This window comes from Zalophus californianus, chromosome 1 (assembly GCF_009762305.2).
Source record: "Zalophus californianus isolate mZalCal1 chromosome 1, mZalCal1.pri.v2, whole genome shotgun sequence".
Classification (NCBI taxonomy): domain Eukaryota; kingdom Metazoa; phylum Chordata; class Mammalia; order Carnivora; family Otariidae; genus Zalophus; species Zalophus californianus.
The window spans coordinates 209,576,397-209,720,575 of NC_045595.1; the positions used below are offsets into that span (position 1 = coordinate 209,576,397).

At 39.6% G+C, this 144,179-nt stretch overlaps 1 protein-coding gene across 3 annotated transcripts; it reads right to left on the reverse strand.

The window, feature by feature from the left end:
* Nucleotides 1-6,660: 6,660 nt before the first annotated feature.
* BRWD1 (bromodomain and WD repeat domain containing 1) lies at nucleotides 6,661-118,592 on the reverse strand. Of its 3 annotated transcripts, none has more exons than XM_027587775.1 (41): nucleotides 118,420-118,592; nucleotides 118,248-118,306; nucleotides 118,078-118,107; nucleotides 117,842-117,901; nucleotides 95,569-95,719; nucleotides 93,420-93,518; nucleotides 92,893-93,053; nucleotides 91,304-91,525; nucleotides 81,929-82,029; nucleotides 80,629-80,699; nucleotides 78,920-79,020; nucleotides 78,110-78,150; nucleotides 77,224-77,322; nucleotides 74,928-75,078; nucleotides 74,541-74,675; nucleotides 70,270-70,398; nucleotides 69,616-69,841; nucleotides 63,501-63,686; nucleotides 61,258-61,441; nucleotides 57,503-57,596; nucleotides 53,622-53,726; nucleotides 47,477-47,571; nucleotides 45,577-45,766; nucleotides 43,776-43,901; nucleotides 43,579-43,686; nucleotides 41,471-41,595; nucleotides 40,728-40,810; nucleotides 36,633-36,744; nucleotides 35,946-36,007; nucleotides 35,281-35,436; nucleotides 34,935-35,055; nucleotides 33,900-34,025; nucleotides 32,349-32,421; nucleotides 31,210-31,248; nucleotides 29,482-29,628; nucleotides 28,707-28,859; nucleotides 25,717-25,883; nucleotides 21,101-21,324; nucleotides 19,450-19,614; nucleotides 15,567-16,478; nucleotides 6,662-14,532 (listed from the first exon to the last, which is right to left on the reverse strand). In XM_027587775.1, exons 1-41 carry the CDS (start codon nucleotides 118,466-118,468, stop codon nucleotides 13,370-13,372), a joined length of 6,801 nt encoding a protein of 2,266 aa, XP_027443576.1. In that variant the 5' UTR covers nucleotides 118,469-118,592; the 3' UTR covers nucleotides 6,662-13,369. The 3 variants fall into 3 exon arrangements, with proteins under 3 accessions (XP_027443577.1, XP_027443576.1, XP_027443575.1); XM_027587774.1 differs by having other exon boundaries at nucleotides 53,622-53,753; XM_027587776.1 differs by lacking the exon at nucleotides 57,503-57,596 and having other exon boundaries at nucleotides 6,661-14,532; nucleotides 61,278-61,441.
* Between the last annotated feature and the right edge of the window lie 25,587 nt (nucleotides 118,593-144,179).

The following is a 144,179-nucleotide window of genomic DNA, read 5'->3' on the forward strand; positions in this document are numbered from 1 at the left end:
ATCCGTTCCCCTTCTCCGGCGGGGCGGGGCGGGAGGGGGCCCGTGCTGCGGGCGGAGGGCGGGAAGAAACACAGCGCTTCGTGGTGGTATAAATGCGACTTTTACTCTGGCCATAAGAATTCACATTTCAAAAGCTGATGACTGTCAAGCCGATCTGAAAGAGTTTATGAGAATGCAAAAATAGTTACTTCTTTTTTAAAACGTGGCCGTTTCCCATACAAAATTTATTCTCGCCTTAAATAGCCTTTCATTACTAAGCAAGTATGCACGTGTTCCCGAATCGGTTCTCTTCGTTAGAACGCGCTGGAAGACCGAGTTCGCGGAGCCCTGGGAGCAGACGGGAGGGAGAGCGGTGCCAGGTTAAAGGGCGATGTCCGGTATTGCCGTGAAACGTCAAAATCCGCTCACCTACGTTTACTCGTACTGAAAATAGAGGACACTGCTTACATTTTGGAACACTGCCGATGAATACCTACAAGGTGCTACCTTGGGGTCAGGCAGAACCTCTTGAGGTATTAAAAAGAATCTCAGAAAGCTGCTACAAATACTTTAAGCTGTGGAGAAGTATCAACAGAAGCATGTACATTAAGTCCGTTTTCGCAGTTTCACATATTACTGCAAAATGAAAATTTGGGTTTTGAAGCAAAATTTGAACATTTAAGTATAAACAGTATGACCAAATTGCCGTGCAGTGAGAGCTTGGGAAACTTGGCCAGTAGTTAGCAAGATTACCAACTGTGATATTTTTATGCTACACTGATACTCCTGGGTTGTCTTACAGAATGACTGAACTGCAGAATAAAAAGGATGTTTGGCTATCACTTTGTCTTAGTCCTTTTGTCGAATAAAGTAACTTGTCATTTTTACCATAAAATTTACCACGATTTGATTTCACAATTACATTATGAAGAAATCATTTCTAGAAAGTTGATTAAAATTATGAGTAGGGTAATGATAATACATTTGGCCCGTGATTTAAATTCTGCGTACATTTCAGAGAGTTTTACAATAATGTTAAGTTTTAAACAAATGCTTATTTCATGCAGTTACAATAAATTTAGGCCAAGCACTTCAAAAAAAGGCAAATAGATGTTCAATTTAAATACTAAACCAGCAGAGATTCCGTTATGAAAGAAGGCTGGTGACACCTCCTCAAGTACTGACGGAAATTAACACCATCACTGAACCTAAATTCAGAACAAGTTCTTTGATTACATTGAAATTGACAAGAAATTTTGCATAAAAGAGTCTTAACTGAGACTTAAATATTTTCATTTTATGGTATTTGTTGAGAATATAACAGCCCCAATGAGAAATTTCTATAAAATTAAGGGTAAATATGGGAGTGGAAATAGGTTTAAACATTCCATTAGCAATCAAAAATCAAACCCCCATGCGCCTAAAAATATTAGCAGTTTATTAGGAATTCTTCCTTTTCTCACCTGTACTAGTAACAAGATACTGGTATCAGTATTTCAGATGAAAGTATACTATAAACAGAGTAAAGGACACAGACTCTGTAGGTTAGAAATATTCTGGCTTATGCTAAGGAAAAAAAAAAATGACAAAAAGCCTTTTTTTTTAAGCAGACATGCAACCACAAACAAACTTCTCAAGTAATCTAGACACTTGGGTCTATCTGTATAACCAAAATATATGCATTACATTAGTCTTTTAATGAAAAAGGAATAGAAACACTTAGTTTTCTGTATTTTACTTTTTCAGATTTACACATGCAAATCATATATTAATATTCAGATATTTTTTAAAGATTTTTTTTACTATTTATTTATTTGACAGAGAGAGCAGGGAGAGCAGGAGAGGGAGAAGCAGGCTCCCCGCTGAGCAGGGAGCCCGATGTGGGGCTCAGTCCTAGGACCCTGGGATCATGACCCGAGCCGAAGGCAGACACCCAACCGACTGAGCCACCTGAAGGGGTCTTCACAGATATTTTTAAATGGGAAAACAATTTGCTTCTAACAATTCATTTTTCCAATAGCATGTCACTATGTCAAAAAGATTCAACAGTGCATTCATTTAATCTGGTGATCTTAATTTCAACAAATACCTGTTAACAAATTAAACCTCACTGCAAAGAATTCTATTAGTATCGAGATCAGATTTTCTAATCCTAGCAAAGGCCACAATGGAAGAGCCCACACATGCTGTCGTTAAAGTTTGTTGTGATGAGATTGTAATTAATTTGCTCGAAGTGTACATAAAGCACTAATTTTTAAGGTGTTGTAGAGAAACATAAGAGAATGTCACTGTATCATCCAAAAATATGACTGTTTTGATCTTCATCTATACCTTTTATCTTCTAACTGGTTAAAACTAAGACCTTGCCCCATAATGAGGCACATTTTGGCATCTCTGTAAATGCTGTTATGTGCAAGTAAAAATGAGGAAAAGGAGTTGTGATAGTCACATTCATAGCCTTCATAGAAAAATATATATTCCCTGAATTAGTCATATCAAGTGGTCACCATTCAGTATGAATTCCAGTATTATAAACAATAAGACATTAATGGATTTTCCCTAATCGCCTGTTTCCCACACTCTGTTTCAGAACTCGATTATCAACATCCCCATCATTGAATCCCCAGGTCCTTCTAGTTTAAGTTGTTTTTGACTTTTGAGGTTGCAAATTCTAGCTCAAAAGGCAAATGGGCTCAGTGGCACTTCTCTTGAAATGTGCCTACTTTTTTTCCCCTCTTACTGCAGTAATGACACACCGTAGCCGTGCTGGTCTGAACCCTTAAAATTAGCATCAGGTTGCAATTTTGACTTTTTTTTTTTCAGTCCTTAAAGTTTTTGCTACAGACCCTGTACACTTCCCATTATTTTTTTCCTCTAAGGAATCAAGAGATTTCCTGAAGGCTCTTCCTTTCTGAAAAGGAACAATCTTAGGACAGGCCACTTGTCTCCTCCCTCCACCTCTCAGTAGTGGGTGTCTATACCAGGGCTCACTGGAAGGAAGGCTTCCTCCCACTGTGACCCGCTGGATTATGGCTTTTAGAAAAATCCCCAAAAAGGTGCCAACAAGGGATTAACTTTAGAGCTCGGAGCAGAATGCAACTGCCGGTTTACTTGTGGCCCCTGATCCCACTTATACATTCCCATAGTCACTATTGTGCTTTTGCCTTCCAGGATCTGAACCGCCTGAAAGAAAGTGTTTTGCTATTAATACCTTCTAGCTCTTTTTCACTGTCAGAATTTATGGTGGTATCATCCTCTTTATAAACACTCAGTCATTTTTTCTTAGCCACATCAGAAGCATTTCGATGCGGCAGCTTTCTGCTGCTCTTCCTAATCCAGACATTTTCTGGTCCTGAAATCGTTTCCTTGAGATTACTCATTATTTTTATTTTATTTGCAGACGCAGCAGCACATCTGCAGAGAACTTTCTCAGGCACCATGTTTGCTTTCAGAGTTTCACTAGGCATTTGCACTGCAGCCTTCTGATTATGCATACATGTTCTCATTTTTGTACTGGGTTCTCTGTCTCTAGGAACAGATTCTGAAAAACGAGTGAAAGTTCATGTAAATGCAAAAACCTTGTAACACAGGATTTTACTACTACTTACAATTCCTCAGTAACACATTCCTAAACAATAAACTTAAAAAAGTTATTCACATGGCTAAGTAAGTAAAAAACTCAAGCGATTCTCATCAGGGATACTACATGTTCTTGACCTTGATAGAACCTCCCATTTCCTTATCAACAAAAGGAAGTCTTGAGCAGTATGCCACCTGGCATACTTTCTAATCTGCAAGGACAACTGCCACTTAGCACAGGACCAGACTTGTGAGAATGTATCTTCAGCATCATAAAGCACTAAATTCTTGGTATCATTTCAGATATTCTCGGTTGAACTACTTTAGGATATTCAATAGGAGTTCTGAAATAATGTTCCTAGAACCTCCAAGAGAAGGCAGTGCCATCGTGACTCTGTGGACGCGGCATCAGCTCTGCCTCAAGAAGGTCCTGGGAGTTTGAATTCCAACACCTTTAGTCAAAACAAACAAGAACCAGTAGAGAAGAAGGAACTGCCTATTCATTTTGTCTAACTAAAATATGGTTTTAATCCTAGATCCATTTTTCAAATATTTGAGCATTTTTACATAACTGGAATTATTAAATCCTGGTTTCGTTATCATTTGAATAACAATTTTCTGAGCTAGGTATATAGGCCGGGCATCCAGAGGATCAGGACAAAGAATCTAAAACAAACTAATTCTATACATGTTAACTCTAGGTGCTGTTAAGAATGAAGAGGTGCAGGGGGGCCGTAAGAACACAGTCGCAGGGCAAGGAAAGCTTCCTTTGAGGAGCGTTATTGTAGCTGAGAGCTAGGAACTGTGGAGGGATCCACCGAGCAGGACTGGAAGTACTCTGGAGAGGCAATCTTCCAAGTGTGGCCTGAGATCATCCCAGTTGTGCTGAGGAGCCCCATGATGCTGTGCCCACTCCTCCACGTTTACCAGCTTAGGTGGGCTCAAGTCAGTTTTATTCTGCCAATGTCTCAAAGCCAGATTTTCAAATTTCAAATACAGGATTAATTAATGCACTCCTAGGCTTTTTGAAAGTTCACATAACGTCACTTCGCTTTTACAAAAGATCTACCTGGTTTTGCTAACTGAAATAGAAGAGGATTTCACATTTATTTAAAAAAAAAAAAAAGAAGAAGAAGCACCAGGGTGGCTCAGTTGGTTAAGCGTCTGCCTTCGGCTCAGGTCATGATCCCAGCGTCCTGGGATCAAGTCCCGCATCGGGCTCCCTGCTCCACGAGGCAAGTGCTTCTCCCTCTCCCTCTGCCTGCCGCTCCCCCTGCTTGGGCTTCCTCAAATAATAAAATCTTAAAAAAAAAAAAAAAAAAAAGGCGGGGTGGGGGGCAAAAAGCGCAAATAGTGCTTGGTGTTGGTCTCGCCGAGAGCCTCTACAGAGGCAGCACACACCTTGAGCCTCAAGGGCAGCCCACCAAGCTCCTCCCTCTGCTGCCAGAGTTCTTGAACTGTCTGAGCTTCTGGGCTTGATCTACACTGATTTTTATGCATCCATTAGTAAGACAGGTCCTAAGGTATCAGAGAAGCCTGAGAGATGATTTTTCAGAGTCTGCAAATGCCCTCAATTTTTTCCATATATATTAATGGTAGTTGCGTCTTTGCTTTATCCCATTTGGGCTTATGAAAAGTTTCACAGGAACGCCCTACTTTGAGATAGCAGGCAAAACCTGTTATTTCTTGATAAAAATGCACCTGAACTTCTGCCGCTAAAGTTAGGACTTACCTGTTGGCAATCTAGCCTTGCAGCCATTAAGTCAAGCTATCTAAAACTTTTAAAGGTACACAAGCCTTGCTGGAGGGTGAGTTTGTGGGACCCCACCTCGTGTGCATTCAGCAGTTGGTAAGAACAGGCTAGAGACCACTGAAATACTCACACTCCCCATCTGGACTCTCTCTCCCACTCTATCCCTTTCACCACTAAGGATGAGAAAATAAGGACTCATTTTTGTCAGCTCTCAAGTAATGCTATTATTTTATTGCAGTGAAACTCCCAACCACCCAACCTTCCTAGTTCTTCCTTTAGGAACGGAGAGGTTTGCCCTTCTGCCACCAAGCACAAATGACCACAGGTGAAAATGGGGTTCTGTTGATTGACAGGTTCATTAATAGAATGAGAACTGAGGAAAAGTCTTCTGCTCTCAAAATGAAAGCCCTTCAGATTTTACCCTCAGTCTGTGAAACTCACTTCATAGATGTGCTTGTGCTTTCTCCGAGACCTGTTAGAGTTCTCCCAGAAGAGGTTAGAACTACTGTACTAAAAGCAACTCCCCCAAAATGCATCAGTCCCTTTTGCCAATTACGTGACTTGTATACTTTTCCAGTGAAATTCTATTTCTAAAGGTAACATGGTTTGTTCAGTGTTAAGTCCCCAGGCATTGCAAAAATGGCATTTTCAACGGCTAAGTTCATCATCACGGACTGCTGGGCAGCACAGCCTCCCCTGCCTGGCCGGGCTCTGTGCGGTCACTCCCACAAGCAGCAGAGACCATGAGAAAGCGCGTGGCCTACAGTGTTTTCAGAAGGGCCTTTTCTCAGGAATGTTTAAAATTACCAACTAATGTGTCTGCAAAGCAATCCTAGATCCAAAGTGAATCTTCAGCACATTAAATCAATGTTAGGCAAATACTAGAATGTGAATAGGCTACAACAAACGTTCTTGTAAATATATAACAAAATTAAGGTGAAATCTGGCCTACGCAGGATGAAGACAACCAGCATCGCTCAACTACTTCCATTTGCATGTTGAAACCACACTAAAAGTAGATAACCAGTTCAATCCCAACAACATAATCAGTTGATAGTACAGATAAAAACCTAGCACGACTAAACACTTCTGTGGCACAAAAGGACTTAAGTGGCAGCAACTAATTCCTTTTTGATATACGGATGAAATTTAGGAGCCCAGTAAATACAAGCTCATTTTAATAAATGCTTATTTGTAATCCAAAATAAGGGGAAACAAGATTCTACAAAAGAAACTCTAAGTAGGCTTTTTAAAAAGTACTTTAAGAAAATCTGCACTTCAAATATGTAACTGTTGGGGGTGGATAACGGAGTCAGTTCTACTGCGTACAGCCACTCCAACTTGATGAAGCTGTAACTCTATAGTCTTAGGCCTACAACGGGAACGTCACAGAATAAAGATGCAAGCACTCAGGAAGACAGAAGAGTGTGGGAAATTAAAATAATAATGCATACATGTAAGTCAGTGTTAATTTTATTACTGAGAACTTGGTAAATTATAAAGTGCTTTATTCTCCTTGAGAAAACTACAAACAGTTTTTAGAAATATATACAGGATCAAGTCCAATTTGTATGTTGGGGTACAAGCTGAAAACTTTTGGAGGACACTGCTCTAACAATACATTTGTGATAGCGTCACTGAATACTAACAGGTCAGTACCATCCCCCAAGTCCTCCTGCCCCAGATGGTCTTGGTCAGTCAGGTGATTTGGAGCAGTCAATGCCAGCTTGAGGCATCACTGCTCTCCTATTTGGATATGGCAAAAACCTCGTTCCTAGAGTAGAACTTCACATCTGCAGCAGTACCCCCATCACAGTTCAGCGAGATGGCCACTTTAAATTGTATCACTGTGTGCTTTAAGATGGTCTGTGTTGAATAGAAGGAACTTGGATGTAGACATTACAGTTTTGATTCAAAGCAATTATCTCTAGTTTCTCTACTTTAAGGACTAATCATATTCCAATTATAATACTTAATACAAAACTGTTTTCCTAGATCCAAAATAAACTTCACATCATTGCCATAGAAGCATGAAAATTTTCAATCTCATCAGCACTTTACTTGTGGAGTATGAAAAACAAATCTGAGAATGGAAAAAGATGGAAGCATGTCTGAATCAGAATGAAAATGTACTAGCCTATTTCACATACTTCTGAAGTACTGACATTATTGGTTGCTGTGGCTGGTGGTAAATCCAAAGAGGGGAAACCTTTCAGTTGCAAATCACAGTAACCTCTCTCGAGCAAGGCTTTCATCAGAGCTAGGAGAGATGCCTTCTTTCTTGTCTGCCCTTCACTGAGAAGCAACAAAATGATCAAAACTCAGGAAACAAAACATCATTTATCACTGATATTCATTCCTCCCAAAGCACAAGTTTCCAAAAAGATCCCATACACCAGAAAGTCTGTGTTTTCTGTAACTCCCCGAGCTGAACACCTTTCTGTTTTCTGGGGGAGTTGGTTAACACTGAGAAGTGAGCTTCTACAGTATGGCCACCTCAGGTCTGGAGATTGTCAGAAATAACTCCAGAATCAAGAGCTGTTCTTCACTAGCATGGTCACTTTTATTGTTGAACAGATGAACTTAAGTTCCTCTATTTAAAGTCTTCAACACACTGTGACGGCACCACAGAATCCTGTTTGGCTTTGACAGCTAATGGAGCTCATCACTCTAAGGCTTTCTCTCATCCCCAGAAAACAGTTTAATTGGTAAGTCATGATTCTCAAAGACTTGTGATGACTACTACAGTATTTTTTTCTAAAAATCTGATAAAAGCTCTATGAAGTATGAATTCAGGGATCCTGTATCTGTTTACTGAACTTTTTAAATTTAAATTTTTGTTAACATACAGTGCAATATTGATTTCTGGGTTTAATGAACTTCTTGAGAGAGATCTCAGAGCATTTTAAACTGTTGGGCAGGGTAAGGTATCAGAAATCAACCCTGGTTTTCAATCTACTTTATTACTTCCCTAATGAAAAGCAGCAGGGCACAGACAATCCAAGGACAACCCCCTCTCGGGCCCATCTTTCAACTCCCTTCAGCCCACACGACAGGGTGTGGCCCTGCATTCCGCCTGCATGAGAAAGAAATCACAAATGGACAGTGGTTTGAGAGAGAAAAATGAGCTGTTTAAGAGTAAAAATGAGTTGCAAGGGAAATCGACTGCCTATTGCAGACCTTACAGAATTAATCAGCTAGAAGGCTTGAAGCAGTTTAAAAAAAAAAAAATGTTAGGATAACATTAAATTTATCATACTCTATTTTAGTTAGTAATTGACTTAAAAAAGTAAATTAAAACTGGTTCCTACATGACAACTGAGAGTCGTGAGATGTGGTAATGAGTTAATTTAGAAAAGTTTGAGAGATCTTGTGTGGGAGTGGAAAATTAAAGATTTGCCTTTTTGTCCGGCTCCAGTGAAATGGTTAGAATTTCACAGGTGAACTGAATGTGTGCATCCAGTCTGAGGACTAAGTATGGATCAACACCTAGAAAATTACCTTCAATATATTAAAAATGAAGGATTGTTTTAACATTTAACCACAGATCAAAAAAGGTAATAACTTCTAAATAATATTCCTGTAGGCCAGGCTGGCTGCTCCAATCCATGCAAACTGTAACTGGTCATCTCATTTCAGTTAGGTCAGTCAGAATGCCTCTTTAGGAGTTCAAATTCCATTAAAGGTTTTAATAAATGACAAAACTTACCTTAAAAACTAAAGCATGACCAGAAAATATGCTCAAACACTGATAATTCAACGAAACGCTCAGTCGTGACAAATAGATACGCTATAGTTACTTACATGCTACCAAAGACAGAGCCTGCAGATCTGTAAGACCCCAATGTTGTAATTGTCCCCATCCAACCTCCCTACATCAGATCCATACAAGCAATCCTTAAGGAGACACCAAGTAAAAGTCTTGATATTTTTCCACCAAATTCACAATGTATTAAGGAACCAGCTTGGCAGATTATTAGTGACTAGTAAAAATCTCTCCAACTTTGAGAATTCCCACGTACCATTCAGCAACATCTATAATTTAAGAAAATAGCTACAAAAATCTTAATTAAAAAGTGAGAAAAGACAACACAGCCCTCACCATTATTGTCTTTACACTTTAATCCTCTCCATTAATTCACAACTTTTGAGCTACCAAGTGGTATTAGCACTTGCTAATCTAGTTGTTGGACTAGATTTTTCCCAGTGTTCCATTTTCTCCCTAGCGTTGACAAATTTTACTTGGTTTGGTCTTTGTTCCCAAATACTAGAATCAGACAGTCTTTAAACAGTGACGTTGCAAGTTTCTTACAGTTTCTGCTTTATTACATCCTGTTATCCACAGCAGAAGTTGAGAGATGGACTTACATAATAACGGAGAATTCTCCCGCAGTGAGGGTGCTGTGTCGCACTACATCACACCAGAAAATAACTCAACTACAATTTCCATACAACGTAAGACACTGAAGTGTTTGTGGACAACTCCGAGATGCCGAATAAAGGAAACATGCTGACTTAACATGGATGAAAAGGACGGAGCTGGTATTTCAGCTATAAAGGGCAAGTCAAACAGACCTGTTCTAGCCATTTAAAAGTTACTCAAAAAAACCAATACAACTGAGTAGAAAGGAAAACATTACTGTCAGCACCTTGAACAATGTTCTTGCATTCTGATACACAACCTCTCTTTTTTTTCAGGGGGCACAATCAAATTCAATGTGCACTGACGAGAGATTGAAGTCCTTTTCCATGTAGTTTTTAAAATGATACACTGAAATCAATAAACTGTCTTCTGATTATTCTAAAGAAAAAAAGGCTAGAAGAGGGGGAGGGAATGTAGTATGAACCCAAGGCTGGTCTAAGAACTGTTACCTAAGATGTCAGCAACCAATGGAGTGTGAAGATTTCGTGGCAAGTCTTATTCTTATTTTTGGACGGTAATACCTTCAAGATGGCATTTTTATTGGCTTGTTTCATACCTCCTTTTTCATTTGCAATTCTAGGTTTTGAAGTGCCTTTTCCCCAAACATAAGTTCTTTCTCCCCATTTTCGTATTATAAAATTAATTTGCTTTTTAGGTACAACTCTACTACTTAGAAGAAACTTCTGTGTTGTAACTTAGAAGCTGTGAGTAAATGCTTTATCGTTATTTCCAAATAATTACTAAATTGAGAAACGATTTAATCAGACATTTTCCCCTGAAATAAAAAAGGGAGAATGACCGCCCTAAAAATTATCTGAAAATGGGATACACTTTCCCTTTTATTCAGAAGTTACTACACATTGTCAGTATACCCTTTTAAAGTAAGTCTGATATGACAAAAAAAAAGTTTTTAAACCTCATCTATTTCTTAAATGTTTGACATCTTTTTTCTTAATAGTCTTGCAAAGGAATCAAAACTCAAATCTAAATACCTCAGCCCTTTTTTTTCAACCATAAATGAGTAAAATCATTGGACTTTGGACATACACAACCACAGCAGTTTTTGTTGTTCATATACACCATTAAGTGACTTCAAGTGCAATGAAAAGCTATAGCACTTACTTCTGGATCAGTTCACATTCAATCTGCAAGCTTTTGTCTTTTTTCACAAGTAAATACAAACTGATCCCAAACACATTAAAGTACATCGTGCATTAAATCCCTGCGCATTTCGCATAAAGAGAAGTAGAAAAAAAGTCAAACATGTTCTAGTGCTCAATGTAAACATTTTGAACTATTAATTATTTATTAATTTTCCTTAAAGTACTTAGGAGTGTGTGTCACATATTCAAAGTTAACCTTAGGAATAGCACCATGACCAAAAAAACCCATAAAAATGATTCTCACTACAATCCCTTAGTTTTACTTCAGAACTTGAGAAGCTACCATTGTCAACCACGCCTTCCAAGTCATGAGGCCAAATTCTTTTTTTTTTTTTTCCCCAGGTGAAACCAAAATACTGCTTTCTATACATAAAGGCCTAACAATTTTGGACAAAAAGAGAAATTAGTAATTGGTTGACCAGCCAATCTATGATCAGTTAATTCAGTCCAAAAGATAACAGTTCTACTGATGAAGCCTAAATGATCAAAGTCTCACATTACCAAAAGAATTTATGTATTTATGAACGTATTCTGTATTTGTATTTATGGATTTTTTTGGTACCTTTTTGCAGATGATGGTAAACATGGAGTTATAACCCTGAGAATAGATATAAAACAGAGAAGCTTTAGAAGAGTTTAAATAAATTAATGGATAGGACATCTATCACCACTGCTTAAAACAAGGAAAGTAAAGAACATCCCATTAATGTTTTCAGGTCAATAGTCAAGGACAATTCTCCTGAATTGCTTTCTCTACCAGATACTAAACATGAACTTTGATAAAAAGAGCTTCATAGTTCTAAAGTGGTGAAAGCTCTCTAAACAACCTAAGGAGGGGCAGGTCTAGCCCACCTATCTCAGTTGGTAATGTCCAAAAATATCCTTCCCCTTACATCAGAGTACAAAGTACCTTCTACCATGTCAAATGGGACAGATAACTGGAAAGTAACAACACTTAAGAACATTCCCTAACACCGACACCAGAGTCTGATGTTTTTTCCACACCTGCCACCTTCAGGATACACAGGAGCAAAGGGTTAATTTTGTCTGGAACCAAACACAGGGCCAATAAATAACAAAGGTGGGAGTACTGTAACATACTCCTTCGCTACAAAATATGTAAACCATTTGAATCAAGTCCATCTTCAGGCACAAACAAGCTAGGAATGGCCACCTACACTGTATGGAGTAGCACAACCTATCAAGCAAAAATATTTGGCTTGAAAATAAGTGTACTTATTTGATGTATTCGATGATGTGATATTAGTTTCACTTTAAATGGATTCCAAAATTATTTTCCCACAACACAAGACAGTTTCTTAGATTTAAACTAGAAGTCACTAGTAAAGATACACTTAGTTGCCCCTGCAAAGAATGCCTGGGATTGCACATGGCAGCAGTAAGCTAAAACAAAGATATGGAGAATGACGTTTAACTATTTTCCTATATAGATGAGATCTGCGATTGCACTCTTAACAAAACTCAACTCTACAATCTCAATGGAAATGGGGGGAAACTACATATAATTTAAATACTCCCTTGGCCCTGTACACTCTATTAAAGAACACACTTTTCCTAAATCTAAGGCACACAAACTCCTCTATTTCACAGAGTAAGACTATGGAAGACCAAGATTTTGGTTAAATCCCTTACATAGAAACCAGGAGATCTTGGAAAGACAAATAATATAGCATTCTGTTAGTGCACAATTTAAAAGAAAATGCTAGGACTACGGTCGGGGCCTTAGAGGTTTAAAATATACAATCAAAACATTTTAAAAAATAATTTACCAGCACTTTATAAATTCAAGTTTATAAAATAAAAGTGATGATATTTTCCTTAAAAATAAAGAAAAAGAGAGGAAAGACCCAACAGCATTTGGAAAGAAACCATTTCAATGAAAATGACCAAATCTGGTATAATGCATTTTGCTCAAGTAGCCAGGGAAAGGGGGGAAAAAAAAAAAGTGGTAGGTACCTCACCTACTAATCATGGTTACACCTCCCATGATTGTAATGTCAGTATGCACATAATATTTATGAAGAATCTGTAAACATAGGCCACGTGAAATTGTTTGACTACAACAGGACAGGGGTTAGAAACTACCACCTCTTGACACGTTCAGAAAGTAACTGCATGACACTTGCTACCATGAAAGTAATGCTTATCGGTTTCGATAACCAGGATGTCTAGTGTTGAACAGATTTCAAATTCTTGCTATCGGTAGTTAAATACTGTCAAAGTAGATCTGCCCCCAAAATGAAGCATATTTTGGCACCTGTGCTGAGCGCTGCTACAAAGGCAAGCAAGTGCAAATAAAAATAACAGTCATGATTTAGTCACATTCATAACTTTTCATAGAAAAATATAAATATATTCCCTGAATTGTAGGACAAAAATAATTTCAACAGCCAACTTTCACCAGAAATTCCAGTCCATTTCCTCTTCCAACGAACTGGCGTTCCCTCAAGGTCATAAGGTGCAATCATCAAAATCTAACACATTTTCTAAGCTTCTGTCATCATCCCCATCGTGGTACCTCACGGTCCTTCTGCCCTGATTCCTTGTTTTTATTTTCGAACGTCGAAGGCCTCTCTTCGACTTTGCATAGTCCAAGTCCTCCCAGTCGTTATCGTCCGCACTCAGCCTCGGCCGCTTGCTCTGCCTCCGCCGCCTCGCGCCTCGAGATGCGGCGGCGGCACAAGTTTTACCTCTTCTTGTCGCTTTTGCTTTTCCTCTCGTTTTCCTCTTTTTGGTTTTCGCGTCACCGGCACAGTCCACATCTGATTCAGTCCCAGACGCCAACTCGGAGTCGGATTTGGGGCCGGAGTCGGCCCCCAGCTTGGAAGCGCCACCGCCTTCAGCCGCCTGCCCGCGCTGGGGCTCAGGATGCGGCCTCTTCCGCTTCCCCTCCGCCTCGGCCGCCCCCGGCGCCTCCCGCAGCACTTTGGTCTTGCCGAACGGGGCCTTCCCGTAGGTCCTGAGCCTCCGGCCGTTCCACCTGCGCAGCCCGTAATTCAGGTCCTCCTCAAAGGCATTCTCTGCAGTAGCTTTCTGCACCAAAGCTGATTCCGAAGAACATTTTCGACCCATCTCACCCCCTGGAATATGGCTTTTTGACTCTTCCTCTGAAGACCCAACCGAGGAATTCTTTGTGTTAGAAGGTGCAACATTTGTTCTGTGACTCCTGGTGTGCCTGCTCTTGGGTGCGGGACTGGGCATCCCTTCAGAGTCCGAGTCTCCGTTTAAAGACGGATGAATGCTTTTCGCACTGCCCTCGGAGCTGGCTGCGGGTGGCCTCCCTCGGCAAGCACACTGCTCATTTGGCACTTCACAGTTGACGTCTCCCTCGGAATCACTCGCCGCCGTCTTAGCTGGGGCACATGCAGAACGGAGGGGCTTCTGCCTTCCGCTTTTGCTTCTGGTGCATGCGCTGTCTAAACTGACATCTTCCACATCACTCGTGAGCTTCAGCTTACTGGCAGCAGAGGTTGCACGTCTTCGAGGAGTCCTGAGGAGACCTGTTTTGGCTTTTGAGGACTTCTTAACCACCTTTGAATTGCTGTCTGAGTCACTGGAACAGACCCTTTTCCTGGAAACTTTCCTGCTTTGTCCATGGTCTTGTGATGTAGAATCTAAAAATTAAAAATTAGGAGTATTCCTTTAATCTGTAAGAGTAATATGTGTAACGAAATTAAATGCCCAACATTTTCAACCACCGAAGTCTGGAATTCTTACTAACTTGGAAGGAGGATGGCAGTGAATGTTCGGGCTCTTAATGCCTAAGAGCAGTGAGTGACCTTTTGTGCGGCCTCAGCACCAGTCACAAGCATAGCACATCCCCAGCACTTACACCCCGTGCCCTGCTTGCTATTTACATGCACAATACACTTGACACAAACATTTTATTTACGTGAATACAGAATAACCTCTCTTTACCAATGCACTAGGGCATGCAAACTAATCACTGACCCTCAGCCTCCCTGAAACTTTTTTTCACTTCCCAAGTTCCAATCACACCAACACCTTTAATCTTAGCTTTAGCTGCCTCCTGCTCTTCAATATCTGTCATCAGCCCCCAAGGACCAAGAATAAATACAGCCTTAAATCAGCAAGTGATTTCACCCCTCTGTGCCCCAGAGTTACCATGAGTAAAGTGGACAATAATATCTAGCTCATAAAAGATAGGAAGACTTAACTAGTTAATATATACATAAAGCATGGAGAACAATTTCCCTGACCCACAGAATAGCTCAGTGGCCATTCTGCTGGCTAGCTGCTGCTGTTACTCTTACTTACATATCCCTTTTCAAGTAAATAGTCCTACCCTTTTCTTTCCTCTTCTGAAACTGGCTAACACCACAGCTTATAAATGTGCTTGCCTCTGCTTTTCTGAAACCCACAGCCAATACAAGAAGAGAAATCTTACTAAAAATAGCTGTTAAGGTCAAGATTGCCTGTTATGTGAATAAAACTAAACATATTTGACAACCAGTTATGCATGCACACAGAACATCAGGGATGCACAGAAACGACTGAGAATGCAGGGAGTGGACAGAAAACCACTGGTGAAGAGAAGTTTCATGGGGAAAAACAAACAACGGATGCTGTAAGGAGAGAAGAACAGTGAGAACAGGCCAGTGAGCCAAGGTTATAGGTTTTGAATTACCTTTCCTAATATGGTTTGGTTTTTCTTTTGCGGTGTCATCATCTGAATCCAAATCGGTCTCAGATACGTGATCTGAGAAACACTGGGACCCAGTAGTTGGTTCACACTTCGAACCCCCTTTAATCAGGTTTGTTTCCATTCTGTGACAGCTGCCATCTTCTCGATCTTGCTCTTCAGATTCAGAGTCCTCCGAATCACTGAAGATCTTTGCTTTTTTAAGGAAAGTAAGATTCTTGCGACCTGTGTTATATTTCCTACCGGCATACTTTCTTGGTTCAGAATCTGCTTCCTCCTCTTCCTCTGAGATGCTCTCTGCCTTAAGTTTCTGCCCAGACGTGGATGGACCAGCAGTTCTGTTATGTACATTGTCTGAATCATGACTTTTAGAGTCTTCATCAGAAGACTCTATTTTCAGAAATTTTGTTTTAGAAGTTGCTGGAGCATGCGACTTATAACCATTGGCGTGCCAATTTTTGCGGGCTACTCGCAAATCACTTTCTGACTCTGAATCCCCGTTTTCTGACTCATTCACAGTATTCTGGACAGCATGAGAACTAGACAGTGGTGATGGCTGATTTCGATCTTTTAGCTCTTCTTCTTCAATTTCGGACTTTAAGCTCTGATCATCTTCAGAATTATGTAGTAACTTTTTTCTAGCCACAGCAGAAGCATTACGGTGAGGCAGCTTACGGCCAGAACAGACGCTTTCAGAGCTAGAGTTCTCCTCTACGTCACTCATGAGCTTTATCTTATTGGCAGCCACGGCAGCACACTTCCGTAGCACTTTCCGGTTATTTCCAGCCCTGGCTTTTAGACTTTCACCGGTCTCCAATGAATTGTTATCAGAGTCACTTAAATAGACTCTCTTTCGAGTGGCTTTTCTGCCACATCCATTCTCTAAAGAAACTGGACCTAGAAATAAAGTAGCAATAAGATTAGAAAAGCCTTCCTTATTTTAACATTTTTTAATGAATTATTTTAGAAATGATGTTCCCTACCTTTTTTTGGTGAATATTTTAATAAGTATTTTATTTTTTAATTTTTAAAATTAAAATTTAAATTTAATTAACATATATTATTAGTTTCAGAAGTGGATGTCAACAATTCATCAGTCTTATATAACACCCAGTGTCCATTACATCATGTGCTGCCCTTAATGTCTATCACCCAGTTACCCCATACCTTTTAATGCCAAAACAGATTTCCCTTCTAAAGCTAAAAGCCCTAAGGATGGGGGCACCTAGGTGTCTCAGGTTAAGTGTCTGATTCTTGACTTCAGGCCAGGTCATGATCTCAGGGTTGTGAGATCAAGCCCTCCCTTGTGCTAGATGTGGAACCTGCTTAAGATTCTCTCCCTCTCTCCACCCCTGCCCGTGCATTCTCTTTAAAAAAAAAAGGGAGGGGGGCAGCCCTAAGGATGAAACAGAAGAGAGAGCCCAGAATAAACCCACGCCTACATGGTCAATTAGTTTACAACAAAAGAGGCAAGAACATACAATGGAGAAAGGATGGTCTCTTTACCAGTGCTGGGAACACTGGACAGCCAGCATGCAAAAGAACAAGCCGAGATTCTTGTCTTACACATACACAGAAATGGACTAAAGACCTGAATATGTTAAGACCTGAAACCATAAACCTCCTAGAAGAAAACACAGGGGGTGAGCTCCTTAACATCGATCTTGCCGATGATTTTTTTGGATCTGACACCAAAAGTAAAGGCAATAAAAACCAAAAATAAACAAGTGGGACTACATCAAACTAAAAGCCTCTGCACAGCAAAAGGAATCATCAACAAAATAAAAAGGCAACCTACTGATATACACAAATCATGTATGTGATAAGGGGTTAATTGTTAAAAATATCTGAAGAACTCATGCAGTTCATTAGCAAAAAAAAAAAAATCTGATTAAAAAATGCAGACGATCTGAGTAGACATTTTTCATAATATGGCATACAAATAATGGCCAAGAATGTGAAAAGATGGGCGCCTGGGTGGTTCAGATGGTTAAGCATCTGCCTTCGGCTCAGGTCATGATCCCAGGGTCCCGGGATCAAGTCCCGCATCGGGCTCCCTGCTCGGCGGGGAGCCTGCTTCTCCCTCTTCCTCTGCCTCTCTCTCTCTCTGACTCTCATGAATAAATAAATCACTTAAAAAAAAGATTTAAAAAAAAGAATGTGAAAAGATGATGTTCAACATCACCAATAAGGGAAATGCAAATCAAAACCACACTGAGATGTCATCTCACACCTGTTAGAATGGTTATCATCAAAAAGACAAGAAACAGGGTTGGCAAGATGTAGAGAAAAAGGAACTCTCATGCACTACTGGTGGGAATGCAAACTGGTGCAGCCACTGTGGATAACAGTATGGAGGGTCCTCAGAAAGTTAAAACTTGAACTACCCTATGATCCAGCAATTGCACTACTAGGTATTTATCCAAAGAAAACTAAGCACTAGGGGCGCCTGGGTGGCTCAGTCTTTAAGCGTCTGCCTTTGGCTCGGGTCATGATCCCGGAGTCCTGGGATCAAGCCCCGCATTGGGCTCCCTGCTCAGCGGGAAGCCTGCTTCTCCCTCTCCCACTCCCCCTGCTTGTGTTCCCTCTCTCACTGTCTCTCTCTGTCAAATAAATAAAATCTTTAAAAAAAAAAAAAAAACTAAGACCTAATTTATTTTTATTGTTCTGTTAATCACCATACATTACATCATTAGTTTTTGACGTAGTGTTCCATGATTCATTGTTTGTGCATAATACCCAGTGCTCCACGCAGAATCTAAGCACTAGTTTAAAAAGATATCTGCACCCCAATTTCATTACAGCATTACTTACAAAAGCCAAGATACAGAAACAAACAAGGCACCCATCGACGGATGAATGGAAAAGATGATGTGGTGTATCTATACAATGGAATATTATTCAGTCATAAAAAAGAATGGAGGGGTGCCTGGGTGGCTCAGTTGTTAAATGTCTGCCTTCAGCTCAGGTCATGATCCCAGGGTCCTGAGATCAAGCCCCGCATCGGGCTCCCTGCTCAGTGGGAAGCCTGCTTCTCCCTCTCCTGTTCCTCGCCCCTGCTTGTGTTCCCTCTTTTGCTGTCTCTGTCAAATAAATAAAATCTTTAAAAAAAAAAAAAAAAAAAGAATGGAATCTTGTCATTTGTGACAACATGGATGGACCTTGAAGGTGTTATGCTAAGCGAAATAAGTCAACGGAGAGAGACAAATACTGTGTGATTTCACTTGTATGTGGAACCTAACAGACAAAACAACCAAAACCAACCAAAAAACTAAGCTCACTGATCAGAACAGATTTGTGGGGGAGGGGAGGGGAGGTGAAGGAGATCAAAAGGTACAAACTTCCAGTTGTAAGTCACAGGGATGTAATGTACAGCATGACTATATAGTTAATACTCTTGCATACCTGAAAGCTGCTAAGAGTAAATCTTAATAGTCCTCATCACAAGAAATAAAGAAAAACTTTATGTACAGTAACGGACAGTAACTGCACTTTTTGTGATCATTTTGCAGTGTATACAAATATCAAATCATTATGTTGTACACCTGAAATAGAATATATGTCAATTATATCTCAATTTTTAAAAAAATCTAAAAAGGAAGGACGCCTGGGTGGCTCAGTTAGTATAAGCATGTGCCTTCAGCTCAGGTCATGATCCCAGGGTTGTGGGATCGAGTCCTGCATCAGACTCCCTGCTCGGTGAGGAGCCTGCTTGTGTTCTCTCTCTCTCTGACAAATAAATAAATAAAATCTAAAAAGGACATTTAACCATATGTAGTAGATACATTAGAACAATAAACCATTCCATGCTTAGCTTATGGATTCCCTTGATATACATTCCTCCAAAGTACCAAACACTGAGTCTTACCAGTTTTTCTTTGAGCAGCTCTGGTTCTGGTCACCCTGAGATTACTGCTTCTGGCCAGCCCACTACGTAAGGAAGATTCACGAGGTCTTGAACTCTCTTTGCTTTCCTCTGAACTATTTGAAGCTGATGATGAAGAGGTACCTAAGGAATCTTCCATTTCACTTTCTAAGAAAAACAAAGCATCAACAGTTCATCACACATATTCTATCTTTATACACACAAGCAGTTGTTTCATAAAAACAGATTAAAAGAAGATGCTCAAAAATACTTAGAAGAGATTGTTATTTTTAAAAACCGTTTCAAAGACCAGCTCATAAAATTCTGGCATTAAAAAGTAGGTAATCAGCATTACAAATCAAATTTGTTCTCTTATTTCTGAAAGGAGCATATTAATCCTGAGTTGGCTTCAGAAAATATAGTTCATAGTACGTATTTCATAAACTTCCATTTAAAAATGTAATTAGCCCCCACTTCTATCCTATGAGACCGGTATATCCTGTAGGAAAGACAACCACTGTTAAGTCTCACGTCAGTGGACACACTTTCAGGCCTTTTGCTAGTAACCCCTGTAACAGCACAGTGGTACCACACATGCTTTCAGCTCAAGAGGTCATTTTCCCATATTCTACCAGAAAGGGGGAGGGAGGGATAGAAAAAATAAACAGTACAGGTCACCTCTCCCTACTACTTCACTGAATGAGTGCATGCTCCAGGGTGAACATGGTACAGAGAAGCTTCCCGCTCTTCCGCTCACTCCATCCTTACATACATATCACAGAATGAGAGTTTCATCAAAGTGAGCAGGAGCACGTTGCTAAAAGATAAAAGTTTTGCTCCACAAACACAACCCCAACTCTGCATTAAAGAAAGTGGCTGCATTAGAAGGACATCAGTCACCAAGCTGTGTTTCTTCCTCTCACCGTCTGCCACTCTGACTGCTCCTACTCTATTCCATTCCACTCCCCAGCACATGGACTCAGTTTCTAGAGTCTTCCCCTTCCCTGCATATTACTGCCAAAGTGACTGATCTTCCTGAAGCAGAATTCATCATGTGATTCCCTTACTCATCAAGGGACCCAATTAAGTAATCCAGACTCTTCTGTAAGGCTTGCCACTCTACTATGTGGCTATTCTACATCCTTGGTCCTTAATATTAAGTTATAGTAATTTTTACACTATCACCACAAGTCACCAGAATCACTCAGAGCAACAGGGAAGTATACACCCACCACAGCCTCATTCCCACAATGCTAACAAAGGGTTAGGATCAGCTCTAGTTATACTACCAAACAGCCAAGAACATAAAGAGCTTAGAATTTACTAGGCCATCCAGTTTTAAGCTCACATGATGATGATGATGATGATGCCTTTTTTTTTTAAAGAAAAATAAAAGCATCACATTTTGCATACAAAGTGTGATATTTATATCCCATGATTTAAAATGTAGAAGATTCAAGTTTGCATAGAATGTGGCTGCACCATTTGCAAAGACCAGCACTTATCAAACATATAGTAACTGCTGCTCATTTGTTACTTCTGACTCTATCATTGAATTGTAAATTCCTCAACTGGTAGGCCAATCTCATTTATTCTTTCCCCTGAACCCACATTAACTGGCAGTGCTATACATGTGAGTGCTGGATAGTCTCACCAGATAACGTAGAGCCATTGTGTAGAGTGACAGGCCTACTTCTCATTCTTTCTGACGATCCTGCTGAGTCTGAGGAGTCACCAGACGTCACCCCTGAAGAAACACTAGCACTTGTCTTCTGGCTGGCAGAATAAGCGGCCCTACTGGAGGTAGACTGGGTAGGAGAACCTACCAATTCAGGAATTACTTTTGTCTGAGACTTTAACCGCTTCTGCTTGATATTTCTGGTCAAAGACAGGAACAAAGGAAACAAAATCTAATTAAAACAAGATTGCCTGAGTAGAAGTATATACTATTACTTAACCTGAGAATAATTTTATGATCAAAACATTAAAATATTCATTGTTAACATCTTATTCTGACATGGATTACGACGAATATTCTTACTCTAAATTGGACATAATTTTATTCCAAACTGGAGTAATGAACAATGATCCAAGGAGCAGACTTACAGAGTCAGACTGAATATCATAAGTTCTTTGGATTAAATGCTAATAAGAAGAGCCAACATTTCTGTAATACCGGCATTCATTCATATTACAAAACTGAGTCTCAGTAAGACACAATTTTCTCTCTCGTCTATTTATATGTTCCTAAAGGCTGTATAAAATTAAGAGGAGAAAGCAACAAAACCTAAACAGTAAGAACAGAGGCAAAAAAAAGAGATCAGAACAAGGTAGTTTTTTCTACGACCAATCTGTTTACTTTTAAGTACCAACTAGTTCACCATGTTGGGTCCCTCAGCCATGGATTATGAAGAAAAAGTAGAAGTTTAGGACAAGACAGTCTTTGGTCTTAAATTACAGATCTGGGTAATATTCATGATGAAAAATCCTATTTTCGTTTAAAACAACAAGATAAAGGAGCTTTTAAGAGAATCTAATCTGAGCTTAAAGACAACCACAAGGTTCTTTAAAGCAGCAGCTGTTTTGTCATCAAGAAATTTCAAGCTTATGTCAAAATATTAACTTCCATTACTATCAACTGAAGGACAAATAAATACAAAAAGAAATAATTACATGCTCATATTCATCATAATCTTCATTTTAAACAGAAAACAAGTGGTAAATACCTCCGGAGTAAGATTGGTCCCCTTTTATCCTATGTCTTTCTCAACTGTTAGACTCTTCATTGGTTCAAGAGAGAGTTTTTTAAAATAATTAAACAAAAAAATTAAACTCATACGGTAACAGAAAAACCCAAACTGAGGTTCATTTTATAAAATAAATGACCTATACTCTCCAAAAATGTCAATTAAGAAGACAAAGGTTGAAAATAAAATTCCTAATTAAAACTAAAGAAGGGCGCCTGGCTGGCTCAGTCAGTGGAGCCTGTGACTTGATCTCAGGGTTGTGAATTCGAACCCCTCATTGTGTGTAGAGATTACTTAAAAAAAAAAGAAAAAGAAAACAGGATTGCGTGATGATTAAATGAGTTAATATTTTTTTGAACAACAGACTAAAGAAACAGTAACTATATGCAATGCAAGATCCTCCTTTGGGTCTAGATTAAAAAAAAAGAAAATTCGCCCTAAGGACATTATTGGGTCAATGGTAGAAATACAGTAAGGTGTGGTTAGAATTTTTTTTTTTTTGCAAATCCACACTAAGTATTTAGGGGTAAAGGAGCAGGATGTCAGAAATATTCTTTTGAATGATTCAGAAGAAAAACATGTAACAAAAAGATAAAGGAATGATAAAGCAAATGTTAACATACTATGAAAAATCGGTGGGTCCTGGTAAGGAGTATTAAGTAGTTCTTTCAATTATTCTTCAGCTTTTCTGTAATTCTGAACTTATTTCAGAATTAAAAGTTGAAAAAAAAAAAAGGCGCGGAGGACTCACATAGTAAGTACTTCGTGATGTGTGTCCCTGAATTACAGGCTGTGAAGCAGCTAAACAGGACAAACTCATTTACCTAAGGAGCACAGGTTTACCTGTCTCAGGGCAGCTCTGTTAGTCTAAACAAGGGGGCAGGGATGCGAGGAAGACTTTGGCAGATCCTCTCACCCAAAAAGCAAAGATAAAACTGGCAAAATCATCCAAAAAAGTCATTTCACAACTCTGGAAAGTAATCACAGGCATTTAACCAATTAAAAAGTATTTATTCAAGAAAACTTTCTGAATCTAAGAAAAAACTTGACTGGAATTTTTGGCATTTTAACTTTGGGCTCCTCCCAGTCATGCACACCCCAATTCTGTGGCACAGCCTTGAGGACCAGGATGAAGAGGCAACGGGAGCTGGGCCTGATTTGGGAGCTTCACCAAGCAGCGCATGCTCTGCCCCAGGGCACCAAACTCACTGTCAGCAATCCAGCCAGGCCAACCACACAGCTGCCTAAGCTGTGACACTGGTTAGAGCCAATAGAAGTTCAGCCAAAAATTTAAAGGAGATCTAGGGAATGAGACAGTCACAAGAGCCTCTGAAAAGCTCCAATGTCTTCCTGGGGATGTGGGAGGTTCTACACATACTCAAGGAGAGCCCTGTTACCTAGCTGTCCTTGGCAGACCTTGAGACTCACGCCTGGAAAAATATAGGCAGAAGGTGAAGTCTGCCCCACTCCACACAAAGACCCTCTTCAGAAAAGGGTGGAAGGCTTACTTCAAGTGTGTAAGCACAAATTTCTGATCACTGAGCTATGCTAAGTTAGGGAAGACATCCAGGAACACAGCCCCATCTTTTTTTTTTTTTAATTTTTTAAAAAGCAGATTTCAGTGGCTTAACATTGCAGGAAAGACAGACTACAGAAATGGTTTAGGCAACTCACTAAACAAAACCAGCAACAAGCACCATCACTGAGGGAGGGAGAAGGATCAGAATCCAGTTTCTACAATATGTTAACAAACAGCAATAAGAAAACCTGAAGAGATGGTATTTCCAGAATGGCAACATTAGTTTATTAAGTATGTACTGTTTCCAACAGAACAGTACAAGACATACCAAGAGTCAAGGAAGTTTGCCCACATACAGGTAAAAATGCAGGCAACAGAAACAGTCTCTGAAAGGACCCAGATGTTGAACTAAAGATATTTAAATCAACTATTATAAACACATTTGAAAAACCAAATGAAAAAATGTTTACAGAATAAAAGGAAGATGACAGAGAATATCCATGAAAGACTCAGAAATTACAAAAAAAAAAAAACAAAAAACAAAAAAACAAACAGAGATTCTGGAGTTGAAAAGCATAATAACTGAAACAGACATTCAGGAGACGGGCTCAGCAGCAGATGTGAGCTGGTACAGGAATCCGTGACCTTGGTAGGTGAGTGAGTATTATCCCACCTGAAGAACAGGAAGAGAAGGAAAAATGAAGAGAGCCTCAGAGGCCTGTGGGAGACCATCCATCATATCCACATATGTACAGTAGGAGCCCCCAAATGAGAGGGAAGGGGCAGGAAATAATTTGAGTAATGGCTAGAAACCACCCAGATTTGATGAAAAACATTCCTCTACAAAGCTGGAAAAATTCCTACACACATCATAGTCGGGTGCAAAATGAAGACAGAATTTTCAAAGCAGCAAGAGAAAAACCATTCCGTCTGTGCTACATAAGTAGCACAACTAGCTGACTTCTCATGGGAAACAACAGAGGTCAGCAGGCAGTGGGAGGCAATACTCAAAATGTGTGTGTGGCTGGTGGGGGACGGAGAGCAAACACTGTCAACTAGGAAGTCTACATCCAGCAAAACTAGTCTCCAACAAAAACTGATCAGAATGAATTGCTAGCACATGCACCTTATAAGAAACACTAAAGGACATCAGGCTGAAAAGAAAGGACACCAAGAGGGTAACTCACTCCACACAAAAAATAAAAACTACTGGGAAAGGTAATCACATATGTAAATATAATTAATAGTATAAATGATTTTTTTCTTTTCCTAAGCAATATTAAGGAAAACTAGATAAACCATAATATATAAAGATGTAATCTGACAACAATAGCACAAAAAAGGAAGGGAGGAAGCTAAGCCTAGAACAAACTTCTTATGAGAATCAATAGTATGAATCTGAAGGAGACAGTTCTGAATTGAGATGCAGAGTTTAATCCCCAAACTCACAGGTAGACACCCATCATCGTTCAGTGCATGTTCAAAAGGAGGCTGGACACAGACTAAACACTGAATTACTCCATTTTCACATTTCAACACTTTAAAGTACCTGGAAATCTGATATCAATGTAAGCTACGCGGTCAAAGACAGAACGTAATATTAAATTCCTCATAGAGAATAAGTCCTCTATTTTATATTTTACAACCAATCCTCAGAAAAAAAATAGGGTGCATAATGTTTCTTCGATATTTCCCTTACACAGTCAAACGCTCAGCAGTCACACAAAGTAACCACTTTACTCTCTGCACTAAAAAAAAAGCTTCTTACGTAATAAATAATACTTTAATCCTAACATTTTTTAAATCTGTCATTTTCATTAAATGCTTTAAAATTTACCTAATTACAAATTCTACAGTAGCTCTATACGCAGTGCTTTCAAGCCTTAAAAAACTAATCTTTCTGAACATACTGTACTCCTGATCATTTTAGCATAATAAAATTAAAGAAGTATCACAACCTGAAATTTTTCTACTTGCATACAAAGCCTGCAATAACCAATTCACCTGATACTTTTGTTAGCCTGATTGACACGGTTACAATTTTGCCGTCTCTTGAACCTCTGGCTTCTTCGAAGTTTTTCACTGAATTTTTGACCAATTTTAAAATCAGAGGAGATTTTCTTCATTTTTTCTTCAAATAAGGCAGACAATCTCAAGGTCATACTGTAAATCTGCAAGGATATGAAAGCAAAACTAGAACTACAACATATCTTTTAAAATACTTTCACAAAAAAAAATGTATAACACACAGGCTACTTGCAATCTACTCTATCACTGTTGTCTATAACAGTGACACCTGCAAGAAACAGGCAGCATCAGACATACACCTCTCAGACGAAAAGAAAGTCGTTTTAAATCAAGCAATTCTCTGGAATCTGGGACTGATGTCTACATGTCAATGGTTCTCATTTGGCTTTTCACATTTTCACATTTACATGTACAAATCCCAAAAAAAATGTCCCTTCTCCCAAAGTTGGATGAGAAGTTGGTGGGTTTTAGGATTGCTATTTATTAGGCAGCAAAAGAGCAGTGTCTCTTTGGGATGAGGAAACAAAGGCACTTTCACCCTGGTCTCCAACTTGCAATGTGACAGCCTCTGTTGCCACCCAGATCTAAACATGAATTACAGACCAAAGGCTATCTTCCTCCAGGAGAAGAAAATAGGCCCTAGAACTTTAAAAGATGTGAAAGACTAAGTTTTACAATTAAATAGTATCAAATCTTTCAAAGAATTCAAGCAATGTGATGTTAAGTGCTACTGTAAATAACTTTGGTACAGCTATGTATTTACAGGAAGTACTCTCTCAACTCATTCACAATCATTCTTGGAAAGTAAGTGAAAAAGTCTAATGTTCAAAAGCTACGTAAAAATCACTCTGATGCACTGGGCTGAATGGTGGAGAGACTAACACTAAAGAATCTTTAAAAAAAAGTGTTTGGGATACATGAATTTCCTATATGCTTTATATACATATTCACAATACATGTGAAATTCAAAATCCCACTTCATCTTTGAAATGATCTTTGACAATTACTTCCAGTATTTTGTATATACCTTAAATTTATTCTTTTCCTTCAAATCTGAATTCTAGTGTAAGTCACCAGTTTTAAAAGTGATTTGTTTTCCTAATCATATAAAGTTTGAAACCTCTGATTCTTCATATTATCTGTCTTCTCATTAGGCTTTATGTAAAATTCAGTGATACATTTGAACATAAACATTTAACAAAAACGGGTGTTAAAATTATTAGCTCCTCAAAATGAAAAGACGGCATGTATGAAAAAAACCCAGAGTTATAAAGAAAAATTTTTTAAAAATTTAAAAAATTAAAAAAAATAAAAAACCCAGAGTCATCATCATATACAATGGTGAAAGACGGAAAATCATTCCCCCTGAGATGAGGAATAAGATTGCCTCCTTTCACCAATGCACTTTAAATTCTAGCCAGAATAATTAGACAAAAAGAGAAATAAAAATCAGATTGTAAAACTAAAAGTGAAACTATCGCTCTTCACAGATGACGTGATCCATATTCATGGCAGCATTACGCATAATACCCAAAAAGCAGAAACAATTCAACTGTCCAGCAGGAAATGAAGAGATAAACAAAATGTCATATACCCATACGATGGAGTATTATTCAGGCATAAAAGGAATAAAGTTCTCATACACGTTACAACATGGATGAATCTTTCAGATGTTCTGCTGAGTGAGAGAAGCCCAACACAAAAGGACAAATGCTGTGTGATTCCACTTACATGAAACATCTAGAATAGGCAGAAGCATACCGACAAAGGAGAGGAGACATTATTATCAAGGGCTGGGAGAAGGAGAGAGTGTGGCGTTACTGCTCAGCGGTTAGGACTTCTGTGTGGGTTGACAAGAGAGTTTTGGAAAGCTAAGCAACACTGTGAATATAATGTCAATGAATTGTACCCTTAAAAGTGGTTAAAATAATAAAGTTTATGTTACACATGTTTAACCACAACTTTGGAAATCTGGTAACATAATAACCAAAAATCCAATAAATTGTACACTGTAAATGGGTGATGTATCCTCAAATATGTATTTTAAAATAAAAGGGGAAAGAGGCACGAATGAGATTTATTTTCTTTCTGGAAAGAAAGTGTCTCACTAATGATGAATACTGACAATAACACAAGCGTGGAAAAAAGACGACGTTAAAGTGATGTTTAAATTGATGTTAAATTTGCATATTGAATGCAAGGAAAGAGTTCTCAGACTAAAAATAACACAGGGAGTCTGGTAATAAATAATGAAGAGAAAGTGAAATTAAGGCAAAATGGTTAATTAGCAGTGACAGTCACTGATCATAGACAAGGTGCTACAATATTAAGCAAGTGCTCTAAGATCTTCTCAAATCATTGCTGTTTTTTCAATTACCCAACACACACTGGCTACAAGGGTTTTGTGATATTCGTGAAAATTCGCTGAGTATATGTACCCTTTTGTACATTTATTATGCTTCAACAAATTGTGAAAAGTTATCCAATGTGTAACATTGTAATACGACTTCGGGGATGCCCTCTGGCTCAGTGTTCTTAAAGAATCAGATCGCACGCGTGCTTCCTCTTTGCACCCGAAATACCAGCAGAGCGTCAGCAGTCCCACCCCTGCTTCAGATCTTCCTTCGCTTGCTTGGAATATCCTTCCAGCCTCTCTCAGTAAATTTCTAATCCACTTGTCAAGAGTCCTACATGTATGAACACACAGGTTTTTCTCATTCTATGTATCAAGTTCACCAGCAGCCTCAGGCCCACCAATACCCACTTGTTTATACAACTTCAGGAAAGGTAAACGTGAATTGCTGTAAGGGACCAACCGCAGACATCTGGGCAGCGGCAGAGTGCTATTCTTACCAGTGGTCTCTCTCTTCACTTATCTGTAATGTTCCAACATTTATCAGCAAGTGGAAAATGACCATCAACATAGATTACGCACTTTTTTCTCTGATAACCACTTTTAAAATTACCTTTGATCTTTTGTTTGGTGTATATGCTTTTGCATTGCTAAATATCAACCGGATGTCTTTGCAAAATTCCAAAGGGCTGTCATAATTTCCTGCTTCTAAAGTTTCCCTTACTGTTCCAAAATCCATTGGAGTATCTATAATATCTCGGTAGTCCTAGGTTTTAAAAACAATAATTAGTTCAAAGATTTGATTCCTACTTTTAGAAATCCAAGTGCATCAGATCTCTAAAATATTCAAAATGAGAGAGGAGAAAAAGGTTAGAAGGAGACCTTAAGAATCATCCATAATTTTTAAAAAGAGACCCAGACATTAAGACAAGATAAGAAATATACCAAAATGATATACTTGGTAGGACACAGAATGATTTTTATTTCCTTCTTTACACTCTTACATAATTTCCAAGCTTCCTAGAGTAAATTTGTGTTTTATAATCTTTTTTTTTTTTTAAGGTCATTTCCCATTACCCATACTGAAGGAATGAATACAGATGCTTTTATCCAATTTACAGTTTTCCTGGGGCTGGCCCTACTAAGATAATAACCATGTAGAATCCTCCCATTATGATGCAGCAGTGATTAACTAAGTCACAGCCCAAGTTACAAGGGAGTCTACAGATTCAAGAAAAAAATACAACTCTTCCTTCCACTCAGTGGTAAGAGACAAAGTTAACATGAAGCTAAGACATCTTATTCATTAAAGCTTACTGTAAATACTTCCACCCCAATCTCTATACAAAACAAGAAAAGACCCAAACGTTCAAACAACGACAACTTACTGGATATTCAACCAAATCAACAGGTTGTCTAAATGGTTCAGAATCTTCACACTGAAAAATTAAGTTCACTAGTTCCTTACACTGTTTCTTCCAGTTCCTTTCAACATAGTTGGTCGCTTTGATGCTCCTTTTTTTCCAATCATGGACCTAAAAACACATTTACAGTATTAAAAGTTTTTTCAGTCTTGAAAATTTAAGAGTGATATGGCACAGTATGGTGGTAAAAATCCAAGTGAGCTGTCTTCTGTACTGTAACAATAGGGCTACTCTTATTTTCTACCTACTTGGAAGAAACCCACTTTTCTGTAAAAACCCAATAGCATCACACCCTTTACTCTGAAAATATTGTTCATCCCACCACTTATCTCCCAAGTATAGAGAATATTTTCACAGAATATGAGGTACCACCTGGGATAACCTGGGAGGCTAATTAATGGCTCCAAAGATACCCACATCCTAAGAACTCATGACTGTCACTTTACATGGCAGACCTGACTAAAGGCATGGATCTTGACACGGGAAGACTGTCCTGGATTATCAGCATTGGCCCAATGTAATCACAAAGGTCCTTTTAAGAGTGAGGCAGAAGAGGGGGCAACTGGGTGGTTCAGTTGGTTAAGCATCCGACTCTTGGTTTTGGCTCAGGTCATGGTCTCAGGGTCGTGAGACTGAGCCCTGCACTGGACACCGCACACAGCACAGAATCTGCTTGGGATTCTCTCTCCCTCTCCCTCTCCCCTCCCACTTGTGCGCGCTCGCTCTCTAAAATAAATAAATCTTAAACAAACAAAACAGAGTGAGGCAGAAGAGTCAGAGCCAGAGACTTCACGCTGCTGGCCTGAATATAAAAGAGGTGACATGAACCTCTAGAAGCTGGAAAAACGCAAGGAAAGGGATTCTACCCTACAGCTTCCAGAAAGGAACACAGCTATGCTGACACTGATTTTAGCTCACAGAGACCCATGTCCAACTGCTAATCTACAGAAGACCTTTTTTTTTTTTTTTTAAGATTTTATTTATTTAACAGAGGGAGCGAGCACAAGCAGGTGGAGTGGCAGGCAGAGGGAGAGGGAGAAGCAGGCTCCCCACTGTGCAGGGAGCCCAAGGCAGGGCTCGATCCCAGGGTCCCAGGATCATGATCTGAGCCGAAGGTAGATGTTTAACCAACTGAGCCACCCAGACGCCCCAACACCATTTTTTAAAATTGTTTAAGCCACTAGATTTGTAATTTGCTATAGCAGCCATAGCAAACAAATACTAAAGAGTTACTAAACACTTGGGAGTCTGTTTAAAAATGAAATTATATGAAAATGACAATCAGATGACAATAATTCAAGTCTAACTTCTTCAGTGTTATTTGGGGCAAGTGTATTAGGAAAATAAATACGGTAAAAAGCTTAAATTTAAGCAGCATTTGGATAACATTTAAAATGTTAAGCTATTTTTTTTTTTTTTGAGAGAGAGAGAGAGAGAGAGAGAAAGAGAAAGCATGTGCATGCTCGTAAGGCTAGGTTGGGGTGGGGGGAGAGAGAGAGGATCTTAAAGGCAGGCTCCAGGGCTCAGCACTGGGCCTCACCCAGGGCTCAATCTCATGACCCTGAGATCATGACCTGGGCCGAAATCAACAGTCAGACACTTAACCAACTGTGCCACCCAGGCGCCCCCTTAGATTGCTTTTAAAACACAGAATAAGTAAACAACAAAGGTCAATCAGGCAGATTAACTTACTCTCCTTCCCGAAGATGTTTTAGGAAGATCACTATCATCCTAGGAATAAAAATCAGAGCAGCTTAAGTGTTAATATTCTCATTAGAAATGTAATAATCTAAAAGCATATCAAAGACATTAGGTCTTACAAGGGTTTTAACTTGTTTACAAAAGTCTCAAAAGGCAGACCCTATCAGATGACGTTTGTGGCACCCAGACTCCAACAAACCAATCATTCTTAATAACCCCTTACATTCCCTAAGAACATGCATAAGCAACTTTAAATTTGTGTTTTTCCTCTACCCATAAAACCCTAAAAACCATCTCCTCCTACATTTCCTGAATTTCCTACTCTACACATTTTCTTATTCTCTAAATCAAATATTTGTACACCCATTCTTATTACAATATAAATTAGCATGAAAATCAGTGAATTACAATAAGGGCTTGCATAGAAAGTGACACTACACTGACATGAGTAGTGTTTTTAAAGAATACCCTTCCTACAACTCCTGCAACTTCCCGCCTGATTCTGTATAAAGTAAAATTATTCAACACCATTGATATCTGCCTTAAACTTCAATACCGTCCTGAATGAAGAATTTGTGGGTACTGTGAGCATCGTAAAAGTTCATGAATTTTTAATTACAATTAAATCCAACTCCCAGATATTGGTTTTACCAAAAGTAGAGAACATATTCCGCAGCTATGTTATTCATAGACATATTTTGTTTATATGGTAGCAATTACTAGTTAAAACAAATTACCTCACTGAACATCTAGACAATTAAGAAATATATTTTTTCTCAAAGTCCATAGTGTCTCATGGGTCATCTCTCCTGAGAAACAAACTGAGGGTTTTAGAGGGGAGGGGGGTGGGGGGAATGGGTTAGCCCGGTGATGGGTATTAAGGAGGGCACATACTGCATTGGAGCGCTGGGGGTTGTAAGAAAACAATGAATTGTGGATCACTGCATTGAAAATTGGTGATGTATTGTATGGTGACTAACAAAATAAAAAAAAATATATATATTTTTATCAAAACAGTTTTCATAGTTCATTGGAATATAGTGAGAATTGATATTTTCTACTTCACTCAATATTTTTAAGTTACCATTTGAAATTAACAAAAATCATTATAAAATTGACAAACTTCATACCAAATCCTCGGCATTTTGCTCATCATTTTCAGAAGTGTTAGAAAGTTCTGAGATATTTGTACAGTCTTGATTCCTAAAAAACAATTTTTCACGTTTTTAAGAGTATGCAGATGTAGTTACTACTGTTGTCAAAAATTAAAACTGCAGGTTAAGATATAAACAGTGCCCCAAGTTTGCATGCCTAATTTCAAGCAGTGGAATACCAAGGTTTTGTAATCTACACTCTGTGGAAACAACTGACCATCTTAGAATACTGAAAGCAAGTCCCCCCCCCGCCCAGTTGTGTATGTATAAAACTTAAGCTGGTAATCCAGAAATAGTATATACATGAGCTCAACTGGATGAATGTGCAGATGAGTTTTCCTACACATCATCGCTAGTAATATATTCATATAGCGAGTACCAAGAACATGGCTGATGGAAATAAAATAGAGGGGAAAAGTAGAAATTAAAGCAAATTATATCTTCACTACACAGAAGAAAGAACGCTAAAGGAGGAATGTCTACGCACAAGAAAGATGAACATGGGTATGTGATTTTTCCGAAGTAGAAAAAAATGAAAGTGCTGGAGAAGGGGAAATAAGTCCAAGTCATCCGGGCAAGAGGCAGATTCAACCCAGCAAAGTGAGACAGACTAGAACCAGTTACTTCCCAGTGTGTAGCCTGATGGTGAAAATGATGGCACAGTTTATAAACCATGATCTCCAATACATAATTCTTTCCAACAATTTCCATGGCTATAGTAGAAAAAGGTATTAAAGATCATACAGCAAAACTCATTAATTTTGAAGGAAACAGGCTGAGTAATTTGTCCAAAGTGACACAGAATGTTCACTTGAACAGATGAGGTTAAAACTCAGATCTCATTTTCCAAGTCAGTTTCCATCCTACCCTTCTTCCAAACTGATCTCCCAGTGAAAGCAAGCATGTGCAAAGGCACACTTACACAAACACGCTGATGGGGTACAACCCCAAAGAGACGCAGACCCATCTAGTCATGACAACACATCTCACAAACCCAAACTCAATACTCTCCACTAAAATGCTGAGAAAAAATGATGAGGTCAGGAAAGAAGGGAAAACCAAGCAACAGATGAAAGGACACACAAACAGCAGATGCATGAAAGCCATGGCGGTCTGGACTGCGTCCTGAAGACAGAGCAAGGCTACTGGTGTAAAGAACTGAGAAAATCCACAGGCATTCTGGACTGCAGTCATTAGTATTACACCAAGGAGAATTTAATGTTTCATGAGGACACCACAGATACGAAAAATGTTAACCTAAGGGGATACTGGGTGAAGGGTATTTTTAGGCAACTCTGTATAGTATAAAATTAGTTCAAAGTTTTAAAAAACAGAAAAATTTGGGTTGTTCAATTTCTCATGCCTTTACTGAAATTATGTTCATGATATATATGTAAAGAAACGTCATTTAATGTAGCACATTAAAAAGGTATAATTCAGAGAGCAAAAATTATAAACTGGCTGGTTGCAAGAGGTACAATATGAAAAGTCACCTTTTCACAACATCTGTAATAGGAGGTAACTTACTTTATAAATTTTAAAAGTTGGTCAGTTATCTTCTTAGCTGATCTTGCAATTACACTCTCGGGTTCATTAAATGTCCTGGCATTATGTTCTATGTATCTGACTTCCCAAACTAATGCAGATAGCCTCCTTCAAAATAAAAAGTAGGCAATTTAGGACATAGAAAATGAAAAGACAGAAACCAAGTAAAAAAAAAAAAAAAAAAAATTAAGCCAAAATATATTATTAAATCTAAGTGCCAAAGTTACAACGAATAACCTTCTAATGCTATCAACATGATCCCAGTTATAAGCAATTATATCAGAAGCTAAACCACAGAGAATACATTTAAAAACCAAAAATCTTAACAGATCACTTAATCCAGAAAACCAACAGAGCAACCCTCCCTTTCACCTTGTCTAGAGATACAATTGAAGCTACTCAATGAAGAAAATGTGTTAAATATCATTAATCCTGAGAGAGTAACCTGGCAGAGTGGTTTCTGAACAAATGCACATTCCCAGGTTTGGCTACACAAACAATATAAGAAGCCAGTTTTTTGTACAGCTAATTTCTTGAAGTAGATGAATTATAAAAAATACCATAAATTACTTGAAAAAAAAAAATCACCGAGGATAAGAAACTTTACAGTTACCAGTGCTCTAGAAGCCAAAGATAAAAAGCTGATGACTCTGGGGAATTAATCTTTCAAAGGCCAATCTTCAACCAAGTTAAATTTTATCTTTAAATCGAGCTGCTAAATAGGAATGTTAACATGCAAATAAAAACAAATACTATATCTAACTACTTAACATAATTCATAAGAAAAGCAGACTACAAAAGATTGAGGAATGAAACATGGTATTTCTCATCTAAACATCTAACAGTGTCTTACACATAAGACCACAAATGACCATCATGAAAAAAGAGAATGCAACAGAAAGTAATGCTAATCAGCTCCCTCTCCATCACTGTCACCATCAACCACCACTTCCGTTCACTCTGGTCAGGACAACCAAAGACCCTTTCAAACTATTTGTAAAGGAGGTTTCTACTGACCTGTAAAAGCGATTAACGAGTCTCATTCGAATTGTGTACAGATCCGTTGGATAAGCTACCACAGTACAGTACTTCGGATACGTACACAGATCAACAGGACCTGCAAAAGCTGCAGCTATGTCTGTGGAGGCAGACAGAAGAATTCTTGATCAATAAATTCATTACTCTTAAGAGATTTTTTCTCTACAAATGATTTAAAAATAGAGCTACACTTAACACTGCAGGCCCAACCAAAAAGTAGCAAATAGAAATTGTAGTGAAGAACACAACCACAGCTTGCTACAATTTTAAAATACTTTTGAGGAAAGGAAAACTTGAACATGAAACTTCACACTAAAAAACTTACCAAGATTCAAAAGTTGATCTATGCCACTAATAATTCGTTCACACTCTTCATCTCTCGATTTCTGACCCCATTCACCATCTTGTGGTTTGTAGAGCAGTTTCTCTAGCTCATCTGAAGTGACAGAAATACTAGCTCCTAATTCTTCAGGTGGATCAACTATGAATTCCATTAAAAAGAACAAAAAGAAAAATAATCAACCAAATATACACTATATTTACGTTGTCAAAACTCATAAACAAGACACTACAAAGGAAAAAGTAGCTGCTTTACAGTGGAGAAACCTGGCAGACAACACCTAAATCACAAGATGAAGGTTAGCATCCTCAGTAATAGAACAAATGGGTATCATGTGCCTCTGAGGACCACATATCACTTCTGTGACACTAGTGCCAAAAATGCGAACCCTGGATGATGAATAAGTATCAGCAAAGCCCAAACTAAGAGAAATTCTGCAAAATAACTAACCAGGATTGTATGAGAAAGGATAGTGGGGCTGCTAAGATGCAGTCAGTATCAAGCCGGAAGCCCAGGATCAGAATTAATGAGCCAGACACACATTAATTGTCTGGAGTTTTAGTAAAGCTCACAGTTACCATAATAATTTGAAAACACTTCCCAAACTGAAAACATAGGTAAAATATTTTCATTACTTAAAAATTATATACCATTATCAGGAATTGGTTCCATGTCCCATGGGCTAAGTTTTTCAATTTCAGTATTGTCCCACCTGTTAAAAAAAAAGTCCAGTTAGCCTCTCATAAAATTGACTTGTGGCTAATAACTAGGTATCCACTACAAAAGTAAAGAATAGAAAATGTGAAAACCTTTCTGCAGCTTTTAAAAGTTTAAATATTAACAGTAAGATTTTTTTAGGAGGATATAAGAAAAAAGTATAAAAATGTATGGCGGTTCAAAGACAAAGCCAGAAATCCCGTGTGGCTTTACATAGGGTAGGTATAAGAAAAAAAAACTCAAAGACACCATGGAGCCTTGAATGCCACACTTCAGAATGTGACTTTATTCCACAGCCAATGGGAAAGCAGCACAGACTTCCATAAACAAGGGAAATGATGTAATGTGTGCTCCTGAATAAGGAGCCTGCAGTATTATGCTGAGGAAATACCAGGCGGCTACAGAAATGGTCCCAGGGAAGCAAGCAGAGCCTACCCCAAGGGGGTACTGGTGAACAGGAAGCAACAGGGGTGTCCTAGAGATACTGCATGGAGGAGACTGACAGGACTCATGACAGACTAAATCATAGTCTTTAACCTGAAACATAATAGTTCTTCATAAAACCACCCACCACAATGAATGAATGTTTATAGAGGATTAATTTTCAACTGCATACAGACCTAACAATGTAGCACTGGAAATGACTATCAGGGTACTGTGGCTGATATGGCTCTTGACTTAGCACTGTCCCAAACCACCAAGCATCATCAATGATAGATCGGAACCTGTCACCTGTAAGAGATGACCGAGTCTGAGACACCAATTTGCCAAGATTAACATTTTTAATTTATAAAATACCATGATATAGATAAAAGAGAAATTACTTCTTTATCTTAAAATTAGCCACCCTTCCCCACTTCCCAGCAATCTTCAGTGATAAAGTCAATGTAAAAAGATACAATGTTACACTTAATTTCCTTAAGGCATATAACCAAACAGTGTAACAGACTAAAATAGTTATGACTAAATGCTGTTGTTTGGTGGATCTAAACACCTACCTCCAAAATAAGTTCCAATACATTTTACAACATGAAACAAAGAACAAGGTTTAATAAAACTCAAAAATCTTTTATAACAATGTGTACTATCAATAAATACTTGTTTAATAAGTATATTAAATACATACAGTTCTGAAATATATATTTCCTGAATAAAACAAAATATAAAAGTATGATGAGGATTTAATCCATGATTATTCTAAAGTTGTTCCTATATAAATATTGCCACATGAAAGTGTTTTAATTCTTAAGACTTCACAATAAAAATTAGTTCTAGATGTACCCTTGGAAACACGTACATATGGATTATTTAAAAAATCAGGGGCGCCTGGGTGGTTCAGTCGGTCGAGCAACTGACTCTTGGTTTCAGCTGAGAGCATGATCTCAGGGTCGGGAGATGGAGCCCCACTTAAGGCATGGAGCTTGCTTAGGATTCTCTCTCCCTCACCCTCTGTCCCTCCCATCTCCCTCGCTTAAAAAAAAAAATTAAACATCCAAATATTCCTTTATCTCAGCAGGATGTAACAGAAGCAGGGAAGTAGATATTAGGAGGACTCCTCTACAAACCCAAATAACTGTAGAGTGCTTGAACTAACCTCAGTCATTTTCTGAAGGTATTCTGTAAGAACACTTCTGAGGAACACACTGTATGGGAGCTATTTCACATATACTACAGAAGAAACACAGACTGCTGTAATAACCCCATGCTTTCCACCATTCTCAAAACAAAATCACTAACCAAAAAAAGTCACTTATCTATCCTTGGTAGATTCACAGTTCTTTCTTCAAGGAAAGTTTTACAGAAATGGTATCAATCAAAATTAATGCTACATCTCACACCCAAGAAAGAGAATATTTATGTAATAAAATACCCACAAATAGTATTAACTAACCAAAGTGTGCTTACACTGAATTCTGTAAAACTGAAAAAAAAAAAAAAAAAGCAATATTACAATTATCGGAGCTACTTGTTTTGAGGGTTTTTTTTTAAAGATTTTATTTGTCAGAGAGAGCGAGAACAAGCACAAGCAGGGGGAGCTGCGGGCAGAGGGAGAAGCAGGCTCCCCCCTGAGCAGGAATCCCAGGACCCTGGGATCATGACCTGAGCCGAAGGCACCCGTTTAACTGACTGAGCCATCCAGGTGTCCCAGAGGGTTTTGTTTTTTTTTAATTATTTATTTGAGAGAGAGAAAGAACAAGAGTAAGCACACAAAGCACAAGCAGGGCGAGTGGCAGGCAAAGGGAGAGGGAGAAGCAGGCTCCCCGCTGAGCAAGGAGCCTGATGCAGGACTTAATCCCAGGACCCTGGGATCATGACCTGAGCCAATGGCAGCCGCTTCACTGACTGAGCCACCCAGGCACCCCTGGTTTGAGGTTCTTAATATATTTTCAAATTCATGTAAACATGACTTTTATGTATATTTCATATTTTCCAAAATCATCAGAAACCCGTAAGTCCCTCATCCCTCAACCCACCTCTCAGCCATTAATAAATTTCTACTTTTGATAATATTTCATTAACATACATATTCTAAAACAGAACTTCAACTTTAGAAAAAAATCTTGGTAAGTTCTAACTTTTTAAATGAAAGGCATATAGTAAAAATTTGATCTAATACCCTGGTTTTTACCAATTATGTAACGTAAATAACCTAATTTAACATAAATACCACCCACAGTATTTATATAATAGATATTATTGTAATAACAAGTCCAGTGGTGAAGCCACTTATGTTAGGCCTCTCAAAAGCTTCACTTTGAGAGGCCTAACATAAATACATGGTTATAAAAAAGCCAGTCTTTGATAGTAAGAATTAACTTTATAATATTTTTCCTCCTTATTTATCTAAAACTAGAAGATACTTTCACAGTTTAAATAAAAGTATTTCTTCGGTGTAAGATAACACTTTTAATTAAAAGGAGCCCTAATCACTTTTCTGGGGGCACCTAGCTGGCTCAGTCAGAGGAACATGCAACTCTTAATCTCAGGGTCATGACTTAGAGCCCCACGTTTGGTACAGAGATCACTTAAATAAATTTTTTAAAAAAATAAATCACTTTTCTGAAGGTAAAACCTGGCTTTTCCTTAAGCATAAAAAAAAAAAACAATTTTTGCCTATACAAGTAGGATAAACTTGAGTAAAGATAGTACGGTAGAACTTGATTAAAGTTTTCAATATAGGAAAATCAGAATCAAGTAACTTCTTTTAATAGTACCCCTCAAATTTCAAGAGAACAGGCAAGATTTTATGGGGGAACAAAACCGAATTAATTAGAAGATCCATTTCTCAACCACAAAAATAAAACAAAGCCACTAAATTGCAAGAGGCAAGTGGGAATCCAACTCTAGAGCTGAGCTAAAAAGAACGGAGTTTAAAACAATTTTTGGATGCACATGTTGGTGGAATGAAAGAACAGCTTCCAACTTAGACATCGTGGGGGCTGGATAAATAGATGGGAATAGATGCCATAATAGATGGGAAACCTGAAAGTTCTTCAGAATCTGGCTATAGGACTTGTTAACTCCCACACATTCCAGATGACTCGAGTTTGGTTTTTGTTGTTTCTGTGTGTGGCTAGATGTTTTTCTTTAAGAAAAATTTCCTTTACCTTTAGTCCCAAAATAATGCTAACTACTTGAGTGGACATTACCATTAAAAACAGTCTACTAAGAGCAGCCACAGTCCCTGACAATCTTTCATTTCAAATAGGGATGGCTCAGGGAATTTATCTAAAATTTACCTATTTGTAGTACCTGTAGAAAAAGGCAGCAAAAACTAGGAAAATTAATGAGGTCTTAATATCATTTACAAATGTGTACACCAGATGTAAAACTTAATACTTCTAATAAGAGAGGTGAGTAAAACTTAGTATTTCTAAGAGACCAAAACTGATAAAAGGAGAATGAATGGTCCTAAGTGATCCTAAGTCAAGCTCAACATGTGAGCTCCCCAGACAGCATTCCATACTGTAAGTAATACACGTATACCTATGAGATGGTACTATACTACAGTCGCTAACTAGTATTACCTGGCCTGGTTACAATCATCAATTTTGTCCCATGGACATTAATGACCTACACAGTCAAGCAAAGGAGCCCACCAGCCCACCCTAAATGGTCACCACAAAAACCAGTCAAGCTAGCATGTACACTGAGATAATTTTATTTTTTTGTCCAGCCAGATGTCTCAGGGTTATAAAGTGTAAGTGTTCTATGAATTTATTTTTTAGGGGAATGGTTTCCTCAAGTCAACTTATTTAAGTCTGGGTTGATAACGACATTAAAGTAAAATATTCTGGTATATCAGAACATTATCAGTGTGAAATTTGCATTATTTTTCGCCTTTCTGATTGTTTTATATCATAGAATAATTTTGCGAATTATGCCAGCCACATTAAAAAGACAGAAAAAATGCAGTGTGAAGAAGTCTGAAAGGAAATAAAAGGTCAATTCTAGCATATAATCAATGAGTAAGAAATAATCCCTTCAAAACATCAGCTACTGTAAGAATACAAGAAATGGTGCTTGGCTAAAAAGGGTATTAAGGAGAAGTAAGTACCAAGCCCTAAGCAAAATATACTCCAGTCACTTATATCTTTCCATGACTTACATGTTTGCATCCACCGTAATAAGCAGCACTATAACCAGAAAAATGGACCAGTAAAATGAGAGATCATTTTCTAAAGGCATATAAAACTCAGTAAGGATGGACTTACAAGACTGCCAATTCCTCTGTCTTGCTTCATCATAAAATTGACGCAATACAAGAAAGTCAATAACATCTGGCATATCATGATACCTAAACAGAAATATAAAAAACTGTTAAACTCCCTGAGTAGTAGGTTGTAGCCTAGGGTAACAATGTCAAAAAGAAATAGGATGGGAGGTACACTGGTAATTTTTATTTTTCTACTAGCCTTATTTAAAAAAAAAAGTGAAAAAGCTAGTAAAATTAATGTTAAGAGTGTATTTTATTTAACCTTACATACCCTAAATCCTGTTTCACAATGTTATCAGCACAAAATAATGAGACATTTTACATAATCTTTTTCTTCGTATCAAGTCTTCAAAATCTAGTGTGTACACTTAACATCACACTCAATTGAAATCTGCCACATTCTAAGTGCTCAAGAGCCACAGTGGCTAAGGGCTACCGTAACGGACAACACAAATTATTTGTTCTAACATTTTCTCAAAAATAAAGACAGAGGAAATGTCCCCTCCAGGCCAGAATTCTCCACACATTTAAGTGGCATGGGGAAAGGTATAAAACATGCCAATGCCTAACTGTTGCTAGAGCACATGATCTTTACTTCTACTGGGCTCCCATCTACCAGGAACCTTAACTCACAGGCTGTCTACAGTGCTCTACCCCCTGCAGCTATGGAAAGGACATGCTCATCAGCAAGAGAAAAAAATCTAAATTTAAATAATTCCATAAAAAAACAGTAACACATACCTAATAGAGAAAGATTTGTCCATTAATCTTCCAGTTGCAGGATCTATAAACGCAAGTTTGAGGCAACAGAGTGTAGGGGGCCCAACCTCATATCGTATTCCAACTATTTTGACCAATTCTTGATCCTTTAACAGATATTTTTAAAAGAGCAAGTGTTTAAAATGGTTTAAATAGAGCAATTCCTCAAGACTATAATTCTCCATATTGCCACAGTAGGTCAACTCACTGTTTAGCTTCCAATTTAACATTAATTACAATAATTTTTGCTAATGTTAATCTTCACATCTTTTTTAGGACAGACATTTCATACTGTTTCTAATGTAAGGAATATACTCACTTTAGAAAATATACCACAAGTGTTAAGAAGGAACATATAAGTCACTAACCACCTCAATATCTAAAGACAACTACTGTGAACAATCTGAATTTCTTTCCAGCTTTGTTCTCTCCCTAGAGATACACAACCCTGTTTTGTGTGTTTCTGTGTAAAGACACCTCATCTAATATATTGATTCATTAGCGCTGAACTCACAGCCCAAAGCAGTCTAACTCAGGTCTAAACAAGGTTTATCTAATGCACATACTTTCTCCATAAAGCACATCATCACTTTCCTGTGCTAACACTGTAGAATACTTTAAGCACTACACTTGGGGGCTATTTTCAACAGCAAGTCACCAACAAAAAGCATAAAACTGTAAACATCCTTTCCTGTTACATTCAACACACTGCGAAAAGGACCCTTATTTATGAGATGAGGGCTCAAATAAGAAGGCATCACCTTGCTCAATCTCAGCTGGAAACATGCTGGTCACGCAAATCTAATTTTTTGCCACTCTGTGCATGTTTGCAAATGACCAGAAAGCATCCTGAGCATTGATTCTGGGTTAGAAATAACATGCACCAAGTAGGCAAATCCACAAATATGGAATCTGTGAATAATGAGGGGATCAACTGTACTCAGAAGACTCAGCAGTGAGACAGACATACGTAAATCAGAACATAACTCAAGCCAAGTTCAAAGACAGCCACTAAGTTAAAGGGGAGTTAAGAACAGCTATCTCTGCTAACATAGCTGTTTTCACCTTCTAACAGTTACTCAAAGTATCAAAAACATATAAAAGTATAAAGAAAATAAAAATCAACTGTAGTGCTATTCCACATATAATCACTATTGACTTTTTGATGTATTTATTGTGGTTGAGATATATGTCTGTAAATTTTTATCATAACCACAAACATTTCACATCCCATTTTTCCTCTTAGTAATAAATTATAAAAATTTAATAGTCATTCATTCAACAAATATTTTAAAAGCCTCAATTACGCAGCAGGCTCTACATAGTAGTCAATTCTGTGAATGTACCATGATTTGATTCATTCAATACCATAGGATATTTGGATTTTTTCTAATGTTTTGTTTTTATAAACAATGATATGAAATTGCCTTGCTCATAAATTCACATGCATTTCCAGTTGTTTCCTACATTACTGGAAGTAAAATCACTAAATTAAAACATCTAAATATTCTTCAGTTTCAATTCCAATTGTCAAAATAGCCTCCAGAAAGCCTAGGCTGTTCAATGGACCCTGTCACCAATGTAACTGGTAACAAACCAAAACCTTTGCTACTTGCTGAAATGTGGTAGTTTCTTTCTTTAAATGTTATTTAAAAAAAAAAAAATTTATAAAATTGGTTAAGTACAGGGGTATGCAAGTGTTTTCATCAATCTAGTCCCTTATGCATGGGGTCCAACCCTTTTTAATTTGTATTTCCTCTCTTGAAAAGCCGTACTTCTTTTGAATATGTATCTTAGATATACACATTTTAAGATTAATGATATATACTGCCAAGATGCCTTCCTGAAAGACTAACACACTTAGAATTTCATACACCAGTCAGCAATACACAAAGACTGCCCACTGACAAACACGTCTTGCTACTGGATCTTAAGGTTTACAAGGTGAGAGTAGAAATGTTTTTAAGTAGGAAATCAATGGAAAGACAGTAATGAAATATGCCTCCATTAGGTTTATTTTTAATGGATTTATAAATATTTAACTATACATGTGCTAATTGTTTAATGATTTAAAAATATCATCATCTTACCCTGAGATCCATTTTTCTCCATGGCTCCTTGTTAGGGTTCAGTTCATATATTTTATTTCTTCTGACAGCCTCAATATAAGCTTCATGACCCTGTCGAAAATATATTACCTACAAAAAGCATATATTTACATTAAAACCTAACAGTAAAATATTTTCTTATGGTCCATATTCAAGTTCTTAAATTTTATTACTCTCACCTCATCACCCATTTGAGGAACAAAAGGAGACTTTCGAAGTGTGGTATCAGTTATCCAAACTGGAGGATGAAATTCATATAAATGTTCCATATTTGCAAGCTCCACCGCAGTCATCCTTCGCAAGTTCTGCCAAGGGGAAGAGAACTAGTTCAATAGAAAGGGCATGCATACACTGTTTAATTGAAAAACAAAAGAAACTTCACCACTGAGAATGACTATTTATGGGAATGTCACCTAATGATTAGTTTTTTTGTTTTATTTTTTTAAATTTTATTTTATCATGTTATGTTAATCACCATACATTACATCATTAGCTTTTGATGTAGTGTTCCATGATTCATTGTTTACGTACAACACCCATTCAATACGTGCCCCCTTTAATACCCATCACCAGGCTAACCCATCCCCCACCGCCCTCCCCTCTAGAACCCTCAGTTTGTTTCTCAGAGTCCATCGTCTCTCCTGGTTCGTCTCCCCCTCTGATTCCCACCCTCCATTTTTCCCTTCCTACTTTTTTTTTTTTTAACATATAATTAGTTTTTAAATAGCATACGTATTTGGTTCCTTAACATACACAGGAACGTATCACTTGTGAAAGCATTGTAGATTTATCTAGGACTTTTCTAGCATCACCTGAATTTCACATAGATTCTTCATAACACTTTACATCCTACAGAGAAGGGGCCTAATTTCCAACCTAAATCCTCTTCAGCACACAGACTCTCTACAGACACACCCTTCTGAATTTCACCATGAACTAATCATCACAGTCTCCTCTTGATTTGAGGTTTTAGAACTGGTGATTTTAAAACATGACCAAACTTTGATTCTCCTCCTTTCCTCTTCAAGAGGTGCAGCCACATCTCCACTGGAGGGTGGGCTGGAAGTGCTTCTAACAAAGAGAAGATAAAACAGAAGTAACAAGAGGCTTCGAAGACTAGGCTGTCACAGGCATTAGGGTTCACCCCCTGCTTACACCTCAGGATCACTTGCTCTAGGGAAAATCAGCCACCATGTCCTGCAGACGCCCAAGCAGCACTATGGAGGGGCCCATGTGGTTAGCAACTGAGTCCACCAGCCAACTGCCCAATGAATAAGCTTCAAAGAAGATCAGCCAGCTTCAGTCAAATCTTCAGACAGCTGCCAACTCCAGCCAATGTGATAATTGCAACCTTGTGAGCCAAAAATCACCTAGCTAATCAGCCCTCAAATTCCCAATTCATCAAAACATGAATATATGTTTGTTGTTTTAGGAAGCTAAATTTCAGGGTCATCTGTTACACAGCAACAGAGAAGAAGTACAAAGACGTGGCATCTTTCAATAATGGCCACCACCTGCACGACACAAGCACTGTGCACATAAGGAGTAGGGACAATTAGGTGTGTGTGAACATGCCAAATGAGAGAGAACATATCAGATGCATCTGGGAAACATGGCAATAGCAGATGAAATAAGAAGTGCCTTAAAATGCCTGAAGCACATTTCTGGTGTTGAAATTAACAGGAGAAAATAAAAAGTTATGGTGGGATTGTGAGCAAAACAGGGCTCCCCCTTTAAGTGTCAAACTGGGGAAGGAGTCGGTGCCAAGGCCAATTTGCGGCAGATTCGACAGAGAAGACTTCATAATAAGAGAAGCTTTTCCAAATATAAATTCCATTTTACATTTGAGTCTTGATGACTTAATAGTGTCAAAAGAATATAAAAGCTCCAATTTCCCAAAGATTTTTAATTTCTAAGTATGGACAGAAACACCTCTATAAAAAGTGTAAATAGATGTTTTTAAAGATGTACCTCTCTTACCTCTTTTTTAGGTTTATTATCTTTCTTTCTCTTTCGTCTCCTTTTTGGAGGAGATAAATTCTCAGTAGACATTTCATCCTCTGAACTACTGCAAAAACGGGTAACTCGCCGACGTGATGACGTCCGTAGAGGCGGCTGCAGATTGATGCCTGCGTCAGCGGTCCAATCAGAGTATCGAGATGACGAGTCACTGGCAAAGGAAAACAGCGTAAGTTGCAGGGAACCAGAATCTAAGCCCTGAGAGCAAATCAGTCACCTAACATTAAGAGAAGAGATGAAGAGGGAAGGAAGGAAGGAAGGATCCTGGGAAGATTTAACTTGAACAATCTGCCCTCACCATCAGCGAACACTGAAATGATCAGAGATCATGAGAAAGAGAGAAACCTTCACTGGAAATGAGGGAAAGGATGTAAGCCTAAGGAATTTTTTTTAAAGTATAATATAGAGGAGACCTCATGGAAGACAACATTTAGAGCCAACCAACAATTCCCCTTTCAGAAGATGGAGTGTAGTTATGAAAACAGAAGAGATCACACAGAGCCATTAAGAGTAGGCCTCCCCCCACCCAGCCCAAGTGACAGGTGGCTCAGGAATAGACTAGAAATTTTAAGCGGAATGAAAAACCATCTGTGAACAGACCGAGAAGCCCAAGGAAAACAAAGCCACAACAAATAGAAAGCTGTAAGTGGTCAGAACTTCTTGCCAAGAGGGGGACCCTTCCCGGACACGACAGAAGGTACATGAGAGGAACTGGTCCTAGCCCACCCCAGAGCAGCAGCAGAATCAAGCAAAAAACTAGATCCAGAAAACGAGCCCCCTGCCCATGACTAGCTTCAGCAAATACAGAAAAGGATGACAAAGGGCTCTACTGGGCCGTCACCGGCCAACCACATACCTCTCGGGCTCAATAAACACACTCACACTAACACGTGTCTAAGAGCTGTTTGTAATAAAAAGAGCTATTTAGAAAAATTTTAAGAGCACCTGCTTTGTATAATAAAACTCAAGAAAAGTTGAATTAAAAGACAATAATTATAGAGAGAGAAAGCAGAACAGTGGATGCCAGGGGACTGGGGGCATGAAGTGGAGAATCACTGTTTAATGAGTATACAGTTTCAGTTTTGCATCGAGCTCCGGAGACTGGGTGCAAGACAATATGAATGTACTTAACACTACTGAAACATACAGTTAACAATGGTTAAGAGAGTAAATTTTATTATGTCTATTTCATAATTAAAAATGAATTTATAGAAAAAAAAGACAGGTGTTCTAAAAATCACTCCAGCTCCTAATCATAATGGAATAAAAGAAGTCAAGAAAGGATACAGGGAGTACAGTATGGTGGTTTAGACAAGCACAGGACCAATGGAAACAGAAGATACTTTGAGTCGTATTTGGAAGTGGCACCTTCCTAGATGTGGTGATGGATGTGTTCGTGAAAAGAGAAAGAGGTCCAGATTTCTGGCTTGAGCGTCTGCCAAAGGAGAAGTTGACATTTCTTTACCAAGAGGAGGAACAGATGTTAACATCCTGGTCCCATGAAATCTGGATACCAAAACTAAGCAAAAGGTCAACACATGCATTAACTAATAATAAAGAGAACGATGGTCTTACCACATATACTTTGGATACTACTCTTTATAAATGCAGCCCAAGACCAGACTGGTATTTTGAGTACACACACCCTACGTCCTGCTGGCTCAAATGTTTACAGTAAAAAATACCCAAAATATTTTCTATAGAACTAGCTGTTAATCCGGTTTTCTCCTGCTTTTAAATGTACTAAACAGTCAGTTGTCCCACAGACGTGAGCTCTCACATCTTGAATGCTACCCGCGTCCCACTGCATCCAAGCCTATGACTAATCTGTGGAAAAGATGGAACAAGGTAAAGAAGGTACCTTGAACTCTCGCTGTCACTCTCACTTCTTCGATCACTCCTCCACTCTTCTTCTTCAGAAGAACAAGAGCCTTCACTTTGATCACAGGAAGTCTCCTATTGGCCAGGGGGTGGGGGGTGGGGGGTGGAGAGTAGGGGGGTGGGTAGATAAAATAAAAATCCTGATCTTGGAGATTAAATAACACAAGTCAAGAAAAACTGGACTTCGTCCTAATCACCTTAGGCCATCGGGCAAGAAACAGAATTAAGTGGACTTAAGAAAACACAAGGTAAATGTCTTTACTAGATCTTTTTCTTATCAAGGCACAAGGCACCAGAGTCTAAGACTTAACGCTACTACTGTTAGTACAGCCGGCCCTTCTCTGAGTGAAGTTCATAAAAAGCCAATGTAAATGTTCTCAGTGTACTGCTGGACTTAGCCCATTGTGACAGGTATGCAATGGGATCTCGTCGTTCTACTTTCATCCCCTGTGACTGATGGTGCGCATCCTTCTGTATGATCTATAGATACTCTCTGATGAGGTGTCAGACATTTTGCTGATTCTTAAATTGGATTTTTTGTTTTCTTATGAATGTGTTTTAAGAATTCATGGTATGTTTTAAATACAAGCCCTTTATCAGATAGGAGCTCTACAAATATTTTCTCCCAGTCAATAGGCTTGCCTTTCATTTTCTTAACATCTTTCCCAGAGCAGATTTTAATTTCAATGAAGTCTAGCTTGTCACGTTTTTCTTTAATGGATCGTGCTTTTGGTATTTGATCTATAAAGTCACTGCCCAAGGTCCACTACATTTTATTGTTTGCTATCTTCTGGAAATTTCAGTTTTGCATTTTATATTAACTTTATGATCCATTTTGAGTTAATCTTTGTGAGAAGTCTCTCTCTAGATTTTTTTTTTTTTACATGTGGATATCCAGTCGTTCCAACACCATTTGTTGAAAAAACTATGTTTTCTCCATTGAGTTGTCTTTGCTCCTTTGTCAAACACTACTTGACCATATACCAAAAAAAAATTTTTTTTAAGTCAATAAAGGGGAGAGAATAGAACAAACAACTTTTTGAGTCCCACAGCACTAACAGTTGCAATCCACTTTAAGTTCTGGCCATGGATCCCAGGCAGGTACTTTTAAACTGAGACAGGACCTTTTCCTGTAACAGCATTTACGTTAGGAGTTTTGATAATGGATAATGAAAATGTCAATGAGATCCAAAACTCTAAAGACAAAATCTCAAGTTAACATCTACTTTTGGGGGCATCTGGGTGGCTCAGTCAGTTAAGCATCTGCCTTCGGCTCAGGTCATGATCTCAGGGTCCTGGGACTGAGTCTCGCATCAGGCTCTCTGCTTAACGGGAGAGTCTGCTTCTCCCTCTCAAGTCTCCCTCTGTGCTCTCAATCTCTCTAATAGATAAATAAAATCCTTTAAAAAAAATCTACTTTTGTTTACTTCATTTGAATAGGCAAAATGTAAAGTCAACATACTCTACAAACTGTTTCTCAAAATGTGAGCCCAACACTATTCCACGAGTACAGATTCTAGGCCTAGCACAACAGAACTACTAAACAGGAGTGTGCTTCTCACGCTCAAATGGACATTTTTTTAACTCACAGTAATAAAAACAAATTCTTCAAAGCTACTACCTAGAAACCATACACTCTATGAAATGTCACATATGTCTTACCCCAACTCTCCAAACACTTCTGTTAACAGAGGCAGAATTAAAATTAACAACACTAAGTTTCACAGACTTCTGATTTAACTTGCCTATCAAGGTAGCATGTATCTGCTTGAAACTCTGAGTTACTTTTCTTAAAAAAAAAAAAAGAAGAAGAAGAAGAAAACTCTAAAATTACACAAGCTTCAACCCCACAAAACTTGGATCCACCCTATGAGTACTGTACTGTCTCCCAGGTTCCTACCTGTATATTACTAGCTCTTCATCTATAGGGACACCCAAGGCTAAGAAAAGTAAAGTAACATGCCTGGGGTCACAGGACAGAAAGTGCAGGAACTGGAATCAAAAATCCGGCTAACTAGAAAGCCCTTAAACTTTTTCTACCATCAGTATTTTCCAAACCAAAATGGAATGCAACCAACATGCATATACACAATGCCACAAACTCTATCCTGCTGCCACACACACACACACACACACACACACACACACACACACACACACACACACACACACACACACACACACACACACCCCATCTCCACCCAGCCACAAGAGCCACTTCCCCTCACCTCACTGCAACAACACAGGTGAATGAGTATCGATGGAAGTAAACCCAACTACACCAAAACACAAAATTATGATTTTTAAAAAAATTTTTTTAAGATTTTATTTGTCAGAGAGAGAGAGAGAGAGTACAAGCAGGGGGAGTGTCAGGCAGAGGGAGAAGCAGGCTCCCCACAGAGCAAGAAGTGGGACTCATCCTAGGACCCCGGGATCATGACCTCAACTGAAGGCAGATGCTTAACGACTGAGCCACCCAGGTGTCCCAAAATTATGATTTATTTTAAAAGGTCAAGTGGATTTAATATTCCAAATTATCTGTTTGCCTTAATTTAAAAAGTTCCCCATTACTTAAAAACACACCAAATTAACAGATTTAAAGACAAAAATTGTAAGATTCATACCAGTGACGATTTAAAAAGGAAAAAAATCTATAATCAATCCTGGTATTTCAAAAAGAACATAAGAAAATAAGCATTAGCTGATATTCCCTTAGCAAAATAAAATATATATGTATACTGTAGATACCTAAAATAAAGCATCTTGATGTGAAAGTGGTAGACATGTGTCTACCAACAGGAATACGGACCACTATCTCCACTACTATTCAGCACTGTGCTGGAAGAATTGAGCAATGCAATTAGATAAGAGACATCAATGAGAGGTACAAAAATTAGGGGTAAAACTATCTGTACAAAGGAGAAGATACCTGAAAAACCTCAGAGAATTCAATGATAAAATTAACACGACAATTCAGGAACACAGCAGGATGTGTAAAAAATTAAATCTACTGAAATCAGAAGCCTTTATCTACACCAAGTAATAACAACTTAGGGGCCATAATGGCAAAAAACACCCAGCACCTTACAAACTACAGATTAATCCCTAGTTATTAAGAACTTTTAAAAAAGGCAGGGGGGTGTGTTTGGGTGGCTCAGCTGGTTAAGCGTCCGACTCTTGATTTCGGCTCAGGTCATGATCTCAGGGTTGTGAGATCAAGCCCCACATCAGGCTCCACGATGGGCAAGGAGCCTGCTTAAGATTCACTCTCTCCCTCTGCCCCGTCCCCCTCCCCCCAAAAAAGATAAAAATTAAGGCGGAGTAGAGGGGAGAGGCCAAAAACATGACAGAGAAATGACCAAAAGACATAAATACATAGTGCATAAAGATTATTAAAAAAACACTCTAAATATATGAAGAGATGTTCAACAACTTCACACGTAGTATGAAAAAATCAAAATAAAACTATTCTGTGTAATAAACCAAAGACAAAAGGACAAATACTGCATGATTCCACTGACAGGAGTCCCTAGAATAGGCAAATTTATAGAGAGACAGAAAGAAGAAGAAAGGCTAGCAGGGATGGAGAAGGGAAATAGAGAGTCAGTGTTCAATGAGTACAGAGTGTCTGGGATGATGAGAGTGTTAGAAACATACAGTGGTGATGGCTGCACACACTGTAGATGTAGTTAATGCCAATGAACTGTATGCAGAAAAAGTTAAAATGATAAATTTTATGTTATATATATTTTACAACACTAAAAGAACAGCCAAAACATACAAATAAAACTATACTAAGACACCATCTCTCACCCATTAAATTGGCAAAAATTATCAAGTATAACACAATCTGTTGGCTAACAGGTAGGGAAACAGGCATTCCCAGGCACCACTAGTAGGAACGCCAGGTTGGAACCCTCCTTCAGCAGGAATTTTTTATCACTATCTCATACAACTCATAGGAATCTATCTTTGGACCCAGCATCCCATTCCCAGGAACGTACTCCCAAATTACATCTCCAACAGGACAAAACTACATACAAAGACAAAAAGATTATTCATTGTGACACTATTTATGACAAAAGCACTGGAAATGTCCTAAATGCCCATAAGTAAGAGAGTGGTTAAATAAACTATTACAAGCCTACAATTACATGTGATGCAACTCTTAAAAAACCACGGGGAAGAAGAACTGATAAGGAGTGGGTTCAAGAATATTTTAAGTGAAAAAAGTCAAGGCCAAAAGAGCATCTATAGTATGCTCTACCTTGTGTACAAAAGGAGAAACAATAAAATACACACGTATGAAGGAAAACACAGTAAGCATAAACCAGAAACCAGTGAGGACAGGTGGGAATGTTTACCATAATTACCCAAAACTGTTAAGAAAGGGTTAAAACATGCTCAATTCACTTTTATAAATAAGAAAATAATGTAAAAACAGTCTCATTACATAAAACAAAATCAGCTTAATAGGCTGGTGATAATAGCAGCTAGCATTATTGGATATTAGGCACTGTTTTAAATACTTCACAATCAAGTAAGTTCTCACATCTCTGAGGAACATATGTTACCACTGACTGCTTTTATAGATCTGGCCAGAGGCACAAAAAGGTTAAACAACTTGTCGTAGTGGAAGAATTTGGATTTAATCTCAAACCCTATGCTGAACTACTACTTTAATGCTTTGTAACAGAATTAAATGAATTGTTTGTCCATCCATATGAAACATTTCAAACCTCAAAACATTACCGATTAGAAAATAATAACATTCTATTATTAAATTTCAAAGACTCTTTACAAAAATACTGGCTTTGTGCGCCTGGGTGGCTCAGTTGGTTAAGCGACTGCCTTCGGCTCAGGTCATGATCCTGGAGTCCCTGGATCGAGTCCCACATTGGGCTCCCTGCTCAGAAGGGAGTCTCCTTCTCCCTCTGACCCTCTTCTCTCGTGCTCTCTCTCATTCTCTCTCTCTCAAATAAATAAATAAAATCTTAAAAAAAAAAAAAAAAAAATACTGGCTTCCCCCCAAAAATCAAAATGAAGACCCGTAATTCCATGTGATTATTCAAAGTCAAGCAAAGGGGTTAGAGAAAGGTTTAGATATGACAGCAAAAGCACAAGCAACTAAGTTAAAAAAAAAAAAAAATCAACTGGATTTCATCAAACTTCATTAAACTTTTGTGCTTCAAAGGAAACAAACCATCAAAGAAGTGAAACACCAGCGCCCTGAATGGGAAAAAATACATGCACGTCCTGTAACTGCAAAGGACTCACATCCAGAATAAAGAACTTTCAAAGCAATAAAAAAAGACAACCAAACTGAAAAATGGGCAACAGATTTGCACAGACTTTTCCCCAAGGACAGACAGGAAATAAGCACACGTTTCACATCATTAATCATTAGGGAAATGCAAATCAAAACCAGTGAACTACCCCTTCACACCCACTAGGATGGCTAAAATCAAAAGTACAGACAATGCCAAGTGCTGATAAGGACGGGGTGAAACTGGAATCCTCACACATTACTGATGGGAATATAAAATAGTACGGCTGCTTTGGAAAACCTTTTAGCAATTCCTCAAAAGATTAAATCATAAAGTTTCCACATAACCCAGCAAATGAACTCCTAGATAGATACCCAAATGAAATGATACCTTATGTTCAATCAAAAACCTGTTAGTAAGCTGCATTATTCCTTAGACCCAAAAACAACTATGGATACATGTTACACATGGATCAACCTTGGAAACATTAGGCTAAGGGAGAAAAGCCAGTCACAAAATCATATTGTATGATTCCATTTATATAAAATGCCCAGAACAGGCCAATCAACCCACAGAGACAGAAAGTGGTTACCAGGAGCTGAGTGAGGTGGGCTGGGAAGTAACTGCAAATGAGTCTAAGATTTCGTTTTAGAGGCAATGAAAATATTTTGAAGTTAAATAGTAGTGATGATGGCACAATTCTGTTAATATACTAGAGCTACTGGATTATACACTTGTATGATAAGTGTCTCAACAAAGCTGCTAAAAATTCAACCTAGTCTCTTGGCAGATTCAAAGGGAAGAATCAAGACAAGTTACTGAACATTATTTTATATAACTTAAAGTTACAAGACTCACATGTCTCATAGAGCTTGAAGATTCATTTCCAGAAGATAACTCAAGCCGGCCAAGATTTCTTCTACCATAATTTGGGTATTTGCGCCTGCATGTCCTCTGCCTAGACTGTGACAGCAAAACCACCGAGTCAGACTGAAACATAAACATGCAGACAAAAATCAACACCCAAATAAGTACAAGCGTCAGCAAGATGGGCATTCTTTCAAATTCCAAAAGGAATTTAAGGCAAAAATAAAAAATAGTAACAGTTCAAATAGACACACACATAAATTAAACTTGGCATTTTTACTTTTAAGGTACTTAGAAGACATGGTAAATGAGGCACATTAGTCAGCATTTTCCAAACTAAATTGTAAGTTAACTGTTTAGCCATTAATAATGTAACAACCAACCCAAAAGAGATACCCCTTAGAATATATATCTTAGAAGTGAAAGTATATATTCGTATATTATGATGCTGTCACCAACATTAAGGAACAGAGGTAGAGAGAAATATCTAAAATAATCCTCAAATATTAACCCCACTTATTTCCAGGTTTTAAATTTTTAGATTTGTTTTCAGTACTTTTCAGCTCCACTTGAATTTTTAAAATATATTTTATCAAAACAAAATAACTAATCTTTAAAAAGCATCCAAATATAATATACTGCATTGTTTTTAAACGATTTTTTATTTATTTGACAGAGAGAGACACACAGCAAGAGAGGGAACAAAGCAGGGGGAGTGGGAGAGGGAGAAGCAGGCCCCCCGCAGAGCAGGGAGCCCGATGCGGGGCTGGATCACAGGATCCCGGGACCATGACCTGAGCCAAAGGCAGACGCTCAACGACTGAGCCACCCAAGCACCCGGCTGCATTTTTTTTTTTAAAGGGTGGAGGGAGCCTGCTATTCCTCAAACACCCAAGTTGTATGTGAAATCACTCAATGAAAGCACATATTCCTTGAGCTGATATACAAATTAATTTTCACATCAGTGCCTTCTGTGTGATAATCACTGGTATCTATCTTATCATTTCAGTATGCCACTGGCTGCTTTTAAAATGAATTGCACTTTCCTTAATTTGTCAGTACTGATTTTTGTTAAAACAAAAACTCCTATTAATGAGTTTCATGACTGAAATTTGTGAACACAGGTGGACCAAGAAAATATCTCAAAATATATTTTTTTAAAAATAAGTGTGAGGGCATCTTCCTAATAAAACCTATAAAGAACTGTAGGCCCAAGATAGGAAAGAGTGCAAACAAAAGAAAAACCTAGAATTTCACTCTGGAAGAGGAAGTTGACAGGTTGAATGGGTAAGCAAAACACTGACAGATTAAACCAGTTAGGCTAACAAAAAAATTGCAATTCAGAGCCTCCTATGTGGGAGAACACTCTAGGCTTTGGCTATTCGATCAAAGGGCACTGCCTAGTCCTATCAGTAAACTACAGATGAACAGTAATCCAAAGGAACTATAGCCCCAACCTTGTTTGGATTAAGGCAATACAGGCTTGAAGTGGCCCTAGCAGCTTACCAGAAGCAAACGTAAAACTTCTCCAGGGGAAAAAATATCATCCTAGGCTTCCAATTATCTCTAACATTTAACATTCAGTCAAAACCACAGGTAACAAAGAAAATGTGATGGTAAAAAATGAGAAAAAAAATCAAGCAATGGAAACAGACAGGGGAACAAGATATTAAAATAATGAAATTATCAGACACGGATTTTTAAGAAATTAAAATAATGAGAACTTTAGCAGAAAACTGGAAGCCCTAATAAAGGACTAAATAAAAATTCTGAACTGAGAAATACAGTAACTAAAACTAAGAACACAATGGGTTTAACACCAGATTACACACAGCTAAACAGAACTAACAAAGTGAAACAGAGGTCCAAAAAAAAATTCAGAAAAGCAGATAGCAGCCTAACAAAAGGGAATCAGCAGTAAAAGTCTAATATACACGTAACTGCAGTGTCAGGAGGAGGGAAACATATACTCTGCAACACGAGCCAAAGGAAAGCTAGCATAGCTGTATAAAGAATTTTGAGAATAAAACATTACTAGAAATAAGGGGTGAAAATACTGAGAAAAGGTTCAATTCAGTAGGGAAAAAGGAAATTCTAAATGTGTACATAACAAATAATATAGCTACAAACCATTAAAGAAAAACAAGTAGAAAGAGAGAAATCTACAAACATAATGAAATTTTCACACCTATTACAGGTAGAAGAGCAATCATTCTGAAATGGCACGGGGCATAAACTACCAAGTGGAATATACGCATATCCTATAATCCAAAAATTTCACTCCAAGGCATATACTTAAAAGAAACACCCACAGAGATACCAAGAGACATATCCAAAATGTTGAAAGGAAAATTACGACTAACAGTCAAACATGAAAACAACCCAAATGTCCTTCAAGAACACACTTAAGTAGCAGCAGCATGTTCATCAAGGGAATACTATACAGCAATGAAAACAGATGGACTTCACCTACTCACCGCAACACAGATAAATCTCATCTAGCCAAATGACTAAGCCAGATACAAAAGATTGCATACTGCAGAATTCCACTTAGATTAGCGTTTCTTGACATTTTTACAACATCACTACCCTACAGGAAACTGAACTTTTTCCTAATTTGTTCCCCCACAAAATGTAATGCCACAGACCTATGTGGTCAGTGTTTATGTACTGTATATAACTGGGCTTTGTACATAAGATGGTTAAGTATAAAGCTTAGACTTTTTACTCAATACAGGATTAAGAATCATAATTTTTCAGTTAGAGATTAAAGCACTTCACATTTAACTTTATAACTATTCCTTGAATTTTAATATAACTTAATTGCATAGACTAGATCAAGTAATATATCCAAATTAGAAAACTATGAATACATAAGGAACAGCAATGTAATCAAATTTTTTAAAAATCTTCCAAAACTTATTCTTCCAGCAAAAGTAAAACTGAAAAAATGTATTAGTTTCTTAAAAATTATTTTAGTGAATTTAACTTTCAAATTTTTTTCATGAGAAAACATCCTAACTCAGGCCAAAGATATTCACTCAGTCAACATGTTTTTTCTTTTCATACCTGACATAATGAGTTAAATCACTTTTAAGTTAAACACTATTTTTACTTCATTCTCAAAGCCCAGGTCATATACAAAATTATCAAGCATCAAGCTGAAACGACAAAGCATGTCATGGCAGCCAGGCATGCACAGGCCATCTGTCATGACATGCCTTCAAGACTGAGTGGTCAACTGAGAGCAAGTCCTGGAAACACAAGCACTTTCCAACAAAGTTCTATAGCACTGATCTTGCCAACATTGGGCATCTTCCATGAATCAATGTTAATGCTGCTCATGTGATGCTCATGAAAATCAAAAGAGAAACTAAATACTAAGGAATGAGATTTTCTTTGGGACAATGAGCTTTGGAGGGTCACAAATCATTGTACCATCTAAGATTTTTTTTTTTTTTTTTTAAATGCATCATCTGGATAAACTTCAGAAATAGACAAAGCTAACCAGCAGTTTTAGACATCAAATGGTTGGCTAGCTGTGGCAGTCAAGGAGTGGGAATGGACCTGAAATGTGTGCAATGGGCTTGTAATGTTCCAGTTCTTAACCTGAGTGGTCATCAGACAGGAGTTTTCTAGAATCCTTTAGCACTGTTAGGTATTAGGCTATGTCCTTCCCTCAAGTTTAAGACTACTCTTTCCTAACAGCTGTACAACCTTATGTCTACTATTTTAAATCCCAAACAGAAGACCTTGAGCAAGAAATATCCTACTTCAGGCAAAAGTTACTAATATTCTCACTGATAAAAAAAAAAAAAGTACAAATTCAGTTTAATTTCTAGTTATTCCTAAGAAAACAGATTTTAGGTTACCTTTTGTGTGAGCTGGAGAGTCTTCCTTTTCCTTCCTATTATATAAAGATTTCTTTCCTCTTCACCTTTCTCTATTCTGAAGTCTTCCAACTTCCTACAAATGTAAGTATCCAGTTATATTGGTTAGTGAACTGATGGATAAAGTAAAGGATATGAAGAGGAAAAAAAAATCATTATGATTTTGGGCATCATAAGGTTATATACTTTTTAAATTAATACAGAAAAATTTTAAAGTTATAATAAAACAAACCAAGCTATACTTTATGTTAGAAATTTAATATAAATATAATCTCAGAGGCAGTTAGGAGGTCCTATGTTTCTTTTTTTCTTTTTTTAAAGACTTTATTTATTTGACAGAGAGAGAGAGCACAAGCAGGGGGAGCAAGCAGGAGGCAGTAGGCAAAGGGAGAGGGAGAAGCAGGCTCCTGGAGGATGAGGGAGCCCAATGCGGGGCTCGATCCCAGGACCCTGGGATCATGACCTGAGCCGAAGGCAGATGCTTAACGGACTGAGCCACCCAGGCACCCCCTATGTTTCATATTTAATACAGAAATAATTGTTTATATTTTCACTGACCCAGTACAGCCAACTCAAACAGGACTTTTCATATTAGCTACTCAAAATCTCCCTATGAATTTTCTAAGACTGCAATTCCTTTCCCTAAAGAAAAGCAGAATCCTCCTCCAAATTTATTCAAACTGCATGTTTTATAATTTGTAGAAAATCAGAATAGCAGTGTACTAGTACTTCTAATCACCCCCCTCTCTCAACTCACATGATAACAAAGGATTGTTACTGTGACCAATTTCAAAACAAGGGACCTTCCACCATGAGGAAAGTACTGAAGCTCTTTTTCCTTCTCCATGGTTAGGGAATTCAAGTGACTGAATGTCCTTTTTCTCTAATTTGAACACTGTTGAAAACATGTCTTTGTGTTTGTGTTCACTTTAAAACCCCACTTGGGCCAGTTTCAAAACTGACATATTGGCGATAATCCAAGATACAAGCAGATGCTCAGAAAGAGAATATGCACAAATGCCCTAAGGTAAAAACTGATTTCACAGAAATTGCATTTTCCTCAAGGTACATCTCCAGCCCACTGGAGATGAGCAACACTGTTATCTACAGGGCAGCTCTAAATCAGACTCAGCCCTTCACAAGTGGTCTGTGTCACCAATTTTGTGTGTATCTAAGGAACTATATGAGGTTTTTCACTCGCAGCCAAATGGAATTTCTACTCCATAGCTGTATGTGTCCCTCTGTTTTGAAAATGAAACACTACATACACTTCATTCTCAATAATAAAGCAAAGGAACATTGTAGGCCTTCATGAGTATCATCTTCAACTCTGTGTAATTTCATGGCTAAATGAGATGGTCAGTTAAGAAAAAAGATAAAGATCATAGAATTAGCATGAACAGAATGAAGAGAGTTTCTACCATTACTGAATTAAGACAAACTACATGCCTGGAATCCAGCCCCAACCAGCACTGTGTCTAATGGGAAGCAATACTATTTGCTCATCATTCAGCACATTAGGGTCATTGACTGATTGTCTCACACTTTCATCTACTACCTAAGTTTTTCACAATGGACACATACTACTTTTATAGTTGGAAAACAAAACTTTAATTTTCTCTTGATCCTCATCAAATGCCACACTAAGAAAACAGGTAAAATTCCTATTGCTCCCACTAGAAGGACTGTCATCAAGAGTACTGACCATTACTAGATCACTCAGCATCTCCCTTACAAAATCTCACATGTATTTTAGAATACAGCACTACAATAAGCTACGCTCTTCTTTGGGAAAATTTTATTATAGCAGACAGCTAGTTGATACAAAAACTCCATTCTCCTTTTCTTCCTTTGAAACAGAATCTCAGTTTTATCTAGGCTGTTTGCTGCTCTAAATACAAACTATCACCTAGCCTCCTCTGTAGCTAAATATGGCCATACAACAACATTCTCATCAATGAGTTATGAATAGAAAATGTCATGTGCGACCATTAAGGCTGCTTAAATGAAGTCTCTCAACAAGAAATGTCCTTTTTGCCTCTGTCTCTCTTCCTTTTTCTGGCCTAAATTTCCACCTCCATCACAAATGCAGGTATTGATGGCTACTGTATAAAGTCCAGCTATGCTGGACTTTGAGGTGACTTTAAGCCTCGAAGCCATACTCCAAGATGGAGATCAGAAACAGAGGAGCCTGAGTCCCTGATTAACCGGGGAACCATGATTCCAGCCTAAAACTATTTCCAGTCTTCCATGTTAAGAGAAATAATATATGCCTGTTTAAGGAAGTATTCTTCAGATCTTTCACTCTTGATACTTGTTTACTTCCCTTGTTTTTGACAACAAAAAGTATCCCAAAATGACGCTTTTGGTTCTGATGACTATGCAACTCAGACACAATTTTAAGGCTTAATTATAGCATAGTACATACATGACGGTGATTTTCTGTATTTCTCATCCCAGTACCAGATTTGGCTTTTCATTATTTTATTGTGTATCTGTAAACATTCTTAAATTCACCATACAATATGTAAGTACTACATTCTTCCACCAATCACTGAAACTCTTCTGCCTAAACACATGGACATACCTTTACAAAATAATCTTCAAAGTATTAGTTATTATGAGACATAACAGAATACTGAACATTTCAGATTATCAGTGAAAAGCAACATTTGCTACCTCCATTTCATTAACTCAAATATCAGCAGGTAACAACACCTCAGCAGCAAGAAAGACCCTACTGCCCAGACTATACTTATAAAATATTTCCCACTACAAGAAAATCAGGCTACTTCAAGAATGATACTACATCCAGGATGAGAAATTTATAAGACGAACCTGTAACACTTTGTCATGCCTGATAGCAGGGGCACCACAGAAGGATCCTACCGTCATTTCAAAAGGACTCAGGAGGTACCTTGAAGAGGCTCCTCCTGGCCAGAGATAGAAAAACTTAATAAGGATATTAGAAATAAGCTAAATCACAGCAGTGTGATTTATACAGTGGAGAACACAAACTGGTCATTACTGGGGGTGGGAGTAAATCTTCATTTTGAAGGTAAATAAAGCAAAAGAAGCATCTATCTTGTCTTCTTTATATGAACTTTACCACTAGATAATCAAATAGTACATTTGGATAAATTTCTTTTTTAGAAGTACCCACTGTAACAAATGAAAACTTCACAGAGTTGAGCGATCGCTGTTTTATGGCCCCTAATGAGTTAATGAACCTAGCCAGTGAGCACCAATGCCTGCCGGCGTCACGGAAAGAGAATATATATTACGTGCCTTTTGACAAAATTACACCACTGAAGAAACAGTCTTGCAAAAAACTGAAAACAATTGGAAATTTAAACACTGACCGGACATTTAGTTCTACGGAGCAATTATTTTTTTAAGGTACTGATAATGGCACTGTGGTAATATTAAAGACAATTCCTTATCTTTTAGAATTAGACATATTTATGAACAAAACGATACACCTGGGATTTATTTCAAAATAACACTGAAGGGAGAAAAGCGGGTATTTGTAAAGATGGAACAGGAATGGTTAGGAAAAAATTTACCACAGTAAAAACAATTTCGACATTTTCCTACCACAATTAGAACAGATTCCGACCCATTACTAAAATATATTTATATGATTATTTATACCACTAATGGAGTAAAAAACATGTAAATAACCATATAGATATATTTCTGTAAAAAGAAATATTAATAGATATCCTAAAACAAACCTAAATATGCCTAGTGGTACCTCTGGTACAACCACTCTTCGTTTCCAAGCCTGCAGGTCACGTTCTGTAGCAATCTGACTACGAGGAGCATTCTGATGCATCTGACGAACACCTTCTACCTGTCCGCTACGACGCAGACCAATATTTGGAGGGGACTGGATGTCTAAGCTCAGTCTTCTAAAACCTGCAGGAAAATTGTCAAAATTGATTCCCAAATTTCAATCTAATATGCATTTAACACATAATAGGCATATACAGTCCTAATAAGATACAAACCAAAAATACAAATCCAAAAAACTTTGTAAAAAAAAATCATAATGTAACTATCAAAATACAGAACATCAACTTCTATTTTTACTAGACTTCCCAAATCTTTTAATGTACAGATTTTTCTACTATAATGCTTTATTTGCCATCCTAAAGGCTTTGCCTTCTTCAAAACTGTACACTAAAAACACATCTTTTTGAAAAAAAAAAAAAACACTCCTCAAACTGTGGTGGCTTCATAACAAGAGCTCGAACACCAACATTACCTCTGACTTTAAGAGATAATCTGAGCCACTCAGGTAGGCAAGCCGCCAGAGTGGATATTAAAACTTCACAAAATGCAGATTGGGAAAATGCTGACAGCCCTTGAATTGGAGCTGAGAGAGTGGACAGGGCATCGCAGACAACAGTGAGCCCCAAGCCTGTGCAGAGTTGATCAGATAGGCAGAGGAGGCAGGACAACCCCCCATGAGCGGAAGTCAGCAGGATGAAGGATGGAGAACAACGGTGTCCTAGATAAAGATAAAGTGCTTGTTTTCTTAAAATACTGTATGAAGGGCCTCCTGCTATTAATGCAACAGAGAAACTGGGAGCTATATCCTTGCCTGCAGGAGCCTATAAAATTTTACTCCAACTCTGCCAGCTCTCCTGGGCCAGGGCAAAATCCACATGACTGAACACAACCCCTGCGTTCTTCTACGTACAGCACTCTGTTTACCAATCAAATGTGAACCAACTTGCATTGCACCACACTTCATCTACTGAAGAGAACATTATATGACCTTATTTTGTTGTTTTTTTTTTTTTTTTTTAAGTAGGCTCCACATCCAACATGGAGCCCAACACGGGGCTTGAACTCACAACCCGGAGATCCAAGACCTGAGCTGATATCAAGAGTTGGGATGCTTAACCATCTGAGCCACACAGGCACCCCTTAAAGGCCCCTATCAATCCAAATATTTATATTAAAATATACTGATACTTAAGAAACATGTTTTGAATTGAGAACCAACAATAAATTCTAAATTTAACTGCCCAAGTTATAGTATTATTCTCCAACAATGTGAAGAAAACATATGCACAAGTTACTGATCACACCACTTCGTAAATAGCAAGTCTGAGAAATAACTCAAATGGTCATAAACAGATTAATTACAAAGAACAGTTATTCCACAGAGTGGAGTACTATGAAGCTATAAAAAAGGATGAGCAAGTGCTGTGAGTGGATATGAAGTAATTCCTAGAATACACTGTGTCAAGGGGAAAAAGCAAGGCAGAGAAGAACACAGCATCAACTTGCAGTATTCCTGCCCAAAATACTTAACCTGTCTATTGGGAGAATTTGCTTTTTCTTTTCTGTAGACAAGTGGAAACATTCGGCAAGGAAAGGTACTGAAATTAGTGGCCGAGTACCCTGAGCAGGTGTGACATGGCAGGGATGACCTCTGTGGCACGTGAGGCTTCTCTCATCTTCCACAGGCATGTATCTTTCCCAGCAAGTTTCCATTTGCATAACCACTGTCTGCTCCCCTCCAGTACTCTCACTCCTAAAAAGTAACTAACACTATACTCCAGGATCAAAAACCTCACCCCGAAAATTCACTTCAAGCCTTCTGGTTCTGTAAGAAACATTTTATGCTCTACCCAACTAATTTTTTTTAATTAAAAATGTTTAAAGGGAAACCTAGAACTGTAGTTTCCCTTAAAAAAACACAAAACACTTTGTTCTTTACTCAATACAATTCTGTAAATACTCTCATTTTAGAGCAAAAAAGGTTTTCACAGCCTTTCAAAGTACTTGAAAATCAAATGTCCATTTGCTAGTACATCAACTTCACACCTAATGAAGTTACTCTCAGACTACTAAAGTTATAAAATATACTTAAAATTTTTCACACTGCATGTACCTGAAAATGACTTCATTTACTCTTCAATTTCAGCCGTAAGAAGACAAAATTATTTCTCATATATTTTACCTCTTCGGGGTGTTTCTTCTCCACTTGGAAGTCCACTTGGAATAGTATCCTGATCTGCTCCCATTCTCTGATCCTGCTGCTGCTGCAACTGTCTTATCATTCCATCAAGAACACTGGATTCTGGGCTTCGTTCACCACTATCATTGGTTTGTAGGCTTATAATTTGTTCAATCACCTCTCCATCACCTGTAAATTCACAACCATAACACAAAATCATAATAAACATGAACAGAAAAACAAACTTTCAGAAGACCACAATTAAAATTATATTAGCAGTTATCAGATTTCTTTTAAAAAAAATAAGCAATTGAGGCACCCGGGTGGCTCAGTCAGTTGAGCATCCGCCTTTGGCTCAGGTCCTGATCCCGGGGTCCTGGAATCGAGGCCCACATCAGGTTCCCAGCTCAGCAGGTAGCCTGCTTCTCCCTCTCCCTCTGCTCATGCACCCGCATGAACTCTCTCTCTAATAAATAAATAAAAGCGTTAAAAAAATTTTTAAAAAAATAAGAATTAAAAATATCCTATATATTCATAACTAACTGGATCAGAGAAAAGATTCAAAACAAATGAAACCCTTCCTTTATACCAAACACCACAAAAACCTCAAGAGAGCCTCTGAAACCCCTGAGGTGAGCACATGGAAACCTGTGGAAGTTTCAGTGGAAGCTTTATTTTGCTGTTTCACACTAACACTCCCCTTGCCTCACATAAGATAGATTTCATTAAACTCTTATTTCCCAAGGTCTCTGACAAGACCAGAGCAACAATGTAGGATTTCTGATGTAGAGAAAAGCAGTGGCATTTCTCCTCTACTCTCTTAAAAACTAAAAAAGAAAGAGTAATACGCTTCAACAAACTAAAGCTCTCCCAGCCCAAGTGTTCTGAGAGCAGGTGCCGCTGAGGGAGATAGCTACACATGCCTCTCCCACTAAGCTTAAGTTACTCTATCTCTTAGGTATGCTTCTCTTCAAGTACAAAAATCAGATTTTTTAAAAGTGCCTTTGCTTCTTTATTTTTGAAATCACAGGTTTAGTTAATATTAATGGATAAAAAGTGTTAGATGGTTGTGGGGTCTGGAAAATTATCTAAACACTAACTTTTTCATGCAAACAATTCCTTACATATTGTCCCACATAAAATGCATCTTCTTCGAACATAACATATAACACAGACCAAGCACCCAGCAACTTGTAAAAACCCCCACACATTGAAATGAATAGGGTATTAGAAAAAATAATGCAAAAATATAACCTAGCCTCCATAGTAACAGATCCAGAAACTAAAAAATGTCATGTACTATTTCAGGAGAAAAAATATTTGCATCCTACTATCTGAGTTAAATTCCCTTATATCTCACTGATAACATCTCCATTTTACCATGCAAATCAATGAAGAACTTACAAGAACTAAATGTCATAGCTGAGACTATCTTAAAATCACTAAATTTTTTTTTTTATTTTCAAATAATGAGCTAAGAAAGCAAAAAGTGGAGCCCTAACCTAAAATGTTAAAAAGGTTTTAATTAGAACTGGGAATAACAAAAGATTCCTAAGACTACAGCTTGGAACCAAAGGGAAAACAGTAGAAAAGGAGACTTCTAGTCCTCTCCCCGTCTCTGCAAAAACCCAAGGTCTATATGGAACTTTTCATTCACAGCACAGAACACTTAAATGGGATGCGGCAAATATCAGAACGGTAACTGTTTCTAATTGGCATAATGCTATTCAAATACTGAAATATTAAAGTAGGGTTCTATACTGGGTAGTTCAGTTGGTTAAGTATCTGCCTCTGGCTCAGGTCATGATCTCAGGATTCTGGGATCAGGCTTCCTGCTCAGTGGGAAGTCTGCTTCTCCCTCTCCCACCCGCCCCACTCGTGCACAGGCGCGCTCGCTCTCTCCCCCCCCCCCCAAATAAAATCTTAAAAATAAAATGAAAGAGGGGCGCCTGGGTGGCTCAGTTAAGTGTCTGCCTTAGGCTCAGGTCATGATCCCAGAATCCTGGGATTGAGCCCCGTGTGGGGCTCCTTGCTCCCTCTGCCTGCCGCTCCCCTCTGCTTGTGCTCTCTCTCAAATAAATGGAATCTTTAGAAAGTGCTAAGTGCTACAGGAACTGCCCTCCCACCATAAACTACTAAAACCCTGGGAAAAACACACACACACATATATATATGTACATACACACACATATATATGTATATACATGTATATATATATATATAAAAAACCCCAGTTTTCAGACACTGGACAAGAGATACACGGGACTGCGATCCCTGAGAGAAAATCAACAATGGAGTCTAGCCCTTTGATTGGTCCAGGTAACAGCCTGGAGGCAGCTTCCAGGCTGCAGAACAAGGAGAGGAAACCCAAAGAGCATCCAGAGGTCTCAGTAAGTTGAGGAGACAGAGGTCAGAGCCTGGGAGCAGAGGTGAAGACTAAAATATGCAGGGCTGAACATCAGAGAAGACTGAATTGCAAAGAAAGCTCAGAGATATACACTGAGGTTGAACTGATTATTTGACAAAATAATTATATATGCACACACTGGGTAAAACTCTACCGTACTGGGGGGAGGGAACATGAAAAGGCAATACCCCAAAAATTCCCAGAGTTCTCACAGACCCGGAAATAGTCCATGTTCCCACCAGCCAGAACACAAAAACTTCAGAATATACAGAACTGTTTTACGCATACTTCTAATTCTAAAACTCAGAACAGTTAAAAATGTGTGTTTAAGGCAATAAAGAATACAATGACTCTTAGTGGTGGTGTGTCAGAAGCTTTACCCACCATTGCTTCTGTGTCATCAGGGCAACTGTCAACACTATTAAAAAAAGTAACGGGGCGCCTGGGTGGCTCAGTCGTTAAGCGTCTGCCTTCGGCTCAGGTCATGATCCCAGGATCCCGGGATTGAGCTCCACATCGGGCTCCCTGCTCCGCGGGAAGCCTGCTTCTCCCTCTCCCACTCCCCCTGCTTGTGTTCCCTCTCTCACTGTGTCTCTCTCTGTCAAATAAATAAAATCTTTAAAAAAAAAAAAAGGAAAATAATATTTCCATATTATTATGAAAATAGTTGTGACCTTAAAGACCCCATAAAAAAGGTCAAAGATAAAACCACAGGTCTGCAAACCACACAGACAATTCCTGTCCTACCTTTAGAACCATGAGAAATAAACATTAGAAATAAATAAGATGAACAGGTATTGTTAGTTAAGACATTAGTGGAGACAATATGAAATACTAAAAGGTAATCATTTTCAAACAAGGCAGGAAAAAAAGAAAAGGCACAAAGAACAGAAAGGATAAAGAGAAAAAAATAGCAAAATGGTAGAGAATTTACCCTGACAATTCTAATAATTTTATTTAAATGTAAATGGTCCACATTTTCCAATTAATAGACGGGTTGTCAGATTGGATTGGTGCCTGCACGAAATCCATTTTTAATATAAAGACACAAACTGGTTGTAAAACCTGAAAAGATACACCATGACAATACTCATCAAAATTGGCTGGATTAGCATATTAACATGAAACAAAGAAAAAGTCTTCAAAAGAAGAAATACTACCAAGGAAAAAAGGAACAATTCATGATGATAAAAGAATTCACCCAGAGAACAATCTGAAATGTGTCTGCACCTAATAACAGAACTTTAAAATTCATAAAGCAAAACTATAGAACCAAAGGACATAAGATAAGCCCACATTGTAATCTGATATTTCAGCATGCCTTATAATAACCCCAAAATGGAAAAAAGCCAACTGTCCCCCAATTGTTAATGAATAAATGAGGGTATACACATACCATGGTACACTATCAACAAACAGGAACAAACAACTGATCTGTGCAACAAAAATGAATCTCAAAAGCACCATGCTAAGAAGCCAGACACAGAAGATTTAGTATTGTACAATCCCATTTATACAAAATTCCTCAAAAAGACAAAATAGAAGTGACAAAATGGAAATCAATACTGTTAAAGGATAAAGAGTCATGGTATTCTTCATTGCCTTAAACACATTTTAACTGTTCTGAGTTTTAGAATTGGGAAGTATGCATAGACCAGGAGAAGATTCCAAAAAGGCCCAAAAGACCCTGCACCCCAATGTTTATAGCAGCAATGTCCACAATAGCCAAACTATGGAAACAGCCCAGATGTCCATCAACAGATGAATGGATAAAGATGATGTGGTGTACACACACACACACACACACACACAAAATGGAGTATTATGCAGCCAACAACAACAACAAAAAAAAATACGAAATCTTGCCATTTGCAAGGACATGGATGGAGCTAGAGGGTATTATGCTAAGCTAAAGAAGTCAGAGAAAGACAATTATCATATGATCTCACTCACATATGGAATTTAAGAAACAAAACAGAGGGTCATAGGGGAAGAGAGGGAAAAATAAAACAAGATGAAATCAGAGAGGGAGACAAACCATAAGGGACTCTAAATCATAGGAAACAAACTGAGGGTTGCTGGGGGTGGGGGAGGGGGGAGGTACCTGAGTGATGGACATTAAGGAGGGCACGTGATGTAAAGAGCACTGAGTGTTATATGTAAGACTGATGAATCACTGACCTCTATCTCTGAAACTAATAATACATTATATGTTAATGAACTGAATTTAAATAAAAATTAATTAATTTAAGAAGCCCAACAGAACTTTTGAGGGCACTGGAAACATTCTATGCCTTGCTTGTGGTAGCAGTTACCTGATTGTTTAACATTTGCCAAACTCATTTGACTTGTACACTTAAAATTGGTGAATTTTGTTGTATGTACTATACTTCAATTAAAGTAATAAAAAATAAACACTTGAAACAGTAAACATACAGTGATAATTGGTGATTAAACTTTTAGTAAAACAAACCTCATCCAAACAAAAAGAAGCATTTTTTTCTTTGCTTAATAACATCTGTATGGAGAAACACTACACTGCTGGTAACAAATACAAAAAAACAGAACAAAACAAAAATTCTGCCCTTGACTAGGCCAGGCAAAGTACAAGACGGGACCTCAAACATCTTGCGCCAGAAAGTTAAGGAAGTGTTCAAGGGACTCAGGAAAGGGAACACGCAGCCTGAAGAGATTCTCACACTCAAATCTAAAAATAACATAAGCAACAAAATAATGACCATTATGGATTATAAGCCACTATATAACAACCCTTAAGTCCATATTAAAACTTAAGGAACTACATAAACATATAAAAGGCAGACTAATAAAATGCAGATGCAATGACCATAAAGTTAGAAAACAACCATTTTGCAACCTTTAGAACAACTGATTCAGGCAAAAATCATCAATGGATACTAAAACTTATAGGTAAAGTTTGGTAAGGAACAGGTTATTTACATCATATCTCCCCACAAATTTCTTACTAAGAGAAAAATAACTTTGTAGTGGAAAACTTGGCAGGCACCACCTTAACCAAGTTTTCAAAGAAAACGTCACCAGTATTTGGACAAAGCACAATCATAAGCACCCTGACATGATGCTCCAGGAACACTCCATCATCATTTATACTGTATTCTATCAAAAAATGTACAACCAGGGGGTGCCTCGCTGGCTCAGTCGGAAGAGCATGTGATTCTTCATCTTGGGGTCATGAGTTTGAGCCCCACACTAGGTGTAGAGATTACTTAAAAATAAATAAAACTTAAAAAAAAAAAAAAAGCACAACCTGAACTTCACCAAGAACAGCTAAATTTAATGTGCAGTCCCAAACTAAGATCCACATCAGAGTAGAACAATAAAAGTTTTAACAGACATCAGAATAACAGACAAAATTTTATTAGACCATAGACTTAATAACAGTATTACATCAGTGTTAAATGTCCTACTTTTGATAATTGTTTATGGCTACATAAAAGAATACCTTTGTTCTTAGAAAACACATACTGAAGTATTTAGGGATAAATGAACATGTGGTTGAGAACTTATCTCTCAAATGGTTAAAAACAATTACATGTATCTAGAAATAGAATGATAAAACAAGTATTACAAACTATTAACTGGTAAATCTAAAAGTATGTGAGTTCTGCATATCATTTTTTACATTTTTCATATAAAAAGTGAAAGAAAAAAAAAAAAAAAGACCGCACTTACTTGTTGCCACATAGCCTAGCTGTGGAACCAAGTGTTCATCTGCAGAATTTTCTCGACCTGGTACTAATCTCTGATACTTAGTTGGATGAGGATTTCCATCTACATCTACCAAGAATGGTGGAGGCATAAGGTGAGGAGCTTGCTGAGTTTGCTCATCTAAGACATAATTATTAGAATCCCTAATCAGTGGTCGATAGTCAGTATGGAAGAACATCTGATCAGGAATCTGAAAAAAAGAAGTTTACAGATTGACATTTTGAGGTTTATACATGTTAAAGAATACAAATATTAAAGTTATTTATAATTTGAAAAAAAAAAAAACAAGGAAACCAAATCAATACACCTATTTCCAAAACACCCTTCACAACTACTTACTTTACTACTGTAAAAAACTATTAAGAATGACCTTTTCAAGACAAACCAAAAAACAGACTCTTAAAATAGAGAATAGATGGTTACCAGAGGGGAGGTGGGCAGGGAGATGGGTAAAATAGATGAATGGGATTAAGAGTACACTTATTTTGATGAGCACTGAGTAATATACAGAATTATTGAATCTCTATATTGTACACCTGAAGCTACTGTATGTTAACTACACTGGAATTAAAATTTTTTAAAAGTGGTTAAAATGCTACCAAAAAAAAAAAAAAAGACCTTTTCATATGGCTTGCTGCATCCAAAACCAAATATCAGAAGGTGTCCATGAGAATCTGTACAGGCAAAATGCTGTCCATCCTGTGAAAACTTACAGTCAAAGACCGCTCCATGTCCTTGCCCTTCAATCTAGGAAACAGAGGGAAAAAGTTATAGCCAATTCTACACGAGTGCTTTTGCTTTATCAACTGTTTTCATGTCAATTGCCTGCTATAAATATCACTTTTTTTTTTCAATGAGTTCAGTGAGGGGCTTGATCTCATGACCCTGAGATCTAGACCTGAGCTGAGATCAAGAGTCAGACGCTTAACCAACTGAGGCACGCAGGCACCCCCAAATATATCACTTCTGAAAGAAAATATTTAAAAACAAATTCTGCATTAAGCACATATTTTCAGAAAATAAAATTCATTTCAGATACCACTAGCCTAGAAAAAAATCTTGAAAGGTATTCTAAGAATGAGTTCTCAGAATCATAGAATGAAAGATCATAAGTCAATCCAAAGTAAAGGCTTCCTTTACTTCTTAGAAGTGAATGACAAACAATTTCATAAACTTTTGTTTTAATGTATAGCAAAAGGCTATTGACTAACAACCCACAAGATAAATGATTAAAGATCAACAAAGTCTGGTATTCACGAACTAAAATCAGTACTTTTCTAGAATTTAAGCTTTCCACGAAGATGACTGACCACCACGCAAAAGTGGAATGCTACCAAGTCACATAGGTGCGCACAGAAATGCCTGCATCTACCTTATTGCAAACTACCGCAAATTTCAATAAGGACACTCCAATTATATCATGAATGTTGCCTTAGAGTGCTTTTCAACTTTATTCTTGCTCTTCAACTGAAATTATATTAGTTTAGCACTACCAATTTATCAATGAGTTGTTTCATTAACAGCTTAAAGCTATGCGTATTTGTTGTCTGACCCTGTAACTTTCTAATAACTAAACTTTAGGGCAAGTTTGATCAGTGCTGGAAAATGAATCCTCCACTCACTAACTGCCAAAACAAACTCACACCATGCCGAAATATCTGCTTGGAAAGCAACACTTCACTACTATATACCACAAACAAGTGGGTGCTGATTAACAAACTTAAAAATTAAGTTACTGGGATATTTAAGGCACTGCCCTATTATGTGTACACATAATATGTATATAAATTTGTATTCTCTAATAACATAAAAAGGAATTATCCGTATAAATATCTTTCTTCCAATTTCTTGTTGAAACATAGGAACACAGATTCACCCACACAGTCCTTTGAAGAGCCATCTCCACTACAGCCCGACCCATGCCCTGGAACCACTTTGCACCCCAGGCCTAGAACCTCCAGTCCAAGTAAAGCAGAGGCGGGGGCCAGGCCCTTGGCTGGCAAGTCAAAGATGGTAGCAGCTCCCCTCCTGTCATACACGTGGACCTAAGTGCACCAAAAGTGCTGCTAAGGTACCTGGAGAGAAGGAAATTTTCCTGAGTAGGCACTCATATAGCAAGCCACTTAGGTTTCTACCTGCAGTTTGAAGAGTCCTCCACAATGATTCCCGACAAAATGCAATCTGCAACTGTGCTTGGAGAACAATTCCATGTCACATTGAAAATTATGATGTATTTAATGAAATACTGTAATGTTAGTAATTTATAACCCTATGTAATCTGTCTAACAGAAAATTGGGAGCCTCTCAGCTGAGCAGTAAAGGTTAAGAACTCAGTCTAGGAGCGCCTGGGTGGCTCAGTCAGCTGAGCATCCAACTCTTGATTTTGGCTCAGGTCACAATCTCAGGGTCATGAGATTGAGCCCCGCATCAGGCTCCGCACTCAGCAGAGAGTCTGCTTGAGATTTCTCCCTCTCCCTCTGTCTCCCCGCCCCGACCCCGCTTGCATGCACACACATGCTCTCTCTGTAAAACAAATAAATTTTTAAAAAAATAAAAGAAGAACCCAGTATACATAGCGAAGTTTGTACGTCTCACTGGAAGTGAGATCATTGTTGCCCACTTGAGACTTCTTTGGCTCAGAAGTTGTTTAGCTTATTTTCTGCTTAAAGCCTTAATTAATGTAGTTTTCTGTTTTGATAGTTAAATTCAGGATGTAATGTTCTTAAAAGAGTTTTAAAGGATAATGAAGAAAATGGAGATACCTATAAATTTTAAGACCACAAAAAAACTGCTAAAAAAGACTTATTTTTCCAATAATTTGAACCCAGAGATGCATCTTCCAGAGATGCCTAATTACACATGTGCAATTCGGCCATGTTATTTGAGTTATTTCAGTGCATTTTATGGTAATAAATAAAATACTGCACTTTAACCTGTTTGTCAAGAATTGTCCAAAATAAGCATACTGAAATAAAAATTTTAAGGTTAAAAAAAAAAACCGAACACATGGACTCAGATGGCCTTCATTCAAAAGGTCTAAGAACCATTCATCTATACCCTGCGACTAGACTGCCTCCAAAATGAATTACACTATGAACTGGAACTCAATATAAACCGTACAGTAATTTTACAAAACATCTCATATGTAGATCAAACGATAGTCCTGACAACACAGAAACTCTTTTATACAATAACCCCCTTAGAATTGACCCTAAGGAAATAATCACAGATCTACATAAACAGTCATGTACCTGGGTATCTGAAGTGGTGCTGCCGTGCCTGATTCAGAAACCACTTAAATACTCAACAACTCAAAAGATTACATATATAGTTAACTTAGAGAAAGGCTGAATTTACAGTCAAAAATATAACTGCAAATTCTTAAAAATATATGTAAGATTTGGGAAAACATTCTTTACATCAAATGAAACAAAGATTACAAAAACTGTGCGAGAATGCCAAGTAGTAACTATGGAAAAGAATGATGCCACTAAAAACCTTCAGGGGATGCTACTGTTTGTGAGTGAAAGTGTAATGAGGAACAGGATATTTACAGAGTCTCAAAATACCTCCTGAAAAAATTAGCCTAATAGTTACAAAGAGGGGGGAAAAAAAAAAGAGTTACAAAGAGGAAAAACAACTATTTCATTGTGGGGAAACCTGGCAAATGCCACGTCTCCAAAATTTAAAATTACCACCACCAGGGCACTCTGGGTGGCTCAGTCAGTTAAATGTCAAACTCTTGATTTCGGCTCAGATCATGATCTCAGGGTCCTGAGATCCAGCCCTGCATCCAGCTCTGCACTGGGCATGCAACCTGCCTGGGATTCTCTCTCTCCCTCTGCCCCTCCCCACACTACTCACACACTTGAGAGTTCTTGCTCTCTCTAAAAACAAATAAGGTTATAAAAAATAAAAATAGGGGCGCCTGGGTGGCTCAGTTGGTTAAGCGACTGCCTTCGGCTCAGGTCATGATCCTGGAGTCCTGGGATTGAGCCCCCACATCGGGCTCCCTGCTCAGCAGGGAGTCTGCTTCTCCCTCTGACCCTGCCCCCTCTCATGTGTGCTCGCTCTCTCTCAAAAAAAAAAAAAAAAAATCTAAAAAAATAAAAATCACCACCAAAAAAAGGTGTAACAGAATCAAATCATGAAAAAACAGCAGACAAAACACAAATATTCTGTAACATTATTTGTCTGTACTCATCAAAAGTTAAAAGGTGAGAAATAGAAAAAAAGAAGTGTTGAGGATTACAGAAACCTAAAATATACAGCCACTTAACATAATGAATGATCCTGAATTAAATACTGCTCCAAGTACCAAATATAACTAAGAAGACATTACTAGGACAACTGACAAAATTTGAATATAGAGAACTACATAATGCTACTTTATCAATGTTAAATTTGCTGATTTTGGTTAACTAGCCTGTGGTTATACATGAGAAATTCTAAAAATTTGCAACAGGATCCTAATTTGGTTTTAGGATATTACATGTGCAAAAAAAAAAAATAGGCTGGAAAAACTCAATGATGTTTTTAATTCCCTAGATGACTTTACTGAATATTGTTTTATTACCAAATATTTCAATAAATTTAGTGAAAATGTGTATAATTACCATAATTTTGCGAATTTAAACAAATTCAAACACATTTGCATATACACAGAGGGCTAAATAAGTAACTTTTGAAACTCCTTCCCTTGGATGACTCAGTTACACAGAGAATTTCATGAGTGTATATATGTATGGCTGTCAGATATTTATTAGGCTTTAAGCAACCTGATTTCTAGAAATATAAACTGCCAAAACATGCAGATTGGTGTCTGGCTAAACTTCTAATCCAAGTACTTGAAACCAATGCAAGCATACATGAAGATACACTTCACTTACCATATTAAAATAATGTTTCATCTTGGTGCCTTTTGTAATATCCCATATAAATATGCTGCCATCATGTCCTGCAGATAACATAATTCTGGAATCAAAGGGATGTGTCTCCAAAACAAATACTTCATCAGCATGTCCCTTTATTCAACAAAGTCATAAAGTTAATGAAGGTTTGCAAGTTATCAAGTTTAAAATGAAAAACCCATATTGTCATAGTGTATAAAGGCTTTTAAAAATGTATTAACAGTGGCTTGAACATTAGTGTATCTACAAATTTCTACTCATTTGATAATCAGTGGGTGAAACATATTTAATATGTTAATATTATAGCTTCAAAAATCAAATTATAGTTCAAAAAAATTCTTGATTTGTTATATAAAAACAACCTACCAGTAAGTTATGAAGCAGTTGCCCTGTGTAAGAATTCCACACTTTAAGGACATGATCATTCACAGCTGTGACAACAATGCTATCATTCTGATTCCAAGCGATCATTGTGACTTTGGGTTTCATAAACCTTTCCTCTTCCAAAGATAAGTCCCTAAGAAAAACATACACAATGTGTAAATTCATTTGAAAAGTACAATCAATACAAAATTAATTGAAGTAATGCAGTTCATGTCCATACATTATATATCTAATATACATCTGACCCATAACAGATGATCTATAAACAGAGTACAGCAAAACTGAGATGGGGAGGGGATGATTCTAGTTCAGGGGGGACGCCTGGGTGGCTCAGTCGGTTAAGCGTCTGCCTTCAGCTCAGGTCGATCCCAGGGTCCTGGGATGGAGCCCCGCATCAGGCTCCTTGCTCGGTGGGGAGCCTACTTCTCCCTCTGCCTGCTCAAGTGCACTCTCTCTGACAAATAAAACAAAATCTTTAAAAAAAAGAAACAAACAGTTCAGGGGCACCTGGATGGCTTAGTTGGTTAAGCATCGGACTGTTCATTTCAGCTCAGGTCATGATCTCAGGGTCCTGGGATTGAGCCCCAAGTCAGACACTGGGCATGAAGTCTGCTTAAGATTCTCTCTTCCTCTCCCTTCGCCCCTCCCCCTGCTCGTGGTGACAAAGAAACAGTTCAGTATGAATAAAGGCATATGTTAGGACATCACCACTGCTCATAAAAGCAAAGCTTTCTCTCTCTACCCCTTTTCTATTACTCCCTTCCCCTGACCCCAAGCCCTAACAGCAATAATTTTGTTGTTTCTTTCTCCAGAGAAGATACAAGAAATTTTAGGAAGAGAGAAAGAAGGCAATGCATCTGCACAGCCCCCAGTGTCTAGAAAGGTGCCTGACACACAGATATTCATCTTTTGAACTACAAATAAAACTGTACTCATCTCTTTACACTTCCCTATAGATGGTTACTATGGTTCTCTTGACAAGAATGGCCTTGGATACAAGGTCTACAATATTTTGCAGCCTGAAATGCAAAGTTTCTCTGTAAAACATAGTAGTCAGTATATACACAGAGAAAAGGTAAAGCCCAGCTGCTTTTTGAAATCAGAGAATACACCCTAAGAAATTATAAACATATAATAAACATATATTTCAATGAAAGAAAACAGCTGTAAGAATATGGAAGAAGTGCCATGTAACACCTATCTATATAAGCACAATGGAACACACACAAGAGAATAATTCTAACCAGATTGGTCAGGGAAAAGTGTAACAGAAGAGGCAAAATGGAGTAAAGGCTAAAACTTTAAATGAAAAAAGAATATTCCCACCATTGGAAGGAATTACTGGCAGAGCACTCTCCACGGCAGCAAGAAAACAAGAGCAGTTTCCAGTCTCAGTAAAAAAAAAAAAAAAAAAAAAAACAAAAAACTTTTTTTAAAGATTTTATTTATTTATTTGACAGAGAGAGACACAGAGAAAGAGTGAACACAAGCAGGGGGAGTGGGAGAGGGAGAAGCAGGCTTCCCGCCAAGCAGAGAGCCCGATGTGGGGCTCGATCCCAGAACCCTGGGATCATGACCCGAGCCAAAGGCAGACGCTTAACGACTGAGCCACCCAGGTGCCCCTCAGTAAAAATTTTTGTATTAAAGTTTTTACATTGATGTTCCTATTTTGCTTAAAATCATTGTTCACAGGTAAATGTAATTTCAATTTGTTTCTTAATAATGAAATAACCTTCAGTATTTCAACCAATCAAGGACTGACCGTATTTACTCACACAAAGATGCTTCTGAATATCCAGATAAAACATTTTTAAGTAATGGCAGAGATGTGATTTGTTTATGAGAAAGGACTATCAGATTTCCAGTAAACATTTTCTCCATTCCCTACCACAGATCATTTCACAAAAATGTGAATATCAAATGTATTTTGAAGCCAAATAAAACTGTCGGAGCCATAGCAGAGGATTTAATTTCCCCTACAATTATTAAAAATAAAGCAGACATGAGGATTTCCAAAGGACTAAATGTGAAACATTTCAGGAAAAGCGGTAAGAATTCTGATATGGCACTACCCTAGCCCAGGCAAGTGTACTAGAAACATAAATGTACAAATTCTTTGGGATATAGGAGATTTATTTATCTATGTATCAGATATACAGGAAGTAGCCATTCATTTAGGTCACTGCTCTTCGCCACAGGACCTGGGGGCTCCAACCACTAGGGAGAAGGACCAAGTGATTATGAAGCCACCTGATTCCAACAAACCGTCTCCACTCACCCTGAGACTCGGGTTGCCATATCCAATAAAATGCTTCTCCACTCCAACTGCTCAAATCTCCAAATCCGTGCCGTTCCATCTCTGCTACCACTTAAGAACCTTAAAAAATTCAGAAAAACATCTTATACTCACATACATGCCACCAAGAAATACAGTCAAAGTCCCAAGCAAAAACATTTTTAATGTAGCTATCCTGACTGTTAACTGGCCTAAATGTATAGGTGTTAATTCAAAAGACAGGGATTTAGAGCAAATCTGATGGGGAAAAAAATCGGGTTTGCTAGAATTTGCCTGGCCCTATGGAGTTAAAACACATTTCAAACTCAATAAATAGCTTGTCAGGTTGAGTTTTGAGAAGGCAATGTACACGTAGTACCTGGAGAGGGCAAAAATAGGAAGAATTAAAGATGTGTGGGAAAATCAGTAAGAGCAAAAACTCCATTGTAAGCATCTTCATTTTAAACTCAAATTCATACTGGCCACTGTGTAAAAATAAATCAATCTTTTAACTAGGAAAATATTAAAAACTGCAATTTAGGAAAGGCACCTGAAAGAAACTGGGGACCACAACAGAGTATATAATTTAAGTGACAATTCTGTCACATGACACATCAACAGTGGTTGACTAGAGAGTTTTTTTAACTACTCAAACGTAAGGAATTTCATTATCTTTACACTTAATAGGGAGCTCCTTTTGGTCATAGGACCTGGTAGAAGCTACAATTCTAAAAACCTATGTTTAATGTGTTTCCCCCACTGTGGACACTTTTCATTCAATTAATACACTTTCTACTAAGTGCCTGCAATATACAAAGTGATCAGCTGTACTAATATGAAACATAGTATATTTGCGTAAAAACACACTCACAAACACAAACACACTTACCGATCACCATTGTTACAAAACTGGATACTATCAACTTTATCCTGGGGGGGGGGGGGGGGGGGGCAGAAAACAAACACAAAAGTGATCGCTCTTGTTTGTAAACAAAACAAAAAAACTCCACTCCATCTTAGAACTAGAAGCACATTTGGTTTAAAATAAGAATGTGTACTTGTGCTGCTTAGCCCCATTGTTCAAACATGTATCCTACATTTACGTGCAAAAAACTTAACTATGACTCTAACAAGACAATAAAAAAATCTTTCCTAATAAATTTAAAACTATATTTACAATGAATTACATCTGTATAAGAATACACATGTGGAAAGTGACCAAAACATAAAGCAGCTGAAAACAAGGCATCACTTTGATATTTATGTACAAAAAAATTTTTCTTTTAAAGTGATTTGGAACTGTTTATCAAATAACTTCATAAAACTTCCTTTAGGAAAAAAGATGACCTGACCACTGAGCGGTATTCCAGAATCCTGAGAGTCATCTATCTTACTATACATTAATAAAATACCATTCTGATTTCATGAGTGTGATTAAAATGAATAGGCCCCTTGAAACTAAACCCACCCAGATCAACTGTCATAATCAAGATTTTCGACTTAAAGCTGAAATAACCACCACAAAATATTAGCACAGTCACATACTTAATTGTCAATAATATCCTTCACCTTTATATATGCAACCCTTCCTACATTTAAAATTAGAACCAATAACAATTTTGTTAGCAATATTTGACTATGGACCAACAGGAATATTATTAGTGATTAATTCATACAATTTTATAACATGAATACTTACTGTGTGGCTTTCAAGTTCTGCGATTTTTTCAGGTGCTTCAAAACCCAAAAAATACATTCTGATTACATGATCAGTACTACCTGTGGCTAAAAACATACCACCTGAAATAAAAATGTTAAGGTTTAAAAATTCAGTTTATAACAACTATCTGCATTAAATTTCTATATCAAATTAAGATCTTTTATCCCAAAATTAAATTTATCTCAATAGATCCACTTTCTAACTCACTATATAAAGACCTTTTAAAATTAATATAATAGAGTGATGTTTTAATTTATAATAAAAAATATATGTATTTGGTTTTCATCCCTATTTCTGGCACAGAGCTCCTAAAACCCGTGGGATTTCCTAAGCAACAACACTGATAAAAGTATCTTGATATTCATAATAAATCAATTTCACCCACACCAGAGTTTATATATTAATAAAGTGATTCTTGGAGAGCACCTAAGAATGGGGGTGCTGACTGCCAGAAGTACCAACCATGTGATTAGAGGGTTGGAACTTTCAGTCCCACTCCCCTGACCTCTGGGGAGGGGGAGAGCAAGGGAGGTGAATCAAGCACCAATGACTTAATCAACTGTTCCTATGTAACAGAACTTCCATAAAAAAACCTAAAGGACAGGGTTCAGAAAGCTTCCAGGTTGGTGAACATGTGGAGATTTGGGAAGAGTGGGGTGTCTCGAGAGTGTCCATACACTTCATCCTCTGCATCTCTTCCACATGGCTATTACTCAATTATATCCTTTTATAATAAGCTGGAAATCTAGTAAAATGTTTGAGTTCTATAAGCTGTTCTAACAAAATAATCAAACCCAAGGAGGGGCTCGAGGGAACCTCTGGTCTTTAGCCAGTCAGTCAGAAGCATAGCTGACAACCTGGTCTAAAGGGGAGAGGTGGGGTTTTGTAGGACTGAGCCCTTAACCTGTGGGATCCCAAACTGTTCTTTAGGGAGATAGTCTTAGAACAGAACTGTAGGACACCTAGCTGGTGCTGGAGAATTGCTGGATGGTGCTGAAAAACAAAAACAAACAAAAAAAAAAAAACAAAACACACATACATCAGATGGGACTTTTTTTTTTTCAGATGGGACTTTAATTCAAAAAGTAATTCAATCTGGAAATGCTCACTATCTCCCACTGCTTTATTAATTGTGGCAATGACCATATGTGCTGCTACTCTAAAGACGCTTGACAAAAGGGGCTCTGCTTTCTGAACAACTTCACATACCTAACCCTAGCTTCAGAATACAAAGTTCACTCATTCAAGTTTTCAGACTTTTATGGGGGAAAATCTTTGACTTCTCCTAACAAGAAAGGTTACCACACAAGCTCACTGTACAAGAAAAGAAAATGTGCGATAATTTCACCAAAATGAGTGGAAAACAAATTTAAACTATAAAAATCTGCAGTTTAGCCCATCCAAGAAAACCACAGTTTTGGTAGATCTCACACAAGAGGCTCACGTGGATACCTTAAGCCTCCTTTTGCCAGCTGTCTGACTCTTGATTACCATTAGAAATCAGAGAATGGTAGAATGGGGGAGTAAAAGACAAGAAAAAAAGCTAATGAAATAAACATCTTGGATTAAGCCTAACGAAATGGGCAGAAGTCATTTACCATCCATCTGATAAATGCTCTTAGCAATAACACAATCATCCAATAAATGATAAATAAAACTAAGAAGAAAAATTACTAAATTTATCTTACCAACACTAAAAGAAGAACAAAGCATCTGAACACCTGGTCTAGGCTTTTCCGTGAACTTCAGGGGACGTGGACTTTAAAAGAAGATGCAATTTTTAAAACTCATTAGTTCAACACATTAACAGGCTTTATAATGCTGGTTTTAATCTAGCATATTTAAATATTATAACCTTATTTATAAAGTACCTCACAAGTATCTCTGCATATGCTATTACAGCTGGACAGATTCTGGAAGGCTCTGTCCAATCCCTGTGTTCACAAGAACCCTACCCCACAGCAAGAGCGGACCTACCAACCCCATCTCGTAACTGAGGGACTAAAACTTCAAGTGCAAGTGAACCCGCCATCCAGGTTGTAGGGCAGGGTATACAGCCACCAGGGAACAGCAATGCTGTTCATAGTTTCAGCAGAAACTCTGAGAGCCACACGTGTAACTTTAAATTTTTACAGTAGCCACATTAAACGTAAAAAGATAAAATCAGTTTTATTTCATTTAACCTAATATATCCAGAATATTAATATGAATAAAATACTGAGAACCTTAGATCCTTCTTTTCACACTACATCTTTGAAATCTTCCAGAATATACAAAATACATACTACATCTCAATTTGAGCAGATTTCATCAAAGATACTTTATCTGTATTTGGTTTCCTAAAACTCACAGTTGAAAAACTAAATTCACATAGGTTATTTGAAATATGCTTAAAGGTTCTGTGATACTTGAATCAAGTATCAGTTTTTAAGATGAAACTAATAATTCAGTCCCTCGAATGCACTGCCCACATCTGAAGTCACACACCACTGGTGGCTACCATCCTGGACAGTACATCTCTAATATTTTTCAAAACATTTCACATATATACGATCTCACTTTTTTCCCCCCATAAAATGTGCCCACTAAGATAGAACAGCTGTGTTTCTTTTACATATCCATCTAAATAGTACACTGTAAGGGCGCCTGGGTGGCTCAGATGGTTAGGCATCAACTCTTGATTTTAGCTCAGGTCATGATCGCAGGGTTGTGAGGCCAAGCCCCACACCGGGCTCCACACACAGTGTGGAGTTGGCTTGAGATTCTCTCTTTCCCTCTCCCTTTGCCACTCCCCTGTGCGCTCTCTAAAGTAAATCTTTATAAATAAACAACACACTGTAAACAGTCAATAGGGCACTAATGCTGTATATAATAAAAAGTAAAAAGGCAACCACAATATAGAACTTCCCTTTATAATCAGACTTCATCTCATTAGGCTAAATTAAACACTAAAGAAAGAAAACTTACCACATAATTACAGCCACTTACCTGAATTTCAGGGATTCTAAATCCCACTGCCAGAAACAAACTGTTCCATCAGCACCAGTAGAGACCATGTATCTTTGGGAGCCTTTGGCCATTGGACTAAACTAAAATGCAACAACACAGACAATTCAGTTTCCTGAGCTTCTACCGAAGTCATAGTTTAATGGTTTTTCAAAGTTAACTTCAACTGACACACTTAAGTAAAACATAAGAATTACAAAATACACACGACAGTATAGTGAAAAATCACAACCTAGGTTATCTCTAATTTATAAATGTAATGTGATCTCAGTAAAAGATTACTTTGAAAACTAATAAACAAGAAAAACTTTTACAAAGAGAAAGTGAAGTCCTGGTCTTATCAATATGAAAGCATAATACAAAGTCTCAATAATGAAAATTATGGGGCATGGTAGGTACACAGTGACAGAATGACCAATGGAAAAATATACTATAAAGTCCAAAATGGACCTTAATATAAGAGCTAAGATAAAGGTGCCAAAATTGGTTGCGGAAACAATGAATCACTGCATAAATGATTTACCAACTGTGCAGCAATCTGGAAACTATTCTTTGGACTGTACATCAGGACCAATTCCAAGTAGATCAAAAATTCAAGTATTTAAAAAGAAGCTATAAAAGTATTCTAAGAAAACACAAGAATTATACCGTAACTTCAGAAATGAGCTAACACTTAGGTTTAACAAAGTTCAACTGTGTGACACAAACAAGCTAGACAATGTAAGACCAATTTGGACCAGAGACACCCAACAAGGCTTAACAGAGAGGAAAATACAAAGAAAACAAGAAAACACACTAGGCAAAAGAATATGAACAAAAGTACCAAAGTGAGAGGGAATATGGTATGTGACAGCAACAGAAATATCTATATGACTGAAGTGCTTATTATTGCAAGTGGTGGAGGAATGGGTTAAATGGGTAGAGAATCGGGACCCAGTAAGACCAAGAAGTAACTGCAGTTCTCAAGTAAAACCCAAAAATGTGTCAGACAGCAGTATACAATAGTCACTGAAAGGAAACAGATAAGAAAAACAACTAAGAATCAATCCAGTTAATCTAAGAACCTTAACCGGAAGGAAGTACTCCCTTCCTTTCCCCAGAATGGGGAGGAAAAAGCCATGAAGAACACCACAACTTGCTGACTCATGAGTCATTCAACACAAAGGAGGTTAGCAAACAAAGACCAGGGCTGCCATTAATAGAAAAGGAAGAGCTGGGAAGAAATGTCTTTACGTTATTTACATAATTATTTATCACTACAACATCCCAGAGAGACATAGTTTATTATTATCTGTTTCATGATTTTTCTCAAGATTATATACACTTTGTAAGGGAGGTAGGATGTGAACCTAATACTTCTTAAAAGAAGCTTCTCCCAATTTCTTTCTCTTCAAGTACAGGAAATGAAGGGTTTTTCAACGTTGAAAGTGATTACTTACATCTAAACAGATGTGTCCCAGAATATGGACTAAAACTGAGTTTTGGAGAATATCCCGTTAAAATTAATAACTGAAGGTAATTAATAATCAAATATTATTAATTAAAATTAAAACATCACAGTAAAATTTGTAAATCTGCATAGAGTACTCTAAGAATTCTAAACCTGAATTTCTGCAGAAGAGTTAACTCCTTTAAGTCACCTATGTTCTAAGTAAATCTAGTTGTTAGATACACAAGTCGTGTTGCTCTCTATTTTGTCCCTAGCTCAACACCATACTGTTTTCTCTGTAACACCTCTAACGTATTTTTAAATATCTAGCACAGCAAAAGATGTGAGGTTTGTTTTGCTTAGGGGTTTTTTGGGAAGGTGGGGGGGGGGGGGAGAAGGGCTCTTTGTGCTTATTTTCTTCTAAATGAACTTGATGGCATGCTAAAGACCATTAAAACAAAGCAACTGGTATTTCAAATATAAACACACTAACTTTATACCAAGACTTGGAGAGAGATGCTATCTTTACATCACCGAATCTTCATTCAGGAGTATACTAGACATTTTCACTAATATAGATTATTCCTTCCTCCACCCCCCGATCGCCGACCCCAAGGTTCTGTCATTATTTTTAAGTCTTTTCTTCATACAGACTTTCCCCATTTCCTGGTATATGTGTTTGAAGGCTTTTGTTGCTACTGTGAATTATGTTCGTACTCCGTTACATCTAATTAGTTATGGTGGTTTATAGCAAAGTTTTGGTTTTAGGACATAGGTCCTATATTCATCCGGGTTACTAAGATCTCAGGAGTTCTAATAAGTTTTAATAAAATTCACAAGTGAGTCCTCTGAGCTTGGAGTTTTCTTTTTAGATTTTTTTTCAGTGCCCAACAGGCATTGTTAACATTTCAAGCCTTTCCTTCACTGTTTCTAAGTAGCAACATTCCTCAAATGCAGATCACTGACAGCCAGCCATGCGTCATTAATCATCCTCAAAGCTACTCATCAGTGACCATAATATTTATTTCTGTATACTAAAAATGAGTCTCACTTTTCCAAGATAGGTTAGATAAGTCCTGCATAAAGGAAACAGTAACAAGTATGATTTCTCAGAGTCACTGGTGGCTTCGTGATTCTGTACTATGATCTCATATGGCTACTTCCAAAGTCACAACAGTTTTGAAATCTACACATTTTCAGTAACTATTCGGTATATAACATATGCCTGGGTGCATAATAACTTCTACTTTTACAAGTTGTTTGGTGGTAAAATAAGTTTTTAATGTATGCTGATCCTCTGTTTTGCTATTAAAGAATGCACTACTCAAAGGTAGTTAGCTACTCTATCAACTGCTAAATGCAAATCTTTCTTGTTATGTTTATTACATGTGCATTCTAAACAAAGCTGTGGAGGGGGAAAATTTGTACAACATAAAACTCACCATTTTAGCTATTTTAAAATGTACAACTCACGGAGCACCTGGGTGGCTCAGTTAAGCATCTGACTAGATTTTGGTTCAGGTCATGAGATCCAGCTCCACACCGGGCTCCACACTGAACATGGAGTCTGCTTAAGATTCTCTCTTTTCCCTTTCCCCTCTTCCCCTCCCCCTTCTCAGTCCCTCCTCCTGTCTAAAAAAATAAAAATAAAAGGTACAGTTCAGTAGCATTTAATACATTCACATGCTGTGCAGCCATTGGCACTATCTGGTCCCAGAGCTATTATTTCAGAAGATAAACTGTAACCTGTCAAAGCATTTTCAATGGATTCTCATGGCTTTTTAAAGTATATCATACATATAATATGGCACCATACTTGTCTCTTGCCATACATGGACAGAAGTGAACTATGTGGACCTGAATCACAACACTTCAGCCCTAAGACCCTCAGCATGAGTCTCCTAAGAACAGTGACTTTCTACTCCATAACTATAACAAGCTTGCCAACACTCAAGAAATGTAGTATCAATATAATACTATTATGTAATATATGGTTCATATTGAAATTTATCCTAATTTCTCAAATGTGCTTTATAGGCTTTCTTCACTCCTAAAGCCAAGACCAAATCAAGGCTCACACATCACATTTATACTTGTACCATTTTCTTAGTTTCCTTATATGACACATTATTTTCTTGCCTTTCTTTAAACTAAACTTTTGAAAGATATAGATTTATTTCACAGACTGTTTCTTAATTTGAATTTGTCTGACTGCTTCCTCATGAGATTCAGGTTAAACTTTAACAGAAATACTACATAGGTGGGTAAGAAATTTAACTACACAGCTTTATAGTTATAGATCTATTCAGATTTTTTTCCTTTTGTGGCAGTCTTCATAAGTGTTTTTCTGAATATTTACCTGTTGCATCTTAATTTTCAAATTTCCTATATAGCCATCTTTTTAGGGGTACCTGGCTGGCTCAGTCAGAAGAGCAACTCTTGATCTCAGGGTCAGGAGTTTGAGCCCCACACTGGGGGGGGGGGGGGGGTTGAGATTACATCAAAAAAATTTTTAAATAAATAAAATATCCTCTTTTTAATGTCTAAAGGGTCTACAGAGATGCTCCTCTTCAAAGCTGACAATGGTAACTTTTGAAATTTTCTTCTTGAGCATTCTTATAGCAACATTTTTAGTCTTTCAAAGAACTTTTTGGCTTTGCTGATCCTCTCTACTGTTATGCTTACTTTTCTATTCTTAATTTCTGTACTTATCTTCCTAATGTCCCTGTCCTCTATTGTTTCCTGTTCTTTCTGAGAAATACACTTGACCCCTGAATTTCAGCTTTTTTAAATACATGCATTGAGGGCTATAAATTTCCCTTTGGGCACAGCTTCCGCCGTGTATTAATAATCTTATGCCATGTAATAAATTACCCCAAAATGTAGCTACCGAAAACAATATATATTCATAACCCAAATCACTAAGGGTCAAGAATTCAGGAGCTTAGGTGGTTCTCACTCAGGGTCTCATGAGATTACAGCAGACAGCAGCCTGGGCTTACACGGGGGATGGCGGACCCGCTTCCCAAAGGCCTGACTCAACATGCTTATGGCAAGAAACTTCAGTTAATTGCCATGAATGTTACGAAACAGTCCATAGGGCTGTTTGAGTGTCCTATCAACATGGCAGCTGGTTTCCCTCAAGATGAATGAGTCAAGAGAATAAGACAGGTCAAGGGGCATGAGTCCAGGAGGCAAGAATTATCAAACATCGTCTTTGTGGCTGCCTACCAAACTCTACATCCCACGATACATAATACCTAATATTTTCATTAATCAGTTCAAGTATTCTCAAATTTTTATTGTGATTTCTCCTTTAATATGTGGATTATTTAAAAGTATACTGCTTAATTTGAGGATTATTCTCCCATTAATTCTGGCTGTTAGTAATTTCTGGTTTAACTACACTACTGACAGAGAACATACTTGGGATTATTTCAGTATTTTCAAATTTGTTGAGAAGTTGCTTTAAGGGTCAGAATGTGGATAGTATTTATATAAACACCCCACTTACGACCACAAAGAAATGATGCAGATATTATATGCGATGTGTCAATCTGGCATCCAGGTCAAGGTCATCATCTGTTCAAACTGAGATTGCTTTACAGCATAGGTTCTTCTTTCAATTATGGAGAGACGGAGGTGTGTTTACCTCCCACTATGATTATTGAGATCCATTTTTCCTCATAAATTCTATTTTTGCTTTATGTATTTTGATGCCACATTCCTAAATTTAGAACTCTTCTATCTCATGAAACTTTTTATTATAAACTGTCCCTCTTTGCCTCTAAAAATGTTAACTGCCTTAAAGCCCTATTAGCTAATATTAGAATGCTACACCAGCCTTATGGTTAGTATTTGCAAAAGTCTTCCATCCTATACCTGCAGCCTCCCTACAGCCTTACAGCAGAGATGGAGTTTTGTTTCTTAGTTCTGTCTGAGATCTCGCGCGCTGGAACCACCTAAGGCACTTACACATCAAGTGTTCATAAACGGACTGCTGTCTAATCACAGCCCGGTAGCATCCTAGACCTTCCCACCTTTCTTTTGCTCTCCTTTCTTGCCTTTTGTTTTAATTATTCCGCGTTTCCCCCTCTATTAGCTTGGTAGTTACACACTCTCTTACAATTCTTTTAGTTGTTATTTTGGAGATTACAAAATCCATCTTCATCTTATTAAAAGTCTACTTCTCAAACAATGCAAAGATGTTAAAAATACTAAAGTTACCTCCTCCTGATATACAAGCTTTTACTACTATTATTTGTTAGATTCTCTATAGTAATTTTTAAACCCATAAGCTATTATACTTGTATACAATCGATGCTTTTTTTCATGTGCCCACATTTTTTTTTTTTTTAAACTCTTTATTCCTTCTTGTATCTCCAAGCCTGGGATCATATTTCCCTCTCGGCCTATTACTATTTAGAATTCCCCCTTAGGGCCGTTCCCTTGCTAGGAAATTGAAAATGTGTTTAAAGCACTATTTTCGATAGGTTCAGAATTCTTGAAAGGCAGTCATTTCCTATTAGCAATTTATTTACTTAAATAAATCCAAATGTAAGATTATTTTTATTTATTTTTTATGTATTTAGCCCAACATGGGGCTTGAACACACGAGCCTGAGATCAAGTTGCATGCCCTACCAACTGAGCCAGCCAGGTGCCCTTATTAGCACTTTAGAAGTATTTCTTTGCCTACTGACTTCCACTATCCTACTGAGAAGCTAATCATCAGTCTTACTGCTTCTTTATTTTTTCTTCGGCTTACTTGAAGATTTCTCTGTAGGGTGATGTTCAATGGCTGTAGTCTTCTGTATTCTTCTTTATTCTGCTCAAGATCCCCAGTGTTTCTGCAATCTGTGGCTCTATTCCTCCAGTGCATTTTGCAAAATTCTCGGCTGTTACCACTTCAAATACAGCTCTGCTTCATTCTCTCCTCTTCTTCAGGAAACCCAATTACACATGTGGCATGTGTATGTACAGACATGTAGTATCTTTTCAGCAGAGCCTGAGAGTCCAACCTCTTTCTGCTGCACTTCAATCCCTTTATTTTCTTTCAACCTCACTTCCAGTTCATTAAATTTCCAATTTCTTCAGTCATGTCTAATCTATCAAAACCATCCACTCAATTCTGATATTCAGCTTTTTATTTCAACTCTAGAATTTCCTTTGTACTAACTTCCAGTTATCTGCTGCAATTTTTTTTATTCTAATTAGTCGAACTTATGTGTAGGTATTTTCAAGATATATCCTCTCTACCCCATAAGTGTGTCAAAAATTCTGCTAAGCTTTAATGGCCACCTCCTCTGGAACTGGCAAATGCCTTCTGACTCATAGCTCCTCGCTTTCCTTACCTTGGTGTCCTAATTTCTCATGGTGTGTATCTCAGGTATTTTTTCACCTGTGTCTAACTTTTCAAGTTCTTTTTAAAAAGGAAAGCTAGTCCAAGCCACCTACACAGTGTCTTTCCTTCCTGCAGAATGCTCATTTGCTATTCTTTCAGACAGACAAAAGGTTCTACTTCTGGTTGTAATAATACTAACATTTTTAAGAATGTAAATGATATCAAATGACATTGTATAATGCTACCTTTGAGAAAGGTGTACATCAAAATATTCACAGTGACTATTTCGAGAGAGTAAGATCATGGAGGCTTATTTTCTTATTTGCTATTAATTACTGTCTAATTCTTCTGCAAACAATATTCCTTGTGCATCTTTTAATATAAATTGAAAAAAAAAACCTTTACTATAGTGAAAAATGGTTTCTACATGCCAGTAACAACAGGGCAAAGAATATAAAAAAGATTAATAACTAAAATTGTGTACTTGTTTGACTTTGAACTTTGGTAACCACTGGCAAGTAGAGATGAACCGTCTGGTGTATAAAAACTTACTACCAACCAAACAGATTTTTCAGATATTTTCAGTAGGTGATAACCGAATGTGGGCCCCATTACCAAAGGAATGGGTTATGGGAAAGACCAGAGCTCCACTTTCACAGTGAGGGATTCCATGATGGTTTGAGGACAGACACCAGCACAAAGTCAGAAGTTTTCTCATTTGCTGCTATACTGGCCTAGAAGTTCATATCAAATAACACAATGTCAATTGTGGAACACACAGTGAAGATTTGAATTAATGTTCAGACTATGAAAACTTCTAAAGAACTCTTTCCTTAAAATAAACAGGCACACCAAAAACCTTGCTTAAAGTTTCAAAATAAAACACTATCTCAATTCTGGTTGTCTTCATTCAAAAATAAATCTGTTATCTCTATTCTTCAAGAAAACTGACTGGAAGAGTCGAGAAAAGTGTCTCTTGTCACAGGACTTCACACCAAATCTATTTAGAGATCACTTAACATATAGCCTGGGTGCATTCGTACCTGAAAGTGGAACCACTCCCACAATTTTATCCAAAATCAAATCGGAGGCACCAATGTGCCTTAAAAGGCCTTACAAATCAGTATCTTCCTAACAAAATTTTCAAAAAACTGACCGAACAGCACCATTTTCAGTTCTGAATGAACTAATGACTCTAAGACAGTATCCTCAATGGCTGCTAGAGAGAGACTACCAGACTCTCCCTGCCTACTAGAAGAGCGTACACCTCCAGGCGCTCAAGCCTTTCGATTAACGATCCTGAAAGTGCAGTCCCTGGGGGAGGAAGAACAGCAGCAGGGGCACCTGGGAACTTATTATAAATGCACATCCTCAGGCCCCACCTCCGACACTTTCTATCAGAATCTTTGGTGGTGGGGCCTAGCAATCTGTGTTTTAAACAAGGCCTCCAAGTGATTCACATGCACGTTTAGCAGAACTACTGCTCTGGATCCAACAACCAAGTTACGGGAAATACACAGGAACATGTTGATCCAGTCTGCAAGGATGGAGACGGTAACATCCAGACTGTGGGAACTCCACACACAAACAACCCAACTCTTTCAACAAAGAAACTGAAAGGGGATTTTTTTAAAAATTGGGCAAGGGAATGCAATTTGTTTTAAGCTTCTTTTAATTGATAGTAACCAACTGTAAGATATAAGTTCTGTCTGGTTCCTCCTTCAAACAAATAAAATATTGCTACTAATGAGACAACTGGAAATTTGAACATGAGAAAAGTAAGTATGATGATAATGTTTTGGTTGTGTTTATTAAAAAGAAATTTTTATCTTTTAGAAAGACACACTGAAATATTTACAGAAAAAAATGGAATGAAATCTAGGATTTGCTTTAGGTACAAAGTGAAGTGTGGTTGGAGCAAAAAATTGGCCATGGGTTAATGGGCACCTAGGGGTTCATTATACTATTCTACTCTGTGTTATGTGTAAAATTCTCCTCCACAATAAAGCGAAAAGATTTTTTAAAAATAATTCAGCAAATTTAATCAACTTAGAAAAATCCACAGGTTTTAAAGTAGAAAAATCATGAACCGGGGCGCCTGGGTGGCTTAGTCGTTAAGTGCCTTCAGCTCAGGTCATGATCCCAGGGTCCTGGGATCGAGCCCCGCAACGGGCTCCCTGCTCAGTGGGAAGCCTGCTTCTCCCTCTCCTTCTCCCACTCCCCGTGCCTGTGTTCCCTCCCTCAATGTCTCTCTTTTTCAAATAAATAAATAAAAAGAAAGGAAGAAAGGAAGAAAGAAAGAAAGATCATGAACCTATCCTGTTTCTAAATGACATTCCCCAGCTTAACTGTAAGCCTAATTAGGAAGCAGTAAGTTATCCATCATGCCTTCACGTAAAGCCTTTAGCTGCACCAGACAACATTACCTCACCCTTCCAAGATTCATGGAGGTATGATTAATTACATTTTCTCTTGGTTACTAAAATAGATCACATAATTACTAAGCATCTTAACTACTTCTCATCTCTAAGGAGAAAGAGTTTTAAACAAAAGTTCATACACAAATGTGCCTAAAGCTAGTTTACCTGTAAAGATGTGATTGACCCTGTGTGTCCTTGGAGCACAGCAACTGGGGCACAAGTTCTCAAGCACCACACTCTAATTATCTTATCACAGCTCCCTGCAGCAATCATTGTATTCTCATAGTTTACTGCCATATCTGAAATTTCTGCAGAATGACCTCTTAATGTTGATAATAGGCGGCCATTGTGTGTTGACCAAATCTTCACCAAACAATCATCTGAACCCTGAGAAAAAATACACCCAAAAACAAACGTTAAAACAAGTCTTTTCTAGCATTTTTTTCATGTTTATAGCAACTTTATTCACAATTGCTAATACTCAGAAGTAACCAAGATGGCCTAGCATTTTTTAAAAATACCATTTACATGTCATTCAAATTAAGTATCTATAACTCTTTTCTTTCCAACTGTATAATATTCTGTAAATTATGAATCTTACAGTCAGAACACGTATGGAACAATTTTTTTCCTTCATATCAAATAACATCTATATAAAGATACTATGAAGTTTTCATTTCTGTGGATCAGACCACATTATAAATACTATTTTCCCAAAATTCCCCACCAAGCAATGAGTTCAACTAAAAGTTCATGGCTCACCTGTATCAATTAACAATGGTTAAATGTCAGTTTTGTTCACATCAAGCTAAATAATTTGATATGTATTAGGACAGACCTACGGTTCACGGGCTAAGTAAGTGGCAATCTCAAGAACTAAAAAAGAACGGGACTAGCACCCTCATTTTAAATAACCCAACAGGGTCTCAAATTTGTGGCACCAGCCAGCATCCATCTAACTCAGCAAATTTTTGAGTATCTACTCTGAATCTCACAACTGAAAAAGGAAACTTAAACTTCTGACCCATCGTAATCTTCCCTTAAAATATTAAAATGTTAGGGGCGCCTGGGTGGCTCAGTCATTAAGCATCTGCCTTCGGCTCAGGTCATGATCCCGGGGTCTGGGATCGAGTCCCACGTCGGGCTCCCTGCTCAACAGGGAGTCTGCTTCTCCCTCTCCCCCTGCTTGTGTTCCCTCTCTCGCTGTGTCTCTCTCAACGTCAAATAAACAAATAAAATCTTAAAAAAAAAAAAAATTAAAATGTTAGATTACAAATATTTATAGTTTTATAATAATAATAAAATAATCTTTCACTTTTCAAGTAATCAATTTCCCTGGATCAATGAGTAGTCAATGTGAATATGAATCACCTGCAAAGATTTGGATTTTTATGGAAGCTTTTTTGGTCTGTTTTGGTTACTGGACATACTACTAGAAACTACCATCATCAGTAGGTCTAGAATGGGATGGAAGGGAAGTATCAGGCATGCATATTTTTAAGATCCTTGATGATCATGCCCATGAACCACTAAGTCAATGTCTCACAAACACAAGGCCTGGCTATCTGCATCTGAATCACTTGGGATACTTAATAAAAATGCAAATTCATGGGCCCCACCCCGGATCTACGGAGTCAAAATCCCTGAGAATGGGAACCACAGAATCTGTATGTTTTGTAAGATCTCCTACATGATTCTAATGCACACTGAAGTGCTCTAAATGATACCAAATTGAGTTTAAAACATTAACTCACGGTAAAGATTCTATGTCCTGTCCTATCAAATGCTACACAGTAAACAGCAGACAGATGTCCAAGAATCCTTCTGTGCATTTTTATATGCTGATACATAGTTCCTGGAAATGCTGTGCTAAAAGTGGAACACCCTGTGAGTTGTTTTCCTCGATGTATCTCCACTAGGAAATAAAAACAATGAAAATGGTTAAGAAGAGCCAATAATGTAAAAAACGAAGAAAAACTCCACAACAATTTCTAGAGGGTCACAGAATCTATGTTCAAGAAATCCTAAGGACAAGTTTCTCCCCAACTCTGTTCTACTATAATCACCATTATGGGCTTCTTATTAGCATAAGATTATCTTTCAATAATTTTTACTACGTTTAGTAATAACTTTAGGAAAACAGTAAGTCTGGAAATGGATACTTATCACTACTGAAACAACACTACCAGTATTTCCTTTTAAATTTTAATATAGCCATTACAAAATCGGCCAAGAAATTAAAAGCAGGGTTTCGGTCACATGCCAAGCCACGCTCACTCACCAAGACTGGGTGGGGAACCATAGTTCACTGGCATTTCTGGAGGTCTTCCTCTGTGAAGAGCAGCAAAGGCAGAGCCCTTCCAAACTGTGTGCCTGCAGTCTTTAAAACGAATTTTAGATACACATAAAATCTTGAAAGTTAACCCCAAGAAAGATTTTATAGAATACTTACGTATATTGTAACAAACTGTTTATTCAAAGTTTTACCAACTAATATACTTTAACAGAAAAGCCCTAGAGGTTTATTAGACTATTTCTGAAGGGGAAAAAAAATTAAGACATCTCAGATACAACAACAGCTAACATGAGTATAGCACTTTACAATGTACAAAGTGCTTTCCACGTACATCATCTCATTGAATCCTCACAACAACCCTGTGAGGTAGGTGTGATCGCCAATGCACAAGTGAGGTAACTGAGGCTCAAAGGTTCTGGGACCTTTCAAGAGACCCACTGCCAATGACCAAGTCCAGACGGACCGTAAAACCAGATCTTTTGACTCCCAAGTCCTAGTCTATGCCGAGTAAGTTTTTATTTGTCAAGGCAGAATTACACCACACAATATGAATGGTAAGAGATCTTAATCACAACGGATCCAACTTTCCCAAAATGGAAATTTTTGTAAGAAAAATTTTATTTGACTGATATGAAAATCCTTAAAATGTTAATGGAGTTTCAAAATCAATTTTGGCCAATATTACCATGACTTTAATCTCCTTAGGAAATACTGACAAAATTAAATGGCTTTCCTCTTGTTTTAGGATCATGGATAAGCCTTTACCCAAGAGCACATAGGATCTGTGAGTGTGAACACTAATTCTAGAGTCCCGTCCCTTTTTGACCTATCAACAAATACACTAAGAAGAAACATCTGCCCCCTCTAGAGGAGATAGCAGCAGAACACAGATTATGCTGTGCCAGAAATTAGCTTCTTCACAAATGAAAGAGGAAGGGAAGGAAGGCATCATATAAACCTCTACTGAGCCTCGGGTGCCCCAATCTAACACACATATTACTTTTTACATGAACGGATTCATTACCACTATCATGACCAAAGAGCAGTTACAAGGCATCCTCTCTTGACACCAGTACAAAACAGAGAAATATGGGCCCCTACCCTAGGGCAGCTGGCTTAAGTCTCTTCTAAGGTCTGCCAGTTCTAAAGCAGTGCTCATCACAAAACGACACGGAGCTTGACACAAGTAAAGAAAACAGAGGAAAACAGGCCACTCAGGCAACTACTACATAACAACCTAAAATAGAATAATTACAAGGGAAATGGGGACACAGAGAAGGGAGAATAAGAACAGTTTCCTGACCCAAGCCACAGTGTGGCAGGGCTACAGAGCACTAAGAAATAACTAAAGCTGACAAACCAGTCTGGCATGGAACCAAGAAGGAGGGTTGTTCTTTCTCAGTCAAGCTTTATGCTGCTGGTGCACCTAGGAGGCAGCACCGTATCAGCAATGGATCTTAAAGATAATCATGGGGAATGAACTTGACATACACTCAGGATCAGAAGAGCCAACATTCTTGCCCATTAGCAGTTAAGCCACGTTGTATACATAGATCATATCACATACATATACTTAGTCTAGGTGATATATATACCAAGCTAACAGAAAAAGAACAGCAATTCCAAACATTTTGCTACCACATAACTTTGCAAAAAAATTAAATTGATGAAAAAGAACCATGCAATTGTACATTTTTGGTGCTTGTTTCAAACTGCTACCAATTTAAAAAATCACTTCCCCTTATTACAAAGGGCTTTCAGAATCTAAATACCAAATAAAATACTTCTAGCTTTTAAAGAGTTTATTAGACACATACAATTACATTCAATGAAGTTATAAGTGAGCTACAAAATGGAAAATTAAGAACTCACATCGATAAAACCTCAAACACATCTCAGAATAAATTCAAGCTTTTTCACTTAACATCTAAACCTTTATCATTTTTTTAAATGCAGAAGGACCCATTAAACACTTACGTAGTAAAATTCAATGTCTATGCTAAACGCAGAAAATTTTATAGTCCACAGCATGGTTTATAGTTACATATCGCCTTTCTTCCACAATGCATACATTACTTCACAATTATAATTATTATTAAGCTACAAAGCAGAACACTTCTTCAAATTAAGGTACCTTTTGCTGTACGTAGCAAAGACTGCCTTCCTGCACCAAGTAAAGAAGTGACTCTTGAAATACTGGGTGGAATTTCTTTATCCAACATGGGACCAATGCGTTGGCAGATTTGCAACAGATGATCAGGAGCCACATGCTTATTGGACAAGACCTAAATTGGAGAACAAGTTTTAAAAACATTATTTACAATATTATCAATAAATATTAAACTTCTAGGGATAAGTCTGACAAAACGTGAAAAACATGTACAAGGAAAACTACAAATCGTTGCTGAAAGAAATTACATATAAATAAACAGCAAACTGATCTATAGGTTCAAAGCCAACCCAATCAAAATCCAAGCAGCCTTTTCTGCAGAAACTGACAATTTTATTCTAAAATTCATATTCAAATGTAAGTGGCCTACAAAAGCCCAAGCAGCTTTAAAAAAAAAAAAAAAAAAAAAAGTCGAGGTATAAAAATAATACTTGACTTCAGGAATCATATGAGGACAACTGATTTTTGACAAAAGCACAAAGGACAAAAAATAATCTTTTCAACAAACAGAGCTGGAACAACTGGATATCCATTTGCCAAAAAAAAATTTTTTAATTAGCTTTGATCCATACATCATACCATAAACAAAAATTATCTCAAGACAGATCACAGATCTAAATGCATAATCTAGAGGGCCGCCTGGTTGGCTCAGTCGTTAAGTGTCTGCCTTCAGCTCAGGTCATGATCCCAGGGTGCTGGGATCGAGCCCCACATCAGGCTCCCTGCTCGGTGGGAAGCCTGCTCCTCCCTCTCCCACTCCCCCTGCTTGTGTTCCCTCTCTCGCTGTGTCTCCCTCTGTCAAATAAATAAATAAAATCTTAAAAAAATAAAATTAAAAAAATGCATAATTCAGAACTGAAAAACTTATCACAGAAATCACTGGAGAAAATCTTTATGACCTGGGGTTAAAGATCTCTAATGACAACAAAAGTACAATCCACACAAAAACCAGCCGATAAACTAGATTTCATCAAAACTAACAGCTTCTGGTTTTTCAAAAGGCACTGTTCAGAGCATGAAAAGACAACCCACAGACTGAAAAAAAATGTCTGCAAAGCATATCTCTGATAAAGGACTTGTATCTAGAATATAAAAAACTCTCAAAATTCAATTATAAAAAAATCTAATTTTTAAAAAGACAAAAGATTTAAACAGACATGTCTCACACACACACACACACACACACACACACACACACACACACACACACAAACGGACAAAAAGATGCTCAACATCGTTCACTGGTAACTGATGAAACACAAATTAAAACCATGAGATATTACTACACACCCGTTAGAATGGCTAAAATTAAAAGTACTGGCCAGACCAAGATTGACAAGAACATGGAGAAACTGCTGGTGGGAATATAAGACAGTACAACCACTTTGGAAAACAGTTAGGTGCTATTCCCTGAAGCAGATTGAGGTGATCTCTGAAAATGGCTTGCTGTTCACTTGACCCAGACAGAAAACCCTACAAAATCATGCAAACCACAAAGTTCAAATCTTCGTGTTTACTTTAAGAACACACATGAAACTGCCCAGGCCATCAAGGGTACACTTATCTGAAAAGCCACTAAGTATCTGAAGGATGTCACTTTGCAGAAGCCGTGTGTGCCATTGCCTTGCTACAATGGTGGAGGTGGTAGGTGTGCCCAGGCCAAACAGTGGGGCTGCACCAACAGTGCCCCACACACTTTTTCAAACTCCCTGAGAAACCCTGCTCCAAAGAAAATCTGAAACATACCTCAAGATCTCACTTTTGGTTCTTATGCATTAATTCAAATATAAAATAAGCCTGGATTCAATATAAAGTTGTTGTGGGGCACCCAGGTCACTCAGTCATGGCCCAAAAAGAGTGCTGAATTTTTACTGCACACGCTTAACAATGCAGAGTAATGCTGAACTTAAGGGTTTAGATGTAGATTCTCCGGTCATTGAGTACATCCAGGTGAACAAGCCCCCAAGGTGCAGTGTAGAACTTACGGGGCTCATGGTCAGATTAATCCACACAAGAGCTCTTCCTGGCACACTGAGCAATCCTTACTGAAGAAGACCAGATTGTTCCTAAACCAGAAGAGGAGGCTGCACTGAAGAAAAAGATACTCCAGAAGAAAACGAAGAAACAAAAACTTATGGCCCAGGAGTAAATGGAATATTACTCAGTTATCAAAAAGTTATCAAAAAGAATGAAATCTTGCCATTTGCAACAAAATGGATGGAACTATAGGGTATTATGCTAAGTGAAATAGTCAGTTAGAGAAGGAAAAATACCATTTGATCTCACTCATATGTAGAATTTAAGAAACAGATGAACATAGGGGAAGAGAAGGAAAAATAAAATTAAGACCAAAACAGAGAGGGAGGCCATAAGAGATGCTAAACTAGGAAATAAACTGAGGGCTGCTGGACGGGAGGTGGGTGGGGGGATGGGGTAACTGGGTGATGGGCATTAAAGGAGGGCACTTGATGGAATGAGCACTGGGTGTTATATGCCACTGATGAATCAATGAACTCTACCTCTGAAACTAATAATATACTATAGGTTAAATTGAATTTAAATTTTAAAAACATTTTAAATGAATTAATAACACACAATGAGATGGATGAAGTCTCAAAATAATTATGCTGAAAGAACCCAGAAAAAGAGTACACCCTATATGATTTTATTTACATAAACTCTAGAAAATGCACACTAATATATAATGACAGAAAGCAGATCAGAGGTAGCTGGAAGCAGGGAGAAAAGAAAAGCAGGAGAGATTTCAGAGGGGAAGAAGAAATTCTGGGGTGTGATAGAAATGTTCACTATCTTCACTGTGATGGGTTCATCAGTTATTAACACACATCCAAATTCATCAACCTGAACCTTTATAAATATGCATGCAGTTTATTTTAGGTCATATATACTTCAAAAACTTAAAAACACAAAAGGTACTGTGTTAGGTTTAACTCATGAAGATGCCTAATGTTACCTGATTTGAATGTACGTCACACTTTAATGCTGCATTAAGGTTTCTCAATCATGAGATGAGGTTTCTCAATGGTGACGTTACCAACATTTGAGGAAAGACAAAAAACATCACTGTACAGAACTGTCTGTAGGTGCAGGACATACGGTGCCCCTGGCTCCGTTCCACCAATGCCTACTAATCCCCATGCGACTCTGACACCAACAGTGCCCCACACACTTTTTCAAGCTCCCTGAGAACCCCTGCTCCAAAGAAAATCTGAAACATACCTCAAGATCTCACTTTTGGTTCTTATGCATTAATTCAAATATAAAATAAGCCTGGATTCAATATAAAGTTGTTGTGGGGCACCCAGGTCACTCAGTCAGTTGAGTGTCCAACTTTTTTTTTCCCCCAGATGAATCAAGCGTTTTAATTATAGCAAGAAAGGAAGTGCTCACTTATTCTCTACTTCAACGCCATAGTTAGGCAAAAACATTCAGACCTATATTGAAAACACCTCACTGATAGTTTCCAGAACACTATTTGCCACTCAATACCCAAGCTGTTGAGATTTAAGATCACCTTTTGGCAGTGCACCACAGGATTCTAAACAAACAGGACTTCACCCATAACACCTTAATTTCTTGATTATCATGTCATGTTTTCTATCATCCATCGGAACAATTAGTTCAGCTTCCTTAATCAAATAGCCTAAACCCGATGCTTCCCGCATATAAAAGCTGAGTGTCCAACTCTTGATTTCAGCTCAGGTCATGATCTCAGGGTCATGAGATGGAGCCCCACATAGGATTCTATGCTCGGCATGGAGTCCGGTTGAGATTCTCTCCCTCTCCCTCTCCCCCTCCCATTTCCCCCACTCTCTGTCTCTTTTTCTCTCAAGTAAACAGAATATTTAAAATATTTGTTCATAAGCCCTGGTGACAGAAGAGGCTAAATAAAATATCTTCAACTTCTCAACCTGACTTCTGTTTCCTACCCTGACAGATATCCCACAGCAACACTCCAAAGGCCTATCAAAGCTCAGGTAAACATCAAAGTGTTTCTTAATACGAATCAGCACTCGGGCGCCTGGGTGGCTCAGATGGTTAAGCATCTGCCTTCGGCTCAGGTCATGATCCCAGGGTCCTGGGATCGAGTCCCGCATCGGGCCTCCTGCTCCTTGGGAGCCTGCTTCTCTCTCTCTCTCTCTCTCTCCCTCTCTCTCTCATGAATAAATAAAGAAAATCTTTAAAAAAAAAAAAAAAAAAAATACGAATCAGCACTCTGTGCTTCAAAGCGTCAGCATGTGAAAGTCCAAAAACTGTTGTAGATAATGAGCTCATCATGGGAGGGGAGAGATAGAAGGAACTAGAAAGTAATTCCAACAGGGCCAAGAAAATCACAGATCTAAGAACTTGTCAGTAATGCAAATCTGAAAACAAAACCCCCACTGAAGTACTCACACTGACCAACCTAAATAATACATCTAAAAAGCTTAAGAAAGGTAAGATGACTTTGGGCAATGGCAATATGGCTTCTATAAGGCAGAAAATCACTCTAATAGTTTTAAGATTTCTACTCTCCAGGTGGATAGATAACTTATATAATTGGCTTTAAGTTTTGAGGTTACACAACCAAGCCTGTCTCCTGAGTGGAGACTAGTTCTTAAAGATGAGCTATAACAGACATGGCTAGAAACAACTTCTCTAACAGAAAAGGTACGGGCAGAAAACTTTTAACAGAGTGCCTCCTAGTGCTAAACATGGTCTTATTTTATCTCTTAAATGATCTAGAAGGGAAACGTTCTAGATTACACTCACTGCCTGAGTTGAAGAAGCAATAAAACTGATTAAAATAATAGGAGGCTTCAACATAGGCACGTGTACTTAGACGAAGTCCAGGTGTCGCAGGAACATCAATTCCACGCAGCAGCTGTAATCCCATAAAAGAATTACAGATTCATTGCATTTCTGAGGATTCTAGCACAATCATCAAAGATGGAGGGGGAGGAGGTTTGCTAACCTATTTATGTATAAAACAAGGTATTAATGGAAAGTATGGTGGTTCTAGTCCCAATACAGGCAACGAAAATGATGAACAGAAAATGGTTGAGTGTGAGCCTCACACTGGGTGTAGAGCTTGCTTAAAGAGAAAATCTTAAAAAACAAAAACAAACCTGGGCAGCTCAGTCAGTTAAACATTAGCCAACTCTTGACTTCAGCTCAGGTCAGGATCTCAGGGTCATGAGATCCAGCCCCACGCTGGGCTCCACACTAAGCGTTGGGCTCCACACTCAGCACGGAGATTCTTTCCCTCTCCCTCTGCCCCTCCCCTTGCTCGTGTGTGCACGCGCTCTCACTCTCAAATATTTTTTTAAAACAGAAAATGGTTCTGGATTATTTAGTATCATATTGACCAAATCAATACAATAATGTTCCTTCACTATTTTCAAGTCCTACACAGACTGGTAATAGTCTCTACCAGCGACTTCAATGAGTAAGGCAATTATACAACATCCTCAGGAATGAGGCCAGAACTAAATTCCTTCCAACATCAAATAGCCAGTCTCTCTACCATCTTATTTTTTGTAGCCACAGTCACTCTCAGAAAGTTTATCAGCCATACTCCTAGGATCACTATGTTACTCTCACTATCACTAAATACTGCTGTGAGCACGAGCCTCTTCAAGCCCAGGGTAGCAACTATACAACAAAGTGGTAGTAGGGTCTAGATAACCTGTCTAACTGGAAAGTTATGGGAGAAAGTAGCTTTTTCTGTAAAGTCTGGGATACTATAATCTAATCAGGATCTAGAATGAATGTTTAATATCTTTAATATGTTCCTATCTATTAGCTAGCTTTCCCTCGATTAAACTACATCTAGAAACCTTACAAGGGAAAACACATAAGTACCACGTCATATCGCAACTCCTACATAATGGGCATACAGCACCACAATGAAACAAGAAGTGACAGCATAGCCTTTGATACAGAATAAAAAAAATTGATGTCTTCCTTAAGAAATTCCCCTCAGCCTCTGATGCCACAGAAGTTCTTGGCCTCGTTTCTAAGCTTTATAAAGAAATGCAAGTTTAGTAGTCAGTAGCAAGATAAATATTGCTATAGATGTAAAAGGGGAAAAGACCTTAACCCTCAGGTTATACAAAAGGACGCAGGCAGGGATGCCTGGGTGGCTCAGTCGTTAAGCGTCTGCCTTCGGCTCAGGTCATGATCCCAAGGTCCTGGAATCGAGTCCTGCATCGGGCTCCCTGCTCAGCAGGGAGCCCACTTCTCCCTCTCCCACTCCCCCGGCTTGTGTTCCCTCTCTGTTTCTGACAAATAAACAAAATCTTAAAAAAAAAAAAAAAAAGGACGCAGGCAGAGAAATGATCTAGTTTTGGCATGAAGATCCTTCACTCAAAAGCACTGATTTTAATTCAGGAAAGACAACTAGTTTTAGCTTCCCGGAGTGGACCGGGTTTGCTCACCCTACAGCCACTATCTCCCCCACTTCAGCAGGACCCTCCTATGTAGTCCTGGCCAATGAAACGGAGAAGAAACTTTCTGAGGCAGCGCAATGTTCCTGAAAAATTCTCCTCCCTAATAAAAGAACCCTTCCCTCCCATCATTTCTAGGATATGAGAGCAAACATGAAAACTAAGAGTTTGAGGAGAAAAAAGCCAAAATGTCAACTGCCCAATCAAAAAAACAGAGACTAAGGCCTTAATGACACCATTAAATCAGTGCATCAATTCCACCTACAGACTTACAAGATATCATTGTAACTTTGTTATTTAGGCCACTGCTTTTAAGTAAAGCATCCCATAAGCCTACTATCACGTGCTATGCAATCACACCAATCCTATCAGCACTGCCCACCAATCTGAAAATCTGCAGCAAACTCATCCACCAGCCATCCCGTAAAGTGAGGCTTGCCTGGAAAATGCTATTAATGCTTCAGCCAATACCAAATGAGGACATACCCTTAGTTAGTAATTCTGTGTAACCTATTAATATCATTTTCTTCTTCCCTTACTTAGCAAAACAGCAAGCCCTATTTCTAAACTATTAAAGCTTTTCCAAATTACAAATTATTCAGAAGAAGAAAATCTAAGAGTTCTGATATTCTTGATAGGGAGCTCTGACTGACCATCACAATAGGGAGTAATATCATCTGAAAGAAATAAAATACAAAAGGCAAAATATTCAGGGGCTTTATCCATAAATCAACTGACTTCTGAAAAGAAACCACTATACTTGAGATTATTCTGTTGTAACATATGAAAGTAACTGAACTTTCTAAACAGAACATAATTAAAATAAACCTGTGTGAAGACTAATTAAAGCCTGGGTCCTACATGAAACTTAATGAAGAGACAAATATGCCCCAAAAAGTCAACCCTTTTTTTTTTTTTAATATTTCACAAGATGTATTAAAGCAGAAGAGACAGGACATTTCAAAATGCATGAGTATGCGACAGCCCAGAGAAGCCGTGAAATAGTGAAGCACCAAAGAACAATTCCAGCCACATGAACAGAGTTAAGGATCAGAGTTTTCAATATTAATGCAAAACATCTTCTAGCCAGACTTAGTTTATCATTTCATCAAGAAGCCTGCCATATTCTAGGGCAAAAGACATGAACAGACATTTTTCCAAAGAAGACATCCACATGGCCAACAGACACATGAAAAAGTGCTCAACATCACTCGGCATCAGGGAAATCCAAATCAAAACCTCAGTGAGATACACCTCACACCAGTCAGAATGGCTAAAATTAACAAGTCAGGAAACGACAGATGTTGGCGGGGATGTGGAGAAAGGGGAACCCTCCTACACTGTTGGTGGGAATGCAAGCTGGTGCAGCCACTCTGGAAAACAGTATGGAGGTTCTTCAAAAAGTTGAAAATAGAGCTACCCTACGATCCATCAATTGCACTACTGGGTATTTACCACAAAGATACAAATGCAGGGATCTGAAGGGGTATGTGCACCCCGAAGTTTATAGCAGCAATGTCCACAACAGCCAAACTGTGGAAAGAGCCAAGATGTCCATCGACAGATGAATAGATAAAGAAGATGTGGTACATATATACGATGGAATATTATGCAGCCATCAAAAGGAATGAGATCTTGGCATTTGCAACGACGTGGATAGAACTGGAGAGTGTTATGCTAAGCGAAATAAGTTAATCAGAGAAAGACATGTAACATATGACCTCATGATATGAGGAATTCTTAATCTCAGGAAACAAACTGAGGGTTGCTGGAGTGGTGGGGGGTGGGAGGGATGGGGTGGCTGGGTGATAGACATTGGGGAGGGTATGTGCTATGGTGAGCACTGTGAATTGTGCAAGACTGTTGAATCACAGACCTGTACCTCTGAAACAAATAATACAATCTATGTTAAAAAAAAAAAAAAGAAGAAGAAGAAGAAGATAGCAGGAGGGGAAGACTGAAGGGGGGAAATCGGAGGGGGAGACGAACCATGAGAGACGATGGACTCTGAAAAACAAACTGAGGGTTCTAGAGGGGAGGGGGGTGGGGGATGGGTTAGCCTGGTGATGGGTATTAAAGAGGGCACGTTCTGCATGGAGCACTGGGTGTTATATGCAAACAATGAATCATGGAACACTACATCAAAAACTAATGATGTAATGTATGGTGATTAAAATAAAAAATTAAAAAAAAAGAAGTCTGCCATATTCTAAAAGACCAAGAGAAATAAAACCTATTCATTTTAGCTATGTCTTTAAAGCAAATTCATAAAACTCAATACAAACAAAACAAGAGCTTACAAAAAGTCAAATAAAAGCCCTGCACTTGATGTAGATTCTAGGTTCTGCTGCAGAGTCCTGAAATGTATGAATACTTAAGTAAATACAATTAAATCATTCGGAATAGAAATATTAGTCCCCAAATGAGTAACGAGCCAGAAAGGATCCATAGCTGCACAGCTACTGGTTCAAGGGATAGTTCAGAACCAACTCCTTCCAAATTGGCTGAAAACATAACACTGTATATTTAAGGATCACCTTCTTTCTGAGCTAAAATGCTGAGCAAAGGGAATTTGATAAACCATTTTAGTAAGAAATGTATTATAAAATCTCATCACTAACATAGTATAGAATGTTACAGGAACAGAGAAGAAGTCAGCAAAAATGTGGTACATGACAATGACCACAGTCCCTGAAGAGAAAGACGACTCAAATGGTCCTTGCAAACTGACAGTTTAGAAAAGGCTAGATTCATACCTCACACCAACCATACGCTCAAATCAAATGAACATAAAGACATGACAAAGGAACTACATATGGACTGGAAAATAGTAACGATGAATAGACACATAATACCGCCTTTTATAATATTAATTTTTAGAGTGCAGAAGGGCTTTAAGGAGAACCCTGAAGACAAAATAAAGATTAACAGATGTAACCAAAGTAAAACTCTTAAACCTCCATAAAAACAAAAGCTCCAAAAAAAAAAAGCTCCCAACAAAACTAAAAGCAGCCTGCAGGCCTGGACAGGAACCTAGAACATGTGGCCGACTAAAGGAACCTAGAGAGATGAAGAATTCTTACAAAATGGGAAGACAGCAGTAGAAAAGCAAGTAAGAGATATAAAAAGGCAATTCAGAAAAGATGAATTATCAACAGGCACAAAACAAACTTCCTTAAAAAAACAAGTCTTAAGCATGTAACTGCTGGGTCAGAGGTTATGCAGGGTTTTCTGTCTTTGTTTTTTTACTTCTGCAATGGTTTAATTGCCAAATAGGTGGAAAGGATGATTGGTTTAAGAAAAAGCCCCCAATCAGTACAGCTTTTATTACATCTTTAAAATATCACAAATTAAGTCTGAAAAATCATCTGGCATCTTGCTGTTTCTATAACCAGACAACTTAAATCTTATTCATCAGCCTGCTGAACTGTTCCTTTTTCAGAAACATAGTTACCATCCAAAAATTTTCTGATATCCTTGTTTTTACTGGTTGTGCTAAATCGAAGCAACTGAGTTTGATACAAGTTCAATGTCATTTCCTTCAAGAATTAACTCATCTTTCTGGGCTTGAGATACCTAACAAGCAATACCTGGCCTCATTCACACCCTGTAGATATATTTTTCACTCAAGAAATTTCAGATTTCAACAAGAGAACTATGCTCCTGAATAACAACGCTGATGGGGAAGGGAGCATACACAGACCTCATCTTGTAACAGAAGGCCCGTGTAACACCCTTGATCTCCTTGTGTACATGACTACAAGCGCGGACAGTAGTCAGTTCCGTTCTAGCTCCCACCATCTGTCAACTCAGGGCCTCTTCTTTTTCTTCCAAGGAGAATGAGTTCTACATTAATGTGACTGAAGTCCCTTTTCAGGGTTCCTCTGGGGCCCTTCAGAGTAACACTGTGTCATTCAGAGCGATGTTGACTTCTGAAATGTCGACAGTCTGATTGCTGACAATGGTCTTCATTCTTGCAGTAGATGCGGCCAAGAGCTATGCAGGTTTTTAAGACTGATGGCAACTACTCTTCCCTCTGATCCTCTCATGGCTTCACTTTCCTTCTTCATCCTTCAAGACAAATGTCACCCCATGGACAAAAGCTGTCCCTCCCCACCCCCCCTTCCCAATCCCCATCACCATACAAATGTGAATTTGTATTGCAGTAACTTGCCTGCTACTTCTGGTTACCCCTAGGGTGTAAAGCCCCAGGAAACCAGGAGCCTTGTCCATCTCATCCACACTGGTCTCCCTGGAACCTTGAATACAACAGGCTTTCACTTACTGAATAAATGCGTCACACATTCATGAATGAGTATCACACAAAGTGGGCTTGCAGCTGGATCTGCCCCCTAGGAATATAACCTCACTGAAGTTACTTATCCCTTTCAGCTTTATCTCAAACAGGAAATCACAATACAGACAAGGTAATAGGATTGCTGAAAGTGAGATTATACAGGTTAAAAGCTCTTAACTTTTGTGCAGTACTTGGCAAAAAATGACTCAAACATTAGCTACTGAGGGGCACCTGGCTGGCTCAGTCAGAAGAGCATGGGACTCTAGGTCTCGGGAGTCATGAGTTCCTACCCCACCTTGGGTGCAGAGCTCATTATTTACATATAAATAAACAAACTTTTAAAAAAAAAACACAAACCATTTTACTGAATGGTTAACTTTCTAGAAATTTATGATAAATGACAATTATAGAAGATGTAAATAAATGCACAGATACACAGATCTTACTTTGGTATTCATAGAATCACTAACAGAAAAAAAAACTAGAAACGAACCAAATGTCCAACAAACAAAAGGTTAGATAAAATTTTCTAGAGAAATGGAAAGGAATTCACAAAATAGGATCTTTTTAAAGATCCTATTTTGGGGGCCCCCGGGTGGCTCAGTCAGTGAAGCATCTGCGTTTGGCTCAGGTCATGATCCCAGGTCCCAGGATCAAGCGTCAGCGTCGGGCGGCAGGCTGGTCTCCCTGCTCAGTGAGGAGCCTGCTTCTCCCTCTCCTTCTGCCCCTCCCCCCTTCACGCTCTCAAAAAAAGATCCTATTTCTGTTAGCGTATATAAAGAAAAAGAAACACCTCTCGCTCTCATGATTTTCTATTTTTTCTTTGCTTTTGCATTTTCTAAATATTCTACAATAAACAGCAATTTTTATTTAATATTAGGACACTTTTTGGTCAGATTACAGAGAAAAGACTAATGAACTAATTAATTACATCACTTTTCAGTTACCCCCCCCCACAGAAAGACCACTACCAAGATCCTCAAACATTTACATATAAATATGGGCAAAATTTGGGGCGCCTGGGTGGCTCAGTCGGTTAAGCGACTGCCTTCGGCTCAGGTCATGATCCTGGAGTCCTGGGATCAAGTCCCGCATCAGGCTCCCTGCTCCGCAGGGAGTCTGCTTCTCCCTCTGACCCTCCCTGCTCTCATGTGCTCTTTCCATTTCTCATTGTCGCTCTCTCAAATAAATAAATAAATAAATAAAAATCTTTTTAAAAATAAATAAATAAATAAATATGGGCAAAATTTAATATAGGCAAAATGTAACGCTTTAAACTGAGGCTCTACCACAAGGTCTTTCTCCAGCAAAAGTTTCTCAATGTGGAATCCAGCCTGAAATATACCAGTGATAGTTTAACTTGAACAGAAACTAGAGTAAGGGGGTGTAGTAGACTCTCCTGACCCTCAGGCAGTGTGGTTAAAAGTACTAGTTGGCCCTACCTAACTAGTTATGGGACCTTGGACAAGGTACTTTCTAAGACTTCAGATTCCACATTTGCAAAAAGAACAGGTAATAATGCACACTTAACAATGTACAAGGCACACTTCTAAGGCTTTTAAGGTTTTGACTATTTTAACTCTTCACTACATTAATGGTAATAGCTAACATGTACACAGTGATTTCTACCTGACACTTTCTAAGTACTTCACATAGACTAACTTACTGTATCCCCAAACTACTCATCTGCATTTTACAGATGAGAAAACACAGGCACGGGCATGAAATAACTTGCCCAGAAGCAAAGAGCTAAGAAAAGGCAAAGCTAAAAATAAGAACCCTGGCTGTCTAGTTCACAACACTCCAGCATCACTGGATCCTTGCAATTGGCTATACTGCATACTAATAAAAATGGCACGTAACAAGATAATCAAGGAGTATCTGAAGAGGTTTAGAGCCAAAGTGGCCCCTAGAAGTTTTTAAAGCCAAATACATGCAAACTGATTAAAACCAACACAGAGAATTTTTTCTAAGCAGTTAAGAGTCTCCCATCCAAATCTCATTCACCTACCCCATTACAAATAATAAGCAAAGTCAAAGTCTCGGCCAAATTCTAAACACTGCACACATAATTCATCCTGCGCTGCTATGGTATTACTTAACTGTAACACAAAAGTTTTGTGTTCAAAATGCCACTTTCGCATTTCTACATAATAGTCAATGTGACTCAAAGACGCTATTTTGTACCTTCCTACTAAAATGGTCTAACGAACTTAAAAAAGGGATGTACAACTTCCATGTATCTCACAGCCATTCCAGTGCTGAACACTGCTCTGACCTACAAATAAAGTCCATGTCTCAGACAGATTTTAAGAAATCAAAGATCATAGAAAAAGAAAATCATTTAATAACCAAACTGGTGATGGCTGGTTCTCAACAGGAAAATATACTAAGCATTAGGCCACCCATATTGATTCTTTCAATGAACAGTGAGAGCCGACTATGTGCCAGGAAGGACAATTAAGTGTACCCACAGAGGACTGCAGACAGTTACATGTCCCACGTAATTTTGTTAAGTTGAAAGTAGTCATTTATTTCAACTATTAAAAGGAGATAATGTGTGAGGCTACTGCCCTCACGTTAACAATGAGAACAGATTGGTCTAGCTTGAAAATAATTTTTAGGGGCACCTGGGTGGCTCAGTCATTAAGCATCTGCCTTCGGCTCGGGTCATGATCCCGGGGTCCTGGGGTCGAGCCCCGCATCGGGCTCCCTGCTCTGCGGGAAGCCTGCTTCTCCCTCTCCCGCTCCCCCTGCTTGTGTTCCCTCTCTTGCTGCGTCTCTCTCTGTCAAATAAATAAAATAAAATCTTTAAAAAAAAAAAAAAGGAAATAATTTTTAAACCCATCACAGAGCTGAGAAAACAAGTTGACATCAACTACGCCCCAGAAACTGGTGAGCCCTTGTGTGACCAGAAAAAGATTCACAGCTGCTTTCATCCCTAGCAGAGAGGCAGGACAAACTGAGCACAGATGAGAATAAGGAAAAACCTGCCAAACTTTTAAACTTCACAAACATCTGTGGGCTGGCATGTCTGAGGCCTGATGAGAATGCTGAGGGCCCTCAGTCAAGAGTGTCTACAGCCGGGGCGCCACCTGTGTGGCTCAGTCGTTGAGTGTCTGCCTTCGACTCAGGTCATGATCCCAGGGTCCTAGGATCGAGCCCCGCGTCGGGCTCCCTGCTCGGCGGGAAGCCTGCTTCTCCCTCTCCCACTCCCCCTGCTTGTGTTCCCTCTCTCGGTGTGTCTCTTTCAAATAAATAAATAAAATCTTTAAGAAAAAAAAAAAGAGTGTCTACACCACCCCAATTCTCCCCACAGGCCTTCACCAACTGCAAAGGGCCGAAAACAGGATGCAGAGCAGCTGGGGAAGACCCAGTCCACACCAAGTGCACTCCAGAGGCCCTCTGAAAGCTAGGGATAGGAAAATAGAGTAGAAAGCCAAGGGCCCAAATTCCATTTGGGCAAAGAGATCTCAGCAACCCAAAAGCTGGCAACTGGACTATAAAACCTTTCAAGGTTTGGGAGGCTAGCAACCTGGCTATAAAATATAGACGTCTCCGGGAGTTCAGACCCCGTGTTGGGCTCCATGCTGAATGTGGAGCCTACTTAAAAAAATAGATCGGTCACTCGCTCGCTCAGAAATCTCACCAGTGCCCGAACCCCAAACTCTGCTGGAAGAGAAAATCCTGATCCAATCCTTAAACTATGTGAAGCTACTGATGAACCAAATGTACCTATAGCTGCAACAGAACCCAGAGACAACCAGATAGGACACGAATTAGATGCACCCAGCCTCTCACATTAAGAACTTGAGAGTAGGGACACCTGGGTGGCTCAGTCGGTTAAGCATCTGCCTTCGGCTCAGGTCATGATCCCAGTGCCCTGGGATCAAATCCCGCATCAGGCTCCTTGCTCAGCAGGGAGCCTGCTTCTCCCTCTGCCTGCAGCTCCCCCTGCTTGTACCCTTGCTCACTCTCGCCCACGCTAACAAATAAAATCTTAAAAAAAAAAAAAAAAAAAAAAGAACTTGAGAGTAAAAGGGTGCATCCTTTACTGGGACTAACTGTATTACCTCAACCTCTACTCTTTGCCCAGCATACTTCAAAAGATGATGGGATACACAAAGCCAAACGCGACCCCTGATCAAGAGAGGGAGTAGTCAACAGTGAAACCAGAGAAGGCCCAGATGTTGAAAATGCTCAGCCATTATCTCTTCAAAATATTTCTTCTGCACCATTCTTATTCTTTCCCTTTAGGAATTTAATTACACATTAGACAATTTGATATCACACAGATTCAAGAAGTTTGAACAACCTCAAGCACAGTAAATGCAAAGAAATCTAAAGTGCATGTAGTAGGAAACTTCTGACGTGGCCTCCAATGATCCCCACCTCCTGGTACTAACTACCTTGTGAAATCCCAAATCCCTTCCCCTTGAGTAAGTTACTTCTAACCAAAAGAATACACTCAACACTGAGGGGATACCACTTCCATTATTGTGACTTCTGTCTTACTAGCAGATTATTATTTCCTAGTCAGCTTTCACCTTTTGATGATGCAAGCTGCCCCGTTGGATAGACAAGTGGCAAGGAACTGAGGACAGCCAACAGACAACTAGAACTGAGACTTCTGAGTCCAACAACCCAAGAACTGATCTGGCAAAAACCGGGTGAGCTTGGAAACAGACCCTTACCTTACCTACAATCAAGTCTCCAGTTGAAACCCCAGAGCTGGCCAACACCTGGACTGTAACCTTGATGAAGACTGAGATGACTCAGCTCAGCTGTGCCTGGACTTCTAATTTACATAAATTCTGGAATAATTAATATTAAATCCGCGTTGTTTTAAGCCACTAAGTTTTGGGGTACCCTGTCATGCAGCAACAGATAACAACTATGGTACATCACAGTAAAACTACTAAAAATCAAAAACAAAATGAAAATCTTAAAAAGCAGCCAAAAAAGAAAAAAAGCATTATCTTGAAAGGAGAAATAGTAAGACTGCCAATTTTTCACTATTAATGTGCTGAAAGGGAAGGAGAAAAAAAAAGCACCAACCGGAATTTCACCTTTAAAACAACTTTTAAAAACAAAGACAAAACAAAAATGTTTCAAACCAAAAATAAATAAGAAAAAGGAAAACCAAAGCCATTGCCAACAAAACTTCATTAAAATAAGTAATGGAGTAAGTTGTCCAGACTGAAGAAAAATAATCACAGATAAGATACATGGGAAGATAGGAAAGAACTGAAAATACCAGAAAAGGTAGACGGTGGGTAAGCAAATGAGTATTAACTTTAAAACAACAGCAGTAACACCTGGAAAAATTTATAACATATGTAAAAGTAAAATATGAAATAGCCCAAAGGACAGGAGGGTAAGAATTAAGTTTTAATCTCATTTACTTGGGAGGTGGTAAAATAACTCACGTAAAATGGTCAACACATAGTGTAACCTCTAGGGTAACCGCTAAAATAATAAAAGGATATATACCTAAAAAGCAATAAATAGTGTAACAATTAATCCAAAAGAGAAGAGAAATAAAGAGATGGGAACATATAAGAAAGATACCTGGTAGGCTTAACACAATTTTATTTAATTGTATTAATTACTTACATTATAACTAAAGCCTCCAAGTAGAAGACTGAATAATAAAACTATATGCTGTTTACAGGAGACATACTTAGAAAATGAGAACACGGGAAAATGTCTGCTTTACTAAAAGTAAAAGGACAGAAAAAGATGCACTATGCCATCACTAACAGAGAGAAAGCAGGGCTGGCTGTACTAAGGCCAAGTCAGACTTTGAGGTAAGAAGCTATTATGAGAGAAAGAGAGAACATTTCCTAATTTAAAAAAAAAGGTCAAATTCTGGAAAAGGTAAAACTATGGGAACAGTAAAAATCAGTGGTTAGGAGGGAGGGAAGGATAATTAGGCATAGCACAGAGGATTTGGGGGCAGTATCTGTATGATATTGTATTAATGGGTATGTGTCATTTGTCTAAACCCACAAAATGCACACCACCAAGAGTACCCACTGTAAATGTTAAGAGAACCCTAATGTAAACTATGGACTTGGGTGAATATGATGGGTCAACAGAGGTTCATCGACTGCAGCAAAGGTACCATTCCGGGGAATGCGGAAAACGAGGGAGGCTGTGCACTTACAGGGGACAGTGCTCAATTTTGCTATGAACCTAAAACTACTCTAAAAAAGTCTTCTTAAAAAAAGTTAATTCAATAGGAAGTTAACAATTATGAATTTGTACGTACCCACCAACATAAAGAAAGAACTGGAGAAAGAAAAAAGACAACTCTATAATGGATGGAGGTTGTAACAATCCTTCTCAGACACCAATAGAGCCAAATGGCAAAAATCTGTAAGGATTTAGACAATGTGAAAGGAAAAAATTTCATGTGACTTTTGTCCCTTAGATGCAAATAACTGTTATGATCAGGTGAGCCTCTGAAAACAAAGTAATTAATAACTATCCTCTTTCACAGCAGGGCAGAGCACGCTCTCGATCTCAGGATACGCAGTTCAAGCCCTACGTGGCATGGAGAGCTTACCTAAATACGGTAGCACAGTCAAGGCTAAGGGACTCATCGATAACACCACCACTACCATTATTCAGCACCTAGCTAGAAGGCACCATAAGTTCCCCAGCCCACAACACGGTCACCGATAAATGGGTAAATACCAGGTATCATTCATTCAGACATAAGAGCCAAAAGAGACTGTATTTTGTTATCTCATTTAGACCCTACAAATATAAATTAAGCAAAGGGAAAGTCTACCCAATTAGGCCTTGTCATCCTACCAACATCGTTACTTGTAAGTGCTGATTATTACTGCATGCCCGGCATCGTAAGCCATTTTTTCCCCACGTTTACAACAATGCTTTGATACAATTACTATTATCTTTGGGGTGCCTGGGTGGCTCAGATGTTTAAGCATCTGCCTTCGGCTTAGGTCATGATCTCCAGGTCCTGGGATCGAGCCCTACATCGGGCTCCCGGCTCATTGGGGAGTCTTGCTTCTCCCTCTCCCCCTGCTCATGCTCTCTCTCTCTCAAATGAATAAAATCTTAAAAAATTACTATTATCTTTGTTACAAACATCAAGAAACTCACTCAGGTAGAGATTAGAACATCTAGAAAGCAGCACAAATCAGGATTACAGCCCAAATACATGGCACAAAAATCCAAGTTTATAATTTCTATACCGCTATATTGCTGGACTGTAACTTGTCATCACACTGCCATGATCATTTAGTGGTCCCAAATTATCAATGAAATGCCTACAGAACGATACACCTCTACAGTCAACTACAAAGGAAATGCAGAATTCAGACAGGAAAGAGATAAGCTGCGTCAGTATCCCACAATGAAAATAAAATAGTGGAGTCAGTTGCAATACGATTACCCAATACAAAGTTGTTTTTGTTTGAAATAGGTAAATAAGTAGCCTTGCTATAAAAAAGGCTCAACTCAACCCTCAAGTAGAGTCTAACAGTGCACCCAAATTCTAAATCTTGGTTTATAATCTACCATAACTTAATTCCTTAATCCAGTAGGGAGCTCACAGTGGTAATATTGCTCTCCTCCTTGGTTTGGGGAGTTAATTCATAACTGAGGGAGATGGACAAGAGATGAGAAATAGAAAAATGTATTGATACATTTGTGCAAATTATTCTGCAACTACTTTGGTTAGTAGTAACCAGATAGTAATAATAGTAATAACCAAATGGTAATAATAAGGTTTTGTAATGACTGAACTATTTTTATATTTGGTAGAGTAAAAAGAGTAATTTATTACAATAAATTTAAAATATTTACAAGTGTTAACTTTTAGAAAGATGAAACTTAGATATGACAAAGTTTGCAATCCTGAGGTGGCTGAAATAATCATATATTTGTATCACTGTGAAATGCTCAAAGAAATTTAATTAAGACAATTAAGTGATGTTAAATATCTTAAGATTAAATTCTCATTACAAATTAAACGTCAGTAAAAAATAAAATAAAAATAATATTTCTAGAATCACTGTAAGATTTATAACGGAATTTAAAGATTTAAGAAAAATGACTACGTACAACAAATAAACTTTGTTTTTTTTTTAAGATTTTATTTATTTATTTGACAGAGAGAGACACAGCAAGAGAGGCTGGAACACAAGCAGGCCTCCCACCGAGCAGGGAGCCCAATGCGGGGCTCAATCCCAGAACCCTGGGATCATGACCTGAGCTGAAGGCAGACACCTAAAGACTGAGCCACCCAGGCGCCCCTAAACTTTGTATTTCAATACAAATAACTTTAAGTGTTTTCCTTAAAGGCCTATTATACATTATTTGAAAGAAAAAGCATAGTGACAATAAATTCTCTAACAACAGGCTCCAATGTAAGGATTTCCTGATTTTATTTACTGGTTAAGGAAGACGGTGACCTACAAAATTGCATGTTACTCAATTAGTAAGTCTCTTGAATCACGTTTGCCTTATTTAAACATGCTCCTTCTTTACAAATTAGGTCCTTCCTCACTCCTGTACCCCATTCCATAGCTCTATTTCCTTCTTCCTCTTTCATGTTCACCACCTATAAACCATGAATACCCCAATTACATTTTACGAATTCACAGGCCCAACTGCTACTGCAGATTAAGTAGTCTCAATTCTTTCAAGAAATAGCAAAAATACTCTGGCTTCCAAAGTACAGGTTGGAGTGACAACATGGTCCCAAGTCTTAGATAAACTGTAACTTTGTTAAGCAGTGACTCTGGACTCACCTGAAAGGTTTCAAAAACTACCAACGTCCAGTCCCAACACAGTAATTCTGATTTAACTGGTGTTGAGACATGGCCTGAGTATTCAGATTTTATAAAGCTTCCCAGAGAGCTCTGATCCAAGAATGAGAACTCCTGAGAAAAAGGAGTAAATTTAACAGCACAAGGAAACAGCATAAGGAAACTATCAGACAAAACCCGAAGGTGAAACACTTTACAGACCAACTCAAGCCTCTTCGGGAAATCAATGGCACAGGAGAAAAAACTATGGAAGATAAAAAAAAAAAAAAAAAAGAGATGGAAAATAATTTCAGTACAACACATGGACCTTGCCTAAAACCCAATTCTAACTAAATATAAAAAGAAATCCAAGGAACAAGAGGAAATCCGAATATGGTCTAAATATATAAAGAAACCCACATAAATACTATCAAAGAATATTATTCTTTGGATTTTAAGTGTGACAGACACTGGCACTGTGATGGTCTAAGAAACAGTCTTTCAATTTTTTCGAGATGCACTCAGCAGAATTGAGAAAGGAAATATAATGTCTAGATTTACTTTAAAATACTTCAGCATATTAACCAATAAAATAAAGGAATGTCTGGAATTTGCTTTAAAACAATACAGCCTAGGGGAGGGAGCTAACAGATGCAACATTCTCTGCTAATCACTGAGGCTGATAAGAAGTACCTAGTGGATGGTTCATTACTCTTACTTTTCTGTTTGAAGATTTCCACTGGTAATTTATAAAAAAAAAAAACTTCAAATAGAAGCCGAAGTAAAGATAGCAAATTGGCAACGGGGTTCATTTCATTATTCTGATTTGCGTATATCTGAAATACTGCTTAATAGAAAGAAAAGCGGGCTTGGTTTGAAGAACTAGAAGCTACTCACGTACTCTGACAAAAAATAACTCTCCTGGATACAAGATGCTCAGCCTGGGAGGCTCGGTCGTTAAGGGTCTGCCTTCAGCTCAGGTCATATCCCAGGATCCTGGGATTGAGCTCCGCATTAGGCTCCCTGCTCGGCAGGAAGCCTGCCTGCTTCGCCCTCTCCCACTCCCCCTGCTTGTGTTCCTGCTCTCGCTCTCTCTGTCAAATAAATAAATAAAATCTTTAAAAAAAAAAAAAAAAAGGAAGCTCATCCTCTGTCACTTAAGAGCTAGGAGAGGGTAGAGGCAGGGAAAGGCAAAGGACAAAGACGATATCCACCAGAGCCCACGAGCAGGTGAGGAGAGATGACCTGGCTCACAGCCACACCACAGGAATGCATCACAGAGATCTGGGGTAATTCTAAGCAGAATTTTAAGTAGGATTTTAAGCGATTCTAACAGAGAAGCCAAAAATGTAATACTTAAAAAGTTTTCCAGTAGTTACAGCATCTCAAAATTTACACAGTTATCTCTTCCACAGCACAACTGCACTGTCAATAATGCTCTTCTGCTTCCCTGATAACACCATTTTCTCTCACCAGAAGGTGTAAAACAAGTAGTCCTTTAAACGTTTCCTAGACTTAAATATCAAAATAACATATTCAATTCTGTCATGATGCAGAATTTTTAGAACTTTCTTGGAAATACTATTCACTTTTAAGTTTTTGCTTCAAAAAACTCTGCATCAGTAAATATTACAACTGATGACTGAAATAAAATCCTTTCTCCAGCCTTTGTCAATAATACTTAACTGTTCGTATACAGACGACAAATCCCCGTTTACTTTTTGTCCTTTTGTTTAATCCAAGAAGTGATCGTATCCTACTACCAAGTTCTATCACAAGTATTAGAACTGTGGTAATAGATCACTCAGGAGTCTCTGTTTTGTCCTCACTGTTTTGCTCAGACAAGATGCTGATACAGCCTGGCAACTAACGAAATCCTTTCTCCTAATACACAAGTCGGCAAAAATATTTTCCTAAAGATTGTTTTATCTCATACGACGAACCAGTGGGCAAGACCTAATTCTATATTGTGAGAGCAACTCAAAAAGTTGACAAGGTGCACTGAAAAGAGAAGCATAATCTACGCTAATGGTGCTCTAAACGGAGAAACGGCACAGTTAAGGCCTACGTTAAGTTACGTACAGCAAGGTCAACACAAAAATTCATCCAAATAAGTTCTCTAAGGCACTCAACAAGTATTATACAGTTTCGAGAAGCAAAAGTACTGGAGGAGTAGCATACTGTCACAACAGCAAGATTTTTATGGCGCTGCTGGGGGGAAAGAAAACATCGCTAAAGAGAACATTTCTCCACCTTTCAGGCACCACCGATTCTATTCCTAGGGAACAAGTGGTTAGAGGAGCTGGGCGGGGCAAAAGAGAGAACACCAATCAGAGGTCGAGTTACAAGTCGGGTACGAAAACAGAAGGATGAGAGCAGCTTGCTGAGTGGCTGGCGCCTCCCCCCCCCCGCCCGCGCGCACGCGCGCCCCCGGCTCTCACCATAGGCAGCCGCACCTGGGGACCCACCCCACCGCAAACCGCGGCGCAGGGTCGCCCCCACCTCCCGCCAGCCACCCCCCTGGGCCGTTTCCTCCCAAAACAAACCTGGCCGCCCCAAAACAAAACAAAACCTGCCGAGGGAGTCCCGCTCTCCCGGGGTCGCCCCCGAGCAGCGCTCGGCCGCTTCGCCCCACAAGCAGGAGCCCCGACCAGGGGGCGGGGAGCGGGTGCTCGGAAACACGGGGATGGAAATGTCAAAAATCTCACCAATTCCTCGTAGCTCCTGTTGTGCTCGTTGCCCTCCCAGTCCAACCTCTTCGGCAGCAACTGCAAAGGCACGAGACGCACACGAGTGACCACCGCGCGGGGCCGGGCGGGGGGCGGCGGGGTGGGCTGGGGTGGGGAGCTGGGCGAGCGGCCCCGGCACGGTGGGGAGGGGGGCGCGGAGGGGGCGCGGAGGGGGCGCGGCGGGGCGGGCGCGGCGGGCGCCACGAAGCACAGACCTGGTACTGCTCCAGCTCCTGCACCAGCACCTGCAGCCGACGAGACGCGCAGTTAGCAGGGCTGGGGGCACCCCGGTCCACCCGGCGCCCTCCACCCGCGACCCAGGCGGCGGCGGGGCCGGGGCCGGGACGCGGAGGCCCCCGCCGCCGCCCGCGGGGCCCGCACTCACCTGGGCGGCTCTCCGACACGGGCCGGCCGATAGGTACCGGGCGATGAGGAAGTACAGCTCTGCGGGAAGACGGGGAGTCGGGTCAAGAGCGGGCGCGGCGGCGGGGAGGGGGCCGGGGCCGGGCTGGGGGCGCCGCGGGGAGGGCGGGGAGGGCGCGGACGGCGCGTCTTACCCGACTCGATGAGGGGCACCGGGCGTCGGGCGGGCGAGGGCTCCGCCATGGCCGGGCGCGGGGCGCGGGGCGGGAGCGGGCGAGCGAAGCGTGTAGGCCGCGCCGAGGCCTGAGCGGGCCGGCGTCCCTCTACCTCTGGCGCGCCGCCGCCGCCGCCATGCCGTGCGCGCCGCCACGCCGATGCCTCCGCGAAGTAGTCCCTCCGCGGGAGGGAAAGTAGTCCCTGCGCGGCGACCGCCCGGCGCCCCCGTCCGACCGACGGTGGGGTCGCGACCAGAGCGGCTGGCTGTGCCCCTCTCTCCCCCGTGCCAGGGGCGCCGCGACGGTAACGTGGCGGGTGGGCGAAGGCCCGGGCCCGGGCAGGCGGCGGGTGGGGGCGGGGAGCGCGCGTGGCCGGGATCCCTGCGCGCGGTGAGGCGGCGCCCGGCCATTGTGAGGCGGCAGCGCGGCGGCCGGGCTCGCGGCGGGGCGGGCGCCGGGGCGGAGGTCGGGCGGTGCGCAGGGGCGGGGGCCGGCCGGGGGCGCGGCGGGGGTGGGGGAAGGTTCCCGAGCCCCGGCCGGAGTGGTGTCGCTCCCCACGGGGGTGCGGAACGCGCAGCGGGTCTGGCGGGGTCGCCCGCTTCGGGCTGTAGGAGGGGACGTTTCTCGGACAGTCATCCGGGGCCGGTGTGCTTGCCCCTCACGAAAGATGGCTCGCTGGGAGGACGCGAAACCCGTAGACCTTGAGAGTCGCACCACCCGCAGAGAGGAGAACGTCGGCCCGCAAAGCTTTCCCGGGGGAGGAGAGAACGGATGCGGGGAAGCCACAGGTGGGGGGGGGGGGCAGGGGTCCGCGCCGATGCGTCCGCCTTGTGGAGGGCTCGGCCAACGTCCACGGGACGGAAGGATGAATAAATAAGCCCAGCCGCGGTCCTGGGAGAGCCCAGCAGTCCAGCAGACAGACGGGGTTAAGGAAAATGCAGTCAATCGCAGACGATGTCCACCGCGCTAGTCAGGGAAAGCCGCTTGGAACCGGCGATGACTTAGCCGGATGGGGAAAAGGAATGGGAGGAAGCGGGCGGTACCGACAGGCGGCAGCCCATTCCCGGGAAGAGAAGCAGGAGCCTGGGGGAACGCACGAGGGCAGCGGCGTGGATTCAGAGCTGGAGCAGTGGACGAGGGTTTTGGCCTCTCTCAATTGCCGGGCTAGGCTTCTGGCCGAACTGGGTTCAGCGCTCAGCATGTCCAGGGCATCCTATTCTGAGCCCGAAAGAACAGCAGTGAGCAAAGCAAAGAGCCCTACCCGCCGTGGGGTATGTCGCATACTGTCGTTCGAATTCCTACTCCGTGTAACAACCCCCACGTAGCGGTTCAGCTCAGGTTCAGGTGGAACTGACCCTGGGTCCTGTGCCACTATTAGATGTTTGACTCTGAGTAAATCACTTAACCTCTGGGCTTCAGTTTTCCCTCACCTGTAAACTGTAAATCATATTTGTGCCTACTTCGTAGGGTTGTGACCATTTACAACCCTGTGGGTTAATACGTGTTCCTGGCATATAGTAATAAGCACCCTGTCCGTGCTAGTTTTTTATAATCATTTACACCAGGTAACGAAAGATCCTATATATGTTTGTGAGTGAACAACCCGAACATGTTCAGACAAGTGCATCAGTAACGTGTTCTTATATCTGTTAATTCAGCAAACATTATCAAATGACGGAGACCAAGAAAGAATGAGCCACTTCTTTGCCATCAGAGACTTAAGTGTCTTTTAGGAGAAACAGATGTGAGCAAATAATGACAAAATTTAGGGCAAAGAGAGGAGATCAACCTGCCTGTGGGAGGGAGAGTTGTTAGAGAGGTTTGAGCCTTCCCAGTTTCTGTGTGGAACGGGATTCCAGGCGTCTGAACAACAAAGGGCCAAGACATGAGTAACATTTCAAGTTTAAGGAACTCTAGTATGACTCTCTGGGGGGATTTTGGAGGTGTGGATGGGACCCACTAAGAAGTTAAAATTGAGAAGAAAAAAGTTAAAATTGGGAGCAATCGAAAGGTTCTAAGCCAAGAAGGGTCCGTTTTAATTTTAGGATTGATTTGAGAGTTTTAGGACCAAGAGGCAGGAAAACCACTTAGATGACCTTTTTTTTTTTTAAGATTTTATTTATTTATTTGAGAGAGAGAGAGAGTGAGAGACAGAGAGCACAAGAGGGAAGAGGGTCAGAGGGAGAAGCAGACTCCCCGCTGAGCAGGGAGCCCGATGTGGGACTCGATCCCGGGACTCCAGGATCATGACCTGAGCTGAAGGCAGTCGCTTAACCAACTGAGCCACCCAGGCACCCTAGATGACCTTTTAAATAGGAAAGAAATGAAGATGCACTAGGCCAATGGACAAGGACAAAGAGGCAGAGACAGGATCAGAAACGCATTGGAGGTTAAGTCAGCAAGATGAGGTTGAAGTGGAATGAGAAGAGTCACAAAGTCTCAAGTTTGGAGCTGAGTAGGTCAAGTTTGTGCCACCAACTAAGATAGGACGTACAGGCTGTAGCTCATTTGTTAAAATGAGTACTTGGCACAACTTGATTATTTGAAGTTACAGTGCATATTTGTGGGACAGTATGATCTGATGCTTAAGATTACCCAAGTTAGCAAGTGATAAAGACCTAAAGAAGGGAGGATTTAAACTTTCAAAGATTGACCCAGAAGTTGCATATTTCACTTTGGGTGGTTTGTTGGTTTGTTTTTGGTTTTGTTTTTGAAAGATTTTCTCTTTAAGCAATCTACACCCAATGTGGGCCTCGAACTCAGAAGGCCAAGATCAAGAGTCCCACAATCCATCCCATGAGCCAGTCAGGTGCCCCAACATATTTCACTTTGCCATAATATCATAAAAGCAAAAGAGAGCCCCCAAAACATATAAGAATTTATATATCAAGTACTGGTCATTGTCCAAAACTACAATTCCGGTATGGGCAGCCCGGTAGCCATTATGAGGCATCAGAGTGAGGACAGTTTTCTTTTGCAAAAGCCCGGCTAGTTAGTGCCTTTACAACCTACTCTGATGTCCATGACCAGAACTGCTTGTAGATTTGAAGGAGAAACACGAAGATTCTGACAAGAGGCAGAATATCTTCCCCATTCAGCTGTCAAGTGACAGAGACCCAGATTTGATTCCCACTTCTGCCACCTAGAAAAGGAGATACACTCTCCCATCGGCAGCTCCACAGTGGGGGACCTGCCAGGAGTCTCCAAACAAAGCATGAATCATGTATATGTTCCCGCTACAATTGAACCCAAATCACTCCAAATGCAAACACTAAGATTTGCTTTTGGGTAAATGGAAATAGCTTGAGTTGCGCCACAGGCAAGCTATATGGAGAGCCAAATTCTAGAAAAGTTGCTAGATAAGCAGGGGCCAGGAGATCTTAACAGCTGCTGACCATCTGTAAGGCTGTCACCCATCTCCACTATAAGAGAACTAGAATGTGTTAGTCCTTGGCAGCCAACACCTCTCCTGGATAAGCATCACTGATCCTTAGTCAGATGCCATTAATATGCTCACTTCCTAGCTAAGAAAGCCGAGGCTGGCCTAGGGAGACCCAGAAGGGCCTGAGGGCACATAGCCAGGCTGCAAGCCCAGCTGGGACACAATGACCTTAGACTGAACCCATGCACTGCAGAATTTCTCCCCTTGCCACAGCTCACAAAAGAGGAATCAGAGCCTGAATAGGAAGGGACTCACACAAGACCACACAGATGGTGCACGAGAGAGCTGAGATTGGAAATGCACAAGGACGTGCACAATCTCCTTTATCACAGGCAACTCGGCGCTGGATCCTCTTGTTCTCATTTTAAGCATGAGGAAACTGAGGTTTAGAAAATTTCAGGACTTGCCTACGGATGTAAACTCTTAAGGAAAAAAAAAAATCCAGCGGGACCTTCCAAGTTACTGCTTAGGAGTCGCGAAAGCATTAAGTGTGAAGAGCACGTCTGGAAAATGGGGAGCAAACCAGAGTTAGGGGCAACTTTGAAAGAGTGAAACAAGGAGATCTGTGAGCAGCAGACACCACGCAAAGAAAACTATATACAAATTCAATTCTGATATCAGTATGTTTGTGCAAATTACGTTAACTGAATTTCATCTCGTCCAGCAGGCACTGCTCATCCACACATCCTAGCAGCAGAGTTCTGAGGGACATAATAAAGTAGATGACGTTGGACCTACAGAAGAGTGATACCACAAAGCATAATCAGGACACAGAAGTGAAATCAAGTGCACACAAAAACATTTCATTCATTCAACACAAATTGTATTGGAAGCCTTCTCTAAGGCAGGCAGTATGTGGTGGTCATTGGTTTCTGGGCTTCTGCGAGCTAAATCCCCTCGAAGTAGAAAAAAGTTAGTATCTTAATAGGTTACCGGAGGACTTTGGGGGAAAAAAAAAAAACAGAATGAGGGTAACGGGTTTTGGATAAGCCCTCAGTCACTAGCCGACCTTGCATCTGATTCCTGAGGCTCCTCTCTACTTCCTACAGTGTCATCTTTCCCTCAGGACCTTTCCTTCCCTTCCAGTCCACACCAGCCAGCTGTCCCCTTAATGCTACTTGGCCCTGCCCTCCTTCAGCAGATTGCTTCCACATTTAGCCCTTCCCACGCGCGTCACTGGCTCCTGTCCCTCAGTGTCCCCGTGGTGCAGGCATTGGCCTGTGTCTGTGTCCAAGTCTCACCAGTTCTTTTGAGATGTTTCTCAGGGCATTGGAGAGAACACAGCGTGATTGGACCAGAGAGACCCTGGGAACGGGGGAGCTGGAATCAGAATACGTCCGCCTTCGAAGGCAACTTACCAGTTAAGCAAACTCTGGCTCGGCGCTCGTTCTTGGGTTTTGGTCATCTTCCAAACAGGGATTAACAACAACAGATAACATTTGGTGAATGTGTCTATATCCTGGACACTGCACTAACCCATTTAACGTGTTTTATTTAATCCTATGAGATAGCTAGAATGCATGAGTTGTTTGTGAGCATTTCAGAGAGAATGCCGACAGAGAGCTCTCTGAACAATGCCCAGCTCTCAACATCATACTATTATGTACAAATTATTTTTTTCTCCATTCCCTCCGTCACCAACGAGTCTCCTCAAAGGTCTCCTTGACTCCCTACCCAATGAATCCTATCACTACGTTTACACTTCCTGAAGTACAACTTAACATATTCTCCATTCAAGCCTGGCTCCTTTCCTTTCACCTAAACCCAAACTCCAGGCTTCCTTTGTAAAGCCGTGTAGGATCCTCTGCTTTCTACCCTTTTCCCCTCGGGGCGTCCGCAGGAAAGCTGGCTGCACCGGGGCTGGGAGCCCTCCTGTCCTCTGGCTCTGGCTCCCAGTGGGTCATGACGGGGGAGGCCCCAGCAGGAGATGGACGAGTTGGGAGAGAGTGGGTTTCTATTTTCCCAGCACCTTTCCTGCCAAGCCACAGGTTGGTGGTGGCTGCAGGTTCTCAAACAAAAGCCACGGTTCATGTGGGACAGCTCTCTCTCCATTCGGCAACCCTCTCTCAGTTTCCATACCTCGACCTCCCCTGGCCCTTCAGGATTTGGGCTTCCCTTCTGAGTCAGATGCAAGCCGCTGGAGGGGGCCCAGCATGCTTTCGAGTCCCTAATGGATTTATTTTAACTACCCACACCCTTGTAAACAGCGGCACCACTAACCCTCCTTAGTTATCCCAATGGATTATGCCTTCTCCTTCCTTCCAGAGCTCTGGTAGGTACTCAAGCTCTCCATGATGATGCCTGCACTCAAACTGAGTCCAGAGCATGCCCTGCAGTTCTCTCTCCCTCTGCTCCCCTATTTCTTTCTTCTCTGTACATTTTGTCCTCTAGCTTGGAAGGAGCCACCTCGATCCCTAACTCCTTGCCTCACAAAACCTTTCCTGAGTCATCATGGTCCTTGTTAAGCGATTTTTGAATGTCCTCGAATTATTTCTTCATCACACACGCAACCCATCAGTAAGCCCTGATGAGCTTGGATATAAGCACTTCTCACCTAGATGAGCAGAACAACCTCCTAAGTGTTTTCCTGCTTCTCTGTTTATCCTGGAGCAGGTGGTTTTCAAGAGGTAGCTGGAGGGGTCCTGTTAACGCTTAAGGCAGGCCTGTCCTCCTTTCTCAAAACCCTCTGATGGCTCCCATCTGACCCAGAGAAGCCCCCGAGTCCTCCAAGACCTCCGTGATCTGGCCTGCTGGTGCTTCTGTGACCTTTTGTCCCTCTATTGTTCCCTCTTCTCACTCGGCTCCAGCCGCACCGGCCGCCCTGACGGTCCTCGGACACTCCAAGCACGCCACTACCTCAGGGCCTCTGTACTTGCTGTTCTTTCTGCCGGGAACATTCTTCCCCTAGAACACCACCCAGCTCAGTTCCTCGCCTCAGACAAGTCATGGCTCAGAAGTTGCGTTTTCAGTGAGACCTTCCCTGACTGCCTTAAACACAGTACTTCTCCTCACCCTCTGCCCCCACTTCCCTTCTGTCCTGCCTGCTTCCCTCTTCTCTGCAGCACTTTTGACCTAACCGGCTGTAAAATGTACTCATCATTTGTGTTTATTGTCCATCTCCTCCCACTTCATGAAGGTGGGTCAAGAGATTTGTTGTCTGCTCTGCTCTCTGATGTCTCTCTAGAGCTACAACGGAGCTTTATGTATGGTAGGTACACACTAAATATTTGTAGGATGGTTAAAAAAAAAAAATTGCTCAGCTAGACAGTCCCTCAAACACGAGACGGTGATGCTCTCAACATTCCCTCAGAAGTGTTTTTGGGTGGCATGGTGGTTTAGTCTGAGAGCCCATGACAACCTGTTGGCTCACAGCATACCTTGAGATGGGGCCCTGAGGTCAGGAGGCCAGCAGAAACAGAGCTTGCAAGACCAGAAATGCTTTCTTCCTCTCCACAACCTGCCCCTGCAGTGGCCCCCATAGAAGAAGGGCCTCCTGCATTCTCTGGAAGGCAGAACGAAGTAATCAGAGCCTGGAAAGAGGAAGGGCGTGTGGAAGAGCACGCTGGGGAGCAGGAAGGGAGGCTGCTTTAGGGAAAGCACCAGACCACTGTGGGGATGGGACATCCTGTTGCCCCTTTCCCATGAACGCCCAGTGGCCTCTGCCTCCTCCCTGGCCACACAGCACCCCCCCCCCAACCCCGTACCCTCCGGCGGCCAGCCAGAGCCCCCACAGGAGAGAGCTCGCTCCCCCGGACTCCCCTCCCCCCCACCTCTCTCTCAAGCAATCACCAAGAGGAGGAGGCCAAGAAATTCGGCCTTGCCTGAGTGGGGGAGCTGAGTCTGGGAGATGCTGGGAGTGGAGGGAAACCCAGCAGGCCCAAGAGGAAGTCTACAAGAAAGAACAAAGGATGGAGGGAAAGTCCAAGGAGGTGGGGCTGGGGAAGAAGGTAGTGCTCCAAGGTCACTGGGTCATCTCACCAGGGAATAGTCCCCTGTCATCAGTTATGCAATACCTAAGTGCCTACCGCGAGGCCTTCCCGTTTTCTGGGATGACATTTGGCACCTAACTGCAGAAATAACTCCCCTGTTTGCAAGCTGGATAGAGCTTCCTGGTCCCTCTTTTTTATTTATGGGCAAGTCTGACCTAGAGCAGGGTGAAAAAAAAAAAACAAAAGCCCCACAGTTTAACACAAAATAATCAATTTAAAAAATAAAAGCCACCAAAGGTTTAAAATCTGAATACTGGTAATGAGATGGAGTTCAGATGATGTTTGAATTAAGAACCCAGAATCCCAAATCTTGCCATTAGCCAGCCACTTGCTCTCTCAAGGTCTCCAAGGAAGGAGGATACTGGCTGCAAGCGGTATTTTATGGACCCTGACCTCATCCCCTCATGATCTAGGCTAGATGGTATTTGTTCAGGCCAGCCAGTCTTGGGAGACTAGCACAAAGCTGCCCAGAAGTGCCTAAGCAAAGCTGGGGGAAGGAGTTCCAACAGGAGAATATGCGTGCAAAGCTCGGAGAGTGCCTGCAAGGCTGGGTCTCCTGGTCTCCCGGAGCCGTGGTCCTGCGCCCAGCAGATCTTTCCAGCTACAGGAGAGCAGAAGACGAGATCAACCCTTCTTCCTATAGGACCCAGCCTGTACTCTGAAAGAGCTGGGCTTTGAGTGGGTTAGACCTGGGTTGGTTTCCACCTGGCCTTTAAAACAGCAGAAACCAGCACACTGACCAGGCTAGGTATTCGTACTACCCACAAAGAGGACATAACACAAAATTAACGCAATCCCGGGGAGCACGAGAATTATCACAAAGTGGATATGTTCCTTACAATTTTTGTGAGTGGGTTCATTTTCCGTAACAACGGCTCCATGGGGCACCTGGCTGACTCAGTTGGTAGAGGATGCGACTCTGGATCTCAGGCTAAAGGATATAATTTCCTGCAACAAGCCCATAACAAGCTATGCCAAAATCTAACCTCACAAAGGTCACACGCTCCACAGAATTTAATTATAAAGGCTTTGCAGAGAGCAGAATACGAGAGGAGAACATCTTGCCCTTTGCAATAAATAATCCAAAAACTCAATTTCATGATGACAAGATAAATAAAATATGTAGTTTACCTTGAACCAGATCTTGGTCCCAAATGGCTAATGCTTTCTAATTAGTAACTTTGGAACTACTGGGGTATACGTTCTTCAGCTTTCTCTTTTATTTTTATATATATAAAAAAAAGAGTAATGACCAGCCACCACTTGAATTCTCTCAATCTTACAACTCCCCAAGTATTCTAACTGCAGGGTAGTCTCATCAAGATGGGGTAAAAGGGTAAAAAGTGTACTCAATGGCAAAGAACCCAGAAATAAACTTTGACAGCCGCATAAAGCAGGAGACATGGCCTGCCTGCTTGCTCCCAGTCAAGCATGGCTTTCCATAGCCTTCACTCCTCACAAGAACTTGTGGCTATAGAATACACAACCCACAACCAGTGAAGACTTCACTGGATGGCAGAAGCTCTTTTTTTTTGCCAGTCTCCTGGGATTTTCTTTTTTAACCTTCCTGGCTCTCTTTCCCACCTGACACTTCTAGAGGCTTTGCTGTCCCGCCACCAGGTACAAAGCATGCCAGTAATTTTCTGAATGCATCCTGTGATGCAGTCATTTGGTACAGCCCTTTATCTAACACACCATTTTGACCCAAGGGTCATTACAAGTACATCATTTTACAATTCAACCAAGTCATGTATAAAGCAAGACATATCCATCTGATCCTCAGCCTCATCCAGTACCGGACCTCACCCCGTCACCAGCTCCTGGGGAACAGGCGGTACAAAATAACAGGGAGGCTGGGGATCAGGGCCAGGCTCAGGAATGGCTTAAGAATGGGAGGGATCCATGGGGCATCTGGCTGGCTCAGTCGGTAGAGGATGCGACTCTGGATCTCAGGGTTGTGAGTTCAAGCCCCACGTTGGTGAATAAAATCTTAAAAAAAAAAAAAAGGAACGGAATTGTGGCTTCCACACTTCCTGCTAAAGCTGAATGTATATGTACCCAGTCACCAAGCTGTCCTGCTTCTCAGTTGTACACCACAGAAATGAATACATGTGTTCATCAAAAGACACGTGCAAGTACGTTCATAGCAGAACTACCCATAATAGCCCCAAACTGGAAACAACCAAATGCCTATCAACTGCAGAATGGATAAATAAATTGGAATTCATTCATAATAATGGTAAACTATCGGGAATGAGGATGAATGTACAACATAAATGACTCATAAATATAAGGATTGAGCAAAGAAGGCAGACACAAAAGAGTGCATACTGTATTATTGCATTGATATGCCATTCAAAACCAGGCATACAGGTCTGTGGCATTAGAAGTTAGGATAGTGGTTAGGAGTGCCTGTATGGTTCAGTCAGTTAAGCGTCTGCCTTTGGCTCAGGTCATGATCCTGGGGTCCTGGGATCGAACCCCCACGTTAGGCTCCCTGCTCAGCAGGGAGTCTGCTTCTCCCTCTCCCTGCTTGTGCTTTCTTTCTCTCTCTCAAATAGTAAATAAAATCTTAAAAAAAGAGAGGGAGAGTGGTTAGTTACTCTTAGGGTGGGAATAGTAACCGGAGAGATACTTCTGGAATTCGGGTATGTTCTCTTTCTTAATCTGGGATGTATTCATTTGGTGAAAAATTCACTGAGCCATACGCTTGTGGCATATGTTATACTGCAATAAGAAGTTTATATATATATATATATATATATTTTTTTTTTTTTAAGATTTTTTTTGTTTGTTTGACAGAGCGAGACACAGTGAGAGAGGTAACACAAGCCGGGGCGGTGGGAGAGGGAGAAGCAGGCTTCCCGCGGAGCAGGGAGCCTGATGCGGGACTCAATCCCAGGACCCTGGGACCATGACCTGAGCCGAAGGCAGACCCTTAACTACTGAGCCACCCAGGCACCCTAAAAAGTTTGTATTAAAAGAAAAGAGACAAAAGGAAAAATCTCATGGTGTCTGTGGTAGTCAGAATAATGGCTCACCAGAGATGTCCACATCCTAACCCTCAGAATTTGTGAATGTCTCATCTTACCCAGCAAAAGGGACTTTGCAGATGGGCTTTAGTTAAGGATCTTAAGATGGGGAGACTATCCTGGACCAGTCAGGTTGGCCCCATGGAATCACAGAGGTTTTTATGAGAAGAAAGCAACCTGGTACAAAGTGTCTTTTGTAGCCCATCCTAAGTGATACATACAGGAGGAGAATTCTAGAAAATGCAGTTCAGCTCAGCAAGTTGGCACATTACAAAGTTACCACATGACTGTACCCTTATTAGCTGGTGTACCTTGGGGAAAAGTCCTTCGCTTCATCTGAAAAATTAAAATGATAATAATTACGCATAGACTTGCATAAGAATTAAGTGAAATAATACATGTTCTAGGCACCATGCCTAGAGTATAAGACCTCACATTTTTGTTGAATTTGTTCATTGATCCCATTACTGAGATGTTCAAAGAATGTGCTTTTGGTTTAATTGTGTTGCTCATAAAGATAATTAGCTCTTTGAAATGTTAAAAAGGATTACTACATGCAAACTTGAGATTAGTGATAACATCATAAATTTTGTATCCATTTCTGTAGGACACTGTACATACACATACTGTACTTACAATTCATCTTCTCTTCTATTGATTTCTTTTTTAAAACAGTTTACAAAACAATATTCCATGTATGTTTCCCTTTTTACAAAAGAACTGAAGCATTTTCTACAAAATATCTGTGTGGTCAGAGGACAGGGACTTGACTGTGCTCCCCCCTCCCCGCACGCTAGTCATTTGGGCAAGTCAGGTGACCATGTGACTGGTCAAAGGTAAGAGAGGAGAGCCATCGTTCCCCCACAGTCTTCATGAGCACCTACTGAGAAAACGTGGGCACATGTTTGCTCAGCGTCATCATCACTGTTATTAATGTGCAAAAAACAGCCTGGAAGCATAAAGACCTACAGGCTAACCCGTGTGGTGGGATGTTTCTTTTCTTTTCTTTTTTTTGAGTAGGCTCCATGCCCAGCATGGGGCTGGAACTCACGACCCTGAGATCATGACCTGAGCCGAAGTCAAGAGTCAGACGCTCAACCGACTGAGCCACCCAGGTGCCCCAAGGGCCATTGGTTTTCTTCTTTGAGCTTTTCTGTCTTCAGAATCATCAATAATAAACCTACATGTTATTTTTGAAGCCCCTCGTGGCCATAACACACTCTGTTTCTCTTCCAAGCCCTTTCTTTGTCTTTTTTTTAAGATTTTATTTATTTATTTGAGAGAGAGAGAGAATGAGAGATAGAAAGCACGAGAAGGAAAGAGGGTCAGAGGGAGAAGCAGACTCCCTGCTGAGCAGGAAGCCCGATGTGGGACTCAATCCCGGGACTCCAGGATCATGACCTGAGCCGAAGGCAGTCGCTTAACCAACTGAGCCACCCAGGCGCCCCCTTCCAAGCCCTTTCTTTTGACTCCATTCACACTATTCCCCGTTCCATGTTCTGCTCCTCCACATACGAATCAGTGTTTGCAAGTTAAATCCTTTCTGTGTCCCCAAGACCAAGCCAACATCTCACTGTCTGTATAGTTTTCTGTCTTGATCCCCAATCTTTGGCCTCTGCACGCTCCTCCATTCCCAAAGAGTGATATCTTCTGTCCTAACCCGTTAGGTAAGCAAGAAAGGCATCTTGAAGAGTTGCACTGTAAGATTCAAATATGATTAGCGGAGGAAAAACATTTTCTTCTAGCCAGTAGTAGGTAAGGTATACCCTGCCGAACAAAACTCTACCTTTTCAACGTCTGATTCAAGGGGCAAATATTTCTCCATGGCTACCTTGTAATCTGAATTTAGATGCCTCAGCAAAATTATCCACATTTTAAAAATATTTATTTCAAGATTCCAAATAAATGCAGTGCCAAGTTTAGCGGTGTCAAAGCACAAGAATAACGGCATTTTATTAACCAAATAATGTTCCTCTTCTTTTTCTGTTGTTTTGATTCCCCCACCCAACTTTTTATTTTGAATATTCTCAAGCCTACAGAAAAGTTGAAAGAACGATACCAAAAAATCTGATATATCCTTCATGTCATTCATCAATTGTTAACTTTTTGCTGCATTTGCTCACTTTTATGCATTTATTTTACTGAACCATTTGAGATGAAAATGCGCACATCAGGACTTAACACTACAAATAATTCAATATGTACAAAGGATAAGGACATTGTCCTACATGATCACAATACCATGACCACATCCAGGAAAATAAACAGTCTTTCAAGGCTATCTACCAAGGAGTGTATCAGTGTATATTCAAATTTCTCCAATTGCCTAAAATTGTCAAGTATAGCGCATATATATATGTTTATATATATATATATATGATTTTATTTTTAAGTAATCACTACACCCAACGTGGAGTTCAAAGTCACAACCCTGAGATCAAGCGTCACATGCTGTACCAACTGAACCAGCCAGGAGCCCCAAATATAGCATATATATATATATATATTTTTTTTTTTTTTTAAATCTAGGGTCCAGTCTTATGTACTGCATTTGGTTTTATCTCTTTGATCTTTAGAACCATCTCTTCTCCCAAACCTTAGACGTTGACTTTTTTTTTAAGATTTTATTTATTTATATGAGAGAGAGAGAGCATGAGCAGGGGAGGGGGGGCAGAAGGAGAGGGAGAAGCAGGCTCCTCACCGAGCAGGGAGCCCGAAGCAGGGCTCGATCCCAGGACCCCGGGATCATGACCTGATCCGAAGTCAGATGCTTAACTGACTGTGCCCCCCAGGCGTCCCTTAGACATTGATTTTTTGTAAGAGTCTTCTTTTGTGTTCTTAAACTGTTTTATAATCTGAATTTGTCTGATTATTCCTCATGACTAGATTCAGGTTGAACATTCTGGACAAGAATATCTTATAGGTCATACCATTTAGTTTTCATTGCATCACATTAGGAGGTGTGCAATAGCACTTTGGACAATTTTGGGTGATGTCAAATTTGATAACTTGGTTTTTTAACATAAATCATGCAGTAATTTATATATATATATATATTGCAGTAATTTGCTTGTTTCTCTCAATAATGTATTTTTTAAATCTTCCTGTTTTAGTAGATCCACCATGTTTTTCATTTTCAGACTGTCACTTATTATTCCATAGGGTGGTGAATTAAACACTTGCCAAAATCTAGGAAAACTACTAAAATAGATCGAATGTGTGGGTCCCCCTCCCGGAATTTATATGTTGAACCTTACCCCCCAGTGTGATGGTATTTAGAGATGGGGTCTCTGGGAGGTGATTATATTATTTCCTGGGGCAGAAGTGACCCAGTCAGGTCGCCTCACCTCACTCCAGAGCAACTGTTGGTGGTTTTCATTGTGATAAAACATACATAACACAAAGTATACCATCTTAACTACTTTTGGTGTACAACTCAGTGGCATTAAGTGCATTCACAAGGCAAATGCTTATTGAAAATTTGTGAAACTAAACAGCTAGTTGTGTAATTTGTAAACCAAGATTTCTCCCGCAAATTTTACATATATAATTTCTTGATATATTATATATGTATAAATTCTTGATATATTTATGAGAAAGGCACACATAGTTCTTGGTGGAATTTACTCGAGGAGGAGAGTACAATTTTAGGGGTTAAAAAAATCTCTCTTAATAGATTTTAATTTCCTAGAGCACTTTTCCATTTGCAGCAAAGTTAGGCAGAAGTAGCAGAGATTTCCCATATCCCCCTGCACCCTATAGGCACAGCCTCCCCCCACCAGAGTGGCACATTTGTTACAGTCCATGAATCTGTGTTGACGTCATTATCACCCAAAGTCCATACTTGACGTTAGGGGTCTCCCTTGATGTTGTACAATCTGTGGGTTTGGACAAATACATAACGACATATACTAACCATCATTATGGTCCATACAGAGTAGTTTCACTGTCCTAAAAATCCTCTGCACTCTGCCTGTTCATCCCTCCTTCCCCTACAAGAGTATAAGTTTTTATTTTCATGTTAAGATTAGAGGTCGATGTAAAGGAGGTCTTAGGCCTATGAAGCGGGATTTGATGAAATTGATTTAGCCAGTCCCCTACTGAGAGACACTGGGCTCTTACCAGTTTGCACCATTGCAAACATTTCTGCTATGATCATCTTCATCTTTCCGTCTTGGTGCTCTCTCGAGTTTCTTTAGGGTAAGCACTAAAAATGGCATTGCTGGGACATGGGAAATACTGCATCTTAATTTAATAGGTACTGCTGAATTCCTCAGTCGATTCTTAAAATGTCTAGAATGGTTAGATCAGCAGCATACTATAATATATTGTCATTCGCCAGGGCCCTGGAGATCTAAAAGCACGTTTGGGCAGGTGTTCCTAAAGTATGCGATTTAGGTCATGCCTCTCCCAAATCTGCTTGAGTAACCAGTGCACAAATCTTTCATTTTTTAAAAAGATTTTATTTATTTGAGAGAGAGAGCGAGAGCAGGGGGAGGGGCAGAGAGAGAAGCAGACTCTCCACTGAGCAGGGAGCCCAACATGGGGTTCCATCCCGGGACCCCAGGATCGTGGCCTGAGCCAAAGGCAGACGCTTCACCGACTGAGCCACCCTGGCACCCCAACAAATCTTTCATTTAATTCACTTATCAAGTATTTGTTGAGTGTCTATTATGTGCTGGTGCTATTTTAACCTCAGAGGATAAAGAGGTTGAGAAGCAGACAAGTTCCTTTCAGTCGGGAGTCGGGTATTCTCACTGCTGTGAGCTTTTAAAATGCTCTAGACAGTGCCCGATCCGCCGACAGGGACTCAACACATGTGTGTTCATGCTGGTCTGGCTTTGAACAAGATAACCTTTCTTAGTTAAGTGATTGAGACAAATAGTTCTCCTATTAATAGGACCAAATTTTTACCTTCCTAAAAATGTATCATCTCCAATTTAGTCCATAATTACAGAAACTCAGAAACTCAAAGTTGTTCCATGCTTATCCAAAAGAAATGAAAACATGTCCGCACACACACAAAAACCTTTGTACCTGCATGTTCGTTGTCGCTTTATTCATATTGCCAAGAAATAGGAATATCGCAGCTGCCCATCAAGAGGAGAACAGATAAACAAATCCTGGTGTATTCATACATTGGATTTGTACTCAGCAGTAGCAAGGAATGAACAAATGATCATGCAATAACATGGACGAATCTCAAAAACATTATTCTGAGTGAAAGAAGCCTGATTCAAGAGTATGTATCACGTGATTCCATTTATATAAAGTTCTAGAATAGGCACAACTAAGCCACAGTAAGGCTACAGGTCGGGGCAAGGAAGGAGTGGAAGGGGCATGAAGGCACCTCTGGGGTGATGAAGAGTCTCTAAATCATGACAGGGTTTGGGTTACGCAGGTGTACCTCATCAAACAGTACGCTTGAGATTTGTAAATTTCATCAGATGCAAATTTTACCTCAAAGGAAAAAAATAGAACCATAAGCAAATACTGAGCTCAAACTATTAACGTGCATGCTGAAGTATCAGGGGGAAGTGTACCGATGTCTGCAACTTCCTTTGAAATACATGAAAAAAGTAAGATGAATTGATGGGTAGATGGAGGAGTGGAAAGAGGGACAAAACAATATGGAGTAAAGCAAGTTTAGTGAAAACACAAATTGTAGAATCTGCGTGGTGGGTATTTGGGTGTTCTCTATAATTTTTTTTTTCCTTTTGGGGCGCCTGGGTGGCTCAGTCAGTTAAGTGGCTGCCTTCGGCTCAGGTCATGATCCCAGGGTCTTGGGATGGAGCCCCGCATCGGGCTCCCTGCTCCACGGGGAGCCTGCTTCCCCCCACCCCCCTACCCCCCGCTCATGCTCGTGTGCTCTCCCTCTCTCAAATAAATAAATAAAATCTTTAAAAATTTTTTTCAACTTTTTTGTATATTTGAAACTTTCATAATAAAATGTGGGGACAAAAACTGTTCCACAGACTGGAGAAACTTGACTAATCTTTTACTGGAAGGCTGAAATTTAGCCAGGTGAGACTGAATTCAAATTCTAACCATGCAGCTTTCTGGCTGGCCACTCAATGTATGATTACTGCAATTTCCTCAGTATCATGTGGAGAAGATTCTTTTTTTTTTGTAGGGTTTTGTGAGAACTGAATTTTTTTTTTTTGTTAAAGATTTTATTTATTTATTTGAGAGAGTGAGCGAGAGGGAGAGAGAGAGAGAGAGAGAGCACAAGCAGGGGGAGGGGCAGAGGGAGAGGCAGAAGCAGACCTCCCACTGAGCAGGGAGCACACCGTGGGCCTCAGTCCTGAGACCCTGGGATCATGACCTGAGCTGAAGGCAGAGGCTTAACCGACTGAGCCACCCAGGCGCCCCTGAGAATTGAACTTAGGTAATATACTAAAAGAACGTGAGAGACACAGCAGGTGAGCAATGAATGGGAAGTTTTATATTATTATTGGTGACTATAATGGAAGACTTCAAAAAAGATAACCCTCGAGGTGGACTAGAAAAATCTAAGGAGGCTTCCTGGAAGAGGGATGATTATAATTCAGACAGGGCAAATCGAGGGCATTCTTGGTGGGAGAAAAAGCCCAAGGAAAGGCCTAGAAACAAGAACGAGCACATTGGGCAAGTTTGGTGAGGAGAGAAGACCCTGTATTTTGTTTTTTCAAGATAAAATAAAAATATCTGCATCTCCAGATAAAGGAAGATTTGTTGAACAATTTAACGTGCCCCCACGAGCCCTTCTAGAGGCAGGATCTTTAAATACTAAGGTGAAGACGGTTTTCAATTCCAAGAGTAGAGTTTTACTGTCTACTGCTTTACAACTTTCTTGAAACAAGATTCCATTCTCTTTATCCTCTGCCAAAAGACACCCTGGTAAACCAGGCCTGGCAGGAGCTGAAGCTTCCAGTGAGTCCTTTCTCTACTGGGGCACGACTACTCCCAGGCCAATCTCGCCCTAAAAGTGCAGAGTAAAGGAACTCAGGAAGAATGGAGCACTGAGATGCGGGACCGTTCAAAACACCCCAAATCTGAGCACCCCACCCGCATCCAAGGCACATACCATCCGGCTTCCCCGGGTGACTATTGCCGTGGCCTCCTGCGTGTCCCTCTCCTCCACTCCTGTCCTGCACAGGAGGCAGAATAATGGCCACCCAGAGTGCCCACGTCCGCAGCTTCAGAGCCTATGGATCAGTTACCTCACATGGCCAAATGGATTTTGCAGTTGGGGTTGGACTCTGAGGTGGGAAGATTATTCTGGAACATCTGGGTGGGCCCAGTGTCCTTATGAAAGGGAGGAGGTGGTGCCCAAGGCAGAGAAAGAGGTGTGGGGACAGAAACGTAAGACAGAGTGATGCAGTTGTTGGAGGGGGTGGCCCACAAAGCCAGGAATGCAGATGGCCCCACAATGGAAAAGGCAAGGACGTGCCCGGAGGTGGAGTCTGCCCTAGAGTCTCCAGAAGGAACACAAAAGGAAAGTCTGGACATGGACTTCAGCCCAGTGAGATTCATCTTGGACTTCTGACCTCCAGAATAATCGCCCCCAAAGTGAAGGTAATAAACTTGTGTTGTTTCAAGCCCCAAAGTTGTGGCAATTTTTTCCAGCAGCTAGAGTTAGCTTTTAAAAATGTAAACCAGAGCACGTTGATTCCCTGTTGAAAACCCTCCAATGCCTTCCCATCACATCCAGAGTAAAATCCAAACTCTTCACAATCTGGTTCCTACCTACGTCTTTCTCATTGGCCCCTACTTCTCTCCCTAACCCTGTTTACTCTGCCTCACTCCCTTGACTAAACCCAACTCACTTCTACCTCAGGGCCTTTGCACTTGCCACTTCCTTTGATCAGAATGCTCTTCCCACAAACTTTCGTGAGGCTGGCTCCTTCTCCTCTTCATGTCTGTTCTGAAATGACACTGGCCCAAAACAGCATTCCCTAAACACCCTATCCAAAATAATACTGCTCCAGTTCCTAGCTTTTTACCCTTCTTTAGCTTTCTTCATAACATGACTTCCTGAAATTATATCACGTACATATTTTAATGTGTCTCTTGCTTGCCTCCATAGTGGGATGTAAGGTCCGAGGGAGCAGGGAGTTTGCCCCTTCACTGAAGTATCTCTAGCACATGGGCTGTCCTAGTACCTTCATGTGAATGAATGAATGAATGAATGAATGAATGAATGAACAGACTCTCCTTTCCTGATCCCACACTGCTGTCTTGCCAATGACCCTCCCACTGATACATCAGTTTTCATGCAACATGAGGAAAGAGCTGGATGGTCAAGGATTTTGGGCTGCTGATTATTTGATTTCCTGTGCTTCCTGGCAGAGCTGGGAATAAATCAGCAAAAAGTCCCCAAGCCAGTCATAAACTAAATAAAAAAGGACTTCAATTCAAAAAAAAAAAAAAAAAAGTCTCTCCCTACAGCACCCAGCTGGAGATTTATTTATTATTATTTTATTTTTTAAAGCTTTTTTTTTTTTATTCATTTGAGAGAGCACGAACAAGCATGAGCGGGGGCGGGGGGGAAACAGAGGGAGAGGGAGCAGCAGACTCCCCGCTGAGCAGGGAGCCCAACGCAGGGCTCGATCCCAGGACCCTGGGATCATGACCTGAGCCGAAGGGAGACGCTTAACCGACTGAGCCACCCAGGCACCCCTGGAGATGCCTCACCTCCTCCTCATTAAGGCCATTCACTCTGCTAGATCTAAATCTAAATGGAGGCTGTAGTTCTCTGTGAAAGGGGCATTTTTTGTGGCGGGAGGGCTCAGGCAAGTGTGGAGGAGAGAAGGTGAGCCCAGGACTGAAAGAGATTGGGATGGATTCTTGTCAGATGGCCCTCCTCTCCTTGACTGCTGCCCAGCTCATCATCTACGACGTGTTTATGGACACTTGAAGACTTCTTTCCAGACTTTTCTTCCAAAAGGCACCATGACAGAGCTGACCGTTGAGATGTTCATAGGCAAAGGCTGACGGCACACTGTGGTTTTGTTACAAACCAATCTGCAGGACACTGGTCCCCTTATCTGCCCAGGCGTGGTTCCTCAAGAGTTGCCTGCAAGATCGTTTTCAGAAACTTCCTCAACGCATCCGAGTAAGTTGGTGCCGTGGCTGGGACACCTGATCTCACGTCCCCGGCAACACGGCCATGTTCTGAGCTGGGTACCCTGCCCCCCTCAAACTCGCTGCTCTGATTCTTGGCCATTGCGGGGTGGAGGTAAGGCTGGGGGTTGAAAACACTCCAGAGAAGGTCCAAAGCTCCAGTTTGGGTCAGGACCTCCAGATCCCATGAGGAATGTGTCCAATTTGCCCTCAAATGGGAACCGTGGTCTCTTGATCCTTTTTTTTTTTTTTTTTTTTTGAGAAACTTTAGCTCAGCTCTAAACTGAAAAATTCTGACCTGGATTTCTTTTCCTCTCCTTGGTTTCAAAAAAGTTTTTACAAAATTATTAGATGCTTATTTTAACAAATTCAGATCACATAAACATTACTAAAAGTTAAATTCCCTTTCAAACCATTGTTCTTCTCCTCTTCGAATCGCACTCCCTTGGGGGAGCCACGGTTAACACTTTCCAAGTGTAACTTCCACCTTCTCTCGAGCTCACCAAATACATCAGGACAACGGAATCATGTTGTGCATATCGTGCTGCAACTAGCATTGATCACTGACCCATGTGTTCTGGACCTTCTTCCATGTCAACATATACAAGTCTATCGTGCTATTCTGTAATAAGGATCGGTGATGTAACATAACCTATTGCTGGACGTGTGGACCCTGCTACAATTATATTACACTGAAGGTGCTTGCATATATATCCTTATGCAATTGTAATTTTCTTATGAGTAGACTCTCAGAAAATACATCATTAGGTCAAAGGATGCATTAATCAGGGTTCTCCAGGGAAAGAGAATAGGATATGTAACATATCGAGATTTATTTTAAGAAATTGGCTCATGTGATTTATGGAGGCTGGTAGGTCCAAAACCTGCAGTTCAAGTCCGGAGGCCATCTGCTGCAGAATTCCCTCTGTGCTCTGGAAAGGTCGGTCTTTTTGTTCTCTCCAGGTCTTCAACTGATCGGATGAGGCCCACCCACATTTTGGAGGACAGGCGCTTTACTCTAAGTCTACAAATTTAAATGTTCATCTTATCCCAGACACCTTCACAGAAACATCTAAGATAATGCCCAACAACATATGCGGTCACCATGGACCAGCCACATTACTATATAAAAATACCCATCACAAAGGATTTCTTCATTTAAATTTTTGATAAGTATTACCAAATTGCCTTCTAAAAAGCTCATTTCCAATTGACACGTCCACCCAGCAACTGGATAGGCATGCCTTTTAACCCCCATCCTTCCCAACATGAAATAGTATCATCATTCCTTTAAATTTTTACCAATCCAATAGGCAGAAATGATATCTCTGTTGTTTTTATTTGCACTCCTCTGTAACGCAGTTAGAAGTATGTTTTAAAGAAAATAACCAATGTTGACAAAACTGCGGAGAAATTAGAACCCCGGTGCACAGCTCGTGGGAATGTAAAATGGTGCAGCTGCTGTGGAAATGGTATGACAATGCCTCAAAAAGAACTACCATATGATCCAGCAATTCCACTGTTGGGTATATGCCTAAAAGAATTGAAAGCAGGGACATAAGCAGATATTTTTACACTCGTGTTCATAGCAGCACTATTCACGATAGACCAGAGATGGGAGCAACACAGGTGTCCATCCTCATATGCAGTGGAATATTATTCAGCCTTGAAAAGGAAAGACATTCTGACACTGCTGCAACATGGGTGAAATCTGGAGACATGCTAAGTGCAATCAGCCATTCACAAAAGGACAGATACAGTCATTCCACTTCTGTGAGGTCCCTAGAGCAGTGAGGTCCACAGAGATGGAGAGCAGAATGGTGGGTGCCAGGGGCTGGGGAAGGGGGGGATGGAGAGTCCATGTTTCATGGGGACAGTTTCAGTTTAGGCAGATGAATGTGATCTGGAGACAGATGGTGGTGATGTTTGCACAACAATGGGAAGGTAACTTGAATGACACCTGTACACTTAAAAGTGGTTAAAATGATAAACGTGTATTTTACCACCAAAAAACTCTTTAAAAATTTGAATTTGGGGCGCCTGTGTGGCTCAGTCATTAAGCGTCTGCCTTCAGCTCAGGTCATGGTCCCAGGGTCCTGGGATCGAGCCCCCGCGTCGGGCTCCCTGCTCCGCGGGAAGCCTGCTTCTCCCTCTCCCACTCCCCCTGCTTGTGTTCCCTCTCTCGCTGTGTCTCCCTCTGTCAAATAAATAAATAAAATCTTTAAAAAATTAATAAATAAAAATAAAAATTTGAATTTCTTCATGAATTGTTTTTTCATACCGTTTGCTCCTACTTCTTTTTTTTTAAACAGACTCTTTTTTTTTTAAGATTTTATTTATTTATTTGAGAGAGAGAGAATGAGAGATAGAGAGCACGAGAGGGAAGAGGGTCAGAGGGAGAAGCAGACTCCCTGCCGAGCAGGGAGCCCGATGCGGGACTCGATCCTGGGACTCCAGGATCATGACCTGAGCCGAAGGCAGTCGCTTAACCAACTGAGCCACCCAGGCGCCCCATTTGCTTCTACTTCTATTGGATATTGACTAGGATTAGGATTTGGATGTTCTTTCTTTGTTATATGTATTGCAAATATTTTCTCCCAATCTAACATTTCTCAGGTATTTGTTCAAATAAAATCACATAAAATCTAAAAATGTTATGAGATCAAATATTCATTCAGCCTTTTCCTTTATGGGTTCTGGATTTATTACTTTGCAGAGAAAGGCAGGCCTGTCTATTTCATAATTATACAACTATTCTACACTTTCCTCTGGTACTTTCGGAGTTTTTCTACATTTGGATTTTTAAATCTACTGGAATTTATCTCCATGTGGGTAGAAGGTAGCGGTCTAATTTATATTTTCTCAAATGGATAGCTGTTGGACTGAGACTCTGTTTTTTTTTTTTAAATCTGGTTTCATTTATTTGTCAGAGAGAGAAAGAGAGAGAGCATGTGCGCACAAGTGGGGGAAGTGGCGGGGAGGGAGAAGCAGGCTCTCCACGGAGCAGGGAGCCTGCTACTGGACTCGATCCCAGGACCCCGGGATCACGACCTGAGCCGAAGGCAGACGCTCAACCGACTGAGCCACCCACACATCCCTGAGACTCTTTGCTGAAGGGTCTTTTCCTCAGTGATTTGAAATGCCACTCTATCATATGAAATCTGTTTTGCCTAGTCTGTTCCATTGATCTTTGTGTCTATTTCTGTTCCAAACTCATATTGTTTTTATTCCTAGAGTTTTATAGGAAATTTTGATACCTGATAGGACAAGGCTTCTCCTATATTCTCTTACCAAAAAAATTCTTAGCTAGTCTCATAATTTTCTCTTTCTGACGGTCTTTATTGTTTTTTAAGTTAATTTTTTTAAGATTTTATTTTTACATAATCTCTACACCCAACATGGGGCTCGAATTCACAACCCCGAGATCAAGAGTCACATGCTTTGGGACCCCTGGGTGGCTCAGTGGGTTGAGCGTCTGCCTTTGGCTCAGGTCATGATCTCAGCCATCCCCAGGATCAAGCCCTGCATCAGGCTCCCTGCTCAGTGGGGGGCCTGCTTCTCCCTCTGCCTCTGCCTGCCACTCCCCCTGCTTGTGTGCACTCTCTCTCTTTCTCTCTCTCTCTCTCTCTCCCCCTGTCTTTTTGGCAAGTAAATAAATAAAAATCTTAAAAAAAAAAAAAAAAAGTCGTATGCTTTACCGACTGAGCCAGCCAGGCGCCCCGCTGATGGTCTTTAGAACCGGCTTTCCAATTCCTAATACAAATTCTGCCAGGATTCTGACTGGAATTGCATCACATTTTTTTAGGTAAAAAGAACCGACACTCTTAAAAGTTGACTGTTCTTAGGAACCCTGTTTTCTCTTTTGTTCAGATCTTCCTTTATGTCCTACAGCCAAGTCTTCTATTTTCCTTCTGTAGATAAAAATGCACATTTTTGATGCTGACCAAGACCCATTTTGAGTCCCAGAAATTCGGAAGAGCAGTGTGCCCCCTTGCCAAGTACTCAGAATCCATTTACTCTGATTTCTAAAAGGCCACCTTACTCGTATGAGCTCAATTAAATTTGCTCAACTTAATATTTAGTTCCCTTTGGCTTCAAAGATAAACGAGATAAGAAGCAAAGCCAAGAGTGAGAAATTATGCTACTACAGTTAAGACTCCCTTAAAAATATTTTTTGCGAAAACCCAAATCAGCCCTGGTGGAAATGATCATCTTGCACATTTTAATATGCAGCCACATCCTTACACACACCCTTCCAAGCATGCGAGCCTTGCAACGCTTCCTCTGACTCATGCATAACAGATTAGTGTATTTACATTTTTTCATACATAACTTGAATTTATTAGTCTTTATACACTTTTCAACTTGAACTTTCTGTGGGTAACATAAAGTGTTTTCAGAGGTAAATTTTTTTAAAGATTTTATTTATTTATTTGAGAGAGAGAATGAGATAGAGAGAGAGAGAGCATGAGGGTCAGAGGGAGAAGCAGATTCCCCGCCGAGCAGGGAGCCCGATTCGGGACTCGATCCCAGGACTCCAGGATCATGACCCGAGCTGAAGGCAGTCGCTCAACCAACTGAGCCACCCAGGCGCCCCAGAGGTAAGATTTAAGACTGACATAACTTTATGAATTCCACCTGAACTGCAGCAGTAATCCCTACAGTTAAGGGTGTAAGGAAACACGGACGGACCTACTGCCATGTTCTAGTAAGGTAACACTGCCAGATCAGAGGAGAAGGAACTGTCACATTCAATGCTCGACTTAAATCAAATGTATTTTCTAAGGCTTTACTGAGCAACCTATGTTGTTGTAAAGGGGTTAAAGTATCCACCAGGAATCTAGTTGGCGTAGCTGGGAAAATCATGAGGAATAGCATCAGGTGTTTATTGGGTACTGTGCCAGATGCTACTATAGTTCCTCAGGACCCTCTGAGAAAGGCTTAGCAGTACCTCGGTTAAGCTCTATTCCCTATCTTTTGCCCCTTCCATTGCGGGGTCACCTTCATCCGTGAGAAGAACGTGGCGAGGGGAGAACAGCAGCTGCTGTGACCGTCCCTAACCCGGGTCTGCATTTGCACCAGGTAGGGAGTAGCTCCTGCAGCCCCCCGGCCGGGGTGCCCCTTCTCCCCAGAGCCCAGCTCTAATCACATCACTTTACATTTCCAAGTCCTCAGGAGACTTCAAACCACAAGAGACTCTTAATCTCAGGAAACAAACTGAGGGTTGCTGGAGTGGAGGGGGGTGGGAGGGATGGGGTGGCTGGGGGATGGGCATCGGGGAGGGTATGTGCTATGGTGAGCGCTGTGAATTGTGTAAGACTGATGAATCACAGACCCTGAAACAAATACATTATATGTTAATAAAAAAATAAAAAAAACAGTATAAAATCTTGCACAAGTTTTCCAAAATTATATGACATTTGCTATTTTCAAAAAAATAAAATAAAATCAATGTGGAATCAGCATCTGGAAGGTAGTATGTTGATTCTAAAGGCGGAACTAGCCAGACTGGATTTTTTTTTTTTTTTTAAGCAGCTTCTTGGTTCAAGTCAATCTGTATCCAACACCCAACCTTGACAAAATGTGCAAAACTTCAAAAATAAGTGAACGTTTTTTGGAACAATTTTTATTAGTAATATACATTTTTGCTTCCTATTTTGTTTTCCTATTTATACATAGATGATTTTTTAAACTGTCCATCCTTATTTGCTTCAAAATAGTATGGATAGCCAAGATTAGCAATGGTTTGATGGCTGTTGGGATTGGTTGACTGGTACATGGGGGTTCAGTATACTGTACGGCTTTTGAGTATAGGTAAATTCATCCCTAAGGGGGGAAAAAAAACCCCACCTGTAATGGCCAAATTATGGCATAGCCACATGAATTATTAAGCAAGTACTAAACCATTTTACAAATAAAGAAAACCCAAGCACACATGAAGAAAATTCCAACATATCTAAAATAATTACTTCTAGGCACACCTGGGTGGCTCAGTGTAGTAAATGAATTATGGTTGTTTTTTGGCTTTGTCTGCATTTCCTGAGCTTTTTTCCCCAGTGAATATAAATTGCTCCTGTACTTCAACTACATACATACACATTTCTCCTCCCTGTACCAGCTGTCCCAATTCTTGTCCTTATGCCAACAAATATTTTTTTAAAGACTTTATTA

Bases quoted from the DNA above. Each gene is read 5' to 3' on its own strand.
- BRWD1 (XM_027587774.1), bottom strand. From the start codon at position 118,468: ATGGCGGAGCCCTCGCCCGCCCGACGCCCGGTGCCCCTCATCGAGTCG. The intron at 93,519-95,568 runs GTACCTTAATTT...TTCGTTTTAAAG, and splicing joins TTTGCTACGTACAGCAAAAG to ACTGCAGGCACACAGTTTGG. The intron at 34,026-34,934 runs GTCAGTAGAAAC...TTTATTTTGAAG, and splicing joins CTCGTTAATCGCTTTTACAG to GAGGCTATCTGCATTAGTTT.